The sequence below is a fragment of the Thermobia domestica genome, chromosome 2 (assembly GCF_964235325.1).
Source record: "Thermobia domestica chromosome 2, izTheDome1.hap1.1, whole genome shotgun sequence".
NCBI lineage: Eukaryota > Metazoa > Arthropoda > Insecta > Zygentoma > Lepismatidae > Thermobia > Thermobia domestica.
This window is the reverse complement of record NC_137455.1, coordinates 84,490,351-84,634,529: the sequence shown is the minus strand read 5'-3', so window position 1 is coordinate 84,634,529 and position 144,179 is coordinate 84,490,351. Positions and strand designations below refer to the sequence as shown.

General features: G+C 35.5%; 3 protein-coding genes and 2 pseudogenes across 3 annotated transcripts; 4 read left to right on the top strand and 1 right to left on the bottom strand.

The window, feature by feature from the left end:
• Window positions 1-3,610: 3,610 nt before the first annotated feature.
• LOC145679702 (uncharacterized) lies at window positions 3,611-19,725 on the top strand. The gene is made up of 3 exons (XM_081750272.1): window positions 3,611-3,998; window positions 17,197-17,436; window positions 19,515-19,725. The coding sequence occupies exons 1-3, from the start codon at window positions 3,803-3,805 to the stop codon at window positions 19,637-19,639; spliced, it is 561 nt and encodes a 186-aa protein (XP_081606398.1). The 5' UTR covers window positions 3,611-3,802; the 3' UTR covers window positions 19,640-19,725.
• Window positions 19,726-27,981: 8,256 nt separating this feature from the next.
• Window positions 27,982-63,425, bottom strand: LOC145673643 (dolichyldiphosphatase 1-like). Its single transcript, XM_081743423.1, has 6 exons — window positions 63,285-63,425; window positions 51,254-51,354; window positions 49,176-49,354; window positions 45,156-45,254; window positions 43,149-43,277; window positions 27,982-40,074 (listed from the first exon to the last, which is right to left on the bottom strand). The coding sequence occupies exons 1-6, from the start codon at window positions 63,388-63,390 to the stop codon at window positions 39,945-39,947; spliced, it is 744 nt and encodes a 247-aa protein (XP_081599549.1). The 5' UTR covers window positions 63,391-63,425; the 3' UTR covers window positions 27,982-39,944.
• Window positions 63,426-63,427: 2 nt separating this feature from the next.
• On the top strand, window positions 63,428-111,618 carry Tgt (tRNA-guanine transglycosylase). Its single transcript, XM_081743422.1, has 9 exons — window positions 63,428-63,574; window positions 70,850-70,939; window positions 78,613-78,766; window positions 86,993-87,125; window positions 90,491-90,652; window positions 96,333-96,501; window positions 99,495-99,689; window positions 103,700-103,859; window positions 111,510-111,618. Exons 1-8 carry the CDS (start codon window positions 63,428-63,430, stop codon window positions 103,847-103,849), a joined length of 1,200 nt encoding a protein of 399 aa, XP_081599548.1. The 3' UTR covers window positions 103,850-103,859; window positions 111,510-111,618.
• Window positions 111,619-113,620: 2,002 nt separating this feature from the next.
• On the top strand, window positions 113,621-114,963 carry LOC145679701 (thiamine transporter 2 pseudogene; annotated as a pseudogene).
• Window positions 114,964-118,398: 3,435 nt separating this feature from the next.
• On the top strand, window positions 118,399-119,750 carry LOC145679700 (thiamine transporter 1 pseudogene; annotated as a pseudogene).
• The last annotated feature ends 24,429 nt before the right edge of the window (window positions 119,751-144,179 follow it).

Below are 144,179 nucleotides of genomic sequence, written 5' to 3'. Positions count from 1 at the left end.
CTGGTGACTTCCGGCCCGTATACAATGGTGGCTAAATTTGAAAAAAAAAATCGCTAATGAAAGTATCACCATTGATCTCAGCGACCGCGAAAACTACGGATTTGACATCGGTCATTGTGGATTATTTTTACTTGTCTCGTGATCCCCTTTATAATGCCCCCGTTTCTTAGCTGATGGGGGCTAAATGTGAAAGTAAACGCGGTTTTAAGTTTCACCATTGAGCCCAGCGACCCCGAAAACTATGGATTTGACATTAATATCGGTCATTTTCGATTATTTTTACATGTCTCAGAATTCTCCCCTCTGGTGACCCAAGGCCCGCATACAACGGTGGATGAATTTGACTCATTGCTAATGTTAGTGTCACCATTGATATCAGCAACCGCGAAAACTATGGATTTGACACTAATATCGGTCATTTTGGATTACTTTTACGTTTCGGTATCCCCCCCCCCGCTGACTCACGGCCCGCAGCTGAATAGGGAGAATTTGGAAGTTAATGCGATCGGAGTTTCACCATTGATCTCATCGACCGCGAAAACTATGAAATCGACACTGATATCGGTCATTTTCTAGTATATTTACATGTCCCGTTAGAAGCCCCCCTGAGACCCCCTGGTTCGAATTTTGTCAAAAACGCTTTGCCTTGGTGTGGGACCTGGACCAAGGTATCTTTGATCAAAATTTGGTAACTCTCGGCCGTCAACTTGTCTGGTCCCCAGGCCGGTCCCGGTAAACGTCCCCCTGAGATCCCCTAGTTCGAAATTAGAATGAAAGCTCTTCGTCTTGATCTGGGGCCCTAGACCAAGCTACCCATGACCAAATTTTGAAAAGTTTCGGTCCACTCGTCTGGTCCCTTTTGACGCGGATGCTTTTTCACTCGGACCTATTTTACGTGGGGCACTATCGACTCGAACCCTATTGACGCGGGGCCATTTTGACTCCGGCCCTTTTGACCAGGGCTTCTTTGACGTGGGCTTTCTTGTCACCGAGTACGGATTCTTTTGACCAGGAACCATTTTAATTTGGACCCTTTTGACTCAGGTCCTTTGGTCGCCGAGCCCTTTTGACATGAGCCCTTTAGACGCGGGGCCGTTTTTGACTCGGGCAGTTTTGTCGTGGGGCACTTTTGACTCGGGCATTTCGGTCCTCGCCCTTTTGTCCGTGCTCTTCTGTCATAGAATATTCAGCAGCTGAAATGCATGGAGGCATGGGGGAGGTATGAGTAAATAGATGATCAACGATACAGAGCGCAGTAAAATTTGTTACGCAACTGGTCATATCTCTCTCCTTCTCGTGATTCGCACTCCTGATCTCAGGCTTTTGAGCCGTGGTATTGTATTTACCGGGCCTTTTGTCGCTGGGCCTTTTTGACAGGGACCTTTTTGACGCAGGGCTTCTTTGATTCGGCTTCTTTTAACGCGGGGCCTTTTTGACTCGGGGCTTTTTGTCGCGGGGCCCTTTGAGTAGGGCCATTTTGACACGGAACCGTCTTAAGCCGTGCCCTTTTGAGGTGTCATTTTTTACCCGGGCATTTTTGAGATAAGGTCTTTTTGTCGCGTCGAACTTTTGATTCGGGCACTTTTGACATTGGGTCTCTTTTGACTCGAACCCTTTTGTCGCCGGTCCCTTTTTACTCAGCCATTTCTGTCTTTGCCCTTTTGTCCGTGCCCTTCAGACAGATCTATATATATATTCACCAGCTAAAATGTGGGGGCAGGGATGAGTAAATAGATGATGAACGATCAGGCGCGGAATTGTATTTACCGGGCCCTTTTGACGCAGGGCTCTTTTGACTCGGCTCTTCTTAACGATGAGCCTTTTAACTTGGGTCTTTTTTACGCAGGGCCGTTTTGACCCGGGCCGTTTTGGTGCGGAGTTTTCTTTGACCTGGGCTTTTTTTGACATAGGACACTTTCGACTCGAGCACTTTTGTCGTGGGGCCTTTTTGACCGGGTCCGTCTTGACTCGGGCCTTTCCATTCTCGCCCTTTTGTCGGGCCATTCTGATATGGAACCACATAACACAGAAGCTGAAATGTGTGGGACAGGTGGCGGGTATGAGTAAATCGATTATTCAGGGCGCAGCAAAATTAGTTACGCCACTGGTCATATCTCTTTCTTTCTCCTGATTTCCACTCTTGATTTCAGGATTTTTAGCCGTGGAATTGTGTTTACCGGGCCTTTTTGACATGGAATCATATATATATATATATATATATATATATATATATATATATATATATATATATATATATATATATATATATATATATATAACGCAGCAGCTGAAATGCGTGGGACAGGGGCGGGTATGAGTAAATCGATGATCCAGGGCGCAGTAAAATTACTTACGCCACTTTTCATATCTCCTTCCTTCTCTCTACATTATATCTGGAGATGAATGTTCTGACTAATAGGCTACAGTGGCGATTTTAAAAAGTAAGAGGATATACGCTATCAATGATAAATCTTATGACTTTTAATATATATAGGGCAATAAATCGAAAAACTCTATATCGGCCTTTTACCTCCCCCCTTCCCGTTGGAAAAAATCCTGCAGGCGTTAGTGATTATCATGTTGCTTAATTACTTTATTATATTGTGCTATACATAGAATAAATACTGTTGTGTTTTATTTAATAATAAGAATCTTATTTACATTTATTGCGGCCCTTGCTTGACGACAGCGAAACATATTCACGTTCAACTTAATCAGTTTCCATTCTCAAATGAGAACAGTGAGGCGAATCAAGTAATTCACTAACTCATTTAGGACTTAGAAAAGTGTCCTGGGAAAATGTCACAGTAAATTCCTGAAGAGTGAAAAGCGCTAGTAGCAGTTGTTAGCAGTTATTAACTTCACATATAGGACCATAAATTGAAAAACTGAAAATACGAATCTTTTCAGAGATGACAGTTCGCTGATGCTTCAAATCTATGCCTTTATTCCCTATACTACGTTATTTCCCTAGTCAAAATAAAAACTCTTCAAAATTAATCACAATTTCTTATGCAACCATCCCTTCCTTGGAGTACTGCGCTGTAACATACCCGTCACGGCGATGTAAAGGCACTTTTGGCGACGAGGATACATTTAAAACAATATCACAGCACCGACCCTTAAGAGTAACAAAAGAAAGTCTATCATTAAAGAAATGGAAAATGCTATTTGATAAGGAAAAGCTTAGTGTGATGAGTGTAGGGGCGCCGAATTCTACATCGTCCCGGGCGCTGAAGACGTTAGCTACGGCTCTGTTTGCATCATCTGTATCACGTTATTACTGTTGTAGAACCCTCCCCATTTTGGATATTTATGATACTGCAATGTCATTAGTTTGTAACACTGAATAATAAATAACCACAATATTGTTAGTTTTCGTTTAACTTGTAGATTTGAAATATAAAATCATCTGACGTGGTGCCGTTTGAAAATACACTTTTATACTGGGTTGAAAACACTGTTAACATGTCCAAGTTCTGTCGATATTTGCATCGTACGAAATTTCAGAGCTTCCGAAATCTAACAAAATAATTTTGGACTAACAGTGCTTTGTATAACCGTAGTGATCTAACAATGTATAAGTCGTCTTAATATAATAATTATCCACAACAACAAAAAATCCTAATCCTAAATTATTGTGTAAAGAACGGTAATTTCATGCCCAAACCCCGTTAAATGGGCAATATTTTATGGTTAATTTGAATTCTAAAATGTAAGACACAGTTTTTTTCTTTTTTTTAAAAAAAAGTAAAAAAAAGTATATTTGGATATGAATTTTAAAAAGTCTTCTTGACCCAGGATGATACGTAGATCATTTGACAAAAATGTACAGTACATCAATGTTACTACGTGTTGTGGAATCCAGTGTCAACATCCTAAATGTTGGGAAGCAAGAAAGAAATGGCTCCAAAACAAAGTTTCATTGATGCCTGGAACTCCATCATTTAGGAATATGATAAACTTAGATACTGATCATATTCCATTGCATTCGAAAGGTAAGAGCGTTATACTTGTGTGATATTTTGGTTGATTCACTTTTCTTCTTGTTTTTTGTATTTTTAGTAAATTTTGACAAGCGCAAAGAGTGACAACTCTATAGAGCGTCCCACCCTTAGATTGCGGTACAGGAGTAAATGGCAATGCTTTTCCTTATGCCCATTGTTGCCAAACTTAGCCTGAATTTTAGAAATAGTTTATTTTACTAGGTATGAATAAATTATTGTAGAACATTGTATTCTTTATCAAATAATCTGTTTTTCTCACATCGAGAAGAATTTTCAAATATTGAAATAAATTGAAAGAGTGAAATCTTGGTGATGGCAAATTCTAACGTCGCGTTAAATATATCACGTCATAAGTTCGGAACTCGAAGAGATAAAACGTTGAAACTTATACAGCTATTAACACCATATTTGGTGCCAATGTTGGAAAAGTTTGCATTCAAAAAAACTTTTTGAATTTTAAAATAAAAAATAAAATGTAAGAGAAAGTGCATATGCTATTGCAATGCAATATCTAAAAAGTTGACTAGTGAGAAACTTTTTTTTATTTTTCAGGTTAGATGGGGTGCAAAGCGAGAAAAATATTGAGAAAAGATTGAAATTATTTTTAAAACAATTCGCAGGTCAATATCTTTCTTCATTTAGATTTTATGACTTTTAGTGTTAAGCATCAACTATCCAAAGCGCGCACATCTGACCAGAAGAAAAGCAGTGATAAATCTTGCCGATGCTATTTTCTTTATAATGTTTGTTTTAAAGTTACTGATATAGAGTATTGTGCTATACCGATTAGTGTTTACTGTTGATGCTATGCGAGCACGAATCTACTGCTTAATGGGGCGTTTACACTTAGTCGATTTAGTCGCACGACTAAATCGACTCGCTGCATTTGCCACTAAATCGAAGCAACTAGGCCGAATAAGATTGTACAGAGTGACCAAAAAGTTTAGCACAACGATACCTCAACAGATCGATGAAGCTGGATTGTTCGAGGGCATAGGCAGTCAATATGGCGTGTGACCACCACGAACAGCTATACAGGCACGACATCTGGCCTCCATGCTGCAAATCAGAGTGTTGAACAAGTCTTGCGGCAGATGGCGCCTCTCCTTGAGGAGAGCTGTTTGCAGGTCAGGGAGAGTGCGTGCTGGTGGACTGACCTGCACTATCCGCTGCCCAAGAGCATCCCACACATGCTCGATGGGATTCAAGTCTTGCGAATATGCAGGCCATGCAATACGCGTAATGTCTTCGCTCTCCAGATACTCGGATACAAGATGTGCACGGTGTGGGCGGGCATTGTCATCCATGAACAGGAAGTCTGGGCCAAATGGTCCGCGGAAATTGCGCACATGTGTATTCAGAATTTCATCCCGGTACCGTTGTGCTGTCAAAGTGCCATGTTGCACAATATGGAGGTCCGTTTTCCCATCCAACATAATTCCACCCCACACCATAATGGAACCACCGCCATAGGGCGGCCGTTCAGCAATGAAGTTTGGATGATAGCATGTTCCTGGCTCTCTCCACACTAAAGTTCGACCAGAATCAGACGACAGGCTGAATCTCGACTCACCGGAGAACATGACACGCACCCACTGGTGTTCCCCCATGCAACATGTTCCTGACACCATGTGTAACGCGCACGTTTGTGCTCCAGTTTCAATGTCACACACAGCAAGGCCTTCTTGCATACAGCCCTGCTGTATTGAGCCGCCGACGAACAGTTTCACGTCTCACGCATTGTCCTGTAGCCTGAAACAACTCATTGGCCAGTTGAGAGCATGAAGCTTGACGGTTACGTTTGGCAGAAATTGTGAGAAATCGGTCATCGACGGCCGACGTCTACTTCGGACGGCCTCCTCCATGACGTCTACTGACTTTACCTCCATTTTGGAAGCGACTCCACAGCCTCGACACAACATTTTTGTATACGTTGAATTCCTGCGCCATTTCCACTTGCGATCGGCCCAATTCCAAACGTCCAATCATTCGCCCGCGGTCAAAGTCACTCAAATGTCGTCTACCAGCCATTGCAAGGTGGGTACCTCACACAAGAACCACTAACTCAATGCTTGAAGCCTCGGACACTACTGGACTGTGGTGTACGCCTCATGACATAATTTGTTCACCGCGCTTGCAACAGTGCTGCTTATGCGATAGAGTGGGTGCTCGACTTGCCTGTGTGTCTCTGTGTATGTGCATGCCACTAACCAGTGTTGAATGGGCCCCACACGTCGCTTATACCACGTTCTCTCGGGTTGCTTAAGTTTTGTGGAGCAGTGTATATCAGGTATTTCATCCATATGTGATTTTAAAGCTATTTTGCTCACGTGTTTCTGTCGTCGAAACTAAGTAATATATCAGTGAATTTATTGATGTCCTTAGATTAACAATCAAAAAGTGCAAATTGTGGCTACACTTGTTGTTGTTGTTGTTGTAAATACTAATAAAATCAATGTCTGGACAATCACAGAGTTACCAACACAATATCAAAACGTTCCGCTAAATTGGAAACGAAAATAAGCTCTTTTTAGTATTCGTTTTAGGAAATCGCTCGTTACACTCAACAGCGTACTCTAAAGAGAAACGGGCTTCAATATATCATTCTAATGCTTTCTATAAATCTGTTCTTCCCATGCAAAATATGGGCATTTTAGCTACTAAGCTTAAAAATAAATATGAAACGTGCTGCTACATACTTTCTTTTGCTTGCTACCAAATTATTTGGTATTGCATGCATAACCGTGGAACCGTGCAACGAAATCTATTACTTGACCCAGTGGCTTACTATGAAATTTTATTCGGGAGGAATTTGAGAAAAAGTTATATACTAGTTAGGCAGAGTGATTTAATATTATTTAATTTAGGTTAGGTACTCATATGACTAAATTTTCAATAAATATACACTCCTACTTCTATCATCCCTTAATAAGCAATGTATATATTTCCTGATATGTACAGCTAGTGACAAAATTAAATTTGCAGATTTTCCAGATACTTAAAATACTCCAAACTTTTATCGTATACCTTACTTAAATATAGGCCTAACTTTTAATTAAACTTCACTAATTTTTTTTCTGTACATTTTTCAAACTATGCAACTACTTCTTCAAGATTTCCAGGTGTTGGCTCATTCTCATTATGTTTTGCGGGTACCTTTCCAGCCTCTTCAGTAATGAATTCTCTCTGAGCTGAAGCACTCGACACAGGTAAATTAACCAGCATCATCAATATTTCCATACATTAGGATAAAATATTCTATTGCACTGCACCAACTCGTCAATACAGTTTGAGGTCAGGTCCCGTGACTAACGCATTAGAGTTCGGTGCACGCAGTGTCGGGTTCAGTCTCCGGAGAACAATACAAAAAGTTTATTTTACAATCAGTTACTTTCAATAATCATCTCATCTAGCCTAAAAGGCATAACCATGGGACCAACTGTCCCGACTTTCCAAAATTTATGTGGGTGCATATCAATGGCGGGACGTGTTAGCCCATATGTTTTCAGGGAAGTCTCGATATTCGATTGATTTATTTTTAGTTAAAATCTTTTATGAACATTATCATAGAGGGCTGTGCTATGATAAAATATGCCGATGCTATAGGGATAAATTGGGGCTACCCTAACTCAGTCGGTAACACAGCTGACTTAAACGCAAAAGAAACGGGTTCAAACCCGGGTCCAAACTAAAAATATTGTGGGTGCGGCGCGCCCACAAGATTATTTGTGTGGATACTGGAACCCCGGAGCACCCACGTAGTCGGGCGCATGCATGGAATATTAAACTAAAAAAGTTTCCTTTTATTTCATATTAGGCTATGCCTGGAACTTTTCAATGCTCTTGAATGCTTGAAACGTTTTAATACGATACTTGTGTATCTTGTAACTTAAAAACATTGTTGGCGCCCAATGGAATCTGAAATTCAGAGGTTGACTGACTCCTCCCCCTCTCCGATTTACAGGCGTTCCATTTGCGCAAGTTAAAATTTTGTTGACTTTAAAAGAGCCTCTTAGGCATCTTTGCTGACACTAATTAAACCACAGATGAATTATCCTACTGAATGAATGAATGTAAGAGCGCGTATTAATTGTCAGAATACAATTTTATGTCGATTTATTTATTGAATCATGTTTTATTATTGTCGATACTTTTAGTTTTATTTTCCTAAAATAATAAGTTACTCTTTATATATACAAATATAATTGTGTTTTCCTTATTTTTTTTTAAAATGACAAGTGTCGATTTTTTAGGTGTAGTAGAGAACAACGCAATAATAACTCGTTTGCTGAGTCACCACTGTGCAGAAGAGCAAAGCAATATTACCTCAGGCGTTCTTTAAATGCCTGTCTTAACTGTGAACTGAACACACTTTCTTTCTAACGTAATGCTATCACTGAAATACTGGTCTGTATGAAAACATAACAGGAAAAGAACCAATATTAGTAGGTCTATATTTTGTTTTCATTATTAGATGTTTCAGTATGTTGAAAAATGAAATCATGTTCACTATTTAATGAGAATATGATTAATAAACTTGTGTTCTTACCGAGTGGAAAGACAGTATGTATTCTGGAAGGTCATATTCTATTTGGGAATACTCATGTGAGAATGAAAAGAAGTAACATTTATGGAATCAATCCTATCAAGAGCTTGCTTTCTGATGGGAGCTCATTTAATTTAGAATCCCAAGTTAAGTTGTAGAACCATGTCTCATATAGCCTCGATGTTGAAAGGGATGTTAAACTCCCAATGACCTAACTAATCAGTCTTAGAACTCACAAGTTTCAGGAAAGATGATTGGTTTGTGAACTGTGAAATGTCCCTATTAATCTACAAGCCATACATGGATCAATTTCCACCTAAACCCAAAACAGATTAAAGTCAAAAAGTTCATCGCTTACTGAACAATTGTGACCCATAATTAAACTTGAGTTTTAGCTTCCTAAAATTTGCTTCTAGGTTCCTAATATGGGTTCAAAAGATCCTTAAATTATTCTAAAAATCAAAAAATAGAGTACACAATTCGTTTGAGAATATACTGTAGGCTGGAGCAAGCTTTAAAGGTCAGACACGAACTAGTTGAAATTCTCATTCTTTAACGAGAAGAATAAGTTTATGGGAATATTATTTGCGAAATGTGTAAACCTCTTCCCCAAAAGAATAGCATTTCAATCGGAGTGAAATTATAAAGATCCAAGTGAATAAACTGCTATCTTCAAGATATATTTTAAACAGCTAAAACGTTTACTCGCTTTGACCAGTTTATGAACACAAAATGCGAAATTTAGATAGTGTAGCAGTTGCCTCGCTTTCTTTGCTAGAGTTGGAACTTCCGAAAACGATGGACTATGTAGTCATACATTTATAATGAGGAGTTTAAATGCCGAGTTTCATCTTCGTATGATTAGAGATTCGTTAGAAACTCTTCTATCCTCGCTTAGAATATATATTGTATGAAAGTAACATGAACATCCCTACACGGGTTGGGCTTCTGCTTCGGCTCAAAACTTTCACCGTGCAGGTCTCAGCCTTGGTGGTGAGAGCTACAGTATATACCTAGTGCTCACGACATTTCAGGCTGTCTCGTTATAAAAATCCATTGTCGTCTTGTTAATCGAGACGAGGCGACATGCGAGCAGTGTCTCACATCGTGAACAACACTAAACATATTCCACATTACTGCTTATATTCCGCTTTCGCTTTCCAATCTAATCAGGCAATGATTTCAAAACGAGTTAAAACGAGCTAAACGAGCGAGCAATTTTTCAAACTCGACTCGACTCGAAACTCGACCTCAAAACAGTGACTCGGCTCAGAACTCGACTCGAGAAAATTAGCTTTGGCTCGACTCGAATTCGCTTCGAGTCGAGTCGAGTTTTAGCTCGACTTGTGCCCATCCCTAGTTATTATTCCTCTTGTTTACCTTAATTTTTCACGTTCCCGTTCGTGTGTGTCTTCACTCTTCTCATTGCCATATCTTCATTGTCACCGCCTTGATTAATTCGATTGGCTAGAAAAACGTGATTAACTGAGCAAACTCATCGCCATTAAAATGCCGAACACGTACAGCTCACAGATGACGAGAAGAACCCTAGCAGAAGTAGTGTGACGTAGGTATGGGCTCGCCCACTTTTCGCACGGAGGTTTCAAATGACACCACGGAATAGCACACAGATAACTACCCGGAGTAGCAGACGACATCAAATTTGACCGTTTCTCGGCACCTTATAATGTATATCACATGGTCATTAACAAATCATATATAATAATTTTCTTTAAGTAAGAGTAAAAACTTGTTATCAGTTTTTTTGAAATGTTTGGGTTGCGAGCGGAGCCAGCAAGAAAAATTTTAACATCTATTTCTTTGCAAACAGGCAACAATATTGATTTAATAGGGCGCCAATACTTTTTCGGAGCGACGCATGTTTACTCACTTCCAATATCTTTCCTTTCTTTTTGCTCGCTCGGCGCCCTCTATCTATCAGCGCCCGGGGCAACAGCCCCGCTCACCAACCCGTAGCTACGGGTCTGGTATTCATCGAGAAATTCAAACTAGTTATCTTTTAAATATGGGCATTCCCAGTGCAAAGCATTCATCATTTAACTTTCTTTTTACGTTTTGAAGCTTCATTAAAGTATCAAAATAAGAATTCCACCTTTTACGACAAGGAATTGTGTTAGACACACCAACAATGTCTTTAAAAATTTCGCATGATTTCGGGGATTTCGACTGCAAGTTTCGCAACAGCATGCAATCTACAATGGTGCCGCTACGTAATGTTTATAACTGTTCTTTTTTCTAGTATACAGTGTGCAGGTTCGTAAACTGCGTAATATTTTAATGCGAAGATTAGACCTATTTTGTATTTTTGCATATTATGGAAAATAACGAAATATACTACAAAACCTATTTCAAATATAAAATACAAAATAGTTTTTGAAAAGGTATTTAAAATATAAAATACAACATTGCGCTTAGAATTCTCTAATATGTTCCTAAGAAGTTAATAATAAATAGTTATAACCAGCGGCACAAATCTGTCTTCAATATTGGAGGGACGGGTAAGACCGTTCCAATGATTTTTTTTAAAAGCGAATTTCAAAACATTTATGAAGTTGCAAAACAATGCTGCGGAGGATCACGGGAGCAGAGTTATCTTTAACATTGGGATGCGGGTAGATTTGAAGTTTATTCCCGGGTTAAGATGGACATGAGACTCATGTTACGGTAGATGAATCTGATTTCTGAGGTGAACCTGTTATATATCAGGCGGTGGCAGTCGGACACAAATCATCACATTTCTCCCCAAAAAACACATTTCAAATCGAATTATTGTTGGAAATAGTCCTCCAGTCCGAAGATTTGGGGGACGTATCCCCCTCATCCTCCCGGGATTTGTGCCAGTGGTTATAACTCTCCTCAAGAACTGATATTGGCAAAACTGTGGGGATTGCAACAGTTTTAGTTTCTTCCTAAAGCATTAGGATGAAAGCAGGATGCAGAAGTAACAAAGATGGGAATAGAGCAACAACATGTTGAAACTTCATTATTACAGTGAAGCTTACAACGAGCTACCGAGCCAATCAGTCGCCCCAATGCATTACAATGCAACGCTCCCCGTATCACATGTCAAAGATAGCACACGAGATTGCATTTGGTCACGATTCATTCTTTGCGCAGAAAGGAAATACTGTAGCCCAAGCAATTCATACGATCGAATAATTTCCACTTAATTCATATGATCGAATAACTCATTTACGCAAAATAGATGCGCGGAAACCTAATTGATTCAATGAGCGAATCACTCTCAACAAATTCACCTACGCGAAGGAAATGCGCTGATGTCTAAACAATTCATATGGGTGAATTAAATGATCGAATCATTTTAGTGAATCAGTAAATCAATCGATTCACTCAAATGAATCATTTTTCCCATCATTAACCCCTTCGGGATCCTATGGTACAATTTGTACCATATGCACTTTTCATGGTACATTGCGTTATTTCTATTCTATTTGAGCTTTTTCGTCCGGTTTTTTTTTTTTTTTTTTGTTTTGTTTTGTTTTCCAAGTCCAGAGGCCTTGCAGAAGACATTACGTATGGTTTCAGACCGTCCTGCGTCCAGACATAGGAGGTGATGACGTCATAAGTCAAAAAATTCTTTTCTCATTTTCTAAGCGTATGTTCAATATTTTTTGGCGGGCTTATTTTTCTACGTAGAAGATTGAAATTTTGCAAAAAACATTCAGTCCACGGAGTAGTATGTACCAGATTTTTTGTTCCGATGTCAGTGCTAAAACAGGGGGAAGGGAACCAGAGGGGCAAAGGAGTAAAAATAGGGATTTTTTACCCCAAAATCCCGTTTTTCGTCATTTTCCCGCCTTACATACATGATAGGACCACGTGAGTCATACCGTCTGAAAGGCAGTTCCATTCTGAAGAGAACGACGGTCGAATTATTATCATAGGGTAATTAGGGATGTCTCAGGGAATTTTTATCCAAATATACTTCTGTATAGGGTAAAAGTGGGGCATGGTAGGGATTTTTTTTCTGGCGGGCCTATTTTTTCACGTAGAAGATTGAAATTTTGCACAAACATTCAGTCCACCGAGTAGTATTTACCAGATTTTTTGTTCCGATGTCAGTGCTAAAACAGGGGGGAACCAGAGGGGCAAAGGGGTAAAAATAGGGATTTTTTACCCCAAAAATCCCGTTTTTCGTCATTTTCCCGCCTTACATACATGATAGGACCACGTGAGTCATACCGTCTGAAAGGCAGTTCCATTCTGAAGAGAACGACGGTCGAATTATTATTCTAGGGTAATTAGGGCCGTCTCAGTGAATTTTTATTCAAATATACTTCTGTATAGGGCAAAAGTGGGGCATGGTAGGGAAATTTTTTCTGGCGGGCCTATTTTTTCACGTAGAAGATTGAAATTTTGCATAAACATTCAGTCCACCGAGTAGTATTTACCAGAAGTTTTTTCCTATTTCTGCGTAAAAACAGGGGGGTCCAGAGGGGCAAAAGTTGAAAAAAGGGAAAATTTGCTCCCCAAAATCCCTTTTTTCAGGAATTTCCCGCCTTAGATACATGATGGAGACATGTGAATGGTACCGCCTGAAAGACAGTTCTATTCTGAAGAGAATGATTGGCGGACTATAGTCCTAGGGTAATTAGGGATGTCTCAGGAATTTTTTTCCCTGAGATCATAGTGTTTTATGGTACTTTGGGGCATTGTGGGAATTTTCGATAAAAATTATCCCGCCCTTACTATTCAAGATAGAAACTTGAAATTTGGCACACACATTCAGTATACCAAGTACTATTTATCAGATTTTTTTTATGGCTACGATCACACAGGAGGGGACCAGGGAGGGCCAAAGTTCGAGAAAAAAATTTTTCCCTCCGAAATTTTCACTTTGACATTTTTTCCTGCTTCTGGTATATGGTATGAGCATGCAAGTGGTACCATTCGAAAGCCAGCTCTATTCTGAAGAGAATGAGGTATGAACCATGATCCTAGGATAAATAGTGACGATACAATAGCTGCTTGACTGAAAGTCTAAAAAATAGCCCCAAAAGCCAGGATCCGGAAAGGGTTAAACCGTATGTTAGAGTCGGTCGTAGGAAAGCTTTGTAGGTATTCAAAACTGTATTAGAGCTCTCTCGTGGCTAAGCGGTTAGCGTACGTGCCTTTGCCGTGGTAGACCCGGGTTCGATTCCCAGTGGAAGATTTGGTTTGGATCCCCCGTTAAACTGTAGGTCCACATTTCATATAGCCTCGCTGCTGAAAGGGACACTAGATTGAAAATAATATAAAATCAAATCAAAACCGTTTCAAGCCCCATAATGTTCCGGTTAACCTCTTTAAGAGATTTAGTCTATTGTAGGCCTTGATAGTGACTGTTTGAAGATGTGGACCTCCCTCTGCTTTTTAAAAACAAAAGTGATGGGGGGGGGGGTGCTATAAAAAGCAATACCTTCTCTGGCTGTTGTGGCCAGAGATATTTTCAATTTATTGAGCGTTAAATGTGAAGAGGTTACAGGCTGTATCATACTATGAGCTGAAGTAGGAAAACGTATAAGGGCTGAAGTACTGGATAACAATATGATGATTACGGCTGAATACGATGAAAAAGTGTTTCCTTAGTACGTGATGTCTGGAGTAATGCCAGGCGAGATGACCGTATGTGATTGCTGGGCGTACAAAAACTTTATAGGTAAGCAAGAGAATTTTTGTATTGAGACTCTACATAGTGTCTTTGAGACTTCCTAATAAGTTCAAACGGTGGCAGATATTAGCTTCCAGTTGTGTGAGATGAGGCTTCCATGTAAGATGTTTGTCAAATGTGACACTCAGGTATTCAAAATTGTTTCGAAGTAGAATTAGAGAGTCCAAGAGAATTAAATTTAAATATTCTGGATTTTAGCTGTTACAGTATTTGTGGCGCTTGACCCCAAAGAGATTCATTTAAGTCTTGTTTGAATTTAGCTTGAGCTTCCATTTCAGACACCATGTAATGAGTTTGTCCAAAGCTGGTTGTAGGAGTAAATTAATACTCAACAGAAGATCCCAATGCTAGGAAATTCAGTATCATCAGCACATTGTAGTGCAAATAGTAGAGCTGAGGTTATTGTATGTTAGAATATATAATAGAAATGACGGAACTGATCCTTGTGGCTTACCGGCAGGCGAGACCTGGAAGTAAGGGTGTTCGATAAGGCTGAGGACCTATCGAACCTCGGGAGTAAAAATTTATCGAGTTGCCATCGGTTACTCGAAACAGTTCGAGTATCTGAAATTATCGAAGTTTCGGGTATTATCGAAATTTCGAGTATTGTCGAAGTTTCGGGTATTATCGACATTTCGAGTATTATCGAAGTTTCGTGTATTATCGAAATTTCGAATATTATCGAAGTTTCGGGTATTATCGACATTTCGAGTATTAAAGAAGTTTCGGGTATTAACGACATTTCGAGTATTATCGAAATTTCGAATATTATCGAAATTTCGGGTATTATCGACATTTCGAGTATTAAAGAAGTTTCGGGTATTAGCGACATTTCGAGTATTATCGAAGTTTCGGGTATTATCAAAAGTAGTGATGGACAGTTCGGTTCCTTCACCTCTCCAATGATTTCTTCTTGCAGCCAAACTAGTCAAACAACTTTTTTCATCTGGTAAGTTATTGCAAAGTTGTATTTGTAGAAATCATATGTAAAATTATTTTCTGCCTGCTCCCTTATTGGCGCAGTCGACAAAGTGACTATTAGTAGACTAATGGTGTCTTGGGTTCCAATTCCATTTAGGTGATGCATGTTTTCTCTTCCCCTTTCTCTCTTCTGACACACTGCTTAAACCTTGTACAGATCTGTGGGGGAAAAACTTTTCCTTCACTTCATTGTTAAGGAGAGAAGTCTTAATATGAACACCCTGCATATATGTAATACATATTATATACAACTATGATAACCTCGAATGCATTGTTTCTTCCGAACACTCCAATAATCCCGAACTTTTCAAAATATTCAAGCGACTCGACAAATGCGATCATATTGATATATTTCTGTATTTGCTGCTTTCAAACAATTCGAGACTCTCGAACAATTCAAGTGAACAGTCAAGGTAGTTTGTCTTACATTCAGCGTGGGAGGAGGTTGTGAATCCGGCCCTTATATATGTACCGCAGGCCAAGAAGGCGACAAATGAAGTGACTGACAGTGAACTGCGCCAGATTTGATCTCTGAGCCATGTCAAGTTTCTCTATAGTTGTGGTCACTTCAATGGTTAAATATTTTCCCGACCTGTTTCACGATTCAGTTGTACGAAAAATTGCGTGGAAATGAGTTATGATATACCTTTCCTAATAACGGTTTACGTTCTGTGGCATATCACTAGCACCTGCACGACACTCCTGCATCTGTAAGCTAAGACATTACATTGGTAACATCGTAGATTACATGCTTCTGGTTTAACTACGCAGGTGATAATAGCATTGTCAAGTCGATCAGATATAAATCGATCAACCTTCTCTAGGGTACATAGATTAATTTAATATTAAAAGTCTCAGTGCCAGAATATTCCATTAGGTTGTCTTAAGGGGGCAGACTACTAAATATTTTTCAAAACCTAACAATTTTTCTTTTTCCAGTTTTTCGTAAATGAAAAGAGATAATGAAATGTAATTTACCTCAATAATAGATAATGTTACTCTACATCCGAAAATATGAATTGGAAGAATTTTCAGTGTTGCCATCCATAGAAATTACAGAGTGACCAGAATTTGAATTACTCAAAGATCTAGGTTAAGGCAACGACTAGAAAAATGAAGTCAACGGCAATTGATGACTTATTATACTGTCTGTGTTCCTTGTTAACTGCTTTTTAAATAATATTTGTATTTATTTTGTAATAACTTATTTAATTTATAATAATGTATGTAAGTTATTACAGAATAAATACAAATATTATTTAAAAAGTAGTTAACAAGGAACACAGATAGCATGATGACTCATCAATTACCGTTGAGTTCATTTTTCTAGTCTTTGCCTTACTATATTTTTGAGTAATTCAAATTCTGGTCATTCTGGATGGCAACACTGAAAATTCTTCCGATTCGAATTTTCGGATGTAGAATAACATTATTTATTATTGATGTAAGTTACATTTCATTATCTCTTTTCATTTACGAAAAACTGGCAAAAGAAAAATTGTTAGCTTTTAAAAAATATTTAGTAGTCTGCCTCCTTAATGTGTTGATGTATCTAGAGTGGTCATTTACTTTGTCTCTACTTCTAAATAATTCGGCATTTCTCACTTTTCAATATTTATTCATATGACGTAAACCAGGGGCGGATCCACGGGGGCGATCGCCCCCCCAGAAGAGGAAACTTTCTTATTTTATTTATATAAATAAAACCCATCCCAAAGTTTGGAGTCCTTAAAAGTAGCAGTATGACAACCCACTGCCCCCCACCCCAGAAGTCGGTCCTGGATCCGCCCCTGACGTAAACGATCAAATGCAAAACATGGGGCAATTAAACCAATAAACAAGAATTTAATCTTTCGCAATATTTACATTATTGTAATGGCATGTCATTTTGCACTATTTACAGCATTATCAATATTTTCTATAACATTACTACTGGTCTTCCTCATCCGAATAACACATTATGTTTCCAGGCTATGATATACCACCTGTTTTAAAGCGAAAGGAAAAACATGTCCAAACTTCAAAGCATTGTATTGTGGTAAAATTTACCGCCAGAGGAAACGGAACAGAGAAAGGAGTTAACGAGGGATTTGCAGTTGAAAGACGTGTAGAATCATGGATATCGAATATGCAACTACCGGTTTGTTCTCCAGAATTTCCTGCATACCTTCAGATCCCAGGATTGAAAAAGGATCAAACACTAACAAAAGGTACAAGAAACTTAAAATAACATTATTATTATTATTATTATTATTATTATATTAAAACCAACAGATTTAATTCTAAACTACGAATTCATAATACCTTTAGCGTTTGACAAGAAAAATGTCCTTTTTTTATGTCAATAGATAAATCTTACTGAGTTGAACGAAATTATAAGCGTGAGTGTAAAGTCTCATACATAGTTCTCGAGAAAATGAATTTCTTTGCAAACTTAAAAGTTGATGTTGTACTAGAACCAGCCCACTTATTGAAATTAAACTACCTCATTGATCTGTTTATTACGATATTAGCAATACATTAATGGTTAATAGGATATAATCTAAAATTATAGCCAACTCTCAAACTTTAATTTCTGTTACATATTCTCCAAAGATAAGACATACAAAGGGATTCAAAAAGATGTACTCACTGTTTGCTAGTCCATATCTCATGAAAATTTCGTCTTGACATGCCAAATTTAGGTACTGAGAGTATGTGTTCGAAATGACCACTAGTAGCTTCTATACCACGCCGAACTGCACACCGAACTACGACTGTTATAGACCAAAGGCCAAGCGGGTGATAACTCCCCCCCCCTTAGGGAACTTTTGCCACTATATTAGAAATAATCCCTAGGGTTCTTAGAATCAAAAAATAGTTGTTGGTCAACCAGATTGATTTTGTGGTTTGTTGGTTCATAATATGAGAAGTTATTTCAAAGGAATAATTTTACTGTTGTGTGGTTACATTATGTTCTTTTGAAACTATTTATTGTTCTGGTATTCTACAGTGAATACAACTTCTAAACATGTCTGTTGGTATGTGAAGTTATCAAACAACTCTCGAAGTTACTTCGTAGGCCATGTATTCTTATTACATGTGCACATAGATAATCGCACTTAATATAGTATGCAATATGCAGTTTTTTTTAAAATTGCCTTAATATTAAACAATTTGTTATATTCTTTGTGATCTTGTCTGTCTGTAAGTTGATGATAGTAGCACATTCGCCCTGAAATCCACGTGTTCTCAGTTATTCTGAGAAGATTGGCAAACAAGAAGAAGGCAGTCAGTCAGATGACAATTGCAACAACAAAAAAGATTGTTGTTGTGAAAAATCGATAATTCTTTGTAATACACTAAGCCTAAAACGAAACTGACATAAGGAGGACAAATTTCATCGAAAAAAGCTTCTGTAAAACTTGCAGGTCAAAGAACGGTAGGGGACGCGGTGGCTCAGTGGTAGAGCGTTCACGTCCGGTGCTTGGGGTCCCTGGTTCGATCCCAGCTTGCGCCGTGTGGACTTTGTGGTGGACAAACATCGTGCTCGTGGGATTTCTCGGGGTTATCCCGTTTCCTCCCATTTCATTCATTTCTCATATTCACCGTCTCCTTTAGCTTAACCGGAATAACCGTCGGAGATAAAACTCAAAAGATTTCATTTTTCTAAATGATGTTAGTACATACTTTTGAATCTCGCTTTCAAGATGATAATGATGCCGTTTAAAAATACATACACGATATCTAAAAATACATCACGAAATTCTCACTTCATTTCGACACTTGTCGAAAGTGATCAAAGCAATGCTACTTGGCATCCATCACTTTTCGCTATTCTTTTTCTACTTTCCTTTCAAGATCTTAATGACAACTCTAAACGCTGTGTTGCTTGCGAATTCTTAACTGAGAGAAAGAGATGATTATCACAAAAATAAATGTGCTAAATGCTTGGCACTAATATGAGAAGAGACCCACAAGTTATATTGTCCATGTGTGCAATCTGGCACATCTATCGTTTAATCTACAATGGTTCAATCGTCCATTGTAACCTAATTTCCAGTTCTTAAAGGGATTTTAGGATTTAATTTCTGGTCTTTCGGCATCTATGGCCATTTAGCCTGTCACGTATGACGGATGACGTCCCTCGGCGAGCACACTATCCGGGGAAAGGGAAGGAATTAAGCAACCCTTGACCTACAAGTTAGGTACCACCCCAGCATTTGCCTGGTGTGAATGAGAAAACCAAGGAAAACTTCCAGTTATTAAAGTCAGCTAAGTAAGATTGTGCTATTATTATTATTTTCAGAACCAGAGAATACGAAAACCAAGCAAGAACAATCTAAGCAAAGGATAACGCCACCAGGTTTTGCAGAAGGGAGATCAGCTGCTACTCTTTGGCGACCACAGTCTGTACTAAGAAGCAAAAAGTAATGAGGATTCTTAGAAATAACTGAATTTGTATTCAAATGTTTTACGTAATCTTCACTTTGAAATATACTAAAATACAGTGTTAATAATGTTTCTCTTTTTCTTTTATTGAGTAAGTTTTAGGTAATACATTTTATTACGAAAGATTTTATTTTATTTCTTTTCTTTTCTTAAGCAAATCAGCTTTGCGATACACAGATTTGAAGAATGGATTAATACGTTGGTCGTTCAATATATAAGTTTCTCTAAACTGTAAACAATTTATTTTTTAAGATACATTTGTAATATACACATACTTGTATAGATGAGTCCTTCCTCACCTCTCTACATAATTCCCATTGTGATTCAGGCATTTGCCTCACCGTTGCATCAATTTATCCATGCCCTTTGAAAAAAAAAATCAGGGCTCTGGCTATTTAGTATTCTCCTCACATTCCGCTTCACTTGTGCTTCACCAGTTGACAGGGGACCATGTCGTTTATGTCAAACGTGAACTCTTCTTCAGGAAAACGCAATTCGACATAAGCGCCCTGACCCACCCCCACTCAGCACGCAAACAAGACATAAAATTGAAGAATTAGGGTGGGATCGGCTACCCCACTCTATACAGTCGCAATTTTTAGCGCCGAGTTACTTCCATTTTTTTTACCAGTGTTGAAGTCAATATTGCAAGGTGAACGTTTCGAAATAGATGAAGTGAAGCGGAATGTGGGAGAGTGCTAAACAACCAAAGCCCTTATTTTCTGCAAAGGGTTTGGACGGTGATACAAATGCCTGAATCTCAATGGGGATTATGTGGCGAGATGAGCAGGGACCCACCTACACATATATGTATAGTTTACAAACGTATCTTAAAAAATAAATATTTTACAGCTTAGGGAAACATATATTGAACGATCCACGTATTTGATCTATTTTAAAATGAACGTTCATTCGTCCACTTTGATAGCTTGACATCATTTGAACTCATACGACTGCACGAAACAATTTTTCACTGTCACATTCAATGCAGCATGAACCGAGTAGCGGATCTAGAAGGTAAAAACTGTGAGGCCAGTCAGACCCCAGACTATGGTAGGTATATCATGACCTTACTATAAACTTCCAAAAATATGAACTTAAAAAAATTGTCACACAAAAAACCCGGGGGAAGGTCTAGATTCCCCTGGCCTCAGCCTAGATCCGCCACTGTATGAACCCTAGAAAATGAAAGATAAATGACACATTATTCAGCAATATTATTTGTGTTGAATAAAACAATGCATTATTCTTTATAGGCCTACTAATGCTAATAAACATGTGCACAAATTTAAAAGGCCTACCATTTTGATATTCAATACGGGATTTTTTTCAGCACTGTATTATTATGGCATGTAATGATTTCTTGTAGTATGGTAATCATGATGATAGATTTTATTGTTATTTTTAAGGGAAAAGAAAAAGTGATATTTAATGAAGCCTCATATCATTACCAAGAGAAAGGTGTCTGAGATATTGATCCACCTTTGAAGAAATCTCCTTCCAAGATGTCAAATGAATGAATAGACAGTTTGCAAATATGCTTGTGAGAAAGTTGGGATAATGATGATGATGCTATCTTTCATTATTATCCATCATTTTAATCAATTTTTATTTTTATTAAAATTCGATGCCTTTCCTTTCAGTCTTCTTTTACACATGGAAAGGTTCCTTTACATGTCTAAATGTTCTTTTACGTATGGAAAGCTAATGACAAACAAACATGTGCTGACATTAATACATGGTTTTGAAATATTGTGTCATTAAGTACTTCAATCAATGTTGCTTTTTTTCTTTTCTACGCTTGATAACAAGTCTTATTATATCTAAAGAAGAAAAACACATCTGCACATTTTTTCCCGATTGCAAAGGTTGGCTTGCAGTTCGAACATGGTTTACTTTTTTCCGAAGATACCCGAAGTTGGACTTGAAAATTTTTTTGCCTCAAAACAGCAATAGAGAGTACGGTTATTCTGTATGGAATAGGATGTACAACAAAACTCAGTGATATAGCTAGGTGAGTCGGACTAGGTTTTTGCATCTGACGATATACACTTAAATTGAAGTGAAGAAAGAAATACGATGGACGAGCCAGATTGAATGTTTAGGTCTCATGTTAGCATATGCTGTTTGTTGTTTATTACGAATTTCTTTACACATACTTCGGGAAACTTCCTTGTCAGAATAAGCATAAAGAATAAGAACCGGGGAGAGAGAACATCCATTATTATGCCTTGTACGCAAATAGAAATGATAAGAAATACACAGAAACGAATGACGGAAATAAATGCTAGAACAGGAGAAAACAAAAGCATATACCGAGAAATCCACTTATATTAAACTAATCCATTACAGGACACGAGTAAGGAGTGAATTCATGATCCTATATTTTGTTAACGCTGTGATTTCTTGCTAACCGTATCATTTACATGCAGTTGAATCCCATTTCCATGTCAAGCATTTGCTAGCGACTGCACTCAAGTTCCAAATTAAACTAGTCAATATCCAAAGTTTTTACAAGTACAAACAGGAACTTTAAAGGTGGCAAGGGGACGTTTCAAAGAAACACCGCTTATGCATTGATGTATATGGCTAGTTTATTATCACCACATTAACGTGCACAAGAACAATCATTTACGTTCAAGTATAACACTCGTTCGTCATAAATATTCCTATTTACATTTTATTTTATAATATTTGTGCGTTCTCCCAAGTTACGGAATTTGTAACTTGCAATATCAGACAGTAACTTTATGAAAACATTTAAAACAGGTATTTTTCTCTCTCTTAAAGAAGTTACTCACAGTAGAAAGCGATGAGGTGAGATACATTATACATCAAAATCACATCCAGTGAAAGACTAAGGTTAGGAAATATAGCTTATATTTTTACACATAAAATTATTTTCTTTTCCTTTTTTAACGTGTAAAAATTGTCGTAAATTATGAACAGATCGACAGTACTTCCTAGAAATAATGGTATTTCAGAAATGAATTATTATTTTGCAGATCCAGAGCTCACTGCAGATGAAATAGTTGCATTATACATCACAGCACTGAAACGAATATAAAAAGCAATAATTCGATCACATAATGTGATTCCCTGCAATGCTTTATTTTACACAGTTGCTTGACAATTCGTAAGTTAAGTGTTTTTATTTGAAATTAATGTCTTAAGTGTTTTCTTAGAGACACATAAGATATAATGGAGAGCCGGAAGGAATTCCGAAAGCAACATAATTATGTTAAAGTATTAATAACTACATATAATGATCATCATTTCTTTTTTTTTTTTTTTTAATCTAATTTTCATTATCACGATTTTTATTCATAGTGCACACCAATAATACTAACGTTATTCCTGGCAATTTAACAGAAAGTGGGTGTTGTCAATCTACATAAATACAAAATTTGACTTGTTTCTTTCTAGGACAAAATTCTGGCTGTGCTACCGATACCACCATTACAATATATTGTATTATGTCTATTATTCAAATAGGATAATAACCTTTAACATAGTACAATATGTGAAGATTTACAATGTATTGATAGAATTTTATAACAGATGATGTGTTTCTTGAAGCAATTATCTCTGAAATCAAGTAAATGATAATAGGCAGGGGAAAAAAGTTCATAAGATAAAATAACTGAATAATTAACATTAAAAATCACATAACAGGAATTCCATTTACGTTTCAACTATATGTGTACACAACATAACATTATATTTATAGGAAGTTAAAAATGTATGGTACTTTAGGATTGTACAATTTAGTATGTTTCAATGAAATAAATATTTCTTAGATAATTTAAGAGTAACACACGATTTTTCCAATCTCTCTACAGCTTATTCATTTGTAATTCCTCAGCCAGTTGCGCAACTTTATGCTTAGTTTCTTTAATTGGTCGGTGTTATGCAACAACCAGTTAACCTACAAAATAAAAAAAAATAATAAAAATAGTAAAAACGAGTTAAGCCTGCTGGAGGGTTCGAACATATGTACGGAACCGGAACATACTAAAAAATCCTAGTAACGCGTTTGCGATTGGTCTGCCATCTATGAAGAGAAAAGTCAACCCTCATACGGCAATATCTTATGGGGTCGAGAAACCTATAACTGCGATTTCCCCAAAACTGACTCGTTGTGGGTTGAATGGTTGTTGCGTAACATCGCCCAATTGTCCTTACTTAAACAATGAAAGCATAGATATATTCTTACACACAAAAATTTTGTGTTGGATTTAGGTTAATTGTTATTATTTACATAAAAGTAGAGCTAGATAATCAGGTTACAAGATTTCAAATATTACGAGCATTTCAGTTCTGTTGATTATTAGCCAGTAATTACATCTTAAACATTTTCTGTATATTATTCTATTATCGTTTGCATAAATGAAATTACGCCAGTAAATACCCAGATGTTTGACTCAGTTACCTATGGAATCTATGCAAATGGTTTCGTATTTTCAATGTCTCATCAGTTACATTATCAATGAATTTAATGCGATTTATTATAGAAAAAATAGTTTAATATAACACAAATTTGGTTAAATCTGTATATCTATATTAAAAGCGCATTTATCTGAGGAAGTGCTCTTACAATAATAAATTTACAAGTGAATAACGATTCCAGTTTCTAAAATTTATAGTTCTGTTATTAAAAATGAGCAAATTTTATTCATGACCTCCATTAACAATATTTTTCTCTCTTAAGCCATCTCACTAAAAGTTGTTTGTAGCTAAACTAATATCCGACTTTAACAATGCAGAAGCCTAATAGGATCTTTTAACTTGATTTTTTTTTTATAAAGTAAAAATGTTTTTCTACTTGAGTACATAATTGGGTCATGTTTGAACGACTCATAAAACTGAATTGCATTAGACGTTCAACAAAGTTTCTATTGCAGTCAAAACTGTGACTTTAACCATGTTAAGCAAAATCTACGAAAAAATTAAGCTCGACTTGCGAGGTATTTGCCTACACGAATAATAAGCGCAAGAAGTGAAATTCTTTCATAGAGAGAAAACAAGTTCGGACATGTTTTAGAACTACTGAACACTGAGGATATTGACTACAATAATTAAAAAATTCTGAAGCAAACTAGATATTTAAAGTAATACTTTCGGAATGAATTTTATACTTGGTAAATCATCAATAAGAACTCGATGTTCAAATCAACTGCTAGAAAACAGCGTACTGTACAGTCTATTCATCAGTATTGCCAGTGATATTGAATTCCCAAACACTTAGATTTTTAAAAAATGAAAATATATCATTAGTAATGCCATATACGAAGTAAATTATTGGAACTGAATGATCGAAATGAACATGTTACTAGAAAAACTTATTGAAGAAATTGGCCACATGCACCTGGTGATAAATGCAAATGATAATTGTTTATATATATATATATATATATATATATATATATATATAAAGGATGTCTGTTCTTCACAAACTCATATTTTACTGCCATCACGCCCTGGAACACAAGGTCTTATAGACAATTGAGCGGTCCATCACTGTGATCGACTTGCTAATCCGAAAGGAAGAAAACAGAACGACTTCACAAAAAGTAGGAAAATGTGCTGAGAAAGCTTTTTTCAACGCACATATTTGCAGGTTCAAAAAGTCTGAGATACCAACACGAATAGCCCTTTCTACTAGTTAGGCTAACGCGTGTGTTTTTGGTGCATCTGGTTCAGAGTTCGATTCCCAGTGGGACAACTTAGAAGTTTGAACGCATTACGGTGGTTCGGATTCCACCTTAAATTGTAAGTCCAAGTCTCATAACCTATGTAGTGAAAACGGACGCGAAACTTCATTACATAATGAAACAAACACAAGTTCGGATCCGTTGTTTGTAACTGTGATGTTGAATATCAACAATATACAACCAAATGAGGAGTGAGAAGACCCACGGACACATTCTTATGTCCAGGAATCGAACCTGGGATCCAATAGGTAAGCACTCTACTACTAAGCTACCGGCCTACCACGAACATTTTCATTATGTATTTGAGAGACTACATGATAGTTAAAGTGCTGTAGTTCTAAACAGGATGAAATATGTGCTATGATTTCTGTCATGGTCCTCACGCGTGTAAATCTCAAAAATTTAAGCTACGTGATGATGTAATGGACAAATTAAAATTTCAAGTTCGCTATTTTTACTAAGTTTCCATTCCTTTCAAGGTTGATTTAATATTTCCGGTTCAGGTGGACCAACTAGTAATTAATTTTAATCGTACAATATTCCACCGTACTTTCTTCAAGTTTCGCAAAGTCACGGCTTACAGATCCATTAACAAGGTATGTGCGTGATCTAGAACGCTTAGAAACAGTGGTATGAGTCATTTCCATGCAAAACGCAGCTGTTAACTGATAACACACATTCGACGGTGGTATTTTGTACCTACACGAACAAATACTGACTTTAGTTGTGCGAATAGTGTAGCTGTAGTAGGAGGCCTTCTTTTGGAATGTTCGGTTGTGGGTTAGAGTGTAAAGAGTGTACATCGGTATCATCAGGCGAATCAATTCCATGAATGTTGTCAAACTGTTAGAGGCAAAGTGGCGATGTATTGAATATGAAAACACAATCGGAATCGAGGATAGGAAGTTGGCAAATACGTTATTAGACATAATTATTCACAAAAACAATGGGGATTGATGCAGGAATGAATGAAGATAAGCTGGATACATACAATGATTTTGAAGGATATGCTGAAGTTGGCTTCTTGTCCAGAGCAACATGATTCTTTACGTGAAAATGAGTACGAACAATTTCCACCCAAAATGTCAAGGGTTAGTATATTACAAGATAATGATGACAACATACTGGAGAACATTTATGAAGACTATTACAATCGTTGCTTCAACTCCTATAACGAACTTATAAAGCACTGGAAGTGCATTCGAAGTAAATCGAATTTCAAGATAATATTAGATCATATGACTAGCAAAAGGAGGTGCAGAAGTGCACTTAAATGTGAATAAATGGTTTAGTCAGATATGCATTTTGTTCTGTTCAACTTTGCTTTGACTACTTCATTGAAATCTCATCCCTGTACTTTCAGGAGTGAATAGTGGAGCAACACTATTAGGTCAGTGAAAAAGCTTTGTTGTTCAGATAGCGTAATTATTTTAAGCAGAGGGGGAAATATAGCAACTAATCTCGACATTAGTGCGGTTTTGAGCGTTCAATCACGCACATCCCTTGAAAAAAACATACTCTCCAGAAAATCTTTAAGCTCTCACTCAATGAAACTTACACAGAGGATAATTCCGCTGATAATAATATTACTTGCGTTTACAGATCAACAAATAGAATATTTCCCTCTTCTTTACACTGTTTTTGCTTTTGGTGTCACCTATAATTATATTCTTTACATAACACTAAGTCTCAGGTGAAGAGAAAAGGAACAGGACCTGTCAAATGTAAAATAATTTACTTTAGATGTACACTCATGTCCAAAATAATTGTCGCATATTTATAACTGTCTTCTTGTAAGAATATAATTTGATAATGATTTTACAGAGTACTTTTATTACTGATACTATTTGTATAATCGGAAAATGTATATTTGTGGTATTTTAGGAAAAGAATTAAAAATTACAATGAATAAAACAAAATGTTGCTAAATGGACAAGTAAGTTTTATTTTCGTTTTATTGTTCTTATTTACTGCTCTTTTGACATGAAATTTGCCACATACATATGTCTGCCAATTATACACATACTAACATTATAAGAAATACCGGGCGAATTCGTTATCAAATTATATTCCTACACCAACATATTTATAGACATGCGACAATAATTTTGGACATAAGTGTACCTAAAGGAACTGTAAAAACTGTGTAAATTAACTATGACAAACTCTGAATTCTTTACTGCTTCATAAAAGGAATTCAAAAGAATAACTATATCATAGATGATGGATTAATAAATTTCGTTCTCCAGAATGTTATCTGGTACTATATTCAATATTGAGCAGTGAAAGCGAATGTAAAATTAAGAAAATAAACTGAAAAAAATTATTGAAGCGTTCAAGTTTAATGTTATAGAAATCATCCTTATCACTAAAATATAAGTAGAACAAATAGGAAAATAAATACTGAGACACACACATACATTATTTCTCTCTGAACACTGTAGTGATCTTCCGACAAGCGGAAATGGTTCCAGTTTCGATCCTCAGTGGAAAGACAGCTTATTCGAATTCTCTGTTAAATTGTCTTACAATAGTTCTCGACTAGTATAGAGCCTCGAGTAACATGGATACTAAATCTGTCAAGCATCTCTTTTTTTCTTTCTTTCTTTCTTTTTTTTTTTTTAGATGGTTTAATAAGTGCAAAAAAATTCATGTTTTTAACTCGTTCAGTGTTAATCACATATACACTAGTAAAACTGCTAGCAGTCGCATATTTTTTTTTTTCAATTTTGTTCTAAAATATCTACTTTTCTTTTCTTTTTTTTTTGGGGGGGGGGGGTTATTACACTATATTAAGATGAAAGATTTCTCAAGTAATATGTGATCTTTATTGCAAAAATGTTTCCAGCACTGCTGTAAGAACAAATTTATGTAAATTTGTGAAACTATCACTTTTAACATTTTACATACCTATGTTCCATTTCTGCAACATTATTGCTTTTTCACTACGTAGACTTCGTAGTTTTCTCAAAATAAAAGAAATAAGTTCCTGGCGTTCAAAATATACCAGTTAAGCCAATTATCTTGAAACCTATCGCTTATTATCATTTATGGATGATCCATGTAATTTTAAACAGAGATTTTTAGTTTTCACAACATATTTTATTTAAATGGACAGACTAATTTAAAAAAAAAATCTGATATTTACATAATCACGAGTTTAAGGCAGTGCTGTTAAAATGGTATTTTTCTCGGATTTAATTTACAAAGTGATTAGCTGGTCTTCCTTCTTTCATTTTTGGAACACTGGTCTGTAAAGATATACAATACGCTAATGTATTATTTGCAATAGGATTTTCCAAATTCTCTATTTGTTTATTGAACACTGCATACATGGCGTCTTGATACTAGCTTCCCATCAAATTTATTATTATTATTATTATTACTTATAATATTCAATCTTGATGACATACTGCAATTTCTCTGAATCAATTTTTTTTTTTTTTTTTTTTTTTTCAGAAAGCATAAAACATATTTGGTTTCACAGTTTATGATTGACATTCAAATATTTGGTTTCATTGACATTTATACTTTACGAGTGTCATATGTAAGCCTGATTTGTCCTTAGGAGTTTGCCGAAATATCTAGGGTTTTTACAGTATAAGAGACTGAGAGTTATTTTTAGGTCACGAGCAATCAGATGCTCATCGTCTCTAAAGAAGAATGGAATCTTACAGATGAAAGAGGGAATCTTATCTGTGAAGACGGATTTATATTAGAAGAACTTCCAGTAATCTGTGTGAGTGATCAGATGCCTTTTGTAAGTAGGAATATTAATGAAAATATTGTTGAAATCCCTGTAGCATGTACTCTTGATGAAACTCAAGGACAAGTAGGAAGCAGTGACCCGCCTAACAATAATCAGAAATGCCATTTTCATTTAAAAACGTCTTTAAGTAAAATTAATACAAAACATAGTGTTCGAAAAAAGTACACCGAATGCATGGGTACTTTTTTTTTTTTTTTTTTTTTTAAAAATCGACTCCTTGTAGCATATACACCTAGGCTGAGAAGCAAAATGATAAAGGAACCTGTTTACACATGTCCACAACACCACAGTAGTTACAAATGGCTGCTTCACTGAAAATGACACAATAAGATGACACCTTGAATTTCACAAGTTGCTTACACTACGTATGATCCAAGAGCTCAGAAATTTGTCAATACTAGGATCAAGAGTACATTTACAATAAACGTTTCCTAATGTCAGCAAAGCAAGGAAGATGCGCTTTTCGCAAGCGAAATACTGCTAAATTTTGCATAGTGTAGAGAAAGATCACATCGACGAAACTGCTTCCCTTTGTATCATAAAAAAACACTGTAAAAGATAGCGACATGTGAAAAAAAAAATCAGTTTATTTGCGCTTTGTTGTTTTCTATTATTACATATACTGAATTTCCAATTTGCAGAGAAAACCATCTGTTGTAATATTTCAATTCAGTACGACTAAAGTAAGGTTTATTTGCTTTGTAAATGTAATGAAGGTCTATATAAAAACAAATATTGTGAAAATAAATTACATAATCTGTTACCACTAAAAGAAATACACTTATCACATCTTTCCAGGCATTGTCAATAGGTTTGTAAAAGTATTACGCAGTTATAAATAAAATAATGATTCCGAGAATAATTTTCAAGATTTCAATGCACAATATACTGTAACAGGCCTATGTTTCATTATTCGAACATGCTTAAAACATACTTTCCGGGGCAGTGTTGTTCTTCAGATATAGTCAAATGTAAGTCTTAATTGATTTATTGAAATCTCAATTCAAAATAACTTTACGAATATAAATTAATCATTAAAAGGTTAAAAGACTACTTAATTTTTTTTCTTGACATACAAGTTCATCCTCTCGCACAATGTGTAGTAACATATCGCTATACATCAATGACAAAGTAATTCTTAAAGTATTAGGGATATTTAATTTCGACTATATTTTATTTTATTTCGATTTTATGTTATCGTGAGAAAAAAAATCCTACAAAGAAGCTGTATATGAACTGGAAAAATCACGTGTTACTTCAAATTAGATTTTGCAAAGGGACACAATTTACTCCTCCTAGATTGCAAAGTACAAATTGAGTGCACTAATAACTTTCAATTAACTTTTTTCCTATTAAAAAGTATGTTTCAGAAAAGTATTAGTATGCCAATGCAATTATGCAGTAAAATTACAACTGAACGATAGCTCATGTATTATTTTTTGTTGCAGAAGAAATTAAACTGGTTAACATCCGCAAATGAGAAATTTCTGTACAAAAACCAGGAAACCAACCGAGTTAAGTAGTGTGGTTGTCACTGATTGCTTGTTTCCTCAGATTCATGTTAAGTACGATACATAGAACATGTGAATAATAACAATATCATACAATATTACATTTATACATAAGCAACTGTTTTCCCTCTCATTTTTGCATGAAAAGTGAAATCTATTCTATATATCATCTGAATTATATGCTAAGTTCATTTAATGTGGTACAAACTTAGAACGCAACATTTACTATTCATAATTTACGTTAAGTGCTGGATGCATTTGCCTTCATAAAAACCATGAGAAAACATGATTATCAGGTACTTCGATTTTAAACAGAAACCAACGCGTACGTTTTAGTACCACACCAATAATGAAAATTTCAATTAAATAAATATATTATTATACAATATTCTTTAAATAAATAAATAAAAATGGCTTAAATTAACCGACTTTTTATATAAAAAATGTTCTGAATTTATTTAGAAAGAAAATTTACATTTTTCTTAGACCACTATATACATCTTTCACCTCAACAATAAACAATACTATATAAAAATACAAAACAAAAATAAATAAATGTACAAACAAAAGTGATAACATGTAACACTGAAAAATTAATCAATTACTTCGTTTTTTTAAAAAGGAAACCATGAACACTTGTGCCCTATTCTATATTTATTATCATCTATAATGTCAAAGCTTGTGCCTTTATATAACGTACGTTACAGTAACACACACTACTCCATTCATATGAGTTACAATAATACTTGCTAGATTCTTTTTGTTTCATACCCATGACAAGTCTGCAACCATTTATTAGAAAACTGAATCACCTTTTTAAATATACTACCTATTTATTCTGTACGACTGAAAGTTACTGCTATCTATACATGTCATGGTTATTAATTAAATGCTGAAATTAAATCATGTTGATCTATCACATTAGGAGTTGCTCTTAACATGAAACAATAAAAAAAAGCTAGATAAAATAATGCCAAATAAAATGAAGCATTGTTACCGAACGACGTTTTCATTTTATAAAACAAAAGTAAATACGACTATCACCTTAATTTACAAGTGAATAATAGTAATAATAATAATAAACATATGGCACTATAATTTTACTAAACCCAGTGTGCGTAGCAACTTAACCTGATATATAAAAATATATAGGTATATATATATATAAAAGTTCAGTTGCCATCATTACATACGTAGATTCTACCTAAACCAAAATTAACACTGTATTTTGAGAAAAAAAAAAAATACAAGAAGACAAATACAAATGGAATGCGCATATGATAAACACAATTGCTCACATAACGAATAGTGTTTCATGTAATTGAGCAAAGTAGTATCAGTAGAAACATTGGTACAAATACTTATCACCGATAAAACAATATAGGAAGACTTTAAACCAATAAATATTTTAATAAGAACAACACAGTAACTCACAGACAGAAAGTCAGAAGTGGATGTGAACGAAATCTATCAAGTTATTATACAACATTGGAAATATGGCTAACCACCCTAAACATGAAATTTCATGTTATCATCTCGAAAAAGTAAATATGTTGTACATATAAAGGGATAACTTATGAGTACATTTTCAGTAAATATATACTATATCAATAACATAACAATGTACGAATACACAGGAGTAATATCTTAAGCAATGCGGTCGAACCAAGCACAAAGATACAAGACAAAGTCGCCGCCAGAAGTAATAGACAAGATTTCCTACAAGGCCATTTTTCACACCACAGTTCAAATTGATTGGTATTTCCTATTAGGAAAAGCACTTTGGAAGAAGACACCTCACGTTCTTTTTGACTGAGATAATTTGTTAAGAACGCCTTCGGAATATTACATGAAGTTTCACCAAATGTAGTAAATTACGAAGATATAAAGTTTCTGTTAATTTAAAATCATATAAACTTGTAAATATAATAAATTTAGTTAAATTTAGTTGTTATTTATGTCTCTTTCTTTCTTTCTTTCTTTCATTTTCTCTATATTCTGTTGTTGACGACCAACCAAGGTTTGAAAGCCGTGACTATACTTTCTATACTTAACAGCTTTCAATAATCTTTTGTCCAAAAATTATTATGTATCTTTCATAAGTGGCCGACCATTACATAAAATCTTAATCTCAAGTCTTTTTATCCCTTTTATTCTATTATGACAAAAGCTTAAATGTACCTATTTAGGTTCTCCCGAGTATTTTTGTCCGTAACAGATCACGTAAGTACAAATAATTGTTTCATGTATAATTCAAATTTTATGTATAGAAAAACAAACTAACTTCTTCTCTTCTAGAAATAAACGTGCTAGTATTCTAGTATTTGCGTCCTGATAAAGGAAATTTTTGATTACCATTTGTTACTATCTAGTATATTTTAGATGCATTTATTACTAGTATCACAAAAATTCAGTATACTGTTGTTATTTTACAACATATGTATAATATCATAGGTTGGATAAAAAGTAGTAGCAACACCACGTCAGGGGGCTGTCTCAGGACTACAAGAATTCCTAGTTGATAAGGGAATATGAAGAAGTGTGGTGAGTGGTAACAATTATGTTTTATTTAGTCAAAAACGGTAGTGCTGTAAAGTTGAGGAGAAAAGTGGAAGTGCCATAACAATGTTTCAGAGAGACGAACAACGTGAAATGGCATCTGGACGCACTACACAACACTGCTTTCAGGGACTGCGTGACGACCTTTTCGCCAAAATGAAAGAACAACTTCGTGAGAAGAACTACAACACAAGTGAAGGTATTATCTGTGCCATATGGAGGTCCTTACAGGACATCGGCAAACACTGACGCACTGACGGTGTACGACGCCTTCCATACGTGTAGCAGAAAGGTAGTAGAGTTGAGGGGCTATTGCACTGAAGGAATGTAATGTGTTGTTCTGTGCATAAAGCCAGGTACGAATTATAACAATGTTACCATTACTTTTTATCTAGCTCCTGCATATATATATATACAGATAAAGAATATAGCTCGGAAAGGCTGGCACCAAATGAATGAATCTTGAAGTGCTTTATCATATAGGAAGGCAAAGTCGTAGGAAGAATTGCTGTATACTGTAACGGATCAGAACAGGTCCGCCAGCAGCTTCTGTTTAATTTCTTTAACTATTATACTCGGTTTAATGTTTTGTATTTCAATTTAATTATTTCCTTATTAATCTAATCATTTATCTTTCTTGGGAAAGTAATCGTGCCTAATCGGCTTTTAATTGTGCAATTTTGTATTTTAACGTTCTTTCTATTTTCCTAATGTTCTGTGAATGTATTATTACTGGATTTGATAAGCACAATGTTTGGGTGAACAGCGTCTGATAAAATTGACATTCACCCAAATGACTTCCTCTATCTTGCTATCAACAATGTTCCAAACTCGAATTCCGAACTTTCAATGTCATGATCGGCCCATAGTTGCTTTGCAGTATAGTTTCCCGGATTATACTCAGACCAGTCAACGCTTCACAGAATTTTGTCATCTGCTATAACGAAACAACAATTTTATCTAACGTTAAGACAAAACTTCAATCTTACTGGAGCAACGAATATTTTCTCTTCTTAAGTCATAAAACTTAGTTATTATAGAAATATACAAACGTAATTTTAGAAAAAGAGAAAAATAAATATGGATTATTTTATCTCTGCTTACGCCACATACTTTTCATTAGTAAACTTTTGAACTAATCGACCACGAAAAATAACACAATCAATTTCTTTCTCTTAAAACAAGTATACACAAATTTTATGAAGCACTGTTCATCCAGACACAATGTTTCCTAAATCCAACAATAATGTTTATGCCAAATTCACAAATTATGTTTATGTATTTATTTTGTTATTTATTGTACATAATTATTTGGTTGAAAAATGTATTCATTTATATTCACATGTCATGAACCAAGTGAATTGTAATATGACAGATTTTGCAATGAATTTAGCACCTTATCTTGTAAATCTATCTGTGGAATTCTTTTCTTTTTCTTAAAAAATATATAAGCACGTTATATGAATTTTCACAATCGAATGGTGAACCGAAACTAAACTATAGAGACAAATCTTGAAGCAACATAGTATAATAATTATTATATATATATAAATTATCTATACGAGAAACCTTGGAACTTCGAACATAATTCCAATATGACGCCCAAGTGGATGCTTCTACCTACTTTTCTCTTCTTTAATATTTGTTTTTCCTTTCTGTCCCTCTCCATCTTCACATTCTTTGGTGGCGTGTGATATTATTCACTATCTTTTCAAGTATATATATATATATGTAAATCTTATGTACTCGTATTAACCCTTCAACTCTGGGATGTAAATTACTTTTTTTTTAACTTTCTTCTGACTTAGGAATTAAAGGAACCACCTTAAACAGTTCAAGAAGAGACGGAAGAGTAATAATTTCTCTACGTCATGACACTTCACGAGTATGCATTTGGGCTCCTTCAGCTAACACAAATTTCTACAGTATGTTGTAAGATTTTTGACTGAAGGAGTTACGTTTTACATCACTAGCTAATCAACCTATTATCACGTTAATTCCAAATTCTCAAAAACATAATTTGCTCCGTAAGTTTCGTTAAATATCTATCTCCAATCTCCTTACAGAGCAAAACAACAAATACTGAATCAGGTGGGGTAAATAATACAAAGCGATTTAGCAAAAAACGATTAGTTGTTTTCGTAAGTAAATTTGTAACTCTTGTCATCACGAACTGGCAGTAACATTGAGAAAGTATTGATTATTCACAATTACTTCTTCCGAAAAATTAACACTAGAAAAATACAGCCAACGAAGATATTATAGTCATACTAATTCCACTGAATGAATCATGATTTCAAACTTATTTTCTGACAACTTAACTACTACCTGAAAAATACTTAATAAAACAAAGCGTCTTCCACGAGATCTAGTTTTTCTTTTTAATTTATGTATACAAGTTCAATACTCCAATAAATCAAAATATTGGGAATCTGATCATCTCTTTCCAAAGTGAAGTCACTCGAAAGACTACTCTGTGGAAGTTTATTTTATTCGTTCCATTCTTAAGTTTAGAACACTTTCAACTACCGGTGACTAAATTTCTGTTGTTGGTGTTCAAGTATTGATTACCTATTTGACGCTTTATGTACAGGGCTACATGACTGATAGCGAATTCAAAAACCATGAGAATGCGGGAAATAAAATTTAATAAAACAACAATGTAAGGAGAGAAATTGTTTCAAGAGAGTAACTTTTTCTTCTCTCTCTCCCCCCTGTCTCCCTCTCTCACACACACACTCATTTTATGAACAAAACGATATAGTTTGATGGATTAATCTTGCCTGTAAATGTACAAGACAGATTTATCTTCAATTATCACATAATGCCGAAACGAAATTAGAATGAAAGCTACCTTTAAATATGGCTACCTGCTAAAAAAAAGATGACATAACCGATAAATTCTTAGTGTCTTAAGCCCTTTAAATGGTGAAGTAACTATAATCAATAATTAAGAGTAATTACTAGTTTATCATTCTTAAAATATCATAATCAAGTCATCTATTTATTTTCTCAATATTTCTGTATTCTATTTTCAATACAACAATGAATGATTTTGTAGTAATCATATATTGAAAGTTCGATGTTTCAAAAGCTGCCTTAACACACAATCTCCTGCTTCCTGACATGACGGACCTTATGCAGAGTCATCTTGGAGTATGATTAGCGTCATACAAAGGCCTGACTACTGCAGGAAACATATGTTAGTCGAACTCTTTAGTATGACACTAATTAGGCGTCAGGACGACTCTGCATAAGGCCTGACAAATTTTGATTTATAATGTTTTATTTACTTCATTTGACATGATGTTCAATCCTTTACAATCTGTAACAAATTTCGTAGATTGCACATCCCAACAAGCGAATTTTATACTCATGTTAGAGACTTCAGGTTCTCTGTGTTATTGCACACACTGTCTACATGTCAATTATGAATAAGCCTAAAACATTTTACAAAGAGAACAAATAATTTTGATTAAGAGAGTCATAGCTCGCTATTAGAATTTAAAAACTAGACAGATTTAACAATCCAAACTGGATTGCCCCCACAGGATCGACTTCAAAGTTTTTACTTCTGCGAATTTCGGGTTCCTTAAAGCATAAGAGCTAATCAAATTAGATACACCCAAATATTTTCATGAATTTACAATTTTTCGTAAACTTGTAACACTAATCTTCGTACAATGAATGTAATCCGATGGAAAACTTATTTCTCATTATCGATAATAATAATTTTGACCTTAATTCAAATTTATTTTTAGGGAAGTATTATATAAAGACAATTTATATTGATAAACAATTAAATGCTAACGTGATCATTCTATTAAGATTGAAAGAACACGTACGAGTATTTAAGCTTTTTAATTAGCATTAAAGGGTTTGATTCTCCAACTTTATTTTCGTTTCTGTTCTATCATATTTCTAGATTTTTAGAAATTCTACTTTCGATTTTACTTACTGTTCCCATGTACAAACTAGAGCATAATAACAGACATTCAAATTTAATTAGAACATTCGGAGACAATTTCTCCTAACAGATAACACTACAAATTATTCTTAATTGATTAAACTGTAATTCTGCTTCTTGAGGGAAAAAAAAAAAAAAAAAAAAAATCATATATAGGTACTCATGCTTTCGACATGTAAACGCTAAGGATACTTGGGTTTGATATTTTCAGTATCACGACGATTACGTTTGCTGCTATATTTAAATATCAATTTCAATACATTATCTATTAAACTCTGTTCCGCTATCGTTGCTAGTCCAGTCACATAACTGTACCAATTTTTACTGACTCTTAATTAAAGAACGAAATAAACATTTTATGCCAAGTCTACTTATGCTATATTGCAATCTAAATTTTGTAGCATAGTTTTCTTTTTCTTGTAGCTGCCGAGCGCTGGGGCTTTTCTTTCATAAATGGCACTTTCTAAAACCACATTATAAGGTGGATTCGAATATTACATATATATTTTAAGTATATGCATGTTTATACAATCAAATGTTATTCCATAAATGCACACGATATTAACACATATATTCCCACATAGAAAAATAAGTCTTTTTGAGACATTAGAGAACATCATATCCCTGGGGGTAGGCTATTAGAGAACAACAGTTAAAAATATGGTAACAAATGCGTCAGGAGACCATGGTTTTACTAGACATATATTTTCTAAACCTGCGAACAATAATAAGCAAACATGCCAATTTTTTAACGAAATGTTTCAATGTAGTATAACGCTATCTAATACAAAATGAATGATAACATAAAAAAAAAATACTGTATGAAGGCAAAAGTAAAATATCAATTGTAAAATTCTCAAGAGTATTTGTTCAGAGTACAATTGACGATGAGTTTTTAGATATAGCTGATGTATATTTCTTCTTAATTTGGGACAGCGGAAAGAAAAATTGAAAAGAAGCGAAGTTCAGGGCTCAATTTTATTTTATTCTTTAATATTAGAAGATAAGTTTGTTTTAAATACCGTATATAAATTCCGAAACTAAATCCAGCGATCTCATGATATGCATAAAATTAACAAGTAAAAATAGTGTCCCACGTTATGTTTAGCAGATTAATATAGATGAATGATAAAACAATAAATGCACGTAAATAATGATCAAGGAATTTGTGGAATGATATTGTGAGACGAAACGAGAGAATTTCAAAGAAAACACCATGACACGATGTTACATCAGTGACCCACCGTGGCACCACCTCTTGATGTTAAAACATCTGTCTAGAATGAAGATTAGATAACATACATTTACATGACAATAATGCAAACAACGTTTCATATACACATCAAAACACGTAAGATTTACTTTATATATTTCAAAGAATAATTAAAAGATTATTGTCAATAGTAGCAATTGAGTCATTTTTTTTTTTTTTACCTGTATCTACACTAGAAAATACTGTTTCGTTTAAAATCCCTTAGACTGAATTTAGATTACACACTTTAGATTAAAATTTTAAATATATATTTGGTATCACAGTTCGTGTCATATATATTTTTTTTCTATGCTTTGATATGATCATACTTTTCATGCAATTTATTCTCAGAAAATGTACTAACTGCATTTACTAGTTCGTCTTGCAAGATTTCTTGTATTATTACATAACAAATGCACATAAAACTTTCAACATCAACAACGTTATTTATGATGTATACATAATTGGTGATTTGTTTTGAAGATATTCATGAAACTCATCTTGTCATCACCTTACTGCTTATTCTCTACGGAGAAAACTTATGAAAATCAAAATCAGAATATTAAAGACAAAAATAAATTAAAAGGTGTAATTCTGAAAATTAATTCTTTTTCTACCACGGAAATTTATAACTTTTTTCCTCTTGCCTTCAATAATCAATTGAGCATGTTATTCTACATTGAATTTGGCATGTTTGACAGGGATTTTGACAATGAATGTTTTAAGGCTTAAACTGCATTTCACCTTTGAATTAACATGTAAACACTGCACAATATGAAATGTACGATTTGGCATTTTTAAGGCAATTCAGAATGTGACATTTCTATGTTTTAACTATGAAACTTGAAACATATAAGGAGAAAATTACTCCGTGAATGTTTCACGAATAGAGTTGAAAAAGGAAATTTGGAACACATTACGAACTAGAAATACTAATACGAATGAATGCTTCAGTCATATTATTTTTATAAAATGGCAACCTTAAATGTGACTCACCTTGTTTTCATAATTTTACATACATACATTCGAACACACACACATGTATCTATTTACAGATTCATACAATGATCCGCACAAATGACACTCATTTTAAATCTCAAATACCAATACATACATTCTGCAGATGATCTATATACATGTTCACTTCGTAACAAAATACGCTCTCACGGTGAAATAATTCAGTATTACATTTCCCGAGTTTCAATGGTAAACTGACCACAAACCTAGTGTATGCTGGAAGTATATTTTTAACTTCCGTCAAGAGGTAGCCTTGAAATGTTCACACTACTTTCCCCTCCCACTTATCTCTAAAAAAATGTTAAAAAACTGCATAGGCAGGCAGATGAGAGACAGATAGCAACCCCCATTGGTACATTTATATTATATGTCGGATTTTTTGTCTCTGTTTCCTGTTACATTAATTTACAGAAATTCTTTACACTTGACAGTCTCCTATCTTTTACGAATTCGGTAGAGCTGAATGAGGCAGCTGAGGAATCCCTGTCCTTGGAAATGTCATTGAGACTTCATGGAGACCAGCTTTCGGCTTCGAGCTCGAGCTTCTTGCCGGCTATTGGTATACTCAAACCACAGGACATTAGGAATAAGTGTTGTGTCTCGAAGCATAAGAAATTCCGATATCCTCCTATAAAAATACAACAAATTTTATAATTAATTTTCTACATCGAATGTCAATTTTACTATACACCTGCCACACAATAATCATATTTAGTTACTTTAAATAATGCAATAATAATTATTATTATACGCATTTCCAATGATCTTTTACTGTAGTTGAAACATTCCTTTTCGTGGAAATTATATAGGAATTTGAACATGAATATAAAATTACGTGAAAGAACATGTGAAGGCTTCGAGGGGTTTACCACTACATATTAAGGGAGACAGGCATCAGAGACATAAGGTTAACAAACTTCATTTTTGTTATCACAAACAGGGATAGAGTCGTGTTGGAGTCCTTTATTATTATTATTATTAATAATAATTATAATAATAATAAAAACCTGCTACTCAATTTTGATAAAGGCAAATCGGACCATAAATGGGTGACATTATATGTAAATGCAGCAAATTATAAAAATTATAAATCAACAATATTAATATATTTCCAGTCTTAACATTTCAATAGTTTTACACTGTGCATAAATTAAATTTGGTTCTGAGTCTCCTGACCCTGCTCAAAGCGATGTTTTCCTCGGAGCGACCACCAACCATCAAACAGCTTTCTGGAGCATAGACTACTGGAAAAAGCAGAAATGTTGGTACTAAATGATTTTGAAAAATGACATTAAGTTTTTAACTCTTTTCCGGGATGTTGGAAAATATATTCCTAGTAATATTGCTTGATTGGTGTTTGAATTGGTTTCAGAAGAAGCTTCCCAAGATTAAAAGCCTAAATATCAATTTCCATGTCTCTACTTTTAAGGGATTTCGAGGTATAGCCATCTAACAATTGCAACCCTCCCACGTTTTTCTTCTTCCTTTACGCTGGAACACGTCTTTAATTATTTTAAATGAAAAGTCTAAATATCAAATTTCATGTCTCTGACTTTAAAGAATTTCGAGATATGATCATCCTGTTATAATAATTAACCCCACCTTTTTGTCTTCTCTTGTAAGGGAAATAAGAAAAGATTAAACAAGTGTCTAATTATTTTAACTGGGAAGTCCATATACAAAATTTCGTATGTTTATGCTTCAGAAATTCAGAGATATAGGCATTTTACTATAATAATTGCCACCCCCATTTCTCCCCCTCTCCAGTAGAATTTCCAAATATCCTTCCTAGTGCCGTCACGAATCCTACGCCCTGTCCAAATTTCAATTTTCTAGTTTAAGCAGTTTGACCTGGGTATTGTTCAGTTAATCATTCACGACTTCTTTAAAAATAAATTTATATAACTAACCTTGAGATCTATAAATACAATAATCCACGAAGTATTTTGCAGCTTGTTTGTTAATACGTGTGCACAACAGAGTACAACTAAATCTATCTCTCAACTGGGTTCGTGGGAAGAATACTTTCCACACTATAACTTATGGAAAATATGGTAAATTTTCAAATCATTTTTTATAATTTTCTAAGTTTACCTTCTGGGGATTAGATTTCCATATCATAATAAGTGTGACATTTTTATTTCTAATTCGCCCGGAAAAAGAATTAATTCTCAAAATTTAATAAATACGGAAAACAACAACACACAAAAAACTAGTTTAGTTGAATCATTTCAGCAAGCAGAATACAGATAAGCAAGAAAATATTTTTATGTAAATATTTCTAATTTTGAAGAGCAGCGTTGGCAGAAAAGATGGGTTCAAACATTTGTATATAGTTTCTTACCGTTATTAGTAGTATACTTTTGTAGATAATAATATTCATTTACATACTTTTGATTTTTTTTTTTTTTTTTAAAAAGCAAGAGCATTAAAGTGAAGGTGTGAGACGTTCTACAAACTTAAAAAAGTTGGTTTTTTGAGGGATTCGTAGTTTTGGTGTTTTAAGAATGTCCTTCTCGTGGATAAAGATTCAAGAAAACGAATAGCAGTAAGAGAGTTACTTACGAAGACCCCAGCGAGGGTTGAAATTATACAAAAGGAACACTCTTTCGGGATAAAAGGTTAATGTTTATTTTAATTATTATTAATACTCTACAGCGTCAATCAGCGGTTTTACTGTATTTTAATAATTAATTCCATTCTTAGTACCCTTAAAAACCTTCCATTTTACAATTAGGACAGCTACTTATCTATTCATGTGTTCTTTTTAGACGTATTACATGTAAGAATATTTTTTCAGTTAAATTACACATACATATATACAATAAAATAAACCATAGTTATAAAATAACCACCAGAAGCACATTCGGCGCTGCAGAGACATTGTTCTTTCAACCGCACTGGCATATGAAAGCGCGCTTGCATGGTGTTGTGTGTTATGAATGACGTTTGTTTGGAGAAAGAAAATCTTAGTTTCTTGTGGGGTTTATCGCTGTATAAAGAAATTTAAAAGAGAAAATGATACACCGTTTCATGCTTAAGTTACACACATCTTTTGATACTGGAAAATTATTTATCTGCAAAAGTATTTTAATGTGTAAAATCACGGTTATTGTCGTGGCCTTTTTACTGGTTCCTCCAACTGCAGCAACCTTGTTCAATTGCCTTACAGCTAAAGTTCGTATTATTTTAATCATATATAAAGGGAGTTTATAATCCTCTACAAAACTTCACAAAGCAATTGACAACTTATATACTGAAGATTAGTGACAGTCTGAGACGTATGCACAGGGTGGATTGGGGGAGGAGGGTTGGACCCCACAAAATTCCGACTTTTTTGTAAAATTAATCGTAATTTAAGAGGTAAATTTACAAATTTCAATGTAATTTATCCTTATATTGAATTTGGGTTTCTGACTGCTTTTTGCCATACAAGTGGAAAGCAAATTACTGTTCGACTGGCAGCGCTAGTAGCTGGAGTGGGGGGGGGGAGGGGGCTATTGTACCTCTGGTGGTTATTTTAGTAACTCTATGGCGATAATGCACATATCAACTAATCAAATGAAATACAAGCAATTCACGAGATGTCATTAAATGTAGCACATCTCTGTAACAAAACAAAGAAATTGAAATACTTTCTGATATTAGATCAAAACTTCTATGCTCTTTGTTTTAAAGATTGTAATTAGTAACGAAACTTACCATGAGGCAATTAAAGGAAACAAAGGTGTGAGCACTATCTGCGTCATTGCAAACCACGCTGAAGCTAATATAAATCCCACTAATCCTCCTCCAAGTACTTGCTTCCATGTATGATATTGTAAATATACCCTGAAACACAATAATGTAATGAAATTATATACATATGTATATATTGGAGGGAAGGGAGGAGAGAAAGCTTTTCTCTCTCTCTCTCTCTCTTAGAGGTAATTCAATAAACATAGAAATTTTTATACGAAAGAGCAGATACTTCTAGACCTACAAGCAGGTTAACACTTCGTTAACTTAGTTTTTATAATCAAGAGTTCATTATTTTAAAAGTTCTAATTACTTTTCTCTTCCCGGTAAACGTAGATGGTACAGAAAAATTACCAACAGAAGTATGAAACTCATATAAAGATAGTTTTGATATATTTTATTGAACGTCATACCGTAAAATCTGTCTTTAGCGGAAGCCCAAGGTCCACATAATTTTCGCTAAACGCTCGTAAAGTAAAACTAGAAACTCATGGAGAGGACTTCCATATTTCTACACAGACGGCCTTCTTCAGGGTAAGTCTCGTGTTTGGCAGCTTCGCTTGTTGTAAATATTTAATTATGCAGGCTCAAATTTCCAATGCTCTCTTAAAAAGCATTTTCCAACCAGATAACACCGCTCAATTTCACAGGATCTTCGTGTATTCTGTGTAAACGTATGTAGATGTTTTAATGACGTTTAAAACAAATTTAGTAGAAATTATAAAATATAACATTTTGTTTGTATCAACAACAAATTTGTTTATATTAATATCTCAATCCTTTTACAGATTTCCTATATCCGTATTAGATCATATGCGTTTGTGTGGATAAAGAATGATTCAAACCTGCTGTGAAGTTGATTAAGTTAAATACTATGCCTTTTATATTATGTTTATGCCATAATATGATAAACCTAACACGGTAGCATTGTCTTCTTTTTAGTATTTGATATGCTCCTTAATTTTTATTTTTATTTTACGTTTATTTATATCAATGTAAGTGCTACTGCATTTATATTTTATTTCATACACTCCAGAATGAGATTCTTGATCACAGAGGTATTACAAGAAGAAAAAAACTACATTGGGTGTTCAAAAAGTTTAGGAGAATGGGCCTTAACTTTTTTGATAGTTGCACTAGGACCATGAAATTTTGTGTGCGTATACTTGCATCCTTTATGCACATGCGCACGTTACTCAATGTATCCTCCATCCGCTGTGATACTTTAGCTCACTGTTCTTTCGATGCCGTAAATGCACTTGGGTAAAATCCCAGACGCTGACTATTACACTACTCTCTCTCTCTCACACACACAATGAGTTCTTGGTCACTGGCTAACTGCCAAATCCGGACTATAAAAATCGGACGAGGCCAGGTCCGGACTATAAGAAGGTTGAGGAACTTCTTCCCATTCTATACGGGTGATTTTCTGCTAGTGTGATTGGCAGAGTGGATTTGTTTCTATTCACTTGTGAGCCAGATGTGGCACCGAACGGACACAGTTTTCTGTAACCTAAAGACTGTAATAATGTTAGAATACTACCCACAGAACACAGTCGATTCAACCAGCTGTCGTGTAGTTACACATTTGTCAATATGGTAGTGACTTCAACATGAACTTTATCCTCAAAATACCTTTATTGAATATCGTATATGAAGCAACTTGAATGCATTTTTTGCAGAACATTCAAAACTGTGCATACTTTTAAGTAAGTTAAGAAAGCCAACAGTTTAAAACAGTCGTAATTCCTGGTGCAAAATCTCCCTCAAACATTTTAATTTACATGAAGTGAATGATTTTAATTCTTTTTTTATTATCATTTACAGTAAGAAAATGTTGGTTACTGACAGTCTTTTAAAAAATACATATTCAAATATGAATACTGAGATTTTTCGTGCGGAAAAGTTATGAATTAAAATGCGAAGAGGAAATTACAAAGAGTAAATAAATAAATACATAATATCCCTTACCTGCTAATAGTTACTACTAACGCCATAAGTACACATGTACTTATGATAGCTGTTTTCCAGACATTTTCCATTAATGTATTATTGTTCATATGATGTAACCTACGGGTAAAATAAAAGCAAAATTTTCAAGAAATTATTAAATACAACATATTAGTATTATGCTTAGGAATGACTGAGGTAACTTCCATGATAAATTACACAAATTCGAAAGTACCGCTAAATTCTCATAAGTACTGAAAATGTTTAACTAAACATATCGAGGGTAGTGTGCCAGAAGTGACGAAGCTAAGATATGACAAAAATAGAAGTCATTAGAAGTCAAATAAAATTAAAAATACTATCTTAAATGTTGTAGCTACCTGTAACCTACTCCGTATCATAAATCCTCTTCTTGCCTTTTCTCCATCTATTATTATGTTTTGTAGCATTAAACGAAATATTAGGTTTTCGATATTGAAGCTTTCTCTTCTTTTGTTTTTTAATGGTAGCAAAGATGATTTTTATTTTCACTTGATTAGTAGCGTGCAGTCATGGTTAACTTTCAGTTTTTAGAAAGTTTACTGGAAAATCACACCAACAGTACCAGGAACAACTCATTTCATTAATAGGGCTACAATAAATATATTTTTTTGAGAAAGCTGTAAGTTAAAAAAGCAAAAGTGACAATGTTCAATAACAACTTATTTACGGAACTAAGTGACCCATACTTGAAAATATTAACTTAAATTTCGGTATATGTTAAGATATTTATTTGTCAGAACAGCGATGATTCTTTTCTTTTTTAACATAGATGATTTGAAAAAAATCGACGCTGATAATGATGGGACTTCCAATCAAAAATTCTGACAAATAATTAAATTTATGAAGGTATAGCGAAGTTTAAGTTATTATACGTATATCTTGCACAGTTCTATGCTGCTAAGTCTACGAATGTAGAACCTACACAGAGTACTGCGAGTACTGTAGCGGTACAGTCTCAATCAACGTAGTATGGAATGTCCAGTTACACACTCACGAACACAAACACAAGAAAAAGAGAGCAGTACGTTTTTTATAAAATTGTAAAAGGATTAATAAAAATAATGTTGTATTATTAAGTAGTGATGATGTCAAAAATATTTTTTTTTGTTTCTTTCGCAATTTAAAAAGGAATAAGGTATGCCTGTATTGAGAGTAAAGAACGTTGTTGCATTAATACTGAATATTACTAACTACAATTTCTGCTGTATCGGTAAGGTTTCTGAGACAGAGTACTACCTGACAAATTTCCTCTTTCTGAAAACAGAAATATTCTACATTAACGCTGGCCATGTGTAACAGCTTTAACCATTATATTCTCTACTAGTACTCGGCACATTCGATGGAAAGCCACATTTAAATGACGAAGTTGACATGAAGCTCTACCTAAGTAATCACGCAATGAAAAGCCGTGTCTCAACGTCAAATGACAAAATCTGCATTATGTTTAATGCGCTGTAGACAGATTCTGTGTAATATAATTACATTATCTGAATCTGTGGTCAGCAATGTCTACTAGCTTAGCATATACGTTAGAAACCAACTATAAACACCTAACAATAAAAGACATCATCACCAACAACATAACTGTGTTCTGTCTAAATAATTAGTTCAGTTTCTGTCAGCACGACTAACAGTCGATTTTTCTTTTACTTGCAATTTTCTTCTTCGACTGCAACAATTATTAACCTTCATGCAAAGACTATTTGCATGAAGGGTAATATTATTCAAAGGGATATCATGCAACTTGGAAACTTCTGAAATCGAAATCAAATTTTTGCAATTATATGTATAATGAAATCTTAACTGCTAAAGACTCAAGGTAATACATATACTACGCTACGCTTGTAATGCAAATATTTCGCTGATCTACTTATAACTCAATTTAAAGTACTAGAGTTTGCCATTTATGATATGGACACTAACTACTACAAGCTATTACTATATGTATAATAAATTAATATAAAAATCTGGTTTGAATCAATCTTGTATTTCCTTCAAGAAACGTGGACTTACTTTATACTTTGCCAAGATAAAAATACAATATTTTGTACTCTTCATAATTATAAAATGTCCCTGAAAATCATTTCACATGTGCACAATTCTCTTAGTTTAGACCCCTACAAGTACTTGTTGACTTAATATAACTCTATAAAATAAAGGAAAAAGAGCAATAACTTTTCACACCACGAATTCATTATTGTAAGCTTTTGCCATCGTTACAGAGAAACACCATTTTCCATTACTCCAAGAGGCACAAGAAAGGTTGGGGCTCTTACTTAAAAAAATAAGATTACCCTTTAAAACTTTTGACCTCTGAGGAAAAAAGGTAGTTTTGTTTGTATCAAATTTTAAATTGTGAATCATTAAAAGGGAAACAGCGCATGTTGAAGTTACGTGTGCTGAGGCACATAGCAGGGTAGCGTGAATCACTACCTCCTTTTCATCAAGAGTACCACTCAGCACCATCAGCGAAGATGGAGGAGGAAATCTACGACATATTGCTCTACAACCGAAAATAGGTATCCAACAATATTTACTGAGTCAATATTGAGGACCAAGATCTGTATCACAGGATGCATCTGGAACTACCTAAAATGTCCAAATGATCACTGGCAGTAATCCGTCCTTTAAGAGAAATAATTACACTAACGAAATGATATGAAACTGCTGCCCACAATAGCACAAAGCCATCACCATGTTTAATGTCAGCAAGCAGTCAATCCGATGTATACTCTCTTTTGGTCATGTGCTATACATAAACCCAACTTGTTGTTGAGAATGAAAAGATGAGTCAAACTGGACCACATTACTCTCCATTTAATCACCAGGGGTCCATGTTCCGTATCTTCCTTTTTTTTTTTTTTTTTTTTTTTTGACGTTGTTGCGTTGGTGGTGCTGATTAAAACAATCGAAATTGCAACCCTACCGCGCATGTTGCGATTATGTAGCTATCGTCAGACTGCGATTATACACTTCCAAGTGCTGCTTGAGCTCTGGAATCAGTTGTGCCGCATTAACTTTAAGGTTCTCTGTAACAATTCTTTTCTAGCAGTTTTGAATATAGTTACTCTAACCAGCCAAAGGTGCCCACTTTGGACTAACCTCACTCAAACTCACGCTCACAACATCTTTTCGATATCACGCTCATAACATCTTTTCGATCTCATGCTCACAACATCATTCTGAGATCACGCTCACTCCAAGTCACGATTACAACATCCTTCCGACCTCACGCTCACTCCAACTCACATCCACATCCTTTCGACATCACGCTCACTCGACCTTACGATCACAACATCCCTTAGACATTACGCTCACTCGAACTCACATCATCATCTCGACACCACGTTCACTCGATCTCACGCTTACAACATCCTTTCGACATCACACTCACATCATCTCGACATCACGTCCACTCAACCTCACGCTGACTTCGTGAGGGTGAGGTCGAGTGAGCGTGAGTTTCGAACTCATGAGCGCCGACCTCATGAGTTTGGAAGCTTTTGCAACCAGCTGCGAACCTACAATTTGTTCGCTTTGAAAATCGGAAACGTCTCTTCATTTTGCACCAACAACGTCTGGTCTTTTGAACACACGAATCTATATTACAGTATTTCGCGCACTCTCATTACCACTAGCAAACGACAATCGCAGTGCATGAATGTTGTGTTATTACTTCATAAAGATTACGTTTATAATTTGATTATTTTATAATCTTTTTGTTGACGGTAGAGAAAATAATTCTTTGTACGTGAGTGATAATCGTACTTGAATTGGTCTACTCGTTCTAAAATTGTCAGCAAAAGAACATGTATGAAATGGATACATAGTTGCTGGTAACAGTACCTACTGAAAAGTCATGCATAAAGCCTACCCTCATATAACGTTATTGGATAATTACTTATTTCTCTTCACATGGGTATGCTATTACTTTCACGTGTCAATTCAGTAAATATAAAATTTTAAAGATGCCTTGTACAAACAAGAAACAAAACTTACCTAATAAATACAAAGTATGCAACATAAGACGCAAAAAACCACATGAACTGAGAATGTGATGAAGGCATTCCGTATTCTGTATAAGCGTTATGTCTATGCATCGGCCTTTCTTCACATATCGTGTTCTTAAGTATTATATTTATTAGTTCATTCACCATTGTGCCAATGAAGAAAGCAATCTGCAAAAGAAAATTAACACTACATTCTAATTTTGATATAATAAATTGTGTTATACTCAACTTCTAGTAGCCTTCAACGAATGTTTAAACAAGTCAGTCTTATATACATTTTTTTTTTTTAATGTTAAAGGGAAGGGTTTAGCAACAAATTGAAAATGCCAAACCTTGAATTAGAATATTTTAAAAACAATAGAAAGCAATGACGTTAACATGCTGGAAAATGGACTTTCGTTCGAAAATTACAGCTTAAGTCTCTGCCTACCGCAGATAGTCCACACAAAGATTGTTATTTTGGTCTTAAGAATGTCTCTTCGTGAATTTTTTTGTCTTTATCAGAAATGGAGTTTTTTTTTCCTAATCTATCTGCGCAGTGACCTAAGAATTGATATATTTATGAGATTATCGATCCGATTAGAACAATGAATGTTTCTATTAATCTAACTGAAATGAGATTAAATAATGTCAACGGTTATAAAAAGAAAGACTTAAAACTACTCACATTTCATTAAATCCGTAAACTATTAAATACACTAGTTTTGTAAATTTTCATCTCCTGACGGTGTGTGCATTATTATTCATATTTTTGGAAAATGTAGGCAGCAACCGATTTTACAGAACGCCTACTTAATAATTATATTACACTGTATTTCCAAGAGTTCTAAAATAACGAAAGGAGGTAAGAATAGTAAATGGGATAGAAGTATAAGAACAAAATAAATATGACTGCGGCAAGAACATTACAAATTATAAATTGTACGCATTACAGATTGTTTGAATAAAGGCGCAATTCTGAAAGGACAAATTGATTGGTTTTTATATCATGGAAATTTTATCTTCTTTTTAAGAGGGAAAAATTCTATAAAAATGTCTATTTAAAAAATCTTTCCTTAATTGATTATAAAATAGGGATATATTGAGACAGTTAAAGTGACAAGAAAATCCGAAGAGATGTGCGTACAAGATCCATTAGATGAATGATTATCATCAAAGATCTAAAACAGAACCTCATTATTATTGATCAGTGTGCAAAAGTAAAAATTGCTAACTTCTTAAAATGGTGTATTTATGGGAACTTTTAAAAACCTTTGTTGCTTTCCCTTGCTTCTATAACACCCGAACAATAGTTTTTGGCAGGTGTAATTACAAGTTCTTGGAATTACGTAATTTTGATCAGTGCTGCAAACTTTACCATTGTTTATCATATCTCCAGAACAGTTTGAGATATCAAATTGCTGTGAATGGCCTTATGATCTGAAAATCCATAGAAACCCATCTCTATGATTGGATGAGGTACTTACCTAAGCAGCTTCTTGAAATAAAAGCTTTTGAAAAATGTAAAAGTTTTTAAAGTTCTTGGTAACTTTTTCCCTATTCTCTCGAAATCCAATCATTTCATGTTCATAATATTAGACACTTAAGTACGTTAGATGTGCGTTCCCCTATCCGTCTCACTTGCGTTATCACTGCTGCAGAGGCCACCAAAATTTGGACCTCTGTGATAGTAAGCGCCTTTAGTTTGCAACATTGAATAATACATTTAACATTATTAAGTTTTCATTTAACTTGTAGATTTCTGGTAAATGTCGATATATATATATATATATATGAAAGAATCCGCCAATCGGCAAGAAATTACTTGGGGTTGAAATCGAGTAAATTTAGCGTCGAATTTTAGAAAATGTTCCAGGGTAAATTCAGTACAACTCTTCCAATTTTCAAGAGAAGAAAGCAAGGATTAAAAATAACTTCTATTACTTTGGATTCAAATCGGTCAAAGGTAAAGAGTGAATTCTTCTATACTACTTCACTCATTTCTACTGTGTACGATATCTAAATATTTTGAAAATTAATGCATTATAATTATTTGGAAAATGAGGCTGAATCTACTAAAATACTTACCGTATGTAGGTCTCTTCTGAAAAGAATTAACGTAATGAACCCAGCTATAATTGCGAAAGGCACCAAACTTGCTACAGCTAACATTTTCCCCAACCAATCACCTAAAAGATATAAAAAGAAGAAAAAACTACAAACAACTGTACCTTACTTTAGTATATATTATCTAGTCTACTTCCACACGTAAAAAATGAGCTCCAAACTGCGTGATACCTCATAGTAACGAAATTACAAATACAATATTTCATTACCTAGTGGGCAGCATTAGTATTATTTCCTCACTACTTGGGGTCTATTTCTAATCACCAGTACCATTTTTCTTTAAAGTTGTTGCCTTTCCTTTGACAGTGATCACCCTTAGAGAATGAACGGTTGTGTTGTGATATATGCTCAAAAATTATTCCAGCTAATTCCGTGTGTAGGTACATCCGGCAGAATCTTTATACTTTTTAAAAAATAGCTTCTTTATACGAGCTAGAAAGAAATAAGTAGCAACAATGTTTTATCCCGTGCAGGGATTTTTTTCGAGCTGCTGTTGGCAACATATGTAGAAGGTGGGTGGAGCTATGCAACGCGGGTGGCGGCGCTATTGTAGATGCTGCAGTGATAGTAGTGGAGTGTGTTGAATGTAGGTTTTCAAATCACACCGCTCTAAAGGGGACGTTTTTCAAATTAGAACAACTTGCATGGATAAATATTAAAGTGGCCTGTGAAAAAAAGAAAGAAAAAAAAAAAAACGCAAGGGAATGCCACTCCGGACTACGTGAAGCATGCGCTAATGACGCATTGTGGTATCGGACTGTGGCATGTTAGGCTGCAGCGTTTCATGCAGGACGTGATGGTGCAACAGGACCCAAGTGGAGGACGACATGGGGTCGAAAATCAAGTCATTGAATTGATTCAATCTTTGCTACATGTAGACAGGAGGTGTACTCCCCGGGAGATGGCTAACGAGGTAAGAACATCCCATACTACAGTGCTGAATGTGTGGCACAATGTCATTGGTTACATAAAAACTCCATCCCGGTGGGTATCGCATCACGCTACAGGCGTTCAAAAATGGCACAGATATGATCTCGTCGTTAATCATTTGGCACGTTACAGACGGGAAGGTCGCGTGTTCCTGGGCAGGATCATCGCATTTGACGAAATATGAGCGCGCTTTTATTAGCTAGAACCTAAGCGCCAAAGGAGTGGCGCCACCAATCACCTTCCCGACCCAAGAAGCTGAGTCAGGAACCAGGAAATATGAAGATGACGCTGATAGTGGCACACGATGTACGTGTCATATTACGGCATGCAGTTCCTCCGGACCAGACTGAAAATGCGGTGTACTACCGTAAGTTTCTGGAACATTTTCGTTATGGATAAACACACTGTTTTGCATGACAACGCCCGTTGTCATAACGCAGTTGCTGTAAAGAACCTGTTTGCACGATGAGGGTGGGAGGTTCTAGAGTACCCATCCTATTCACCGGACATGTCCATGTGACTTTCATCTGTTTCCTAAGATGAAAAAACCACTGCGAGGGATGCTTTTCCGCACCAAAGATGCCATATTTCGAGCTATAGGGTGCTCTCCTGCAGACAACAACCGCTGATGGTATCTGGCAACGGGTGCACTATGCTGCAGGATATTACGCTGAAGGCCTGCAGAAGTCTCATGATTGTACAATAAATAGTTCACGAAAGATTCGTATGTTGCCACTCTTTCATTCCAGCCCTCATACATTACAATCAATATTACATGTCACTGCACAACATTTACTACGGTCGATACTAAACATTTGGTTTTCCTTCTTTTCTACAATACACTTTTGAATAAAAACTTGATAACACAGTCAATTCTTGTTCAGGGTATCTTCATCCAAATTTAACTTTGATCTCTTATATGGCTCAATCTATATGAAATAATTCTACTATTACCATATTCATTGGCAGCACAAAACTGGATTAAAAAAAAATAATCCAAGTCCGTTTGTAAGTGGCGGCCATTATTGTTGAGTACCGCGAGCCAATTGATGATTGCAGACGTTAGCGTAAACAGGATTATTCAAAAACACTGCAACAAATACTGTTTTCTTTAACACTTTTCTGTTCTTTACTTTTGTCTCTTAGCATCAAAAGCCTTAATTGGAATAGTATGGAAAATCCTAATAGACGAAAATTATTGCCTAAGTGTAGTATCGAAATTTAACAAATTCAACATTTTAGAGCTAAAGTTTATGATGGAGAAAGTATCACATTTGATTTTTTTCAATTATAACACATTATACTTACTATTGTTAGAGTAACAACCACTAGTACGTCGTTCCTACAATTTTTAGGATTTTTTCTTTTACTTTTTTTTTTTTTTTTTAAATTTGAAGTTTGAAATCACTAGTGGGATATGCAATAAAAAGATTATGTATCTACATATCTAGACAAAAACTATAATACAAATTTCAATTGACTCGAACAAAGATAAGAATTTTTTAAATTTTATTTTTATTTTTTTTTTATTCCTCATCTTCAATTTCAGGTGATTGGCTACAGGAATTACCATTGTAAACCCTAGGACTGTATCTTTCAAACCAAAATTGCAGTTGCACTTCGCCTACGGGTAGACATCTGTGAATCACATACCTGCTCTAAATGTGGTGTATGTCAAACAGAATGGTCTACACGGTCCCTCTTGCATAAGTGGCTCCGGATGACATACGAGACATTCCAAGGTGAATGACATTATCTGGAGAGCAGTCACGTCAGCTGAAGTTCCATCTGTTCGTGAACCAGTCTGATACAACCGATTTGAAGCCAAAAGACCAGATGGCATGACGTACCATGGAAGAGGGAGGAGATTCTTCTCTGGGATTTCATCAGTTCTTACACTTTCGTGTCATCTAACCTTACTCTTTCTCCATCACGAGAAGAATGTGGGAAAAGAAGAAAATATGATCATAGCCATTGAATCGAAGGTTTCAATTTCATCAACGATAGGCCGAAGTATTACACAGGTTACTGGTGACAATTGGGCTATTGCTTCTCTTACACAACGTATCAGCATAGCAGTTCAGCGAGGCAATGTGGCTTCCATTATAGGTACTTTACCTCCTGGCAAATTATCAGAAGAGGTTCTTCTTTTATAACAGAGTTGATTGCTATAGATTTCAATGTATTAATATTTAATAATTGTAGTATTTTAGATCAATAAAAACTGTTCCAATATTAAAAATAATAGTTAATAATAATTATTTATAACTTTACATTTAAAAATGAAACAATCAAATATTGTTCAATTTACGGTTTCATTCAAAATTTATAATATTAGACATGAAAGGAAGTTTTAAAATATATAAAAGTAAATCCACTGATTGATTCGCCCATCAACAGATCTCCGAAGCTATGCAACGAACCTTGAAATTTTGTGAAAATGTTCCCCATATACCCTAGGCTGTAGGCCTGTAGACGGAGTTTTACGAAATATGTACCCTAAGGGAGGGTGGAGAGGAGGGGGAGCTTGACTGATTTTATTGCCGTTCGCCAGAACTTGGAAACCACTAGATATAGAACTTTGAAATTTGTGTATTTTTCTTGCACCCTAGGTTTCAAATAAGGCGAGGTTTTGGTAATTGAGTATCCCAATGGAACAGTATTTTGGCGTTCGTCAGATATCCAAAACCATAACACGTAGGACCTTGGAAATTTGTAAATATATCCTCCTTGTACTCTACGCAGCTTATCAGTAGAGATTTTGGGAATTCCATATCCAGGGTGGCCACTCATTTGGAATTTCAAAATTCCCTGACTTTTCCAGAAATTTTCCCGGTTTTCCAGAAAATTTCCAGAGAGATCTAAAATTGCTATATCATTGTTTTTTAAAGCTTAAACAGAAGCTACAAGTGAAATGCAATGTGGACTAGAGGATCATTATTAAAAAAAGAATCACAAAAAACACTAGCGAAGATAAATAATCTAATTTTAATCACTTACTTGCCTAATTTTCAATTCTCCTGTGTGTTTCCACTCCACTGTAACCAACTGCTGCACAGAACGAGAAGAGGAATGTCTATCCCTATCACTTTTCAACCTTAAGCTTAATACTAGTTACAAAAGTACACACACTTACAGTCCACTACTAAAACACAAATTACTGGAACGAACACTACTGAAATGTTTTAAAACCTCAAATCACAGACTTGCAGTTCACTAAAATCAAACTGAAGTTAAGACCACATCCACTTAAATGTTTTAAGACCTCAAACCAACAATCTCATCATCAATTGCAGACAGTTTCTCCTTGACATCATTCAACAACTTCATTTTCTTCGCTTCGAGTTCAATAACTTTATCCTTAATGGCATTTCTCTTCTTCTGTTTCTTCTCTTCCTCTTCTTGATTCCTCAGAGACTCAACATAGACTCCATGAGCATTGCGGGCAGTATGGACAACCCTCTTTGTAATTAGAAACTTATCAATACCACCTACAGCTGATATTTTATCATGTACCTGCCTGAGTGCAATTAGACTCAACTCGCTTTGATTTTCAATTAAACATTCTTTGTTGATTGAAAATCCCCTCTCCACACTAGCATTTCCATGAGATAAAATGAGGACAAATTTCACAAAATTAGTCATATGTATTGAGCATGCGCCTAAATGCAGCATCTCCATCCAATGGTCATCTAATCTCTTACTTTTCCTGTTATAAGTCCTCATTGCTGCCAATACAAGAGGATTTTTTAGCAAAAACTTTGAATTCACCTTGGATTTCATCAGCTAATGTTCCTGAAATCCAATTCTTGGATACTACAATTTCTAGGCAATCGGACAATCTCTTTGCTACAGTGTCATCCATAACAAACACACTTGGATCCAGGAAAGAAATTGCTCTTATCAGGTTGAATTTTAGAGGTGACCTGTCCATTATTTTCAGTATGAATTTCTGACATCCTGCGCGACAGTCTTGTCGAAATTCAAGAGTTTGTCTATCCGATACGGTATTGGCTTTTCGTATAGCATCCTTTGATGCGTACCCAATGTTTACAAACTTGGCTGGCTTTAAGTTTTCGCTATTATTGAAATCAATCTTAACCTTCCAAAAAACTATCTTTCACAAAATGACCTGCAACAGACAATACTATGGCCTGGAGCGAGTTGTAAAGGAAAGGAGCCAATGGAGCTTCTCCCTGAAATTCACGCAGGAAAGGTTCAACAGTTTTTGCTAATGTTGTGAAAAAGCCAAGTTTTGCACCCAAGCAGGTTATCATTTGTGAAATGTCTTACAGTATCAAAGCTTTTGCACTGTGGTACTTTCTTCTCATCAACAGCCCACTGTACGTATTTCTTTACGTTCGGTAATATTTCCATCGCCCGGGAAGCAACGTCTGAATTTTCTGTCCATCTAATGCTGCAAATTTTTTTCGGAAACACAGAAGACCCTGTGCATCTTATGTAATCTGCATGACGAGCTGGAACGTCTTTGAATAAATTATAAGACGCCCTTAGGAATTCTTCTAATTTCCAACCTGTTGCTTGCATGGCAGCTTTAAAAGCACAATTCATAGTATGCAGCCCACAACTTCCAATATCAAGAAGAATTGGATCTGAAGGTGAACTTGCAAGATCTTTCTGCAGGTCACTTAAAAATTTGAAGTGAACATGTGGGCCATCCATCGAAACTTGAACAATTTTCTTGAGGTCCAAACCTAAGATACCATTCTTGAAATTAACTTGAATGTCCGAGGAACACTGAATTTAAATATCTTGCTTTTTTCATTGTCCCAAAACCGAATCGTAAGGTCCATTTGCTGCTTTTGCGCGACTTTGTTAAGGCTTTCATGAAACCCAATAACATAATGCTTGCAAGCTTCTATTTCTTTGAGAAGATCACCTTTAAAAAGTCGTCCAAGACCATGAACGATAGTATAAGCTAACTTGGTACGTTGTAATTGCATCTTACTACAAATTTCGCTATCAGGGAACATGAGCTTGAAATTTGTTGCCAGTCGGAAAGCAGATCGGAATGACAAGTGTTCCATTACTGCCTGCAAACACCACAGAACTTCAGCTTTAGTTACTGACTCAGACACTAGAAACGACTTCATAACATTAGCATGTTTATTTTTAATAGATTCTTCAGAAGCCACCAGCATCTCTTTACTTACAACCAGTTCTTCAGCGGGACAAGAAGGACCTGGATTCTGACCACTACATTCCACTGCATTCTTTTGCTGACAAAAAGTTGTTATCGGCCGAGTTACTAGAGAGTTCTTCACAGCTGCAGTGTGTTTTTTGCCTTCCATGTGGCTAATAATAGCCCGTTTCCCCATGTTGCTGAGGCTAAAAGTATTTCTGCAAATCTTACAGAATGCAGCATTCCTGTTGTCCTTCACAGCAGAAAGCCACAATGAGAAATTTGGGTTGGACAGCCAGTCGTTCGAAAAAGTAGCTTTTTTAGACATGATTGAGATGCAAACTCAAATGAATAATAATAATAATATGAATATGAGTGTACAATTCATTCACATCAGAAATTAATATATATACTGAACCGGATGGTTAGCGCGTGTGCGTACGATGCACGTAGTCCCGGGTTCGATTTCCTGTGGACACTCAAAAGTTTTGGTGTTGGCCCAGAGAGTATAGAGAGGACAATTATGGAGCTACCTGTATTAAGAAGTAGCGGACTTCGGTCTAGAAAGCCGGCATTAACAACTTTAGGTAGGCCCGGGTCCCAAAGGTTTTGTCGTACCAGCAGTGGAGTGCGGTGGTTATGCAACTGGGGAACAGGTCGACATAGATAGGAAATATTGTGTAACAAAACAACGGAACTGAACTAAATGAGCACTAATAAAATGTGCTTTTAAGAAATCAGAAATTTTGTTTGTAGCTGGTTTTTTTTTTTTTTTTTTTTTTTTTTTTTTTTTAGAACAGTAGTACATGCAGTAGCGGAATTGGGTGTAAAAACTAGAGGGAGGGGAATGCCATTACTTCAAATTGGTGGTCAAAAGGTCAATTATCTGTAAAAAGCATAGCCAATTAATCGTGTGTCGCAAAAAGTACTGCCGCCACTGAGTACAAATGCATGTGGAATCCACACAGTTTTTGATTCCACATAGAAATACAAGCATTAACCAAAATTCCACACATTTTGTGGAATTCGACACACATTCGGAACTCTTCCGGCAGAAATACTCAACTACCGTTCAGCCTTTATATTAATCACGTGACTACCAAAACGGGATACAGGGGCGCAGCGTGTCCCGATAACAAGTGTGTGAATTACAAAATGGTCCCGATTTCGCTCCAGCTCAATTCATGGGCAGCACTAAATGATAAAAGAATATGAAGAAAGTATGCGCAGCCCAAACCAGCAGAGCTAGACAAACGAAACCTGGAACGAAGGAGAGATCTGGGGGCGAAGCCCCCAGCGACCAAAACTATTTTGTATATAAATAAACTGGCTAAATGGCTAGGAATACAGGAGAACGTAAATTTTGCCCCGAGTAAAAATTCCCGGTTTTTCATCAAAATTCCCTGACTTTTCCAGAATTAAAAATTTCCCTGACTTTTCCCGGTTTTCCAGGTGAGTGGCCACCCTGATATCCTACGGAGGAATGAAGAGGCTTTGGTTTTTCGTTTAGCTTAGAGCACTGAAATTTTGCATATATATTCCCCTTGCACTCTAGGCTGTAAATGACACGATGATTCTAGAATTACATATCCTTGGAGGGAATAGGGGTTAAATAGTTTACTTTCCTGGTGTGTGTGTGTGTGTTATTTACTTGCATTCAATATCGAAGAAAGAAAATGAAACACATGGAGACGAAATGAAATCGTAGAATGTAACCATTAAAATTATATTACAATAAGTGTGAACAATTCCCCAAATCAGTAGAACCCTCGTATGTGCAATATACGAAAGAATTTGTTTAATATACTTTCATTATACGATTCAAAATCTCGATTTCAGATAATATATTTGACATTTGGTCATACTATATGGCACATACTCCACCAGATATGCAAGAAGAATTCGGAAAATTTCCGATCTCCTTTTTAATGCAGTTATTTTTCGTTTTTATGGTGTAACTATCTTAGGTGTAGTACTGAGAGAATAGAGGTGGATCTGAATAATTTCCTTTTTTAAGTGAAGAATTTCGTGCCTTTGATTCAAATTATGATATTACAAAAATAAATAAGTCTGATCTGAGCATTTATAATTATCATAAGGGAAGATTTATTTCTTTTTTAATGCATTCTTTTTCCTTTGTATACGGGTAATCATACAAAAGTAATGTTGAAAATTCCTTTTTTAAGTGAAGTTTTCGATTTGTAATTAACTCATACATGGAGGACACTTTATTATTTATATGCCCTATACGCGAGTATGCACTACAAAAACAAAGGGAAAGTAGTTGTATTGCTCTTTGTACCAGATTAAGTGAACGCCGTTACAGCGAATTTGATTGAGCATGAACAAAATTCGTTGCATGATTCCGAAACACAATTTCTTCTTCAAAGGCATTTGTCTTGGAGATCTCCTTTTGGTAATACATTTAAAGTCAATTTTGAAACTAGGCGTGAACTGAGAAATACCACTGAAGAAAACAACTATCATCATATTAAGATAATCATTTCAATCTAAGTTCTGAACTATATTTTTAGAGGTTGGTTTTACCCAAAAATACACACTGGGGTCTTTTGGGCTGGGGAAAATTCCAACAACCCTGCAGCTAACCCGGACTGAAATTAAACGAGTTTTACATATTTAACTGATTTTATGGAACACTGAGAAATGAAAAACTGTGTGCACGCCTCAACACTACAATGGCGCGTTTGAGGAGCACTGACACTACACCCTAGAAATCCCATAGACACGCCCTCAGCGGTTTGGGTGGGGTGTCAACCTGTCCAAGGAAAATGGAAGGTGTACGATACACGTGCCCCAGATTAATAAATACATAAATAAAGCAGAATTAAGAAAAAATTCTCATCAACCCAAAATAAAAAGGGTGCTGGTTTACTTTTGGGATATCAGATTTTGAAAGATTAACAGATAATTGTCAATACTTTACATGAAAAGACACATTTGTAAAGAACATTTCTACAGCAGATAGAATTAAATACGAATACAGCTGTATTTTAGGTTTACAAGTGTAGGGTTACTAGTGTAATACTATTACAAGTAGTTTACGACTGATAAAATAATAGAGTCTATATGAAAGAAGACTGTATTAGATACTATTTTCCACCGGCTTGAATTTCTGCAAAGTGTACAGAAGCTGTATTTATGTTTACAAGTGGGGCGCTACTAGTATGAAACCATGACAAGTACTACTGAAACTCGTATCATTGCGAAAACTCTCTTGCTTTCACTACCATTAGCTTACGCGTATACTCACCGTCACTGACGCGCCTGCTCCCATCGAACGCATCCTTGCCCTACCCTGACTCAGACAGTATTCGCACTTTTTTAGTGGCCACTTTGTGCTTTTTTTCTGATGTAGTCTTTATGCCATACATCTGGACGCTGCATCTATATGTAAATCGTAAGAGAACTGTACTTTCTCAACAATTATCGCTGATGGCCTCTTGAATTTCATATGTGTCAAGTGAGATATTTTCACGTCGCCCAGCGCAAATCATTTAGGAAGCAAGAAGAAAATCAGTGAAAGATTTCCACATAAATTATTTCGAGTGGTGTGCCAAAATTTAACTGGCACGATACAAAGATCGACAATTTTAACATTTTGTAATTTTTCTATCCTTTCGATGTTTCTTTTATTATTAAAAAAAAAATAAACAAAATAAAAGACACACACAAGCAGGTCACAAAAAACATTTATATGTAATGATGATCTAATGGATATGAGTCTGCCTTCCCATTGGTAGTCCGTGGATGAAGAAAACTGTGTGTGGCATAAATTACTATAGAATCCTTCATGTTAATCGTTCTTGAGGAATCTCATCCTATACTGTTCAGAAAAAACGGGTTAATTGCCATAGACTAACCTAAGCCTTAACATGATAGACCTGTTCTGGGATACAAAGACTGTAACATCAGTATATCGCGTAGAATTACATTCAATTTTAGGGTTAAGTGCTGTATTGCCGGACCAATTTTAGGAAATTTACCGGAACAGAATTTATTTAGTTTGTGAGGAAGAACGAGTGAAAGTCAGGTAAGGGGAATAATAAAAGTTAAGAAAGTGGTTGTCTTTGATGTAAGCGGAACTGTATGTGGAGGTGGATGGACTATTTCGCGGAGAGGTACACTTATGGTATAGTGGCTGAAAGGCAGTGCCGAAATGGCTCTTGTATGTGACAAAGATTGTAAAATGCAGAGAAAAATTTGGGCGTCTTTAATTTGACATGAAATTAAAGAACAGAACAGAAGAAAAACAGTACCCAACCAATCCCTACTGGGCTTCTAACTCGTTCCTACTACTACTTATAGTACGGATCCGTATAGTACTATTAAACGCCTAATGTAACGTAATCTAACAAATGTTAATGTAATCCACTTTACTTTTGGCGCACCACTCGAAATAATTGTTGAAAATGTATCCTAAGAGATTTGCGCTTGGTGAAGTGAAAAATCTCACTTGGTATAGGTAAAATTCAAGAAGGCCACCAGAAATAATTGTTGAAAAATTATAATTATTTTTTGATTTGCTTATAAATACAGCTTCAGGACATGTGACAGAAAAAGTACAATGCAAAAACACACAACAATCTATGCTAGGTGGTCACTAAAAAGCAAGAGTGCTATGCTGGTAGGTCCGCTAGTCCGAAGGAAGACGTGCCAACGATGGTGGGTATACTCGTAAACGAGGATAGTGGAAATAACTGAGTTCTGGAAAAGATACAAGTTTCAATACCACTTGTCATGGTTTCATCCTAGTAGCGATCCACATGTAAACATAAAATACAGGTACTGTACACTGTGCAGAAGTACAACGCCGGTAGAAAATGACATCCAATAGTCATCTTTCATATGCACTCACTCACTCTATCCATTGTAAAGCACTTGTAATGATTTCACACTAATAATCCTACACTTGTAAACCTAAAATACAGCTGTATTATTTTGTATAAAATTATGTCTTTTCATACAAAATAATCAATTTTAAGTGTAAATCTTGTAAAATGTGGTGCGCCAAAACTACGCCAGCACCTTAATCCAACTAATATAACCGCATGTAGTACATTCTGCTACTTGTTTTCGATTTTCAAATTGGTCCGGCGATACAGCACTAATGCCCAATTTTATATCTTGGCTTACAATTTGGAAATAAGACATCCTCTACAACTAAATTTTCTCGTGAGAATATACATTTATTTACAATCCTCCGTTAACTTATGTAATGTGGTTAAGGGCTTGAAGGGTAATGTGAAAGATCAACTCTACATATTAAAAATATATATATATATATGGTAATAGTTAAGAACAGCTACTTCTCATCTCCCGTGCACGAGGATGCATCTTACTGTTGCACTACCTAAACACCCTAAGTGCAAGGGCAAGAACTCAGTCTATTACCTACTTTTTAACATCCTAGATAGTCAATGAATAATTCCTGAAAGTACGGTGTTTCTCGTCCTTCCCTAAATGGGAAGTACGGCTCCTTAACTATAACCATATATATATCACAGAAGGGCATGCTATTACGATCGCATTTTGAGAATGTATAGATATCATGAGTTAGCTTGCCACCTCATCAATATTTCGATGTCTGGTAACATTGATAAAATGATTACTTGTATATTACATTTGCCAACAATAACTGAAAAACCTCTCGTCTACGCTTAAATATGCAATTGAATCAGTGCTTCATTTTGTATTTATACAGCACATACTACAATTATAAGCTTGTTGCTAGATTACTAAAGAGATACCCATGACTTAACACTTTCTATAAATATTTATGTTTCGTAACTTGTACCATTAATATTTTCAGTATTTGCGGTAATACAATGTGACATTACCTACTTTAGTCACAATGGATTTCCTTCATTCAAAGTATTACTATTAAAACATTAGAATTACCTTTTGGATATTCAACAAGTGTAAGTGAAAGGGGAACCCAATTTTCCAGCTCAGCATCTGAAGTTATTCGAGATGGCAAAGACCCATTCTCTTCTAACGCTGCCATCTTTATGTTGTGCTATCCCACAATTCTATTGTGCAAAATGTCTACATCTAGTGCCCAAGGTAGTGCATCAGCCCTTACATTTAAAATTTTGGCGAAATGTAAAGTATCCAAGGCAAGAACAAGTTTGATGACGCTCCCGCACTATGAAGTTGAAACTCCTGTATTTATGCCGGTTGGGACTCAGGTAATTCACTGCGCATATCAATTTATTATTGATGAAAATTAACTTCGTGGGTTTATTTTAACAATTGAAGCACGTAATGCAAAGTGGAAATAAAAGACAGCGGGTCGAGCACGATATTGCTTATATATAGAAAATGTGACTGTGTAATGCTTGTAAATCTTATGTTATTACTACAATTCTAATGTCGTAATAATAAGCACACAGTCGCAAAAAAAAAAAAAAAAAAGAATGAATCGGTGGAAGTTTAGGCATACCGCTCGAAATAATTTTTAAAAAATCTTGAATAAAACTGAAATCTTTTAAGCTTTACATCCCACGATTATGCCGGCTTGCTAAAGGAGACGGTGATGATGAGAAGTGAATGAAACAATGGAATGAAAAAAGCGGAAGGAAAAGGGAAACTCGAAAAAAAAAACCATGCACGGTGTTTGTCCACCATAAAGTTCACTTGGCGCGAGCTGGGATCGAGCCAAGGATCCCATGCAATAGAGGTGAAAAATACAGTCGAGCCGCCGCAGCACCTTTAAAAATCTTAGGGCATATATTCCGAAGTTGGGCGTCCGCTTTCGTCAAGTTTTTTCACTGTTATCTCCTTTCCACACTTTCTGCAATTTGTTATAGGTTCATTAATTCGTGCTCTTCACAAACTTTTAAAAGATTTTGCTCGTTATCAATGTATTCCTTCACAAATGTTAAAACTGCTAGTTCATTGCCCTTGTACATTCGCCATGTTGGTAACATAAATGCTCGTTTCTTTCCCACAATGCAACTGTTCGGTTACCTTGCGCCAAGTAGTTCCCTCCGCTCGCCATATAGTCCCATGTTTATAACCGCTTATATATAACAAATAAACAGATTTTTCGAGACTCTTATATATTATCAAGCACACAAACGATCAAATTATCCATATATTCCCTGTAAATTTTAGAAATTTCGCTGGAAACGGACGCCCAACTTTGGAAATTAACCCAATCTTAGTTTCTTAATTAACTTTCTTCTTATTGTCCTCCGATAGATTTATGTTGGGCGACATGTAATTAGCTCACTTAGCATAGATCAAATCAAGGGGGGGCGGTGGCTCAGTGGTAGAGCGCTCACCTCCAGTGCTTGGGGTCCCTGGTTCGATCCCAGCTCGCGCCGTGTGGACTTTGGGCTTAAGTTTAGAGTTGCCCCTCCAGCCTGAAGGTGCCCTTGGACTTTGCAAGGCCTATGTTTAGCAGAAGGGGTCCAGTTCTTTTCTCTAAAAAATGTTAGAATTTTGCCAATTTCTGTTCACATTCGGTTACTTTAGGGTAGTGTTGGTTAGTTTGTTAGGTTAGGCTAGTTTAGGTTACGTTAGGTTAGTTTAGTTTACGTTATATTAGTGTAGGAGTCCCGCATAATTTTCTAAAAAATGATAGAACTTCGCTTATTTCTACTAATATTACGTTAGTTTAGGTTAGTTCAGATTAGCTTTTGTTAGTTTATGTTAGGTTAGGTTAGATTTGGTTACGTTATGTTACGTCTAAGTACTTGCATCACTCATTTCTCCTGTAAATTTTGTGTTTTTTACGTACTTCTGGACCCCTTGTACTAAACATACCCCAATTTGTGTTTTTTACGTACTTCTGGACCCCTTGTACTAAACATACCCCCTTTGCAACATACAAAAAACAATGCTTAAAGTATTACAAATTGTTTCATTTCACTTCCGTACTCCGTGGGCTTCACAAAGGGTCCAGCGTTATTTTCAAAATAATAATAATAATAAAATTTGGCTTATTTCTGGTAATATTAGGTTAGGTTTGGTTACGTTAGGTTAGGACTAACCACTTGCATATTTTATATTCATATTCTCTTATGTGCGCTTCGGCTAGGTACTTTAAGCCCCTACAGCATTTTGCATTTCTCATTTCTAAAACATGTAGTACAAATCCATTCTTCAATTACATAGAAATCAATTATAATTCCGTTAGTTCAACTAATTTTTCCTGTAAATCGTCTGTTTTTTATGTACTTCGGGACCCATTCAAATAAACATAGCCCGGCATAAAAACTACAGTGCCAAGAGGACAAAACAACCGTACTAGGTGGCCAGTGAAAAGCACGAATGTCAAACCAACAGAACAAAGTTAGTGGGCTCGCACGAGGTTACGTCCGAAGGGAGCAGGCGCGTCGCCGATGGTGAATATATGAGTAGTGAATATTGGTGGGTTTTCGCAGTGATACGAGTTCCAATTGCACTTGTAATGGTTTTACACTAGTAACGCAACACTTGTAAACAAAATATAGCATTTGCACACTGTTCAGAAATATTCTGCCGGTCTGTATTACTATTGCTATTTAACTCTAGCACATGCAAAAATTTGTTACTTATAAACATGCCTTTCAATGCAGATTATTGAGTTATACTTGTAAATTTTGCTAAGTGTAGTGTGTCTAAACTGCACTAGTACAATAAAATTGCACGACGTTGCAGATAATACTATCACATCAAACCCTTTTTTGTGGTTAAGTGCCGTATCGCCGGGCCAATTTTAGGAAATTAACCGGGCGATTGAAGAATTTAAGTTTGTGAGGAAGAATGAGTGAAAGTGAGGTAAGTGAACTAGTTCAAGTGAAGAAAATTGTTGTTTTGGTGGTTTTTGATGTAAGCGGCACTATGTGTGGAGGCGGAAGGACTATTTCGCGGAGAGATACATTAGTTATAATATAGTAGCGCGAAAGGCAAAGCGTTGGGGAAGAAGGAAGAGCATTTCGAGAGCTATTTAGTGGAGTATTTGTTTAAAGAAAGCAAACCCCAGGCTGTTGTAATTGGAAAAGTTTAGAAGCCTCAGTTTTGAAGGTAAGTGACTTCTAACTGAACGGGAATGTGTTTCTGCACAATATACAGAAGCTGTGTTGTATGTTAACAAGTGAAGTGCTATTGAAATCTTTATGATCGCCAAAACCCACATGTCACTACCTTCGCTTACGCATTAACCCACCGTCGCTGATGCGCCTGTTCCCTTCGGATTCACCCCTCGCTGCGCTCCTGTCCTGACTCGGTTAGATAGCATTCGTGCTTTTTAGTGGCTACCTCGCACAGGTTGGTTTGTGTTTTTGCACTAGTTTTTATGCCCCAGCGTCATTTAACGTGACTTAATGTAATCCAACAAAATATAATCGAATGCAGTATATTTTGGTGCTTCTTTCAGTTTTCAAAGTGGTCCGGTAATACGGCACTAATGCCCTGTTTTGAAATACTAAGTTCAACAAATGGAACCCGGATTGAGGAAAATGTATATTAAAAGTTGATTCGCATGCAATGATAAATACGTGCAGATCGACAATAACATGCCAAATTCAAACATTTTTACTTTACTTGTCTTACATCAAATTATTTCTTAAGGCATTTACATCCATTATCCTTCCTTGTACCAAATAATATATATTGCGTATAGATCCTTGTGCGTATAGATTGAAAATATGCATGAAATGTGATGTACCATAAAAACATTTATGGCAAAAATATGATCAAACTACTGCTTGTACTTGCTAACTAGCAAACTTGGTTGGTTTTTTTGCATAAATAAACCTACCTGTGTATATCCACCGTCGCTTTGCACCTCCTTCGTAGAAGCTCACCACTGCGCTGAGCCCGAGCTTCGTCCTGCCTTGACCCGCAATAAACTAAATTCTTAGTCATATTGCCTACCTAACCTACGTTAAAGCTTGCATGAATAATCGTTTGTGTATATGCCTACTTGCTGATCGCACCTTCTCCCTAAGGATGCAGCCGAATTAGGGCCACCCGACTTTGCTTTACCTTGACGCGAAATACGTACTTCTTACTTGTAGTTTCTGCCTAGTGTAGGTTGGTGTCTCTTTTTGCATGAATAATCGTTTTTGCGTATATGGACTACATCGTTTCTACTTCGTACGCATACACCCACGCCAGTACCCGCCAATTTCATCCTTTCCTAATTCGGTTGTGTTGATTTTGAGTTTAACGCCCCTTTTAGCACCGAGGCTATATGCGACTGGACCTACTGATTAAGCTGGAGCGAACTACATGAGCTCCTGCCGGGAACTTTCGTAATTCGGATTAGTTACAATTATTGCTTGTATGGGCTCCCAAGCATAGGTTGCTGTAAACTGATGCTATAAAAACGACTATTCACGAGACGAAAAGAGCAAGATCTGCCAATAGACCACTACAAGCAAGAATTCTTTCTTCCGCGTCAAACCAGAGCAAAACTGCTGGTCCGTGGTGGAAATGCATCCGTAGGGAGAAGGCGCGAACAACCGGTCGGTCGGCATATGAAGAAAGAAAGAAAAACAGCAACGGTGGGTATACAAAAGTAGTTTTATTTATCCAAAAGCACAAACCAACATCTTCTAGCTAACCATTAGGCAAATGAAGCAGTAGTTTGATCATGTTTGTATGTTTTGTTTACAAGTACCTTAATGTAATTTTCAAAGTCTTTTAACGTGTATGACATTCAGAGAATATCTTTCGTGACTGAAACAAACTTCTGCTCTAAATATTATTGTAAGAACTGAGAACAGGTATACAACTCCGTATAATACTTGCAATGGTTTGACACTAATATACCCACTCTTGTATCATAAAATACAGTTTCTCTTTATTGTGCAGAAAACTATCCTTGTAAATTTATATCTAGCCAATTCTCTTTCATGTGCATTCACTCTTTTTAACCTTGAATATACTATTTTATGACAGATCATTGTAATTCTGCACCGATAATCCTTGCGTATTCAGGTAGGCTATATTTAATATTACTTTCAGAATCTTCTCATTATAAGGCTTTGTGACAGTAACTAATATTATTATTTAGTCATGTTCTGTCGAGTTAGTTACAAAATATATTTCTTTTCTCCTTTATAACGTGGCGAGCATACGCAAACCGTGTATAAAGTGTTTCGCTTGATACTACTTGTTGCAAATAGCTGCTTATTTCACTTTTTACTACTTTCAGTATTTACAAACAGATTTTTATGCATTCCAAAATTATTTGTCACAAACACGGCTACAAACGCATCAACGTGAGTAGGTGTCTCTGGAATTGCATTGAATATATTCCGGTTCAAGTTAGCTGGCGAGCCTGTGCGAAAGATTTTCCGTTTGAATGAGGCACGCCAATTAGGATGGGTATTACGTAAAGGGAGATAATGCGAAAAGCTCACGGCAGACTATAGATGGTTACCAGAATCTTGCATTGCATCTTTTCTGTTAAGGGCGGTGCAAAACTGGTGTTTCTGTAGCAGGATGCGTCCGTAAGAAGAAAGCGTAATAGCGACGGTGAGTATAGGTAACTGAAGACATGTGCGAGAAGCACGCACCAGTTCATGCCTGGTGGTTACTACAAGTGAGTTTTCGAATAGAATTGCACTTTTTAACGAAATGTGTATGTTTAAAAGTGACCCACATATTTTGTACCTACATAAATAATTTCATTAACAACATTATTTTATTCTTCCTTCTTTAATTAACACATTCCACCTAGCAAACTTAAACATTGAAAACTTCTCAGTACAGAAAAATAATAGAACACTTCGCAGTCCTTTTCTTATGGAGAATTGCATTATAAACGACGTTAATTTCTGTTTTATTTCTTCCGCAGTACTTACCTCATAGGTATATAGCTGCATAAATTAACTACTTATACATAGTGCGACAATTTTAAATTGAGTCCAGAGCTATAGAAAAAAAATTAGGTGAATATAGAAAGTTTCTTACCCTGGATAATTCAAAATACGATCCTCCTGTATCCGTACATCGTTGCGCTCTGGCTCTCAGTGCATATAAGGATTGTTGGAATTCCTTTTGTGGAATGATGTTGAAAACCTTTGTCGTTGCCCTTTTGATGGCCGCTACCGTCATCGAAATACGAACATTTGAGTACAGACTTGAGTTGAGAAAATAGAAAATAATCACATGGGGCAAGATCTAGTGAATAGAGGGTAGGACAACACACATCCTCATTTGGAATGAAAATTCTTGTAAAGTCATTGCTTTCTGACTTGGGGCATTGTCATGGAGCAAACATCACCCTGATATTTGGGCCTCACACGTGTGATACGGTGCAGCAACCCTTCAATAGCTCAATGTAAAATGAGACATTAACTGTCTGTCTAGTAGGCACAAATTCCTTATGCAGAATGCCCTTACTAGTTTTATTTTGGATTTTTCTTGTAAAGTTAGGAAACCCACTCTGCATTCTGACGTTTTGTCGACGGGCCATATTGCAAACCCAAATCTCATTCCCAGAACGATATTTAGAAGGAAGTTAGGGTCCCTGTTGTCGGTAGCAATCAGTTCTTTGGAATTATCAACTGTGTTCGTTTGTTGGTTATTTGTTAAGGAATGAGCCTCGAAACGGACACAGACCTTCCTCTTGTTCAGATTATGGGTTATTTGCCCCACGGTTTCTTTATTAACGTGCAACTCCTCAGGAAAAAATCAAAGTGTAGCATTTCGGTCTTCCGTATTCAGTGTCCTCATTTTCTTCACCAGTTCCTGTGTCCTTACTGTCCTTGTTGCACCCGGATGTTCGTTGTCTTCAATTGACTCCCGCCCCTCCCTGGAACGTCTGTGCCATGCAGATACACGCGCACGATATAAACAAGTGGCTCCATACACTTTCTGCAAAAAATTCAATAAGTTTCTGTAGCAGTTTTAGCCAGACGCACACTAAACTTGATGTTCGTTCTTTGTTCCATGTTGAACTCATGAAGCAGCTTAGCAACACTCACCACGCCCACATAAGTAACTGTCGGTCAAGATCAATGTTTTTGGTATCAATTATTTATGAAACAACCTCTTTTGTTGGCACCACAGCTTAACTGCCGCTGCGCCACATGTTGGGAAAAAAATTTCGATTTCAAATTGCTGATCTGTGTACAATACTCTTCCGTTCTGATACAACAGATTTTACTGCTAAATTTTGTAATTACTGTAGTAGCTTAAAATCACCTAGGAGTTGTAAAATATTACTCAGTGGTTTCCTTATGGAGATTGCATCGTAGACGACGTTGTACAGAACCGCTAATTAAAGGTTATATTCTGTCAAATTATTTAGAAATGTATGATTGTGCACCTTCTCCAGATGTTAGGAGAGCAGGAAATTTAGCTTTTTTTCAGCGTAATCGCCATTCTGGTGTGCTGTTAAGAAATATTTCTATTTAAAAGGAAAAAATATATAGCATTGAAAGAAAAGTAACAACCATTTCGAGCAATACTGTATATTTTCCCTATGAGTTATTTTTCTAATTGTGCTTCTTTTGACACAGGGAACTTTAAAGGGAATGCTGCCTGAACAGTTAGAGAAGGTGGATTGTCAAATAATTTTAGGAAATACGTATCATCTTGGAACAAGGCCAGTAAGTAATTACCACTTCTGTAAGTCAAAACGTAAATCTTTAGAGAATATTATGTGTATATATATTGAAATTTGGACAGGGCATAGCATTTGTGATGTAAGGTTTGGGTAAGGAAGGGTCTTTTTTGGAAATTAGACGGGAAAGGGGATGGTGGAAAGAGGGTGGCAGTTATTATCTTAAAATGTCCATATCTCGGAATCTCGGAGTGTTAGAGACATGAAATTCGGAGTAGGGACTTCTCATTCAAAATAATTAGCCATATGTTTCAATGGTTTTGGATATTTACTATGATTTAAAATAATTAGACGGGTGTTTCACCGTTTTTTGATATTTCTTCTAGAATGAAAATAATAGGGTGGGATTACAATTGCTACAATTAGATAGCCATATCTCAAAATTTGTTATGATTAGAGACATGAAATTTGGCATTTAATTTTTTTTAATTTAAAGTAGTGAACAACGTGATTCAACGCTTTTTTTTTTATTTCGTTTAGAAGGGAAGAAAGGTGGCAAGGAGGAAACAATTGGAATTGTACCCGCTAAAATAAAATGACCGTATCTCAACATTCCTTAAGGTTAGAGACATCATATTAAGTATTTAAGCTTTTAATTTAAAGTAATTAGACATATATTAGTTTTTTATATATTTTCCCTAGAAGGGAAGAAAAACACGGGTAGAAAAAAAGACAGAGAGAAGAATTGTAATTTAAGGTCAAATTTAGTATTTAAGCTTTTAATTTAAAGTAATTGGAGACATATATTAGCATTTTTTATTTTCCCTAGAAGGGAAGAAAAACATGGGTAGAAAAAAAGACAGAGAGAAGAGTTGTGGTTTATGGTTTAGTTGCGTTTAATTTGTCAAATAAATCACTCAATACCCAATCATAAGCTTGGATTACTTTTGGGAGTCAATTTTTTGCGTATACAAAGGGTTAGAATAATTAGACACATGTTTCATAGTTTCTTGACATTTCTCCTACAAGGAAAGCAAAAAAGACGGAAAGGAAAAAGATTGAGAATTATAATTGTTATAACAGAATGATCATATCTCAAAATTCTTTAATCTTGGGGATATGAATTTTGGTATTTAGACTTCTTATGTGAAATAATTAAAGACATGTTTCAGTATTTTTTGATATTTCCCATTTAAGGGGTGAAAGGCGGATAGAAAAAAGGTGAGAGATGAATTTGTTAAAATAAGGTGGAATATCTCGAAATCCCTTAAAGTTAGAGACATGGAAGTTACTACTCTCTTTATGTAAAAGAAACATATTTCACTGACTGACTGATTGATCAACGCTCAGCCAAACCGCGTTTGATAGAAACCTGAAATTTGGATAAGGCATAGAATTTGTAATATAAGGTCCCACTAAGGGAAAATTTTTGAAAATTCAACGGGAAGGGAAGGGGAGAAGGGTGGCAATTATTATCATAAATGTCCATATCTCGAAATCTCTTAATCTTAGAGAGACATGAAATTTGATATATGAGCTTTTCATTTAAAATAGACACGTCCTTTAGTGTTTATATATATATATATATATATATATTTATATTTGACCTGAAGGGAAGAAAAGAGGTTGAGAAGGAAAAAAAGGTGTGAAAATTACTATTATCGTAGAATCTCCTAGAATGTGCACGAAAGGGATACCGGATTGCGAAGGAAAATAGAATTATCATTAATTGGTAATACTTGAAATCTGACCTCATTGTAGAGATAGAATAGAGACGGTGTATAGTAGAGTAAGTGTGCGATTTGAAGAAGGATGTAATTTGCAAATGGAAAAATTAGGAAACTGAACGATGCTTTTGATCGGTGAAAAGAATTCAGAGTTGTGCTTTTTATTGTGAGTAGTTGAGGAGCAATTCCAAAGATAACAGACAAAAGACTTGAGGAATTAAAAGCTGTTAGTAAACAAATCGTGACGATGATATCGGTGATTGCGTTGCGATCTTCTATCAAAATCACAAATGCACTTCTCGATTATTTGTTATTTGTGTGGTGTAGACATTTTAATGTATATATATATATATATATATATATATATATAGTATTTTAACTTTTTTAGGGAAATTTTTGAATCATACCTGGACATATACTATTCTGGAAGATGATAATGCCCTGACAATTAGACAGATAAAATTCGGTATTTGGATTTCTCATTAAAAATAATTAGACACATATTTCATTTTGCTTGATATTTGGCCTAGAAGGGAATAAAAAAAAGGTGGGATTACAATTGCTGTATCTTGAAATTCATTAGTTTAGAGATATGAAATTTGGTATTTAGATTTTTCATTTAAAATAATTAGAGGCGTATTTCAGCGTTTTTTGTAATTTCCTCTACAAGCTAAGAAAGGAAATGAAAAGAATCGGAGTAGCAATTGTTAAAATAAGATGACCGTATCTCGAAATTCCTTAAGATTAGAAACATGAAAATTGGTGTTTAGACTTTTAATTTAAAATAATTAAAACGTGTTACTCCGGTTTTTCATGATTCCGTTAGTAGGGAATAAAAAAAGAGTGAGAATTGTAATTGTTATCTCTAAATACTTTAAGAGTAGAGACATATTAATTAAAGACATGTTTCAGCATTTTTTTTTTTTTTTTTGTATTCCTTAGAATGGAAGAGAAAAGGGTGGGAATTGCAATTGTTTTATTGTTTTAAAAAGATGACCATATCTCGAAATCCCTTAAGATTAAAGGTATGTTAGTATGTTAGAAAGTAGGAGTGAAGTCCTCAGCAAACTGAAGGCAGCAAACTATTTGAGCCTTTTCTCTCTCTTAGTAGGATACGCGTATCAATGAAAGTATAACAATAACAAAAACATAAGTTGTTCTATTTTTTGGCATAAATTTTGAACCCCCTAGATCCCTCAGAATACATCCTTTAATCAGAGTTAGATATCAAAATCTCAGCATAAGGTAGATACGAACAATGTTCCAAAATTCATTTCAAACTATTTGACCTTTTCCCCATAATGTGATCACAAACGACAGGCAACATCTATTTCAATGTGAAGAAATGCATTATAGAAAGTACCCCTTCCTGCCCTTAAAACTGGAATTTTCAAAACTGGTTGGACACATGTCCACTTATTACTGGACCAAGATGCCAAGATGCATCTTCCTAACTTGACTGGATCATGAGATTCTCAAGTTTCGCATAAATTTTGACCTCCCACTTCCTACTCAGGACATGCATTCTAATCCAAACAACAATTAAAACGTAGTTCGAGTTACATCATAACTATATCCAAAAATTAATTTCAAACGGTTTAGTCGTTTCTCCTTCATGTGATCACAGACTTTTTTTTTTTTTTTTTTTTTTTTCATTTTTGTAAATGAAAATCAGAATCTTACCGTATACCTCCAGCTGCCATTCGTATTTAGGACATCATTCTACACAACATTTCATTTTTCTTTCGAACTATTATCAAGCGCAGATGAGACTCAAGCTGGAATCTAAGATTACCTTAGTATATACCCTAGGCATTGATAATAGAAAAATCGAGACCAAGAATTCTGTGATACATTCCTGTCATGTTGGACTGTCTTCAGCTACCCTTTTGTCACTTCCTCGTTGATACCTTGTCTTTAGAAGCAAACAAATCAGTCACTCCGTTTCTTTCTACCTCCTGCTAATTGTGAAGCGTCATGATGTAAGGAAGTGAGCCATGGACCGAATAAGGTAGTAATCTGAAGGGGCAAGGTAAAGACTAGGACTATATGTCGGATGTGGTATCAGTTCAAATGTCCTCAAGTTTCCTAATTTTGTGTTGCGTTTTTCGAGGCAAGTGTGGTTTTGCGTTATGCTGTCGCAGCAGAGCGCACTCTTGGCTCGCCAATGCATGATATTTTTAGTACAGCGCAACATACATCCGCTCCTACCGTTCAGAATAAAGATTGGCATTGCTAGTAAGAACGTTAGGAAAGAACTCGGAATTACTCCTTTTTAGTTCCACATAGTCAAAACAACTCTGTTTGACGACCGATTCTGAAACTTGATGCTTGCTCAACCACTGTTTCTGCACATTTGGATTTTGGGAAAATACCCACTTTTCGTCGAATGTGACAATCCGTTTCAGGAAATGGACTGTTGGGATCTTGAATTTGAGTTCTAATTTGTTGGGTTATTAGATTGATTATGGTTAATAATGATTAACAGTATTGATGTTGGTTTAATGCCAGATATATCGATTGTAGAAAATGATATATATTTATTCATCGTTACGGTAAATTTATGATAAAAGAGAATACTTAGAATTTATGTTATGATAGTACGAGATTGCAAGAAGATGTAGAAACTTTGTGTTTCTGAGATACTTGATAATTCTGCAGTGGTAATGATATATGTGTAATTAATAGTAGAGTAAATGTGATAAGTGATCGATGGGTATGTAGTAATTTTGATTTTGTAATAGTAATTACCTCGATTTGGTGTTTGATCACTGAAACACATTAAACTTAACCCATTGGTAGCTCCTGTTTTAAACCTTTCGCGCAGATTTTGCAGCAGTTGTCGGCACACATCTACTCACTCTGGGCCTGAGCAAGGGTAGAACAATGCGGCAACCTATAATGGTTTCTCCCAGTTCGTGAAGGTGACAAATTACAGTGGACTGAGGCATGCCGAATTGGTTCGATAATCGTCATATGCTGATGGAATGAATATCCCGTAATGGCTTGCCGTGTGATCTCAGAATACCTTACCCTGGGGCGGCCGAACCATGGCTGATCTTTGACATTTTTATAACCTTCACGAAATTTATGGAACAAACGAGTTCCTGTGCTGTGGCTAACTACACTTTCTCCCTCCTTTTCCCCGACAAATGTTTGCGTTACTACTGTAGAGTTATGCCCAAGTTCGAACCCATACAGTAACAACTCACGTATCAAGATGTTGAGCACTCGTCGTTATTGCCACTAAAAGCTGACTGACGACTGAAGAACCCAGAGAGATGTGAGGATTATAGAACTATTAGTCTCACATCGCATGCAGCAAAAATTTTGCTTCGAATACTGAACAGAGGGTTGTATGGAAGAACAAATGAAAAAGTTGAAGAGGAACAGTTTCTGTTTAGGACAGGTAAAAACACAAGAGGTATAATTGGATTATTAAGGACGATCGGTTAGAGGTTTATAGAAAAAGGGAAAGAGGCGTATCTTGTATTTGTTGATCTAGAAAAGGCTTTTGACCGAATCAATTGGGACTTGTTGGAAGCTCTAAAAAAAGATTGGGTTGGAATGGAAAGATCGAAGACTGATACGAAACTTATATATGAACCAACAAGCAAGTGTTAGAATAGGGGAGGAAATGACAGAGAATAATGTAGTTGGAAGGAAAGTTCAACAGGGATGTTGTCTCTCTTCAACAATATTTAATATACGAGAGTGGTTCAATAATTATTCTCCCTGACCTATAAGCAGCAGTATTTTTCCAAAAAGTCTCCTTTCATAGTAATGCACTTCTTCCACCTATGCTGTAAAGCCACTGTGCCAGCTTCAAAGAAAATCTCTGGCTGAGCCGTGAGCCATTCCTCCACAGCTTCAATAACAGCTGCATTTGTGTGAAACTTCTTCCCGTTGAAGTGCTCCTTCAACTTTGGGAACAAATGAAAGTCACTAGGGGCGAGGTCGGTGAGTAGGGAGGATGTTCAAACACATCAAAACCAGCAGCATGGATTGCGGCACCAGTAAGATGGCTTTTGTGGGCCGGAGCATTATCTTGGTGGAACAGCACTGTGCGCTGCAACATCCCGCGCCGTTTTTCCGTGATTGCTTTGCATAACTTAGAATTAGGGCTGCATAATAGGCCCCCCGTGATAGTGTGTCCAACCTTCAGGTAGTCAATAAGGAGCACACCCTTCGCATCCCAAAAAAACTGTGGCCATAACCTTGCGTGGTGATTCTTGCACCTTGAACTTGCGTGGGGGAGGCGAACTGCTGTGCCGCCACTCCATGCTCTGTCGTTTGGACTCGGGATCATAGTGGTGGAGCCACGTCTCATCCACTGTCACAAATCTATCACAGAACTGTTTCTGGTTTGCCCCCATAACCTCCAAACCAGTCCTTGAACATCGAACTCTGTCTTCCTGATGTTCACGAGATAACATTTTGGGTACCCATGGCGCTGACACCTTTATGAATCCCAAATGTTCATGCACAGTGGTTTCCGCTGAGCCTACAGAGATGTGCATGATGTCTGCTAACTGTTGCACCGTGATTCGTCTGTCTATATAATCGTATCATGCATATCATCAATGTTTTCTGGGGTGCATGCTGTTGTTGGAGGACCAGCACCAGGGACCTGTTGACAGCGTTCCCTGCCGCAACGGAAGTCGCGGCACCAGTTCTTTACCTCCTGGTAGAAAGGAGCCCCATCACCCAACACACTGATCATGGCCTCATGGATCTCCTTTGGGCTTAACCCCTTTTTCTGGAGATACTTGATGACAGCTCGTTGTTCAGCTTTCTCCATTTTTGAAGCTAGGTGCCACCTCACATCTGAAACGACAAAGAAGAATTATTAATATAGCAGCAATGGTTCTGAAATTTAGCATATAGGCATCTAAGACATTAGGCTACAATATCCCCCATCATCCATCCCAGCTGAAGTATTTTAAATATGCCGGGGACAATAATTATTGAACCTCCCTCGTATATCTAGAAGAGAGTGAAAAAAAGCCTACATAATAAAGACGACATTTCAGTAGGAGGTAGGATGATTAAGTATATACGATTTGTAGATGATATGGCGCGTGTTGCGGAATCTGAAGAGGAAATCAGTAAGATGTTAGAAAACTTGAAGGGCTGTAAAGAATATGAGGTGAAAATAAATGTTCGAAAGACAAAAGTCATGGTGATTGGAACGAAGCAGTCAGTGTCAAATATAGAAGTAGGAGAGAAGAATATAGAACAGATGATTAGTTTTCGATACCTGTGATTATACCAATAATAATAATAATAATAATAATGCGCTTGAATACATTTGCCTTGCTTTATTGTAAATTCTCATTCAGTTCTCTCCGAGGCAAATTTTCACATCTGAAATGTGAATTGAGATAAATATCTACAGCCCTGCTTGTACATGTACGCAGCGATTGCAAGTTATATTTAAATCTTCAAAGATGAGAGTCAGTTAAATACTGATATTTGCATATACTTCCTCAAATCTTGTCCCTGACTCAAGATTGAGAGTATTTATTTTGTCTTTTGCTGCTATAGAAGTACGAAAGTAGGAGTCAGACTATTAAGTACGAAAGCTCAAACAACGTAGGTCTCATCTTACATGTTGTAAAGAAAATATAGTAAATTTGTTGACATCGTGTGTATTGAAGCAAAGAACTTGGAAATCACCTTAAGTTACATCTTTCGTAATATTCTGTGTGATTCAACCTATTCTTCTGATATCCTTGGCTTACAATTACTTAAAAGCAGTTGAGTAAACTTTAAAATATATATCAAATTATTAAATCTTATTTAAAAAGACTCGTAAAGATTTTGTGTAAAGAAATTAATTAATGCACATTTTATACTATTTTAAAAATGGTGGCGACGGTAGTACTCACAAGTTTTTTTTTTTTTGGTGTGTGTGTGTGTGTGTAAAACTTCATTTTATTGCTATATATTATGTATTATTTGTTTACAAATTTAAACAATTCTGTTTCAGGGCATTGAAATTATTGAAAAGGCAGGAGGACTTCACAATTTTATGAACTGGAAACGTGGTTTGTTGACGGATTCAGGTGGCTTCCAAATGGTATCGCTGTTGAAATTAGCGGAGATTACGGAGGAAGGTGTTAAGTTTCAGTCACCTTACGATGGTACTTGATTTTTTTAAAATTTGGATTTATGTCATCGTAGATTGAGAAAATGCACATCTGCATTTAAAACCTAAAAAAACAGACACCATCAAAGTTGGAACATTGCATTAAACCTACACCAGTACCTGGGCTGGAATTCAGTCACGTACTGGTTCAGTGCCTATAAACATGGCTATTTATTTTGATACGCTCTTGTTACTTTTAAACTAATAGATGAAGAACGCTGAAATTTCGAACCATGCAGATATCGGCACGGTGACATATTTTGCAATACGATTTGAGTGTTGCCAGCTCAACATAAAGTTACATTTTTTGAAATGTCATTATGTCAAGTTATTATGTATTTCAAATCTACATATTGAACAAAACGCACAGTTACAAACTAAGGACTCTACAGGATCACGAAAATCGAAAAAAGGCCTAACTTTGGAAACTATTACAACAGTAATAACGTTAGTGATATGAACGGAGCGATGTACATCCAAAATACCGTAGTGTCAATATTACGATCATATGATGTTTTTCGAACAAGTAGAAACAATGGTACAAGGAATTGAAAATTTGACATTCTTCAATAAACTTTATTTCAAGAAAGTGCTTGATAAGTATCACATCGAATTATGTAGACAGTCATAAATGAAACAATGCCATTTAAAGCAGTCTGATATCTCAAATATTCCGTAGATATGTAAAACATTGGCAAAGATCGTTATACTGCTTACAATGGCGTACTTTTGGGAACTTTTTAAAACAATTGGTGCTTTGCTTTGCTTCTATAGCATTTCAGCAATAGTTTTTGATAGGTATGATTACAAGTTCTCAGAATTACATTATTTTAAGCACTGTTGCGAATTTTACCAGTGTTTACTATATCTCTGGAACGGTTCCAGATATAAATAGCTGTAAACGGCATTATGATATTTACATATATTGAAAACCATCTGTGTAATTGAATGTGGTACCTATTCGAGGTTTTTGAAATATAGCCTTTTGAAAAAATTCAGATTTCCTATTCCGTGCGATTTTGTCCCTGTTCATTCAAAATACATCATATTATTCTCATAGTATTATACACTAAGGTACGTTGCATGCGCATTGTCCGTCCGTCTCACTTGAACCATGATTGCTGTGTAAGCCTCCAAAATGTAGATGTTTGTGTTACTATTGTGTTGTTAGTTTGCAATACTGAATGATAAATGTGATAACGTAAGTTTTCGTGTAACAGTTATATTTGAAATATGTACCTAATAATCTGACGTAGTTTCATTTAAAATAAATAAATTTCATATTGGGTTGACAACGCTGATAACTTGGTAGTATCGCTGAGTATGTCAAACAATGCCCCTCTGTCGATATTTGCATGATACAATTCTGGTCAGAAAAAGCTGAAAGTCCTTCAAAAAAAAAAAAAAAAAAAAAAAATCCATAACTATGACTCATTTTCCCAATAATTTTGTAACAGACAGGCTGGAAATTGAACGCTATTCCGTAATTTGGTTGCCTGTACGATGTACGATCGAAACATTAGTATACTGTACTTTAAGAAAAAAAGACAGAAAATCACATATTTGAAAGACGATTTATATTTTACATCTAGAACGATTAAAAGAAGGGAGAGATGGCAGTAGGAGTAATATCACACCTACGAATAGACTACGATGATTAACCATCTGTTTTACTTGTTTCTTTAATTGTTTCACTGCCAGTTCAAGTGTTCCCACAGCATTCCCTTATTTAGTGACCTTTGGAACCATCGAGATCAGCATGGTGCAAGAGATAATATTTGAAAACGTTATGCTGCTTTCTGGTAACATATTGTGGACTTAGAGAATAAAAATGGAAATCAATAATTTTATCGAAATCTATGTTTGTTTCACGTACGTAGATTTCTTAGTTTTGTTTTTCTATCCGCTTGTTAAATCGTCTAGACAAGCCGGAAAAGAATAAAGTTATTTGTACATATGTAAGTTATATTGTTTGTCTCCATAGTATAATTTCCGTATCATATAAGCCAGCATATCAAACAAACTGTAAGAACTTCATAGTTACATTATGTTAAAGAACGTATTTCTCCCAAACTGACATTTTTCTGCACACTTTGAGATTTTGAATATGAGACATCACAATTAGTATCCATTTTTCAGTACTATCTCTTCCGTGGCGTATAAACTGAGGATTTCGTAGTGTTACTCATTCGGTTTCCAGTATAGTCACTCGTAACTAGTAGCCCAGCACCTTAACCTGTCAGAGATAAACAGCCGTCCGCAATGCTAAATCGAGACTCAACCTATCCTATGAGAAGTAACACTCTCAGTTATCATCTATCTTCATTTTAAGTCTTACTGGGTAAGTAGTGAACCCAGTGGACTTCGCATGTTAGTCTCATTTGTCGATATACAAGGACGAGCCGTTTGGGGGTTCATAAGAGGGAAGCCATGTACATCATCAACAATAGGTTAGTGAGAAAGAAATGTGTTTACAGCAAACAAAAATTCACTACACATTAAACACTCTATATTTCCTAAATATTCACTGAAAGGCTATTAAACTCAGATATAAAACATACTTCTATGTTAATTCATTTCCGCGAAAAGACCAATTTCTGCGAAAATATGAGATTGGTAAAGCACGTGTGTCTTTATGGCACTAAATATTGTAATTTTTAAGCTCTATCTTCATCCTTATAACAGTGCTATTTAGGCATGTTGTCATGGTGGAGTAAAGCTGGTTTCATTTAGGTGATTAGTTTGACCTCTAATCATTGTTATAAGCCGAAAGTTCTGTCATGGTTCGAGACTTGTGTTTAAGTCTCGATTTCAGTATTTACAGTAACTAAGAAATTTAGTAATTCTGGTTAATACTAATTAGTGTTATAATTTAGAATGTGATACGAAATAAGATTTATATCATTGCTTCGGTATAAGTGGAATTCTTAGGTGTTTTAGTTATAAGATGGTAATATTGTTATATATTATAAGGTTATGCCATGTAGAGAAGTGGTTAGAGCACAGCAGGCTATGGGTGGATTAGACGATGCTTTAGATAATATATTACAGTAACGTCTCCTCAGAATTAACAGAAGAAGGAATATATTTTAAAGATAATTTCTAATACTAGAATTATATGTAGAACGATGGAAAGTACAGGAAGTATACTAATTTGAGCGGAAGTCAGCAGAATATACCATTTTATCCAGTTATGGTGAATTTTCAGCCTGAATTATGTAAGCTACCACGTTTCGATATAAAAACAGGCAATGACATTGTTACGTTTTTCGGGGAATTTGGTGATGTGTGCAAAATCAACGTATACAATGATGACAGAAAGAAATTATTGTTTCCAGTCGTATTTAAAGGAAATTGCAGAGTGTGAATAAAAATCTTTGTAAAAATAAAGCAAATGAAGGGTAAGGGGAAAAAACGAGGAATGTCCATGTGTATGCTTTATCGGGTGCTTTGTCCTATCTGTTGGTAACTCATGATACTATTTGACTGTATATGCCATGCATGTGTAGATGTAGAAATGTCCATGTAAAAAGGGGGAAAAGATTTAACTAACCCTATTCTTTTTACACGGTTTCAATATTAAAACGATGTTTTCTCGAAAATGCAGTTTTGTGACATTCCTTCTTTTTTCCCCTTACCCTTCAAATGCAGAGACGCCATACAACGCGTTAAAGAAAGAATTGATTGAAAGGTTTAAGAGAGAAATCACTATAGATTGCGAAAAGATGAACCTATCATATATTTTATGTATGATATATTAGCATTGATTGGCAAGTTTGATTCAGACATGACAGATGAAAAGAAAAAGGGTTTAATAGCTTCAGATTTCTTGTCTTTTTGCTTAGACAAGGACAAAGGAAAGGCTTAAGGACAAAGTCATATGACACAATAGTTGATTTCATAGATCTACTAAAAGTAGAGAAGAATAAATGTAAGATTGAGAGAAGACAGCAAAGAGATAAGGGTAAACGAAAAACTGAGTCAATTTCGGTTGAATTTTTGATAGGAAAACTTAGGAGACTATTACGATAGGAAATTCGTCCGATAGTGATTCAAAGGAGAAGAAAATGATAGTTTTAGGAGAAAATAAAAACAAGACGATTAATAAACGTAAGGAATTAGGAGGGAAAAAATGGAAAAAGAAAGTAAAGTAGAACCGTCTAGTACACAAATAGCAAAAATAGAAGAGCAATTAGAAGAATTAAAAGAAAAGTGTCAATGGCAGGACAAGCACAAGTAGGAAAGGATCAAAAGGAAGTAATTTAGGTTGGAATAATTACCGTGGAGGTAATAGGAAGAACTTTAGAGACGAACATAAGCAACAGTATATTAATAGTAATAATAGTCAAAATTTCAATAATAGGAGAAATGGGAAAAATTTCTCAAGTAATCATATATATATATATATATATATATATATATATATATATCCATTTTTATTCTATATGTTCATACTAATTATGCAGCACATGGGAGCATTCTTTACGCTTCTCGACATTTAGTTTACCACTACCAGGCCTGGCACTCCTATAAGTCTTTCAAAATGGTTGCTGTTTCTGATGTGCGTCAGAAGCAACGCACTGTGATTGAATTCCTTATTTGTGAAAATGAGACAGTGGAAAACATTCACAGGATACCGAAAATGATACACAAAGACGACACTGTCGATCGCAGCACTGTTGGCAAGTGGGTACATAGATCATCATCTGGTGAAACTTTGCATGCCAACATACATGATTTGTCAAGCAGCTCCAGACCACAAACTGCACGGACGGCTAGCAACATGAAACCCGTGAATGGCATGGTTATGGCTAAAACCATAACCAATAAAAGAACTAGACATTGGCTAAATCAGTTTGGGTTGAAAAAAGTCTGTGCAAGAAAGCGTAAAACTGGTCACAAGAAAACACGAAAAACAATATGCATCTGCTCTTGACACAATATAAGCAAACTAGAGAGGAATTTCTTCCAAGAATTGTGACGAGAAATGAAACATGGTTGCACCATTTCGAGCCTAAAATAATGAATTAATCGGTAGGGTTGCATCAAGGATTCTCTTCGTGTAATCGAGGGCGTAACAAGATAAATAATCCACTCTGTATAGAGGGACTGAGATGGTACCAGTTGAACATTCCCAGGCTTGTATCCCCTCGTTTGATTGTTATTGTATGTTACTGCATCCTTGTAGGTATATTCAAAGACAAAGGATATATCCTTTGTCTGTGGGTATATTGTATTAACAACACCAACTATTTATTATGAGCTTTTATTGTTGAAATAATAAATCTACATCTGATGTTTTAAATAGGTTAATGAATGTGGCTTAAATGTAATATGATAAATACATATGAAGGGTAAGGGGAAAAAACAAGGAATGTCCATGTGTGTGCTTTAACGGGTGCTTTGCCCTATCTGTTGATGATTCTTGCTACTATTTCATTATATATGCCATGTATGCGTAGATGGAAAAATGTCCAAGGAAAAGGGCAAAAGATTTGACTAATCCTACTCATTTTATACGCGGTTTTCAATATTAAAACGTCGATTTCTCGAAAATACAGTTTTGTGACATTCCTTCTTTTTTTTCCTTACCCTTCATTATATAGTTCATCTTTTAGAAAGTATATCATTAATATTTCATATGTTTTCGTATTGTGGTCTTTTGATTGCCATATTTCCTATTTTTTCTTCATATTTTTTTCTCGCTATAGTATGACATTGTTTTGGAATATATTCGTCTCTTTTGGCCATTATTTTTGATTTCGCATGGAATCTCGAGATATTCTGGCCTTAACGACTCAAATTGTCTGTAGAATTCACACAGTGTGGTCTTTCAGACTTTGACCTACTGGTGGTTGTGTTAACCTCATTGAATCTTGCAATAGCCCTATCGACTTTTTTTTTTTTTTTTTTTTTTGGTAAGTTTAAGCTTTGTCAGGAGTCAGAAAATCATTGTTTGTAGTTTTATTTTGCTTTCGTGTGGTGCTCTTCCTAGTTTATTTAATTAATGAATCTATTAAATGCAAAATGTAATCAGTACTCATGAACAGAACAATATTAAATGTAACATCTTGAATTATTTGGAATATCTATATGAGTAACATTCGGGAAAGAATTTATCGTAGTATTAGATGTATGTTCAATAATGAAAATCAGCATAGGCCTTGGCCTAATTTTCACGATTCCAATAGACCTCATATAGACATTCTTACGGAGTGCTTACATAATCACTGCATCCCATAGAATCAAATGTTAAGAGTTTGACTCAGCTGACCTTCCATTTCTATTACAACATTATGCATCCTTTATATTCAATCTAGAAAGCAACTTGACGAGAATGATGGCAAATCATCCAGCGTCAGCATTTATTTTCAATGAGCAAGCTATTAAGAACTTACACCAGTTCATGGAAACGATACGATCCTTCTCACCGTAATTTTTTTCTCAGTAAACACTCAAGGAGATGCACTTGCTTCCAGGATATTCATAAGTGTAGGAAAAAATCAACTACAAATTGATTCTTTGATTAACCAACACCTAAGAGCTATTCGCTTCCGTTCACCAGAAGAATCATCCTTTCATATGAAAGGAGAGAATACCATTCAAAATGTGTACTTCGCACTACAGTACCGACAAAAAATATATAGCATTGTGTTTTTATAATAAGGGCATGCCGTTCATACTTTTTTTGTTTTAAGAAAATGGCGGGAGCTACGTGGATTTAACTACAAAACATATTGGGAATATATGAAGCAAAACGTGAGTTTTTAAAATTTCTTGTGACTTTGCGTATATTGCACTGGAGTGGTACTGGTTCTTTTTGTAATTTTTTTCCCCCTTGCTTTGCGTTTCAAAAATATTTTAATAGTGCTTCTTTCTTTTTTTCCCTCTTTTTTTCAATAAGGTTATGGCGCGTGGAGCTCCACACTTCGATGAGAGACAAAAACGATCCGTTGAAGAAGGTCAAACACGAATTGGAACTCACCAAGGTCCTCAGGTTTGGGAGCGATGTTATGAAACGGATTCGTCGACAGCTACTAAGCTTTCAATGCTAAATATCATAACAACTATGGCGGAGGAAATGTCATTGTCTGAAGGTCCTTTTTAGATAAGGATATAAGACCCTTTATAAAATTGAGAGGTCGATGAGCCGTTGGTTTACATTACCATATTGGAAGATGTCATGTAGCCTTATAAGAAGTGTTCTTATGGTCGTGGATGTCTTTATCAGCAGGATAACGACTCAAACCATAAGGCAAGTGATGCACAAGTATAGCTCTAGGGCCTATCATATTACATTTCAGCCCAACCAAAGCCTGACCTAAATATTATAGAGCATCTGTGAACAATCCCAGACACGCGTCGCTTGTCGCACCAATATCAGACCGTTGTAGAGCGGTGATCAAACTAAATAGATTCGGTATCAAGAATAGTGAATCTTATATGCCATTGATGTTTCCATTTTTGTCAGATTTCAGTTTCCTGTAAAGTAAAATTCGGAGCTTGTTTTGATAATTTTATTATTATTATTATTATTATTATTATTATTATTATTATTATTATTATTATTATTATTATTATTATTATTATTATTATTATTATTATTATTAACATTACATTAACATTAACAACAACAACAATTGCGTACAACTTGGACGTATGATGTAATTAAAATAACGTTGAACAAGCGATAAATAGTCTAAAAAAACATCCAAATTTGGTGAACATCCACTCGCTCTACGAACTGTTAACAGTCTAAAAACCACAGTATTACATATTTTTGGTCGGTACTGTACTTATGATTCTGATATCCTTTTGTGTGTATCCGATTCGTATATCAACAATATTTTTTCTAAGCCCATTAAGGCCTCTATCGGTGCAGTTATACGTGAGTATTTATGTTTTAATTTTATGTTGAAAGCAAGAGTAACTGTTTTTCCTCCCTAGTAACACAGACAGTAGATTATGGGCGCCACATATTTTGAAAACTGAAGATGCGTTTTGCATATGTAATAAATCTGAATTGGGCTTCCATTGAAGATTTTGAGTCAGAGAATCTGACCAAAATACTACATGTTGTTTTATTGTAGTCCTTACATTAAAAATCGTTTGAAAGAACTAATTTCTATGGAAGGGGAACTTTTGAGATTTTTTTTAATTTTCAATCAAACGATGTGCAATTCAATTACGGAATTCTACAAGAGTGGCATTACTTTCACAGGTTCTTCGTGCATGCTTACTCCTGAACATTCAATTGAACTTCAAAATGCAATTGGCGCTGACATAATTATGCAGTTGGATGATGTAGTGAGTTCGACAACTACTGGTCCGCGTGTAGAAGAAGCAATGCATAGGTAACAAACATGTTTAAATTAACACAAGATTTCTGATTGTTACTCTTATTTTCAATATTATAATTTAAGAATAATAAAACCAAACTTTAATGTTTTGTCACCGACACTTCTTTGCCTATGGTTGACTTTTTGTAAATTCGAATGCCCAAAAGTAGAGATGTATGTTTTCTTTAAAACTGAAGTTCTATCTGTGAATGTGGACTTCAATTAAAGGTAGCATGGCTTGAAATAACAAGAATTTATTTATATTGTTTATTAAAATAAGTATATATAGTTTATCATGATTGTCAATCATTGTTTTGTCAACCAATACTCTACGTTGTAGATTTTCTTAAATGTAGATCTTGTTGAATTTTATTATCCTATTCACACACATGTTTGTTGAGCACTCGTTAAAAACCCTCTCAAAGCTGGTTGAATTGGTTATGTACATGTCAGTAGTGAATTCATTTGATATGATTAGAAGACAAATGTATGGAATTTTAAAGCTGATTTTCAGTTTGAATTTACAGATTTATATTATATTGACAGACGTATATTACGTATGTCCACTTGTATTTAGACGACAAATTAGTATATATTGTAGCGATTCTCAATCTGTAGGTCGTGACCCACTGGTGAGTTCTGAATAAACCTGTGGGTCGCTAAATCCTATCAGACTAGACGTTTATATAGCTTAAATAATTCTTGGCGTTATAAGGGATGAATATTTTGAAATTTTGGATGAAGCATTAAGTAGGTCATGTCGCTCTTCACTACGATTGGGTGAAACAAGATAATATTCTTCTATTCCGGTCAGGTATAGGGAGAAATTTGACGCATTTTTAGAATTATGTGGATAACCTCTTCGGCTTAAAAAAACGAAAAGAAGAAAACACGAGTCACATTCATTCCCTGAGTATAAAAGTCTTAGATTATTTTGTCTCTAAATTAACGTGGGACTTATTCCTGTGCTTCTGTTTTCCATGAAGTTTGAGTCCCAGACTGGAAAAGATTGAGAAGTCCTTATATATATTAGATTGATGCGAAAGTAATGTTGAATTGTGAACTGCAAGCTCAAACTGCCATAATGTGCGTGAAACTGAACAGTTAATAAATAATCACTATTATCTTCACAATTCTATCTACTAGAACTCGAGTAAAGTTTTTAGCAGGCAAGTCTGTTAAAAACATTCGGAGCACTGGTTGTTGAGACTTGTCTCTACGAAAACATGTTCAGATGTTGGAATAGTGGAAGTCAGTGGGCGAAACCTGGCAAGAATGATGGATAGGACAGTGTTTCGTATCACAATGCAAGTTGACTTTTCGAGCATTATTTATTTACATTGCTGTTGTGTAATATGATTAGAGTTTTCCTGTTGACCAATGTCCACGTAAATATTGCAGTTTGTCGCATTCTTGAATTTCCTTAATTCTTGGCTATGATGGATTCGTCGGTATTGAGTAAATTAGTGAATCACTGTAGCTATGAGGTCACCACAGACTTCTCTGATTGTAATGTCAGCTCCAAAAAGATTTTAGAAGTGGAAGCACGACTCAGCCATGGGTAGAACTTGTCAGATCCGTACAAAGTTATTTTACCTTACGTTGTGAATGTAGTCAAGAGGGGGAGCGTTTCTGTAGCGCGGGAGCACCAGGAGCAGCGTAGACCAGAATTCAAAACTCTAATTTCTTTGGTTCTTAGTCAGTTCATATGGTATCCATTTGTCCAACTTTTTTTTTTACCTTTGCTAATTCCTCTCAATGCTGTTCCATGGTCGAAGCCAATATTTACGTTACATTTTCAAGTTTAATTTTTGTACGATCAATTTACCCTTTAAATGAAACCCTACAATATTTTTATATGTATATAAGTGATCTGCTGCTTCGAAGTGTGTTTCCGAGTTCAATCCCTAGGGCACAAAGCCTCATAAAGTGATTCAGATCATATTATAACACTAGATTCCATGTTTTAGCTGTCGGTGTTGCATAAAGCACAATAAACACTGTTCAGATAAATACATGAGTGCTGCAGATGAAACATAGAATCGTGTAATTTATCTTTTAGTGTAACTGCAGTAAGAGCGGTACAGGAAATGGAGAATGACAGTTGATTTTGTGTCTATTTAAGAGGAGTAATAGCTGATAGTTGAAAGATCTGTGCGTCGTAGTGTGAAATCCTACTCAGATGATGGGTGTTGTGTATCTTCCTTTCGTAGTTTATTTCATTATGAAACTTTATTTCTCATCGTTTTCTTTGCCTAATGGGCAGAGTCGTAGGAAGTAAAATTCAAAAGTACATAAATAAGTACACTGCCTTAACTAATGGCAAATGCACTGGTATAGCTGTAGTTGAAGAAATTGTACTACTTTAAGCGTTATTTAGAATCGGGCTAGTGCAGTACACTTCTATGTGCTTGTCGAATTTCACAAAAACTCTTATAAGCTGTACCTTAGTTCTTTTTTCTCTTTTTAATGAAAACAATTTCTAGTAGGTCTTCTAAATTATTCCTTCTATACATCGGCTGAATCCAGCAACATTGTTCACGAAGTAAGGAAAATATTTTAAGTCGTATAGTGATTGAAGTGAAAGAAGAAAATGTTCGCAGTAATATCGTCAAAATGTAAAATTATAGTGAATGTGTGTTTACAACATTTCCGTTTACTGATTGTTATAAACTTTGAAAGTAATGCCTAATTGTAATTCGATTTTTAATAAATTCATCTAAAACCCTAGTTGCAGTTCAAGTTAACTGTATTAATTCAATTAGAAGCCGACCCACTAGAAATGAAAAATGAAAATAGAGGGGAAAAAGAAAAGAAAAGAAATTGATTAATGAAGCATAAAAAGCTTCTTAAGGAATTAATTTTTTCCCAAATGCTAATGAATTGTGCTAAATTAATATGCTTTTTGTGTAAAGAAATTTATTTTTATTGTGAATACTTAAAATATCTACTAATTCCAAACATGAGCAATGTAAACTTAGTATTTGTTTCTTGATAAAAACTAAAATCGACTACAATTAGAAGAAAATCCACTGGTTTAGTAATACTGAGTCTACACGATGAAAATTTACTTGTATCGGGTTTTGACCGTATATTTCGTAACTTTTACATTGATAAAAGGTGTAGTCTACTTTATCGGTAGTATTAATGGTACCAATTTTAAATATAGGAGCAGTGTTTAAATAAATAAATAAATAAATAAATAAAAAAGGAGACTGCTTACAGTCGAATAAGTACAGTAGAATGAATTGTACGCAATTTTTAAACAAAACAGTAAGGTCATTTTAAGTTTCCTCAGTTTAAGATATTTTAAGGGACGTCCTCTAAAATATTCAAAGTACCCTTAATTTTTGTCATTGTGTTCCCTTTATTTATTTCAGAACAACACGCTGGTTGGATAGGTGTATAAAGGCCCATAAATATCCAGAGAAGCAAAATCTCTTCCCGATTGTCCAGGGAGGATTAAATCCTGAGCTAAGAAAAGAAAGTGCTAGGCAGCTTATTCAAAGAGAAGTCCCAGGTTTCGCTATTGGCGGATTAAGGTTATCATTTATTTATTTATTTTAAGCAAAATGATAATGATATATGAATTAGAATATTTTTTAAAAAATCAGAATAATTCTGTCAATTCAACTTAAAGGTGGTCTCGGCCATAGCGAACGCATAGACATCTAGAAACCTCGTACAACACTTTTGTTCAGAACGCAGAAATAGTGTAGCTGCTTTGTAAAATGAGGAAATCAATACTTGCATCATACTCATTGATATAAGTACTTTTGTGTCAGTTTAGCTTCCAATTAGTTGATTACTTTTATTGCCTTGAATTCATTTAGAATTAAGTAAGAAACTTTGAAAATCTAGCTTTATCCAGTTCTTTGAGTATGTTCCTGTCATAGTATTCAAATAGGAGATATGTTGTTACTGTGTTCTCGCAGTCTATAATTGTCCCCAAAATTAAACGTTCTAAATCCAATACCGAATTCCAAAATTAAAATTACATATTCGATTTAATTGTTATTAGTACGATTGGAAAGCAGATTTGCATTTCTGCAGGAAAGAAGTCCTGATTTTATGTCTTCCCTTCACTCAGAAATTTTGTTCAAAGATTGCTCGAAAAGTGTGAGCGTCAAACACATTTTCATTTTGTTAATAAACTATGTGCTACTGCTTTTTACCAAATGCTTTTCTAAGAAATTACTAAGGATAAAATGAAGATTATTGCTTCCTCAATATGTTACTGAGTTGGTGCACATATTTTTATTAGTGATCAAGCAATATGAATTTATTCTTCTTCTGAATCCTCTCATATTAAACACAAATATCGGGTAATCCAAGATGTTTTTACTTAAACTCTTTGATTCCCGTATGAAGAATACACACAGAAAAGTACAATGGCTCACTGATAAAGTCTTTATTATTATTATTATTATTATTATTATTATTATTATTATTATTATTATTATTATTATTATGGCCACGGTGGCTCAGTGATGGAGCGCTCACGTTTACGTGTGGGGTCCCTGGTTCAATCCCAGCTCTTGCCAGGGTGCTTTTATGGTGAACAAACACTGTATACGTGAGTTTTCTCAAAATTTTCCTTCAGCCTCGCTGTATAATCTTGGGACGTTAAACTAAAAATATATTATTGTAGGTTTAGCAGGTATTTACAACAAAATTGAAAACGTCCATACACCACTTACGTCTGTCAACATCTTCATCTTCACGAAGGATCTGTTGTAATACTGTTCATTAACTGTAGCCTCTTGTCCCCAGCCATTCATTTTCTGCCATCATCCCCCATGGTACAGTTGCTTCTTAGCCAGTACCTTAACAGTTTCTATTTCTTTTTAAAATTATATTTAAAATTGTTCGTTCTCCTTGCTATTTTTAACACTTCTTCATTCGTTTTCAGTTCGATCCCACTAAAATTCCTCCATTCTTCTCCATACCCACATTGAAAGCCTTCAGTTCTATTTTCTTTACCACTTGGCATTATATTCATGTTTTTGCCTATAGAATACATCACACGAAGTATTTTATAAGTTTTTTTTCGTAACTCTCTATTCAAGTACTTCAAAATATAAGAGGGCTATTTTTTAAGTAAGGTTCGATTGTAATAGAATAGTGCAGTAAACGAAGCTCCAATTTTAATGAAGAAAGGAACAAATTAGTAAAAAGCTGAAAATTGGTATAGATGTTGGGAATGATGTTCTGAACAACATACTAAAAGTCCCCTGAAATCCCAGATGACCTTTTCCGCCATATTGGAAAATGGCAGCAGGAAGTGTCAAATGAACAATACATAGATAAAAATAGCAATATCTTCGCTATGGTTGAACATAAAGAGATAAACTTAGTGTCGTTTTATAGAACATAGGTAACACAATATTTTTTAAACAGAAACAATTTTTCATAAAACGCATAATTTTACAAATATTTAGCTCTAAATTCAAAAATTCCGAAAACTACCGTCAAACTCATTTACAATTTTATTGAACTTAGGAAGTAAATATTAACAAGTTAAAATTTGATATAGATGTTGATAAAGTTATTTAAATGGCATACTAAAATCCCACAACTTCTTCGTTCGCCATATAGAAAAATGTCAAAATGTCCGAAGTAATTGAAAGATAATATTTTCTTAAGTGAAATACAAAATCTGGACCGGGCTAAATATTTGAGAAACTGTAAATGTAGTCGATCCGAAGTCAATTGCGATCAATGGTGGTGCAAGGGGGGAACATTATGACGTGTTAAAGGTTATCCTCCGCCATCTTGGTCACTGCTATCTTGGAATCAACTTGTTTTTTTAAAATGGCAACATGGTCGTGTGACACATTAAACAACATCCTCATTCAAAGGGAAACCCAATGGTAAGATTATTTTTTCCAAAACTTGGAACAGTTTTGAAGTTGTGAATAGATTTAGGATATCTTATATGTGAAATGCTGTGAAATGTGCTGTGAGAAGTTTCGAATTGAAAGATAAAGTAAAAAGCAAGCTTTGTAACATCTCACATTACATATTCTTTAATAACCAGGAAAAGAGAGAGCGAACACACATGAGACTATTACAATCAGATGAGATATTCAGCGTGCCCACCGTTCTGCTCTATGCATATCCTTAACCTTGAGACACAGTGCTTGTGCACTCTGTGAAGCATTGTTGGTGATATTTATTCACAGGCCGTAATGATTCTCCTTTTCAGGTAGCCAATGTCAATAATTTTACACTTTTAGACAATAGCTGTAAAATGTCCCTAAAGATAGAAATTCAAAGGAGGTAGGTCGGGGGACCTTGCTGGCCACTCAAGTGGTCCATGCCGACCTAACCAACAACCGGGAAAGTGTTCATTGAACCATCGATTACATTACCACCATAATGCGGTGGTGCCCATCTTGTTGCCAATATTAATGAAATCACCCTTGCTCTTCCAATAAAGTGGCATAACAGTGTTTCCAAGCATATTTCCATATTGTGCAGCATCCCAGGTCCCATCTATGAAAACAGGTCCAATAAGTTTTCACCCTATATTACACACCACACCATTACCTTACCAGTGTCTTGCATCTTTGATGCATCTATCCAATTAAGATTTGTATTAGTCCAGTATCGGACATTTTGGTTGTTAATCTCACCTGTTACATAGAAATTTGCATCATTACTAAAAACAGTGTTCGGATCTACTACATTTACAGTTTCTCAAATATTTAACCCGGTTCAGATTTTGTATTTCACTTAACAAAATATTATCTTTTAATTACTTCGGACATTTTGACATTTTTCAATATGGCGAACGAAGAAGTTGTGGGATTTTAGTATTAGTGGGTCTTTATCAACATCTATGTCAAATTTTAACTTGTTAATATTTACTTCCTAAGTTCAATAAAATTGTAAATGAGTTTGACGGTAGTTTTCGGAATTTTTGAATTTAGAGCTAAATATTTGTAAAATTATGCGTTTTATGAAAAATTGTTTCTGTTTAAAAAATATTGTGTTATCTATGTTCTATAAAACGATACTAAGTTTATCCCTTTATGTTCAACCATAGCGAAGATATTGCTATTTTTATCTGTGTATTGTTCATTTGACACTTTCAGCCGCCATTTTCCAATATGGCGGCGAATGTCACCTGAGATTCCAGGGGACTTTTAATATGTTGTTTAGAACATCATTCCTAGCATCTGTACCAATTTTCAGCTTGTTACTAATTTGTTCCTTACTTTTTGCTAATTTGACTGCACTAGAAACAAAATTAGTCAAGATATTGGCGTACATTTTTGGGTGTTTCTTCTGTAGACATTACTCTGTTTTTCTTAATAGTTACCTTATTTGTTTAAACTTTTATCATAGATATCGACAAGTTTTTATATGTCCGTGTCGTAGAAATCACCCGCCTGTGACCGAATCCAATCTTCACCGTTGTTTTCACTGCGGTTATTGGCTATATTTGTTGTTTCTGTCGAAATGCGCACGTGTTCTGTCTGCCTTAGCCATGAGGCGACACCAGTTGCAGTTGTAGCGTCACTTTGTATGGTTCAGTGTTGGCAGTTGAAATATTTCGTCAAATTGAGCATCCCGCCACGTGTGAAAGAATGTCTGTGATTCGATTTTTGTCAGCAGTGGAAATTCATCGTCAGACATGTGTGGTGCACGGCCCGAATGCAATGAGTGACAGCAAGGGGAGTAAATGGGTGCGACGGGACAATGCTCATTATGAACTGTAATCAGACGAGTTGGTGCGTGCAGTTGACACACAAATTCATGAAAAATGGAGTTTTACGATTTCCACGTTGTCATTGGAATTTCCACACGTTTCACGGTAGGTGTTGTACACAATGGTTTCTAAAAACCTTAAATTCCGAAAACTGCGCGCGACGAATTCTCGGACTTCTTAGTGAGGAATACAAATGATGAGACTGGCTTGTGCTTTGACCTTTTTGACTCGATACAATGAGGAAGATCAACTAGTGGACTACACACTATCGAAGCAGCAATCAGTGAAATGGCGACATACGACATTTCCAGTCAAAGTGAAAACCAAACAGACAGTGTTTACATGGAAGCTTATGACTACCATATTCTGGGATTGCAGTGGTGTCTTGTTATTCGAGTTGATGCCACAAGGAACAGCCATTAACTCAGCTGCATACTGCGCGACCTTGAAAAAGCTTCGACGTGCTATACAGAGTAAGCGCTGTGGTTTACTGTGATCTGGTGTTTTGTTGCTGCATGACAATCTACGACCTCATTTTCTTGCTCAAACTCAAAAGTGAATCAGATCTTTTGGATGGGAGCTACTGGACCAACCACCGTACAGCGCGAATCTTGCGCCGAGTGATTATCATCTGTTCCCCTACCTGAAACAGTTTTTCCGGTCAGTGGTTTGACATCGATGAAGAGGTGCAAACAATATTGGCTTCGGTTACAGACGGACGATTTCTCCGACGTTGGCATACAAGAACTCATCGAACGCTATGTTAAATGTTTAAACAAACAGGATAAATATGTGGTAAATACCTTAATGTGTACGGAGGAAACAACCAAACATGTATGGCACTATCTTTGTTTCTATTGATGATCGGATCTTACTTAAAAAAATAGCATCTGTACTTTTTTCCTTCCTAAATGCTTCTTAATTTTAACTTTCCACGATTATGCACCTTGACTAAGGGAGATTATGACAGTGGTAGTGAACAAAATGATACAATGAAAAAAGTGTGTAAAAGGGGGAAACCCCGAGAAAACTTGTGCCCACGGCGTTTTTCCACCACAAAGGTCACTTGGAGAAACCCAATATCAAAGTAGGGACTCCACGAAGCAGAGATGAGCGCTCCACTACTGAGCCACCGCAGCCCAAAAAGGGAGTCATGCGAGTTAGAAAATATATATTGCAATTAGATAATATATGCTGTAAAGAGTTATGTGAAATTACGTGGAAGAATTACATTTTCAGATAAAGTTTTGTTATAAGATGTTTAGTGTTCCAAGACTTAAAATTTATTCTTTCAATTATTTTTAACTGCCTCCTTTTGCACTCTTATGAAGCTGATCGCCCCCGTAGAAGAAGGCTATAAAGGAGTAAGTTGAAATTGTCGAGAGAGTAAATCTTAGAATTTGGAACACGAAAAAGTTAGTAAAAGTTAAGTTGAATTACATAAGTGATTAGTTTAAGTATATATATTTTAGTGAATATTGATTTTCCAATGATATATATTTCAGTGGTGGTGAAGCTAAGGATGACTTTTGGAAGATGGTGCACATATCGACCGACATATTGCCGACAGAGAAGCCTCGTTACTTGATGGGAGTAGGATTTGCTGTTGACCTTGTAGTTTGTTGCGCTTTAGGGGTGGATATGTTCGATTGCGTTTTTCCAACTAGAACAGCGGTGAGACTTCATATATGTAGAGAAAATGTAATAAGTTTCTTTTTATAGACTTAGACTCTAGAATAAAGAGCATAGTGCTAGTTGGTTTTGAGACTATTGTCCATTACTTATTATTGTAACTCTTTACATAGCCTAGTAAGATTAGTTGTATAGAGTTGTGTTTAACTGCAGAGCAAAAATAATCTAAAACCTTTTGTCAGTTATATTGCATAATTTGGGCTGAAATCATGAGCATAAATAAGGTCCCAAATAATTATTTCGTAAGCTTCTTGATATGACTCGAAGAATGTGGTCAATGAACTCTAGCCTCATGTTCCATTGATAGAGAGCATCCATCCGGCAGATTGTAGATCGAAGTTCGTTTCTCTGCCGGTAAAGCGACAGTCGTTTCTCGTTTATAAACATTATTCTACAGCTAGTTGTGTAATTTTAATTAAAATATTTGAATAATTTTTGTAACTTTTCTTGGCTGTGGAATTTAGGGAATTGATACTTTTGTCTGTCCTACAGTGACACTTAAACTCGATTATTAACTTATATTTGTCCTTGCAGCAAGTGGTAGCTTTGGCTCTAGTCTTTGCATAGTGTGATTGACGAAAGCAGAATAAGTAGAGAACTTTTTGGATCAGTATTGATGGTTGAATTAATATTGCCTATGAACATAATCAAAGCACGTGTACCTACAAAGTTATTAAATGCAATATTAAACAGATATTCAGAATGAGAAAGTGACTAGGTCGGATATCGAACTGGGATGTCGGCTTGCATGCTGATGTGCTAATCACTATGCTACTAAATCTCTCCTCAAACTAACCATACTCTTACTCTTGAGGTTGATGTTCAGCTAATCAGATCACGTGAATTGTACATAACTATTGTTGTGGTTGGAAAACTCAGGGTTTGTAGTGAGTACCTGTGACGCTAGAATTAATTTAGGTGTTCATTAGCTAAGCATCCAGTTCAAGAGTGAAGTATATGGCTGATTTGGGACCAGATTGAATGGTGTAATGGTTAGCTTCTTGGGTACGATTAGCCGGAAACTGGTTCAATTCACAGCCCAGTCATTCTCTAGTTTCACGAGTTCGCATCTATAGATGCCATGGTGTAAGAAAAAGTTTTTTTTTTTTCTTTCTTTCGTCCACTTGTAATATATATACTAGTTATTGTGCCTAAACCTTTGGCCCGCTGTACACTGGAAGTTAAAATCCTACTTAATTGTTTACATTTAAGAAACATATATATATATATATATATATATATTGCTTGCCCATCACCTAGCCTAAACTCTATACCAAATTTTTATTCAATTATTCAAAGACTTCGTTATACTTAACAATCCCGCAGGTAGTGACATCTATAAGCGTCAGGCAAGCAAGTGATAGCGTACATAGTGACATCTATTGGTGTGACCGTTTGCTATTAGAAATTAGCGTGACGCACCGAAACATATGTCGTCTATTGTAAGATGTTCTCATTATTCCCTCCAACCAACATTACAAATATACAGTATTTAGCAAGATTGTATAACATTCCAGGATAACATGACGCACAGACTGACGTATATCCCTTTTATAATTAGCTCAAAATGATAATTAAGTTTCGAAGGTTTGTAAACTGATGGGTATTGCGTGGTTCGTTAGAATTGATAATATTAATCATTTTTTAAAAAGTAGATTATAGAAATGTACCTGTCAAATGTTCCTGTAATCACCATAAATTCTGGTATGAACCACATATTTCGGGTAGAATTGACGACTAGTTAGTTCGTACGAGAATTTAAGGTGATTATAAGAACATGTTGCAGATTAATAAAGCAGAATATGGTGTAAATTTTCCTTACGTTCTCTAAGCAACTTTAGAAGATTTTTTAACTTTACAAAGCATATGGGTCATCAACGCAATTGGTGGTTATTGCAGCTCCGGAATCTTGTGTATGAATTTGTAACTTTTTATTAAATACAAAAAAAAATCAGAACATTTAATAGCAGAATATACAGTAGTTACAACGAAAGGTAACTACGTTAACGTTTTGTATTATCAAATTGTTTCATTTTTGGTTTCGACAGGTCAGTACACTTTACTAACGTAAAAGATTTTTCTCCCGTCTCCTTTAGCTTAAAGAGTATAATTGTAGGACATTCAACTAAAGAAATAATTTCATTTTATTTCAAAAAATTTTTCTTTTAATTTTCAAACAGCGACAGTTAATATACCATTTAGCGTATCTAAACAATCAGATGTATTTGAAAAAAAGAGGATACCGTATTAATCTTGTAGTCTCTGAGTGATAAATGGTTCGATCCCGATGGGAGACCACAAAAAATTAATTTCATAATCATTCATTTTCATTAATCATCCGCCACCTTTAACCTAAAGAGCATAATCGTGAGACGTTAAACTTGAAAAAATAAATCAAGTCTCTAAGGCTTCCATTGAGGCTAGACATTGCACTCATTTAAATGAATGCGAAATGGCATAAATTGCACCATTAACTTTAGCGAACAATGATGCGATCATTAAAGCTACTCAGGTTACCTCTTTGTGAAATTTCTTCAGTTTGGAATAGGAATAATCAAGTTAGTTCTATTGTCAATTGGTGAAGTGACACGAATGGTGTGGAGTGTTGTAGAAAAGTAAATATTAAGGAAGAGTTGTTCTGTGGACTCAGTATCTATTTATTTATTTAAAATATCCAATTTGGATTAAAACAAAATATCGCTGCCAGCAATGCGAACATTTTTCTATGTAGTTAATTACTCCACGAATCACAATTAATCACAACTTCTGAAGTTTGTAGAGGTAATCGTCTATTCTCTGAATATTTTGAATAAGGATTTTCTGCGTAAGTGAGAAGATGTACACATTGAGAAATTTATATGAACATGAAATATGTGTAAACGAATTAATATAAACATTTAGAAGTTGTTTAAAATATATTTCTATTAGCATTTAATATTCTCTAACAAATAAAGAAATTACTTTAACTTTTGCAGAGGTTTGGGTGTGCTTTGGTCGATGAAGGACAGTTGAATCTAAAGCAAAGAACTTATGCATCTGATTTTCGACCGATTGACGAGAATTGTCCGTGCAGTACCTGTAAACACTACATGAGAGCATATCTTCATACGATAGTTACCAAAGAAACTGCAGCTTGTCATCTATTAACAATACATAATTTATCATTCCAGGTAATGCAGTGTAATTATTTTTAAATTTATTGAATAATATGAATACATAAAATAATACTAGATTATCCACTACTTTTTTCATAATTTTTCCTGAATAATGCAAAATAATTTTTAATGAGTTCCAATTTGACGACACTAAATGACCTAACTAACACTTTGATCAGGTAGTGCAGGGAGGGGATGGTGCGAAGTTGGGTGTGTTAGGAAATGTTCCGAAGGTGGATTGACTGGATATAGTAAGGTACGGAAAATCATGGGCAACTTTTGAATCCAGTTACCGAACGTCACCTGCGTTTACGAAGAAAACGTATTGGCCTCCAAACCGCGTTATGATACCGCATTGACACGTTGTGGGAAGACTGTCTATTAATGATCACTGGTCATCCCGATACAATTGTACACTTAAAGATTATTACATATAGTTTTCATTCGGTTAACATAGAATCGTCAAGAACACAAAGTTGCATTGAGTATAATAACACAATTTATTATGTAAAATATACCGAAATGTAAGTAACACAAAAATGAACAATACACAAAAGTTATATTTATATAAACCCTTATGTGAGTGCATGTGACTTTTTTTGTTTATTTGTTTTGATAGATATGTATATTATGCCCTTTTAGGATTAACTTATAGTTCCGACACGGAATATTTACAGTACTGCGCGCTTATGTCGACATACAGCAACTTTTCCTTCAATGATACGATTGTTTATATGTATCTTTTGAATTGCTTCTTGACTCTTTCTTCATATTACAGCTTTGATATGTTTATCGTCACCGACACTGATTAGTTTTCGGGTGAAATTAATGATTTATGATCACTTTTAAATAAGGACAATAAAATCTTTGCCGTTGTTCTTCTTTTTTATTTTTTTATTTGCTGTCAGCAAACACTGCTCACTTCTTCTTCTTTTTAATTGCTTGTTATTGAAAGATTGTGTCCTCTTGCTGTACGGAGTCCTGCACTAATTTAAGGAATGAGGCCCTTAGAGATATATAGAAAACTTTATAATAAGAGGAAGACTGAATACAGACACACACAATAAAGGACAAACTATAGCTGTTTGGATCAGTCATAAACTTTAAAATAGTCATCAATTTCTACTCAATATTTCTCACGTTTTGAAAATATTTTATCCGCGTAATTTTTTTTTTTTTTTTTTTTTTTTTTTTAACATTTACAAAATACTATTTAATTATAGAGTTTATGGTTAGTGTCTCATTGTCAAGTAATAAATCATCAAACTCAAGTATAATATGATATACTTTGATACGATCTGCTTAACAATAGATAGCGTCTCAAATTGCGAAACTATCGTAAGTGAGTAAGAAATGTTTCAAAAGTTACTATTTGTGATTTAAAAAAATCCTTATTGTCTAAAGTTAGTTGTACTGCTAAACTTTCGGCTCGCTATGTGCTATAGATTAAAATCCTGCTTAATTAAAAGTTCTAGTTGTTTACACTCAATTTCTTCCTTTCTTTCTGTTTTTATTTTTAGTTTGTTGAACCTAACTTGTGGTTACACGAATACTGATACTCAAATCTAAATATGATTACTTACTGTTAATGGTAGTATACTTCATGTGGGTTAGCAGAAAAGCTTGTATGCTAAACATTGTACTGTCCTAAAGATAAACAGTAGTAAGTGTCTGTAGTTTACGTACTGTGTTCATGTTGCTTACTTACTAGATGATGTTGTGCTTTACATGGAATAAATACTTGTTGTTTGTATATAAGTTATTACAACTACATTTACATTTAATACGGACTTTGTTTTAATAGTAAACAAAAAACATGTTCATGTTCGGCATCATCATTATTCATTTTCAACTAAAGGCAGGGAAGCAGGCAGTGAACGTAGCGGAGCGGCTACTGTTAACTATTGAGAATTATCGTTGCTTACAGACTGAGTCATTTCCTGTTTGTAATAAGGATGCAAAAGCGGAACTAAGTGAATGGGTAGATGTTTTAGCGATGTTATGAAATTACATATACTCAATTGTAATGTGCTGTTGTAAAGGATACTTAATCTAACATTAAGATATGGCTGCATTCAACTTGAACATCTCTGCCACAGCGTGGTCACACAGATACTATAGGTTCGAGAATAGCGTTGCGCTTTTACGGGATCCTGTCGTCAAATCTATGATTCTGAAAATTGTAAATGAATTAGTTCAATATAGATTATATCTTTATTTATTCATCAGAAAATAACAGACATGAGTCCAATAACAGTTTCCTTTACATATAAAACATTACTCTCAAACATAATAATAAACAGATCAATCATCCATGCAAATACAAAAACAAATAAGCATGCATAGAGATATCAAACAATAATCACACATGTTATGAAGAGTAACATCTGGTAAATTGTTTTTTGATAATACCAAAATCTCCAATAAATATATCCATAAGATGAGAGAGTTGTTGGCTGTAGACAAACACTTATAAATAGACATATCAATTAAGCTAAGTACACACTTAAAATTTTTGTAATTTCTAGTAGCTGTGTAAGGAACATACAAGTTAACAATATTAATTAACTGTAATCTACCAGTTAGAATTTCATGCAGATCATATAAAGTTCTGATAGTTTCAAGAGTCCAAGTAAGTGCCTGATTTCATCATCGGTTTCGATTGACAGAAACTTAAATTTCTAGCGTAACCAGGAAAGAAGTAAATTTTGAACAGATTCAATATCATTGTAAATGTCTGTATGCTTCTGTTCCAAACACTAGAACAATATTCAAGATGACTTCTAACATTAGCGAGATACAAGGTAACACAAGTTCCCATTAATGCAAAATCTTTACAGATCTATTTGATAATCGCTAAATTTCTTCGTGCTTTGGAGATAATGTGTTCAAGATGCTTGTTAAATAATGATTTATCATCATAGTGGACTCAACATACTTAATATAAATATTATCAGTAACGTGTATATATAATAAATAGGATTACTTTTATTGGAAAAAGAAACAGTAAGAGTTTCGTTAAGATTTAATGGTAAGGTATTACTGATAGACCATTCAATAACACTATCAATATTACGTTGAATAACAGCACAGTCATCAATAGAACGATACATTTTTAAGTCAACATACATAAGAAAATGACAGCTAATGTACTCATTTAAATATTTTACGAATAAAAGAAACAGAAGCAGTCCCAAGTTAGACCCTTGAGAGACGTCTGAGAAAATATCGTGAATTATAGAGATATAATCACGATATCTAACCACAAATTTTCTATTCAAAAGATGTGAGACAATCTACCTAATAAAATTAATAGATAAATTTTATTTTTTCAATTTTCTTATAAGTATGTCAGGAGGAATTTATCGAAGGTTTTAGAAAAATCAAAATATATAGTAGCAACCTTCCTTGGTTCTTTACTACAGGAAGAATATCAGACATGAAACATGCCAAGTTAGTATTGGTTGGTTTGTTATTCATGAAACCATGTTGCTATTCCACAATAATAATAATAAAATTTTCTTTGTGTGCATATCTTTAAACCAGTTGGTATTGAGTAATTTAGTTCATAATATCTACGAACACTGAACTTAACAGAAAACAATATACATCTGGGAATATTGTTCTTTTCTGCTCTGTATAAGCTCTAAAACCGAAATGAAATCGATTGAAACTTTTCTTTCTTTATTTTTAATTTAATTTTATTTATTTATTTATTTATTTATTTGTAACAAACATGAAGTAGCTTCTTTGAACAGATTGAGTTATATCATATTGAAATATTGTCGTGCATAAGAAGTGGCAGATTATGTGGAAATGAGGTGTATATATACAATTTATAAAAATAGATGACAAACTGTCTCGATTCACTTTCAGAATTTCTCTGAAAATAGACTTTCAAGAGGAGAAAAACGTGTTTTTGATTGGGAGTTGAGCTATTTAATTTTCATTTTAACGTTGCTCGATACATACTATTTTATCTGTATTAATATGATTTTACATTTTTTTTTATTATTATTTTTTAGATGAGGTTAATGAAAAGCATCCGAGAAAGTATAATGAAAGGAGTATTCCCAGAATTTGTTCAGAAGTTTATGGAAAAGCGTTACCCTGATCGGAATTATCCTCAATGGGTACTTGATGCTTTACAGGCTGTAAATATACGCCTCAAATGACCAACAACAGGTATGTTAATAATAATTACCTTTTTTTTTTTTTTTTTTTTTTTTCAGTTAGATGGTAAAACTTCGTGACTATCAAGTCCGGATTTCAGTTACCATTTTTCGCTTCTATCGACAGAAATTTGTATAATGACATTATCATTAATACTATTTCCACCATTTATGAAGTGTTTGTAGAATTTGATTCTTTATTTACCAGCAAGAAGGTATCACGTTTTGAACTTAACCTATTATTAAGCATAAATTTGTCTGACGGATAGAAAAGAGATATGGATCAAACGATAGTCTTTTGGGCTTACTGCATACCCAATCAAAAACAAAAAAAAAAAAAAAATCATCTCGTTAATTAATACCACGTGCATATAATCATTACAAAAATTAAGTACTGGCACCTACTATATGGTCTGGAGGTTGGCATCCTCAGTTAAATGACAGTTAACCAAACTGTGCAGAGAATTTTACCAATATTAGAAACGCAAACTATCACCAGAAAAGATACCTGAATCTCACCATAATTCGGGGTCGGTAGGAATAAAATCCCCTATTACAGTGAGGATTCAAATTCGTAGACCAGCTCCCCTGACAGATTCCTTTAGTATCCCTCAAAACACGCCAGACAAATAGTAGGAAAATACTCGGATAGCTTCACTGTCACTATTTGTAACTAAAAGCTCATAAACTAGATTTAACCATCATTTGTACTGCACATGATGTATAAGTGAAGAATGTTATATTTATTTTGCTATAACAAACAAACAAGAGTGGCACCATATCACATCAGGCTACGTTATGTAAAGATTTTGTATGTAGTACAAATAGTACTTATTTTACAAATTCTGCCAATGTACTATGATGGGTAACTCGATATAATCTGTTCTGTGGTATACTTGACTGCATGTTTTATTTTACTGCCATCTGTTGTTCATGGACGTACTGGTGATCGTGTACACGTATAGAAATTTTAGGACAACTATTTTACATTGCTGTCTGTATTTTAATGTTCGTATGTATCTGTAATTTATGAGCTTATTATTGCAAAAATAAATTATTAAATTATTGAATTATAAATTGTTGTTAAATAACATTATTGGAATAAACAATCGCAAGTCCCAAGCAACATTGCTTTTAGCGGCATACAATTATATTATGATTTTTTTCTCGACTACTGTTGATGGCATCAACATGAATCTTTAACATCCTCGACATAGAGTGTAGTATCCACTCAATTTTTTCTGTTGCCCTAGTGTTTCCGAACATTAACAGGTGATCATTGAAAAAAATAATATAATTTCCCCGCCATTACTTTCTTGTTTAAGACATACTTGCAGTAATCTATACATCGTTGGAAAGCTTACTTCATTACCTTTCGAGTGAGATTTAATTTTCGTCTTTACACCACCAACTACAGAGTGTAATATACTCAATTAATTGACACTCAGCAGGTTTCTGAGGCTGAAAAGGTACTCCTTATCTAGGAAACCAGGGGGAATAGACCATATGTTCATATAAACATTTTAGTTTAGTATGGCTTTCCTTAACACCTTTCAAAATATCTGCACTTCCGCACCGGACTCCCTCTCTCTCTCGCTATATATATATATATATATATATATATATATATATATATATATATATAGGAGTGGGTGTGTACGCGATATCTTATTTATCGGTAACTACTGCTAAACCAAACTTGGTGGGCAGGTAGTCCATCGTCTAAGGAATATAGATCACTGTATTTGGTGACAGGCTTGACTTGTCTTGTATATTGTACTTTATTTCTCGATAACTACTGGCAGGATCTAAATAAAATTTGGTGAACAAGTAGCTCATTGTTTAAGGAATAAAGAATGCTTTATGTGGTGACCGAACTCAGACAGGGACAGATTTGAGTTGTACATACCCCATTTCTCTGAAACTACTGACCGGATATGAACGAAATTTGGTGGGAAAGTAGCCCATTCTAGGAATAAAAATCGCTATATTTCGTGACCGAACTCGGTCACGGATAGGCTCGGCTCGGCATACTAAGACTATTCTCCACAACTTCGCACGCCGTGAGCTTCTGAGTTCTGTTCATCGACTGTGTTACCCTGGTTTTAATTTATCAAAAGTACAAGTATTGTATAGTCATGTTAGCTAGGGATGCGCACAAGACAAGATTTGAGGCTGTCGTCTCGAAAATGTGCTGCCAAAGTGATGTCTCGATTTGAAAAATGTATATTTCTCGTTGGAAAAGCTGTCTCTTCAGGAAAATTCTGTCTCGTCTCGTCTCGTCTCGTCTCTTGCACATCTCTGCTTCCTTGAAATTCTACATCTAACCCTACATAAGATTTCAGCAAATTAGTTATATGCAGCATTTCTCGTCTTTCCGAGCTCTTTCTCTGTGGTATATGTATCAAAATTTACCAACAACGGTTACTAAAAAGAAAATAGATGTTTAAATTAAATATATAGGGCTATATATATTACTGAATTTCTGCTTAGCCGAATTGTTAACACGCCCGAGTTCAGTGTTCACAGTGGGGGCACAAAAATACCCTGTGTTGATTCAGGATCATGAAGCAATTTGGGAGCTACCTGAATTACGAGGTATCAAATTCCGGCCCAGAAAGCTAACTAGAAATAATGGTGCCTGGGAGGCGATGAGCTAACCACACATTACCCAATTGATCGAGTCCCATTTGATTAATCATAGGTCTCAACGGACTGTAGCGAAAGGAAGTCTAGTTTTTCCCTCTGTCTGTCAGCAAATTTCATCAATTTCTCAACACCGTGTAACTGAAGAAAACTAGACTTGCCTGGCCTACCATATGGTGCACATTACTATTATGTGTGTTTGGCTACGCTACTGCTATGTAGGAATTAGTTGTTTGCATTTTAAAAATCTTCTTACGCTGTTGACCAGTTCCATAGTCACAGTATGGTATGTGACGTATAACAATTTCAGAAGAAATGAAATAAAAGTTACGAAAATTACTACACTACTGTTTTCTGTATGTGCACTGTTTTTGCAATAATTTCAAGGCCAAGAAAGAAACTTTGAGTGGAATAAAATTTATACAACAGTTTGTTATATGACTATACGGAAACGATCACAACTTTAGAACAGATAACAGTTCCAACCTTGGTAAATCACTATGTAGTGAAGCCTTCACGTACTGCAGTTAAAGCTTTTATACGTCTATTCGGTTATACTCGTTTTACAGTTATTTCTGGTAACCTTGAATGACAAGGACACGAACAGTTAAAATTTGGAACAGGAGGACAGGGACCTGCCCTCCCCACTGGTCTAGTGGCTAGCACGAGTACCTTTGGTGTACGGAGTCCCGGGTTCGATTCCCGGTGGGAGAGCCCTTGGAATTTTAACTGTCCCCGATGTGTCTTTTATACGTCATGGCATCGAGTCAGACATGCTTTGGGTGTGTTTCTGAGGAATCACCTGCCGATGCTTGTTTGCGATTTTATAATTTGAGGACTTGCACATTTGTGTTTAAATGTGCCCGGGAACTGTCCTGCTGAAATATAGATGTTCGCGAGATGTCCGAAGGAAGGATTATGACCTTGGCTTTTAGAATTTTCCTCATGTAATAGTCACAGGTAAGTTTGGCCTAAAAGTGTAATAGCCGAGATGGTTGCTGTACCCAATGGCGCCCCACACCATCATATTTGCCGGTACAACATTCAACACGATATTTCCAAACGCGTATGTGACCATCCTTGTACCTAGAGATGCAAGGGCTCGGAAAAAAAACGGCTTTTTTGGAAAAAAAACTCGGTTTTTTCTGCTTCGCTTTTTTGCTTGGGAAATTTTGGGCTTTTTTCAAAATACTGCTTTAAATTGATAAAACAGACTTTGTATCGCTTCTCTATAACACAAAAAATCATTTAATTAGTGGTTGATGCTGATAATAATATAAAACATCGAAAATAAACTATGAATTTCGAAAAGATATTTCAAACAATTTTTCTTCAACATATTTACATTATGAATTCCACAGGATTAACCGTATATAATAAGAATTTTTTAACCTCCTATATACAAAAGTAAGCAGAGTTGGCAAGAACCGTGGTTGTTTTTGAAAATGCCAAAAACCCGTTTTTTGGGGGATGTTTAAACCAGGCTCTTTTGGTTTAAACCAAGCTTTTTTGATTTAGATTTTTTGCTTTATGTATTTATATTACATATTGACAGAAATAAGTATGTTTCGCCTTGGTGTTATTATGCAACAGCGGGGTTACGCCGGAAGAACTCCCATAAGCTTAAAGAAGTCCGGTCAGTAAATTTCTTAAATTGAGAATCTCCCGCCCTAGCCATTGGGAAAATCCCGTCATTACTTCAATGTAAGACAATAACGGGAAAATCCTCTTATTGCTTTGCATGTAAAATTTAAAGGTCAACGTACCATAATCAGTACGCTAAAACTGAGGTATTAAATTACAAATTTAGTACCGGTACGTAGATATCATTGAAAGTCCAATCCAAGCTAATGTTGGAAGCTACGTAGGCAATCGATAAATTTTGCCAATTTCTATCAATATATTTAAGCAATCTTGGCTTCTTTATAAAACAACACGGATTTAGGCATGCAGAAATATACAATTTGGTTTGTTTCGTATATTTAGGCTTAACATCCTTACGAAATACCGAGGTTATCAAGGAGAAGACTTTCGCTTAAACTGACATCCGAACCACTACTTGGGTTACGCATGAAAGAAGGTTTGTGGTTCGACCGAGAATTGAACATGGGACAGCTTGATTAAAAGGTGAAAGGGAAATAAAACTATTGGAGGTGGTTTGATATCTGGAAACGTCACCATGAAGTTCACACGATTCGCATTTTTCATTCTTTTTAGTTTTGTGGTTTAAACCAGTTATTAAAAAAAAAAAAAAAAAAAAAAAAAATTGGTGTAAACCAGCCAACCCTAAAAGTAAACACTTCTTTTAAAAGAATACACAAATAACTAGCAAAATAGTATGTAGTATTTTTACTTCAAAATATTCCATACCCTCTTTTTGAAACAAAATAAAATTAAAATAAATCATAAGAGAAATACTTAGATTTATATGATACACTTAAAGGCTGCACATCTAGAGCTTTTGGTTCTGTATATTCTTGAAATTCTACAGTTAAGTTTTATAGAACCACCATCACAGTTTACCCAATCCTCAAGTTTTCTGAATTTTTAACAAGAGGGATTCAACATATCATTACGGAACTCCCCCCCCCCTCCAAAAAAAAGGACTACTGAATATATTTAAGTTAAGCTAAATACAACTGCACAACAAACATGACTGAGTGATTAGCTTTTTGCGCTTGTATCGGGAAGTCCGGGATTCAACCAGCATTCGACCATTCTGACAAAGTTTTTCTTCATTCCATCTGTGAATGTAGAAATAGTGCGTGTACTGTGAGTTGGGCGACTTCCTTTCTTATTGTTTTTAAATCGTTATTATTACTAATTACCAGCAGTGACGATTTTTTTGCGAAGGTTAGGGGGGCTGTCTTTCGGACTGAAGCCCGTTCCTTAAAGTTACGGAATGTCTGCAACAAACGAAATATCTATTATTTATGCCTTTACTCATAAACTTTAAGCTCCCGTCAAATAAAAATTACAGATGTTTAAAAAAACTAAACATTAGTAAGAAAAACCCTTCCCAAAATACTTTTCTAAATCCGCCACTGATTCTCAGTATAAAATGATTTTTAAAGTTGTATCCGGAAGATTATTGCTAAACATATAAACGAAACGAAATATTAGTTATGCCTGTACTCATAAACTTCAAGCACCTCCCAAATAAAATTAGGACTTGTTAGGAAACGAAACAATCAGAAAAACCCCTCCTAAAGAACTTTTCTAAATCCGCTACTGATTATTTGTATAAAGTGGTATTCAAGGTTGTGTCCGGAAAATTATTGCTAAATCACTTCACAGCTACAGTATAACAGAAATGTGGAAGTACGGTTTGACGGATATATTGAAAAACGTATGCTTTGACGGATAAATAGAAAAACGGGCAAGTTTAACTTTTGCGCTAGAAGCTAGAGTACTAAAAGCTCTTAGGAATGAAACACGGATGACAAACTAGAGAAGAAAAAAGATGTCAATAACTCAAAAGTTAAAATAAAGTTAAATAGCCTCTAAAATTACCCTCAAATACTACATTCTTCATGTTAGCTTTAATTCGTAAAACATGTGCTCCATCCATCTTGATGGTGAATTTCAGAGTGAAATATCACATTCAGGTCATGGAATTCTTATCTAACTATAGAATATACTATAAGAAAGCTATTTAGATAGAAAAATCATGAAGTTGAAAAAAGCCAAAATTTCCAAAATTCTCGTTTTTTTCCCAAAAAAGCCGGCTTTTTATGTGAAAAAAACCATCGATTCAAAAAAGCCGGCTTTTTTGCATCTCTACTTGTAGCACAGGTTCAAGCAAACTTATATGACAGCAAGACCATCTGCCCCAGAACGCCAGCAATGGTGTACACACTCTGTTGTAGTTTAAGTCATTTTCGGTTCGGGCTCAGTGGAAGCTGATGCTAAGACATACATATATGCTAGCAGACTTCGTCGATGGAGACAAATCCACACTCGTAACGTCGAGCCAACACTGGATGACGCTGTACTATCCGGCGGACAAAATATCTTCAAACATGTGATGTGGACACGTTGCGCAACCCACTGCCCGATCATCGCTGTGTACGGTTCTACTTTTACGCTTAACTTTATCGTACCGACGTGCCTTGTGTGCGCATCATTTTGTAGTAGTAGAGGTTGAAGTGGGATGTGTCGAAAACACAACTGTTAATCACTCAATACACAAGCGACGGTGTTCACTCGTTATTGTAGCTTGATACATTTTTCTTTTCTGGTCAATGAAAGCCAACGCAAAGACACATGTGCCGGCAGTATATCAGACGCCATCGAAGTGTCGACAAAGATAATTCCACACCATTAGTTCTCCAGCGTCAAGCGACCTCAGAACGACTCTCGCTGATATGCAGCAAAATGTATGCCTAGCTGTGGTGTAGGTACATTACACGACCCACTGCCCAATAGTTGCTGTGTAGATTCTAGTTTCATAGACACATAATGGTTATAGCACCATTTCGTGTACGCACACTGGTTTCGCGGCGCGAAAAGCCACTTTCTATGCACGAGCAGACCGACTATGGACCCCGTTAAAACGCATTTTTTATAATCTGTCCTTTGATGTAGACTAGATATAGTGACACTTGCTCATACGTTTCCTGTTCCTTTTTCCGCGCTTTCCTACTTGAACGCTGCGTAAAGAGCTCTCTCAACTGCGTAAAGAGCTAATATCCACTGCACCGAATTGAAAGCGCTACTGTAATCACTGATGCGTCATTCCACTGTAATTATAATTATTCGTATGTCACATTCTGTTGTACAAATGATGTGTGTTTGGACGCGTTTCTGTCATCTCTACTTGGAGTTTTCACAAACATCAGTGTCTATATATGAACAGTATTGAATATAGGAAAAAAAAAAAATTATGAACACTTCATTTTTCACCTAGTACGATTTAATAAATCTTAAGAAATAGTATTCGTTTAGTTATGAAAAATGTATTTTATTTTGTGAGGTAGGCAAGATTTATTATATATATTTTCTTTCCTTCTTTTAGGTTCTTTCGCATTCCTGTATTACAACAACACATCAGATTGCAGTATTATATTTGTATGTAAAATGTTCATTCATTGGCAAAACAAACAGAATAAAAGTTTTTATACATAGTTTAATGTTTGCTTAATTTATAATTGCTTAGTTTGGCATGTTCTCTTTGACCTTGGAATACAGGTTGTTTCGAACTAAAGCCTGTGACAAACATCTTGGCATTTCAGCTAAACGAATAAAACGCAAGCTCTGACGCGACGTTGCCAAGTGGTAAAGGCATGTGGCTATGGCTAAGCAGACAAACTACAGCGTGATCAGGTGAGAAGGAATAGACGTGGATGTGTGCTAAATAAACGTGGCAATACTGCTGGCCTCTCATTTGCTAGCAACATTTAAAGGGAACTTAGAGCGCCGCCTTCAAATGCCAAAATGTTTGTCACGCCGTTTAGTTGTGTGCTCCATTGCAGTGTAGGCGCAAGCTGTAGCACGTGGTTATTATTAGCTTGTGGTTTGAAAGGAACCATGGGAAAATATTTAGCACGAAAGATACCCATAAGATTGCTCCAGTGAAAGTGACCAGTCAAGAACTGTGTGACGTACGTGAGATGGTTTGCCGAGAACCCCCCCCCTCCCCCCACACAGAGAGATGACACGAAGGGTTCAACATCTGAGGCTAAAATGCTATCAGAAGACGTGGTAGACACCACCAATCTTGGTACATCTCTAAACGAAATACTAATTTCTGGAAATTGTATGAGCGCCACCTAAGTTGCAGTATGTCATCACGCTAGATGAAGCATGCATTTATCAATCCTTATAGTGGTCAAGTATTTCCCGATGTTCCAAAGGGATATAGTGGCCTTGTCCGTTACTGCAGGGATTTACGCAAAGGGGCTTATGATGGTTGCGAGATTTGGGAATACTGGGAAGCGAGTGATCCGAAGTTGACACAAGTGAAAAGATGAGTGCCACATACTTCCGGTAAACCATTTTATACCCATTTTCAGCACAGATATTCCACGTTTTCATACTACAACACGAATGTCCACATCCACATGGATCTATAACGCTTGAATATCCCTCTGGTTTTACCATCAAATGAAGCAGAAACATATTCCGCTTACTGACATTTAGACAAGAGCCTTGATGTCAATCGGATGGATTTTTGCCTTTGGTCTCGGAAGACGACGTCTCAAATATCGCCATGTCCGAACTAGTCTGATATTTGTAAAACTTGTGAAGGTGTGGGAAAGAAACATCCATGTCCGCTCTCCTACACTGAAAATTACGATGTCGAGCTATTGTTCATAATGTTGATAGTCCAGTTAATTAAGTTAACGTTTTGTGGAATGTATGAATCTCATTAATGTTTTCTGACATGTTCAATACCAAGGTGCAATTTCAACATATATTTGGTACACTGAAGAAACAAATACAATATATGATCGCTAGTAGCGACATCGCATTTGTTGAAGTGGTACCTTTTAACTAGTTGGCATATATTATGCTACTGTAAAATAGGGTAAGTGGCATCAGATTTAAACTTTGAAGGTTCCCATTTTGTGAAGGTAGTTTTATTATGTAGTAATCAATCCTATTCATTCAGGTCAGAAAACATCGGATTATTTGAAAAGCTGCTATTTTCTTTCGGTTTCTCTCTCTTTAAAATGTGTTGTTAAAAACGTACTTAATTTGCTTTGATTAAGAATAATAGTTATAGTAAAGAAAACATGCAGAAAAACACATAATTCTCATTAGACCTACGTAAATTTAATAGAAGAGCTATTGTTAAATATCTTGTTTGTTTTATACTAATTAATAACTGTCAAAGATGGAAATGTTGACTATATTCCTCCTTACGCAACAGATAAGAAGAAAAAACAAACTTTTAATATCAAAAGGAACATTTCGTATCTTTTAACGTCAGACGATAAATTGAATGATCATTGTTGTAGCAAATTTTCTCGGTCAATATCCTTTTTCTGTGATAAGATTAAGTGTTTTGAATAAACAGAACGTCAAGATAGTGAAGATCAATTTATTTTTCGATGTCCGCTGTGTGATAATGGTTTTTGTCTACCTTGTATATTGTACAAAAAGAAAGAAAGAAAAAAAATCGAGATGGAGAGTTGGGTTAAGATTTCTGTGTTGCTTTGTAGTTTTGGGTTCTTGAAATCCTTTCGCCCTTCTGAACCGTATGTAACACTGTATCTACTAAGTCCATGGAAACAATTTACAAAAGATGAAGTGAATCAAGACATATATCCTGTATGGATATATTCAACGTTTGGATTGCTTATAATAATATTTCTCATAACTGATATCCTACGTTATAAACCTATTATTGTTGTTGGAGGTGTGTCAGCTGTAATAATATGGGTTCTCTTAATATGGAGTCAAGGACTTCCTTTGATGCAACTTACAGAAGTTTTGTATGGACTATTGAGTGCATGTGATGTGGCTTACTACACGTATATGTATACTAAAGTGGAAAAAGAAAACTATCAGAAAGTGACAAGTTACACTCGAGCTGCATGTCTAATTGGACAATCATCCTCAGGAATAATAGCTCAAATATTGATTGCACAACAGTTAATGAATTATTATAGCTTGAATTTCTTAACGTTAGTCAGTGTGTCGCTTGCTACTCTTTGTAGTTTCTTTCTTCCTCCTGTGAAACATAGCATTTACTTCCATCAGTCTAGTGATGATGACAAAGGAACAGAGAGTGTGTCATTATTACAACCAACATTTAGTGCAAAACTTCGTAGTGCGTACTCCCTCCTTTTGAAACACTGTATTCATGCATATTCTAATATTTACATTATAAAATGGTCATTGTGGTGGGCGGTTGCTACTTGTGGCTGTTATCAGATTTTGTCCTACATCCAAATGCTTTGGGAGACAATTGAAGATACCAAAGATGGTAATTTATATAATGGAGCTGTTATAGCCGCGTATACTTTACTTGGTGCATTTACGACATTTGCATGTGGATGGTTACACGTTAATTGGCAATCTTTAGGAGAACTAGTTATAGGTGCTGCAGCGGCTGTTCAAGGGATAGTTCTCATTTTATCTGCAAGAGCAACTGATATTTGGATAGCATATATTTCTTTTGTTATATTTGGAATTACGTACGATATAACAGTGACAATTGCCAAATCAGAAGTGGCTAAACATATTCACAAAGACAGTTATGGTTTAATATTCGGAATTAATTCTTTTGTTGCATTGTTATTTCAAACTTTTCTAACATTATTGGTGGTGAGTGATGTTGGACTTGCACTTAAAACCCGTGATCAGTTTATATTTTACGGGTGTTGCTTTTTTGTCTTTGCAGTAATATTTATTATCGTAGGAATATTTTCATTTGTTAAGTCACGAGGATGTAAAACATCTAATAAGACGCAAATAGATCAGAATGAAGTTTAAAAAATCAGAAAAAATAAACAGTACCTGGGTCAAGGTTCTCGAAGTAGCAGTATTATTATTATTGCGGGACGATAGGAAAGTTACTTTGATCACAAACCATCAGCATAGCATAAAGCAAAACTTTATACGGAAAATACAAAAAGAAAAGAAGAATGTGGGAGTGACAGCTGCGATAGATAACAAAATATTTGGTATTTCTTTTTGACAAAACCAATACGTAATTTAATTATACAAGGGTTGAATTTTTAGCAATGGCAACAGTGCTATACATACAGATGGTGATCAGAAAAAATGGAAACACCTGTAGTTGGCAACACGTCAGATGTATGGGTTGGCAGTGGTGTCATGGCGCCCGCAGCGCCGGACCGCTGGTGGTGGTGTGTTAGGTCGGTCTCCATACTACGTCAGGCGCAGTGGAACAGCAGTGTCCAGTGGCTGCAGCAGACGGAGGTAGTGTAAAATGGGAGACCTCTCAGATTTTCAAAGAGGGCAAATTGTTGGTGCGCGGTTATGTGGAGTGAGTGTGACGGCAGTGGCTACAGTGTTAGGTGTGTCACGTGGGACAGTGTCGAAGGTGATGACGGCCTACACAACTCACGGGAAAACCACATCGGGGAAGCGGAACAGTGGGCGGAAGAAAATCATGAGTGACAGGTCACGCCGGGTATTAAAGCGCATTGTCACGCAGAACCGTCGTGCCACTGCGGAGCAAGTGACGGAGGAACTCAATCAGCACCTCCCCCACCCTGTTTCGACAATAACAGTCCGCCGCGAATTACATGACATGAACTTACGGGGTCGTGTTGCACGGGCCCATAAGCTTTCGCACGCCGCAAATGGTGGCGCGACCATGCAACTTGGACCGTTGAGGACAGGAAACGTGTGATATGGTCGGATGAGTCATCCTTCACCCTATTCCCAACCACGGGCCGTGTTTATGTGTGGAGAACGCCCAAAGAAGCTTATGATCTGCAGTGTCTCCGCCCAACTGTGAAACATGGCGGCGGCTCGGTGATGCTGTGGGCCGCCATATCATGGTTTTCATTGGGTCCTGTGGTCACACTTAGCAGACGAATCACTGCCAACGATTATGTCGCAATTTTAGGAGACCACTTGCATCCTATGGTCCGGATGTTGTTCCCGGACAATGACGCCATCTTCCCGGATGATAATGCACCCATTCACACAGCTGGCGTTGTTGCAGCGTGGTTTGAGGAACATCGGGATGAAGTTCAACACCTCCCCTGGCCCGCCCAATCCCCAGATCTGAACATAATTGAACATCTGTGGTCCGTCTTGGAAACACGACTCCGGCGGCGGTTTCCACCTCCATCCTCTCTCACAGAACTGGCCGATTCCCTGCACGAGGAATGGTGTAAAATTCCACTTGCTACCATTCACGACCTCTATGCCTCCATCCACGTCGCATAAAGGGTGTTCTGAAGGCGAAAGGTGGCCCGACACTATATTAATCTGGTAAGTTGCAATTTCGTTCAGGTGTTTCCATTTTTCTGATCATCATCTGTATACTCGGAAACAAAGCAATCCATTATAATTCATACCAGCGGTAGGTTAGATGCCGACTCTTACTTGATGCAGAACTTGAACGCGTTAGTGTTAGCGGATCGGAACGCTACGATTTGTCAATGGACCAACGATACAGAAGTAGCGCATTCGACTGTGCTGAAAATTCTGAAGAAGAGTCTGGGATTGCGTAAAATCGCCTCAAGATGGGTTCCACATGATCTGACTGTACAACACAAGTGGCTGAAATATGATGCCGCTCGAACAGACTTGGAGCGATATCAATGTGAAGGTGAGGCCTTCTTACGGTGGATCATTGCTATTGATGAGACCTGGGCCAGAGCGTATGAACCACAGCTGAAACGGCAATCAAACGAGTGGCGTCAACCTGGGTCACCGAGAAAAACAACAGTTCGGAATACCCCAACCAATGTGAAAGCTATGCTCATCATTGCATACGACTGGGATAGTGTAATCATAAATCATACCGTCCCCCAAGGACACACCGTTAGTGCAGAGAGTACTACTGCAATTTTTTTTTGCAAGACGACGCCACTTCCTGACGAACTCACCCATCATTCTGCAGAACAATTCAAGGGCACATTCAGCAGGTGCGGTCACTGATTTGTTGCATCGTTGAGGCTGGCAAGTGCCGTATCACCCCCTATATTCTCCAGATTTAAGTCCCTGCGACTACGACCTCTTGCCGAAGATGAAGGAACCACCGTGGGACACGCTTCCGTACAGTTGATGATCTCCGGGCAACCGATCGCTCCATTCGCACTATCCAGAGATTAGGCACTGCCAATGGCATCCAGGGGCTTCTACAAAGCTGGGAACGCGTGATTCACAATGCTGGTGATTACATCGAGGGCCTGTGAAACTTCGACCCTTGTAAGTACTCTACTTCTCAAGATATACCGTTGTTGCCATTACTAAAAATCCAATCCTTGTATGGCCAAGTGAACTTTGTGGTGGACAAACACCGTGTGCGTGGGTTTTCTCGGGGTTCTCCCGTTTCCTCCCACTTTCTTCATTCCACCATTTCATTCATTACTCATCATCACCGTCTCCTTTAGCCTACCCGGCATAACCGTGGGACGTAAAACTCAAAGATTTCATTTCATTTTCCAATCCTTGTATGTGATTCGGAACATATAAACATTGTTCAAATATTCGTCGTTAAAAGTAAATTGTTTAGTTGTAAGAGTAACCTAACCCAACATTGTTTAACATTGAGTCCTATCGAAATATAAGAGTAATGTATTGTTAACGGAAACTCATTTATTTAAAACTGCCTTCGTTAACCGCGGACATTGTTGCCGGTAAATCGTGAGTTGACTGCACTTCATTCATGTAACGGATACGCGAACTCTTCGTTTCTTGAGATATTGCTTCTTGCAGGTGATTATTTTCTGCCTTTTAGTAACTGGCAAACTTGATAAATATAATATATTCCAAAAGCAAAATGTCCATGTGAAACTTAAAAAAAAAAAAAAAAAAATCTTCGAGTTTAGTTTTGTGGAACAAGGTCTTCTTGTGATTCAACTATTAGTTCAAATATATATATATATATACAAATACATCGATAGTCTTCTCGAGAAAAGCACCATGTTTAAAACTTGTACGGTAGAATTTTAACTTATTGCATGATGCTCAATCGGGTGTGTGTGGACCGCTTTCCAAACTGAATGTTATGTCGACCTAAAGGAGCTGTGTGGATAATATTGCATGATCCTCCAGTGTAAACCAGAATTCTATTAGATTTGTGTAGAAGCAGAAATCTTTAATTTGGCGATAATTTAGTCTTATTTGTGTCACATTGTTAGTAATTTTTCAACATTATTTGATATGATAATATCAATCAATCATTGATTATAAAGCTTCAATGTAGATAGTGACAAAGTGTTTTATATTAAATTTTAATTTCACGTCTCAAGATGAAAAGCTGGTTAAAGATTTGTCTGTTACTTTGTGTGTTTGGATTCCTCAAGGAGTTTCGACCATCCGAGCCTTATGTTACGCTTTATTTACTAAGCTCATGGAAGCAGTTTACTGAAGACGAAGTAAATCAACAAATATTTCCAGTGTGGGTCTACTCAAGCCTGGGTTTGCTTGTAATAGTGTTTTGTGTAACCGACATCCTGCGCTATAAGCCTATAATAATTATTGAAGGATTATCAGCTGTTGCTACTTGGTCTCTCCTGATTTGGAGCCGTGGACTACCTCTCATGATAGTTACTGAAGTGTTTTATGGACTTTTCACTGCGGCAGAAGTGGCTTATTTCACGTATATATACGCGAAAGTAGATAAAGAATATTATCTAAAAGTAACAAGTTACATTCGTGCTGCATATCTCGCAGGACAAGCTTTGTCAAGTATAATTGGTCAGATATTAGTATCACAGAAGTTGATGAACTATTACAATCTCAACTTTATATCATTAGCATGTGTTTCGCTTGCTACAGTATGTAGTTTATTTCTTCCTCCAGTGAAACATAGTATTTATTTTCACCAATCTAATGAAGATGAAGAGAGACAAACAGAAGGTTCATTACAATATCACACATTCAATGCAAAACTGCACCGAGCTTTTAGATTACTTTGGGAGCATCTTTTTTATGCCTATTCTAACATTTATGTCGTTAAGTGGTCATTATGGTGGGCAGTCTCAACTTGTGGCAATTATCAGATTATTATGTACAGTCAGATGTTATGGGAGACTATTGAAGGGACAGATTCTTTATACAATGGAGCTGTCATAGCAATTTATACTTTTCTCGGTACAGCAACAACATTTGCTTGTGGATGGATACGTTTGGATTGGCAGTTAATAGGTGAAATAGTTATAGGTTGTGTTGCTGGAATTCAAGGAGTGTTGCTCTTTCTATCTGCCAGAACAACTAATATTTGGCTTGCATATGTATCTTACATTGTGTTTGGTATAACATATAATATAATAATTACAATAGCCAATTCTGAAGTTGCTAAACATATTAACGAGGATAGTTACGGTTTGGTGTTTGGAATCAATACATTTTTTGCATTGTTGCTTGAAACTTTGGTTTCGATAATTGTTGTTAGTGATAATGGATTTGCACTTAACGTTCGCGATCAATTTATTTTTTACGGGAGCTATTTTCTTGTGTTTGCAGTAATATTCCTTGTTACTGGAATAATTTTTTGTCTCAAGATACAGTTCTGTAAAACTGGTAGGCAATGAATAAGAACGTCGAAACGTAGAAGCATCAAGTCCGAATTGTTTCTAGTCACAGTCTTTGAACATTACTATGTACACCAATTGCTGTCAGAAATAATAAAGCTAGAATATCTGAAGAAAAAGGATGTGAATTTGAAAATAAAGTGTTACATTAACGTTTGTTTCCTAGAATTTATAGTTATTTTGTTTTGAGGTTTTGCTCTACTATTTGTTGAAAGTACATACGTAATAATATCAATTAATTATTACCGTATACTAAAAGTAATTGTAAAATAATTACCAATATGGTTTGTAAAGTATATAATTAACGTAGACTGTATATCAGCATTAATCATCTCATTGAGTTACATTCACTTCAAGAAAGGTTAGGTTCGGAGGGCTTAACAATTATTTTCATATAGCCTACCAGTAAAATTTATTTGCAGAAGTCACTTGAAATATATATATATATATATACCGAGAAAATCAAAAGTCTTGCCATAAACCAACTCGGTAACTACTGAAGATATGAAAAAATGATAAGAGAGCATTTTGATTGCCAAGTGTGGGTTGTCAATCTGAAATGGTGGAATTTTCGTAATCGGACCAACCGTTTAAGCTCGACACTAGTATAGCACACAATAATGAAGAAAAATGCAACAGTCACGTCAGTGGAGGACAAGATGGAATGAAATAATCTGGAGTGTGAAATACCCTGGCACAAGAAAAATAGAAAGGGGAGCTAATTAAAGAACAAAGGAGCAGCCCTATTTGCAGGGTCCACGACAGTGGCGTCAGCACCACAGGGAAGAAGGGGAGGAATGGAGGTATAGAGAAAGACAAACAAATGAAAATAAGTCTTGTCGTTTTCTAACAGGTGTAGTGTGAGAGGTAAGCGTGCGGAAGCCAATATCCCAACTGAAGTCGCCTGTTTCTATGACCGGGTCCTACCCTTGATTTAGGTATGTGTGGAAGGAAATGGTTTGGGCCGCAAACGCCGAGGTCACAATGACTCTGTTAGGTAAGATGAGGAGTGGGGAAGGCAGCACCCCTGGGCAGTGTAGATACGGTAGCATCCCGACATTCGCCTGGTGGGACTGCGGAATATCATGGAGAACCGCAGTTGGGATGACTGGATCGTGTCATTCCTTGTGTCCATGTAATTGTTTATCACTGGTGTTTGCATGTGTATATTTCTTTTCTATATGTTTATTATTATTATTATTATTATCATTAGTAGTAGTAGTAGTATGATTATGTAAATTGTGATTCGGGTCTAGCCATTTGTTTATGCGTTACCGTGCCGTGCCGTGCGCGGAAGCAATTGCCGTTCGTGCGTGAGGTATGTATATTTCTTCTCACTAACATGTACAGCATGGTGGAAAGACTACAAGGTAGATGCAATGCAGTGCTACATTCTTGTCGCTCTGGCGCATGACGTCATTTTGGTCGCAGACGTGGCCAGCGAGAGTCAGATGAACTTTTAACAAGCGCTTGCTCGCTGGTATCTTACACGCAAACTTCTCTTCTATTTATAGTGATCTTCAACGAAGTAAAAATTTTAGTACAAACAATAATTATATAAACGTAATGTAATCAATCAGTGCTTAAGCTAAGTGAATTCAAAGGAAGATATTTAAAATAGCAAAAGAAACAGCAATATCAGTTCATAAATTTATTAAACAACTTTGAAGCTTGAACCAATACTACTAGCTACATATTCTGCTTTTTTTCTTTCTTTTCTTTTCTTTCTGTGTTTCTTTTCCTTTTTAAACATCTGAAGTAATACACTCGAGTATGTATAGGCCTGAATAATCTATAACGCAGTGTGTTGTTAATGCATTTCATTATTATATATTTATGTATGCTCAAGTATATTTTCGTAACACATTGATCGGTTTTGATTTACTATTATTATTATTTTGTTTGAAAAAGAATTCTTTACTGATGACCCCATATAAATTTTGAGAATATCTCAAGGGAGAATTCATGGTTTGCATAAACAGAAATGCACGTACGTATATGTTCGTTATGCCTGGACGGTTTTTTAAGAGGTTGCTCCCACGTAAGTTTCGTCAGAATCTCAGGGGAGGTTAAAAACTTTATTGAGCAGGGACGCACGCAGGGGCGTCATTTAGGGGGGCAGGGAGGGGCATTTGCCCCCTGAGTTTGAGATTTATATATATTTTATCAATAGAGTAGTAATAAATGAGTGAAAAACGCGAAATTTTACTTATATCGAGGGGTTTTGCCCCCCCCAAGCAAAATCTGAAATGACGCTCCTGGACGCACGTATTTAATGAAATGAAATGAAATCTGTAAGTTTTACGTCCCACGCCGGTTAGGCTAAACGAGACGGTGATGAGAGATGAGTGAAATGATGGAATGAAGAAAGTGGGAGGAAACCCACGAATACGGTGTTTGTCCACCACAAAGTCCACACGGCGCGAGCTGAGATCGAACCAGGGACCCCAAGTAACGGAGGTGAACGCTCTACCACTGAGCCACCGCGCCCCCTCACGTATTTAATATTTTAAACATCGTTTAGATTTATATTTTTGATTTATAAAAAATCATCTTATTTGAAGTCGCTGATCGCTTATTTATAGAATTTGTATTTAAACAAAAGGTTTGTTGAAACTGACAGTTCTCTGAATATTAGTGTCAAAATTTACGCCATAACAAACTGTCTTATTAAACATTTGTACGAAATAAAACGTTACATATACTATTGTGTTCTAAAAATATATATAAATAAATATGTATAGGCTATACAAAGCACCTCAAACAAAGAAATTGCAACTTGACTATTTCAAGCAAGAAACAAAGTACTAGGCGTAGGTGAAGACGATGCAGAGGTGTTACAGCTAGACTAGAAAACATATAAACCATAAAATTACATAATTTTCTTGATAAGTTTTCTGTTTTCTGTCCCGTGGACTAAAGAAGACAAAAGATAAATGCAAGTGAATGATTATCTGGAATTTGGTGAAATGAGAATGCGGGAGTACCCCGAGAAACTCACGGACACGATGTTGTCCACCACAAACTCACTTGACCGAGAAGCGGACCAGTATCCCTTGCACCAGAGGTGAGCCTTCTGCCACTGAGCCACTGTGCTTCCTTGATTGGTTGAGAATCTACCATATTTTTAAATTTACTGCAGTCATTCTTAATTTTGTAATTCTGGAGAGAACCCCTAAATATGTATCCAAAGTAAATTATCCAAAGTTATGATTAAAATGAACAAAAATTTCAAAATCTGAGTGTAAAAATGTCCCGACAATGTCGCCCTGACATGGTAGGTAGATACTTTATTCTCTTGATCTAATACATTGTTATATATCTTTGTAACCGTTAATCGTTATTACGAACCTTCCATTCGTTAGTTAATTTGAAGTGCAACGTCCCGTTTTAGCACCGAGACTACAGGGAATGCAGACCTCCAGAATGAAATGGGACCTGAACTACTTTAACGCATTTAATGCTCTCCATTTGCGTAACTCGAGGGAGGTAAGTCTCCTAGATCATCGTGCCTCCCTTCTCGAGTTACATGCCTGCCTCTGTGGGGAAAATTTTATCTCAATATCTTATGTAGAAGGAAATGATGATAGAAATGCTCACCTCTGTCGGTTCCCCTCCCTCATGATTTCGAATCCGGGTCTTGCCTCAAAGTTCGTCTTTTTAAATCGTACTATTGGATTTTTGTATGCAGAATCAACACAAGCTACTGTAGCCTTATATAGTATTATTACATACTATTAATACTAAAAAACTACATAATGAAATCGTTTTTTTATAATTTCATTTAACATTGCATTTATTTATTACTTTTATGTAAAACTTACCATATTTTAGGTTTATTTTGTTCTGTCGCCTGCAAGCTAAAATTCATTTCTGGAGACATTCCCCCTCTTTTTGAGGAAATCTAAAGTATTTTATATTAGTTCCCTTAGTTTTTCTGTAATAATTACTACAGCCGTACACTGCACAGTTAGGCATTCTCGATATCATTTAAAAGAACAAAGTAACAAAGAATTTCCACTTGTCACTTAAAGCCGCGCCTTTTCCCGTTGTCTCTTGCAAACCAGATGACGTCACAGCCACGACAGCGCTCCAGGCGACATGCGCATGCAACCACCTTGTAGTCTTTCCACCATGATGTACAGTACACACTGTCAGAAAACGACACGACTTATTTTCATTTGTTTGTCTTCCTCGCATACCTCCTCACTCCTACCCTCTTCCCCTTGTCGTGCTGACGCCACTGTCGTGGACCCTGCAAATAGGTCTGCTCCTTTGTTCTTTTATTTGCTCCCCTTTCTTTTCTCCTTGGCCCACTGACGTGGCAACGTTGCATTTTTCTTTATTATTAGGTGCTATACCAGTGTTGAGCTTAAACGGTTGGTCCGATTACAAAAATTCCACCATTTTAGATGGACAACCCACACTTGGCAATCAAGATGCTCACTTATCATTTTTTCATATCTTAAATAGTTACCGAGTTGGCCTGTGGCGAGGGAATTTTGACTCGCTCGGTATATATGCTGTTACTTAAAAGAAATACTGAGAGCGTGTTGCTTCAGATTTTTTGTACTTCAGATTTTAATTTTGTTTTTGTGCTTTAGATTTTAATAACACTTGTACTGCTCCACTAAAGTGAATTTGTACAGGTGCTATTATATCAGTTCAATTTGTATTGGGTCATTCCATCGTCACGGGGAGGACATTTACACTACATTTTTGATGCTTTAAATTTGTATATTTCTAAAAGTACAAGATAAAATCTGCTAATGTATGATATATGAGCAGTACAGACTTAGGGGTATATGTAGCTGATGTTTTCAGTATTTTTTTTTTCTGTTTAGAGTAGAAAATATTAAATCCTAAACGTCTGTCACGGGCGGGGACAAAAAAGAGAGGTGACTTTCGACATACCAAATGAATATTACAAAACTGTGAATTCTTAACTCAAAATGTTTTTATTTAAACGGAAATGTATAAATAATGAAATTTTCAAACAAACTTCAGATAAGAAAAATTTGTCAAATATTTGCATTAATAATAATAATAATACTGCCGTGTCGTGACAAAACGCTGTAACTTTGGCGAAGAAGTTTTGCAAAAATGAGCCTTAAAGTTTTCATCCGAAAATGTGATCTGTATCGTGTAGAAATAGTGTATCTTGACTTTGGAAACACGTGGTTACATGTAATGTTACGTAAATGCATGTTGTGTGATTATATTTGGTGAAAATTGATTGATTGACCATTATTGCCTAGTTACACTGGTTCTACACGAAACAGATCACATTTTCGGATGAAAACTTTAAGGCTCATTTTCGCAAAACTTCTTCGCCAAAGTTACAGCGTTTTGTCACGACACGGCAGAATAAAAACTAAACTTTACTGTGTCACGGCCAGAACACCGTGTGAATCAACACACGAAATCTCAATAAGAATGATTTCAAAAATGGAATAAAATCGAAAATTCAATTTCTGCGGTTCTGTTGTGGCATTGTACACAAATAATTTTATTTACTTTACTTGAGGCTTGCTTTTATCACGCAAAGATAATATGTAGTACACTTATTTCTCACCACCTACTCTTCAGGAAATGTTTTTGCTTGCCCATTTACACCCATCTTGTAGGGAAATTCGTACAATACACTGTGTCTAACGATATATAAAATAGGTGATGGTATCCAGTGCCGTGCCGTGGAAATTCAGCTCCCGGGGCGAGAGTATAAGCCAGCAACCCTGTAAATATGAGGTCAACAGACCAGCTGCAAAGCGCCACCATGGTTGGCGTGAAGAGTGAGAAAATTTTTAAAAATTAACCCTGCTTTTCCTTGATGTTGATCACTTCTTAATTATTTTTTCCTTCCATTTTATATATATATATATATATATATATATATATATATATATATATATATATATATATATATATATATTGTTTTTCCTCCCGAATTTTGCGCCCCTTACTTTGTCGCCCGGGGCCATCGTTCTGCTCCCCTCCCCCTTCCCGGCACGGCACTGCTAGTATCACAGAGATTATTTGATCGAAATACACGTAAGACACATCTTCTACATTCCTGAAAATTTTATCGCAATCGCTGACGGTCTTCATACAAATTACCTTGATTTCTTCGTCCTCTTCCACTGAGCTTTATGCGATAGTTGCAAGTTTATATGTTCTCTTTTTCTGTCCACTAGAGAAAAATTCCACCAGCAGAAATGTTCTTTTTGTTATATCTTCAATAGCTGGCCTAACACAAGCCTTGTTACCATCCAAACCAAAGTTATTGCTCAGGATAGCTTCATAGTTTTCGGAATAATCGTTTTCAGAATCTAAATAAACGTCTGTTAGAAATTTAGATTTTACATGGACGAAGCTCTGATTTAAACTTTCGATGAAAGACCAAATTTTCGAAATCAAGTCGCAGAAAAAAAAGTTTTAGATTGGAGACATTCAATTGACAGAGCATTTCCCGTCTTTTATTCGGAATGTCTTTGTTTTCTTCAATTTCTGCTGACGATAGTAGTAAAACAAATATATTATGAAACGAAGAGCTTAAAGCTGCACGAAACCAGGAGCACATTCTACAATTACTTTCCTTTGTCTCACAAAGTTCCATACTGGCCTTTTTGTACGTACTCCAATCCCATCTACTGCTCCCTTAAAACCAACGAAAAGGTGACGCTAATGATAATATTTATATGACACTTATTTTAAGTTAAAACATCATACTGACAGTAATAGATAATTCTCTACTTAAGTAAATGCTTTGTAAGTATTTTTCATGTTTACAAAACGTTATTTTAGTTCACATGGAATCATTTTCTATCATGAATAACCAATGTACACCTTGTCTCAAAAAGGTTGAGCGCATTCTTTATTGGTGTTTTGAGGCAAAAATTTTCAAAGTCCAGCTTCGGGTATCTTCGGGAAAAAGTAAGCCAGGTTCGAACCTCCAAGCCAGCCTTTGCAAAAGGGAAAAAGTTTGCAGATGTGTTTTTCTTCTTTTAAATATAATAAGACTTGTTGCCAAGTGTTTAAAAAAGCAACATTGATTGAAATACTAAATGATACAATATTTCGAAACGTTTTTATTAATGTGAGCACATGCTTGTTTGTCATTTAGCTCTCTATACGTAATGGAACATTTAAATACGTTAAAGAATCTTTCCATATGTAAAAGAATGCTCAAAATTAAGAAATAGAACATAATTATCGCCTGAGTACTAAAATAAAAGTCAAAGTAGAACAGAAACTGCGTTTGTAATGGATATGAATGTCATAATCATCTTGAGATCCGTTATACGTTGCTAGAAGCTTAGTTCTAGAAGTCCTTGTGTTAGCTCATTGGTAAGCTGTCGGATTTCAAATCATATGGTTGAGAGTTCGATTCTCGTCTGGGCCAATACTTTTTTTAAAATTACATTTTCCGCAATGCATGAAAAATTATATAAAATAATTACATTAAAATACATAAGTTGTTTATATATAACATAATAATTGCAGAACATAGTAATTATTATGTTTAAAATATAACATCTGAGATAATTTTCACAGTAGGTCGGTATTATATATGAGGATGTAAATACAAGTTAAGAAACTCGTTCAATAGCAATAAATAAATCATGTAGTGTATTTATTTGCAGCTATTTGTCATATAGAGAGTAATTCTCAACATTCATAATACAGAATGTCATTTATGTTCTTGAAAAGTTATTCGATGCATAAACAGAGGGTATAAACAGAGAATCCAAAGTCGGAACGCTCGCAAAAAAATTCATGAACCCCAATGGTCACGTGAGCAGACTGAAATTGTGCTTATGAAGCATGCCACAGCAGAAAGTTTTTACATAGATTTTCAATTCAATTCCTGATATATGCTTTTGCAATGTGGAAGTGGTGATGCCTTGAGTCGCCCTCTCTCGCTCGCTCGCTCGCTCACTCTCTATTTATACAGAATATAAAAGTGGATTTATGTGTGTGTTTCAACATAATTCTAATATATCTAGAGCAATTTTAACTATATTTCTTACAGTCTGGAAAAAGAGTACTGTCGGGATACATATCAAAAATGCTAGAAACGGGTCGATATTAGTATCGAATCCATAGTTTCGTGGTCGCTTAGGTGAATAGCTCTACTTTCAATTCAAGTCCAATTAAGCTCCCATTAGCACCCAGGGTGGTTACGTAGCGACATAAAGATATCGAAATCAACCGATATTAGAATCGAATCGTAAGTTTTCAGCGCCGCTAACAGTGTAGCATTTCCCATTAGTCCACATTAGTCCCATTGCCTAGAGGGCAACATATTTGCAGAGTGCAAATTTTAAAACTTGAATAATATTTTAATTTTTTCCGTATGAAAAAGTTAAAAATCATGGGCAAATATACTATTTCACGAACAATCCTCTTTTACTATTCTAATATGTTTAATAATTGCGTAAGAAATGTAATAGTAATTCAGAACATGTTTCACAGTTGTTATTTTTTGTTACATAGTTGTAGCTATAGCATGTAGTGAGTGGAATTTAACTGTAATAAATTCAGTAATTAACCATATTCGAATTAAGTTTTATTTTTAAGTTCGGAATGAAGGGGCGGAGAAATATGTAGTTATTGGCGGCACCGAGCTTTTCTACATTTTACTTTCAAGATCTCCATTTTTCTTTTGTCATTTGTTCCTAATAAAAAAAGTTCAGTCACTTTTGGATTGTCATAGGATAGTAGGAGTTGGATTTTGGGATGCAGCCTGTGAGATTCTAGAGGAGCTAACTGCTTGAAAAAATATTTTTGAATCATCTGTAACATATGAAATAAGGATATGTATCATAAAAAATTGAAAGTAACTATGTCTGCGTAATCATCACGGTCAAATTGCAAAGTCAAATGAATTGACGTTTGGTATATAATCAGGCTCCAATCCCAACTGGGAAGTTATCATACGCGTGTCACTTTCATTATAATACATATCCTTAGGGGGAGTAGAAGTCCGAATTTTTGCGAAAAATTTAGTATCTCACAAGCCGTTCAACTGAGAGCTGAAATTCAGCATACAACTCTTTATTAAAAATAAAGAGAATATGCCCTGGCATTTTTTAAAATTGTCTTTTATGAGCGGGGGGACGGGGGGTGCCTTTTCTATATAGTGGAAATTAATAGTGGGTTGATTAGTAAAAATAATCGAAAACAATTGATATTAGTTGAGAAAAAAAATTGAGTAATGCAAACTAAAGTTCTTTTTGAATTTTATACCCACTGCTTTCTATTTATAATTGCTGAAGCTGGTGTTTAATATATGGAGCGTTCCGAGCATAAGGCAATCAAGCCATAAAGTTAGAGAAAATGGCCATAAAATTTGTATTCTAAACGTAATTACATGGGCATTTTCATTTTTTTTTTTTTTTTTTTTTTTTTACGTTGGTCTACTTTTCCTTGATTCGAAACTTTTAAATTTCACCCTATTTTCTACTGAATGTGTCTGTAAGGCAACAAAGAAATAATTACATATGATAAATTTAAATTCATTTTAATTCAGAAAATGAGAAACACTTTGCCATTATATATCGTAAAGGTCAGACCCACCAGTATTGTAACAAAGAGGTGCTTGAGCCAATGACGGTAGAAATTCAAACTCCGATAAGTGATAATTTCACAGTCTTGTTTTATTACAAGTGTAATCTCTTTAGTCAATGGAGAGGAGGACGTGGGTCATCGGTCAGAGTTGATGTCGATGGGTTTTGGTGGGTCGGAGTTGGTCGCAATGGTTCAGAGTGGTTCATAGTTGGTGGTGGGTCAGAGTGGATCACGATGGTTGATGGGTCAGAGTGGGCCAATGGGTCATTTGGGTGGTGGGTGATAGTGGGTCGTGGTGGGTCGTGGATCAAATTTTCATTGACCCACACCATCTCTGGTTAAAATTGTACTAAAGATAAGAGGCACCGAAGATGCATGTCGGCTATTATGCTCAAATTTTGCGCATGGATAGTACTCCACCAGAAAGCAATAAATCTGAAACGGTTCACGGTATCACCTCCTAGAACTCGAGATGTAGGGGTTTGTCTGATTGGCTAAATTAAGACGTCAATGATTTATCCTTCAACAACCAAGCTTTTTATGATCGTTTCCGTGGGGAAGTCAGAAGAACACGTGCCTAGTAATCGTAATATTGATAGTTCGCGTCCACCCCGGCGTATTTGTTTTGTGTTTTTTTGATTCACCTAAATATAAACAAATCACACATACAGGCATTTTAACATATTTTGGGAGAGTAATTTTTGTGGTTCGTTGGCGTTTCATCGCGTCTCTGCCGCTGGTAGTAAAGTTTTCAAAATTGAACTTGGGCCATCACGGATCGTCGCTGCGGGGCCACCAATTTCTGGCGAGAGGTTAATAGTTGACCATCTGTAGTCCACCGACGCTTACAGCTTAGGGTAATGAATGATGTCCTTGCCTTGTAGACTTCATGACTACCGACGTCGGCAGTCAACTAGCTTTTAGTATTCCTTTATTAACCATCTATCGTTCATGTTTGTACACGGTGTTGTCATAATAATAATAATAATAATAATAATAATAATAATAATAATAATAATAATAATAATAATAATAATAATAATAATAATAATAATAATAATAGTTATTATTATTATTATTATTATTATTATTATTATTATTATTATTATTATTATTATTATTATTATTTGTAGTAACAGTAGTATAATTGATGATAGAATAATTATTGTCTATGTATTGTCTAGGTAGGACTACACACAGGATTTGGGTCGTTTTGGTTCGACTTGACTCTAATCCGAGTCGAGTTGGAAGATATTTTTCGCGCCGAGTCCAAGAGTAGACCTCAAAGATGTCTGTTTCGAGTCGAGTCGAGTTTCAAAGAAAAGTCGTTCGTGCCCATCCCTACTAATGAGAGCTTAATCGGAGTTAAGCGAAATTGAAAGTCTCACTATTTATCTAAGCGACCCCGAAAACTATGAATCTAATATCGATCATTTTCTAGCAATCTTTTATATGTATCCCCCTCCCATTCACCATAGGTAACCCGACAGCACTCTTTTTGAAACTATAAGAAATGTGGTTAAAATTACTCTACGCCAGTGGTTCTCAATCTAATTCCTATCACGATCCCCTTTTATCACACGCTCTTGCCAGCGACCCTTTTATAATTTGTTTTATAATAAGCTTGTGTGGGATTTTTAACATACCTATTTCTATAATAGTAGAATCCATTTTTTTGTTTATAGTGAACAGTGCCATGGAAAATCATTGCCCGGGGCGAGAGTATAGTACGATGTCACCGTATATATGAGTGACGTCGACAGACTAGCTACGAAGCGCCACCATGGTTGGCACGAAGCTCAATAACATTTTCAAAATAAACCCTACCTTTCCTTAATTTTGAGCACATTTTATTACGTTTTCCTTCTATTTTACACATGTGCACATGCACTTTCCTAACATGAGTAACACACCTCCTCCGAAATATGTGGCCCCTTTTTTAGGCGTCCGGCACTGACAGTGGATACAGTAACTGTAATATCTATATTCCCAACGACGAAGGTGCTGGTTCAAGATGGATGTTAAACTCCTTCATTGAAGAGGCCATTAACGTATCCGATCTAAGCCCACAACTTCTTGACCAAATAATAGAATGATCATGCGACAAGTCTTTGCAACTGGTTTTCTGTAACGAAGACTTGGACAAGTTCTGCCTGATGAGGAGAGAAGAATATCCTGGTCTGGTGATTGCTGCTTTAAAAGTAATAATTCCATTTGCTATATCGTACTTGTGCGAAAGTGTTTTTTTTTATGGTAAACATTAAAACAAAGATAAGAAATCGCTTATCAGTAGAAAATGGCTTGATAATGTTCGTCATGAAGATTGAACCGGGCATTGCTGCACTAGTGAAATTACACCATGCTTAGGTATCTCATTAGGTTTTAATTTTAATTGTATTTCAATGTGCAGGTTTTGTTTCATGTGTATTTTTCTAGTATTTCTATATACAGTTCTCATTAGTTTTATATCATACCTCTTTGATTTAAATTCATTTTTTAACAACTCTACTAACTAACTAACTCTATGGCCTATGGAACCCGGAGGTTCAATGCCGCGTTCACAAAAGCTCTACACTGACTTCTATCCTTAGCCAATTGGATCCAGTTTCTAATTTGTATTCTTATCTCAGCGAGATCCATCTTAATATTCTACTCCCATCTGCGCCTAGGTCTTCCTAATGGTCGTTTTCCGTTTGGTCTTCCTGTCAAGACTTTGAAAGCGTTTCTACTTTCTTCCATTCTAGCTACATGACCTGCCCACCTAAGCCTCCTAGACTTGACGACCCTAACAATGTTGGGTAACCGTATAAATTATGTAGTTCCTCGTTATGAAGTTTCCGCCATTCCCCATTCCCGTTCCTCTTGGGTCCGAATATTCGTCTAAGGATCTTGTTCTCAAATACTTTCAGTCTATGTTCTTCCCTCAGAGTAAGTGACCATGTTTCGCAACCATACAGAACAACAGGCATGATTATCGTTTTGTATATTTTAAGCTTCAAATTTCTCGACAGAATTCGCGACGACAAGAGACTTTGAACCGAATAGTAACACGAATTCTACACCCTTTGAAAATGTTCAGTAGACTTATTTTTTATTGTTCTTTACAGTGTGTATAAAAAATAAAAGTATGCCTATCAGAACAAAATTAAAAATAATATTTAAAAATAATTTCTAGTATTAGATTCTAACTATATTTATCTCTTCCGCCTATCTTCGCGATCCCCTAGGGGCCGCGACTCCCAGGTTGAGAAACCCTGCTCTAGGCACACATGAGTTATGATGGAACATACATACATACACTTTTATATGTATAAATGCAGATAAGAGAGAGTTGAGAGAGAGCGATTAAGGAATTACCGCTCTCAATCTCTTCACTTTACTTTTGCGATTCGTGAAAATCTTACGTGACAGTTTGGGGCTAGCTAGTTTTTTTGTCTTGAACCACGATCCGATTTTCGATATGCTCGACCTAAATGCTGTAATGCGAATATTGAGAAGTTATCTGCGATGAAAGTAGCTGCAAATAAATACATTACATAACTTATTTATTGCTATTACAGGATTTTTTAAATTTGCATTCAATATTCACACATAACACACCGACGTTCTGTGAATACCTCAGATGTTATATTTTAAAGATAAGAATTACTTATGTCGTGAAATGATATGAATATATATATTCAACTCATATATACAACGGATGGTATGAAAATATATATACAACTGATGAATTGTAATGTAACTATTTTACATAATTTTCATGCATTGAGGAAAGTAGAATATCATAAAAGAATCTCACCTGAACGGGTATCGAACTCACGATTTAAACACTCGGTGGTGTACCACTGAGCTAACATGACCGCTTTTCGGAATCTGCTTCTGAAATATAACTGAGCTCATACGTAAATGCTCTTTTCCGTATGGAAATCACAATGACGAAACGAGAGTGTGAATACATAGTCTCGAAATATTGTATCATTAAGTATTTCAATCAATGTTACTTTTTTCTACTCTTAATACCATTTCAACATGTCTTATTATATTTAACAGAAGGAAAAACATATCTGTACATCTTTTCCCGATTACTAAGGTTGGCTTTGGAGGTTCGAACCAGCAGCTTTAGTTTACTGTTTTCCGAAGATACCCGAAGTTGGACTTCGAAAGTGTTCGTCTCAAAACAGCTATCATCATATCGCTCAATCTGTTTGGTATATGGTGTATGTTTTTATACGTGTAAAGTCAGTATAACAATTCATTCTTTAAACAGCTTTTCGTATGTATTAATATTTCTTTATAAAAACTGTTTTTAATGTTATTATTACGGCGCACCATTTTCAGATTTCTTTCGCGAGTCGTTGATCAAGTCGTTCGCCACCAGCGTTGCCAAACTCACAGCTCGGAATTATTCCAAAACCTGATCGAACTTATGCTAGATTCGGTCAAATTATGCTAGATCCTCATAATTACTAATTCAGGAGTTTTAAAGAAAGGAAGTTGAGATACGATAACGTAACTTAAAATACACAGAGAGCAAGAATGCATGGATAGAACTCAATACTTCACGCACCAAAATTTTAACTCAACTAAATTACTGCAGTCGTTGTCAGACTCAATGGCGTATATATCGTATAAATGAATGCAAAGTTTTTGTTTACATATTTTGAAAGAAAATTACTTCGCAGCATAAGCGGAGTTGGGAATCGTCTGCTGGGGGGGGGGGCAGATTTTTGGTCGGTCTCGGAGCTGTCATTTCAGGAATAAATATGATCATGAAGTCAGAAATAAAGATGGTGAAGTTGCCAAAAAGTTGGGGGGAGAATGGCCCCATAGCTCCGCCCATGCCTCGGAGTTAAAGGATTAGAAAACCCTGGGTGGAGCCACAAAAAAAAAGCCCAAAGCCGTTCCGAACTTACTTCGGAAAATAAGACTGCCTGTATGGTTTACCGAGTGTATGAATCAATGGAAGAGGATACATTTCTGCCGTTCTTTTTCTTCCCACGACCAACTTCTTTCTCATCTCCAGGTTTTACGGCTTTTTGATAACTTGCTGAAATTGTGCTAGATTTGGGCAGGATGCTAAAAGCAAGATGCTAGATGCTAGAGACATGCAAATTATGCTAGATCTAGCATCATTATGCTAGATCTGGCAACGCTGTTCCCCACAATAGGCGTGTCGTGCAAGTAACCAATCACACGCCAGGTACTAGCTTTTACCTATTGCTTCCTTCTCACAGCTCAGAACATTGGTAACTATGGATAGACGTACAGCAGTAATTACTTTATGGGAGTTGGAAGGTTATTCTGCAACTGCAGCTAGCAGGCGAGTAGGTGTCCCGGCCTCTACAGGAAGGCGATGGATTCGGAAATATGGTGCTACAGGTCAGACTGGTAATTTACGATCTCCTGGTCGTCCGCATGTGTCAACCGAAGCCCAAGATGCGAGATTAGTAAACGAAGCCCGGTTAGGCCCACTAAGGACGTCTGGACAGCTAAGGGAAGCTTCTCTCTTTCCTGGTAATAAGCATACAGCTCTGCGAAGGCTTCGTCATGCTGGGTTACGTGGCCGTGTTGCTGCCGTGAAGGAAAAACTCTCAGACGACCACAAAATTTACCGTCTCGCGTTTGCACAGGCGAATGTGGGTCTCAATTGGGAAAACGTAGTTTTCTCAGATGAATCCATATTCACAACATCAAAGGAGGGACGCCGTTTTGTGTATCGTCCGAGAGGTACCCGATATGACCATGGATATGTGGCTGCTTGCAATCGCAGTGGCCATGTATCTATTTTATGTTGGGGTTGGATTTCCAGTCGCGGAGCAGGACAGCTTCATAGAATTGAAGGACATCTGGACAATGCTCAGTACTTAGACATTATCAGTAATATCATGGTGCCATCTGTACGAGTATTTCAGCCTGATGGTGTAATTCAGTTCCAGCAATACCAGTCGCCAATACATACTTCCCGTGTGGTTCATGAATGGTTCGCAGGGCACCCTGAGATTGATTTAATCGACTGGCCGCCTCGTGGAGCAGACCTCAATCTCATGGAAAATATGTGGGCAGAAGTGAAGCGTACTCTAAGGGAACGTTGGCCTGAGGCAGATCCACCAAGAACTCAGGATGACCTGTGGCATCTTGTTTCCGAAGCATGGCTGGAGGTAGGGGAAGGAGATAGATTTGTCACCCATGTAATAGATTCCATGCCCAGAAGAATGGAGCGTGTAATAAATTCAGAAGGGTCTTGGACACAATATTAATGTCCCCGCCTTAACTCCCGAAAAAAGCCCTTTTCAGGGCTACCTAAACGCCTCTGAAAATATTTCTAGAAGTAAACCACTTCTTGTATCCGATTTCTGTGCAATCCTACTAACAAAAGAATGATAATTAGCTGTAGGCTTTGAACTCAAGACCTCTTCAGTGGCAAGTCCGTACTCTACCAGTGAACTAACATGAACACGCAAACCCAACCTGAAGAAACACGACTTTCAATTTCTGGTATTCGATGACAACGATGCTCATATACTTTGCAAATGTTGTATTCAACTTGGGATATTCCGCAACACACACACACACATAAACAAAGCGAAAGAGAGAGAGAGAGAGAGAGAGATGAATACACAAAAGCATATTCAACGTATTCGAATGAGACTCTAAGTAACGACATTCCGTTCTAAAGAGAATTTGTGTTTCTTCCCGTGACGTTAAGGGGATCGGGAAAAGTTATGTGTCTTGAAGCAGGATACGACTTTGGATACTCTGTTTATACACTTTCTATATCCGTAGGAATATACTGTATTTCACGAATATAAATAACATACTGTAATGAGAATATTGAGAAGTTAAATCTGTATGACAAATAGCTGCAAATAAATACACTACATAACTTATTTATTGCTATTAAACGATTTTCCTAACTTGTATTTAACATTCTCATATATAATACCGACCTACTGTGAAAATTATCTCAGATGTTATATTTTAAACATAATACTTACTATGTTCTGCAATTATTATGTTATATATAAACAACTTATGTATTTTAATGTAATTATTTTATATAATTTTTCATGCATTGCGGAAAATATAATTTTAAAAAAAAGTATTGGCCCAGACGAGAATCGAACTCTCAACCATATGATTTGAAATCCGACAGCTTACCAATGAGCTAACACAAGGACTTCTAGAACTAAGCTTCTAGCGATGTATAACGGATCTCATGATAATTATGACATTCATATCCATTACAAACGCAGTTTCTGTTCTACTTTGACTTTTATTTTAGTACTCAGGCGATAATTATGTTCTATTTCTTAATTTTGAGCATTCTTTTACATATGGAAAGATTCTTTAACGTATTTAAATGTTCCATTACGTATAGAGAGCTAAATGACAAACAAGCATGTGCTCACATTAATAAAAACGTTTCGAAATATTGTATCATTTAGTATTTCAATCAATGTTGCTTTTTTAAACACTTGGTAACAAGTCTTATTATATTTAAAAGAAGAAAAACACATCTGCAAACTTTTACCCTTTTGCAAAGGCTGGCTTGGAGGTTCGAACCTGGCTTACTTTTTCCCGAAGATACCCGAAGCTGGACTTTGAAAATTTTTGCCTCAAAACACCAATAAAGAATGCGCTCAACCTTTTTGAGACAAGGTGTACATACACATTCCTACCAGTGACATAGCCCCGGTCACGGGCAGGACAAGTTTTCAAATTGGAATAAATCGAAATATATTATTAACATTAGTCCAAAATTTTGTGAATGTGAAATGCATGTGCATATTGATACTTCTATTATGTACGAACTACATTCTCAAATTTGGTAATTCAGTACAATAACTTTTGCTAGTTTTCTGTTACGGGCAGGACATTCAAGTTGACGTTTATATCTTTCATGATATTATAAACAATTTTTATCCTGTGAACACTTTTTTTAACTGCAGTTTGTAGAAAAAAGAAGCATCTTGAACAGCTCAAAGTTAGTACAGCCAACTATGCACAATACACTGTAAAATGTTGCCGATAACAAGAATAAAAAATTTGCTCCCAGCTGACATGTTACAATTTCACAACTCAGACTTAAAATTTTACGTAAATTGTAAGTATAAATAAATTTTTCTTTGTGACAAAGTAAATTTCATTGTATTTACTTCGTGTACATATGTAAAAATGCACTGGCTTTGACAGTTTTTGAAAATTTGGGTTCAGGCTCAGTTTCGCGTGGAATGATCCTATTGTATGTTGATAAGCAAGTTTAATTACTGATTTTTTCATTTTCTTTCATTTATTTTCACATTTAATTGTTTAATTTTATTCCAATTTATAGTTATGATTTTGTTTTTAGTTAATAATTTTGTTTGAAAATTAGACGACTCCTTTCCTTTCCTTCCACCTCAAACGAGGGTTTTTTTTTTTCCTTAAAGGCACAGATCTTGCATCCTTGATTGCCTATATCCTGAAATTGAGATTATAAAATTTAGTATTAAGTAGGATGTTTAATTTTTAAAGTTGAATACTATATCACTGTTTTTTTTTCTTTTATCCATTTGCTCTTGACTAAATTCGCAGGGTTGTATAATAATATCTGATGAATTCCTTGATTGTTATTTTATCTTCCTTTTTTTTTAAATAAGTTTAGATTGTTCTGAATCATGAATTGGATGAGATAGATTAATATATCAACATCTTTTGAATATAATATCATACTAATGTTAACTGGCAGAGTTTGCATAGTGTTTACTAATTGTTGACAAAAAATATTTCTATTTTTATTAAATAGTTCGCACTGAAATATCAGATTGATCGAACCATGATCTTTTTCACACCAACACAGATTATTCTCTCTTTTTTTAATTTGATGTAGTTTTATAGGAGTTAATATTGTATGAAGAAACATTCGGATGAGTAGTACCGTTTTGTATCTTGTCCATTTTTCTATGACTCGTGTCTAACCGCTTCATCTGGACAAGAGGAAGAGGAAGAAATTTATTATATAATATATAGCCTATACTTGAAAGTTTTCGACACTGTTATTGGAATAAAGGCAGAGCTTAATGGAAGTGTACTAGAAGAGATGAAGGGGTTGGCAAGATGGCGTAGAATGTTCTACACAATGGAGCGTCATGCTCTTCAATTATTTCAATTTAATTTTTAACAACAATTTCAATTTTGGACATAATTTAGTGTATTACAATTTTTATAGTGTTTTATATGTTTTTTGTATGTTCTATGCTTCTGCCTTCCTTTTTACTTCACAAACTAGTGTGGAAGCAAAACTATTTAAAACAGGCCAATTCGTCCATTTTGGTACGGACCATCTTCTACAATTATAATAACAACAAAAAGATTTAAAACAATTCTAGTGAAGCAGTCAACTTGGCCTTAGTGCTGTGACTTTTAATTATAAAATCTCCCGTGAGGGAGATGAATAGAATAGAAGAGATGAACGAGGATGGCGTTATACACAGCAACTTAAGTTGCTTAATATTGAGAATATTAATTTTCTAGTGTGATTAATACAATATAAACTTAATGTTATATTGAGTGAAATATCTTGTGTTAAAAGTATAATCAGTGTAAAAATAACAGCAGGAAAGACATCGAAATAACCCACAGACAATAAAAGCATTCAGTGCTAAGTGAGGTCGGTGGATTTTTCTAGATTGTTCCAGAACAATCAAATATTCGTGAGATTGTTCCTTATTTTACTTATTAAGTGTTTGCATCAATAGTCATTACTATATTCAATTGTGTTTATTTTTAAAGGGTGTCATATTATAATAAGTATTACATAAGATATTTAATCAAAATGATTAATGAGTTGGAAATTGAGTACGTAGAATCTAATATACAGTACAAACCAGATAATCATATAATGGATACGGAACAAATTAATAATATCAAAACAGATAATACCAATTCACAGATGGTCGATTTGATGTCATCTTCCGTAAATGGCATCCAAACTACAGATGATAACGTAGAAGTAAATATAAAAGATCACAATAATATAACACAAATGGGTAAAACAAAATATACATCGCATCATCATTTAGCTCCTTATTTTGCATTTGTTAAATCGTCTACAGAAAAACTTGGAAAAAACACATAATGTCTGTTAGAGGAAACTGTTTCTTGCGGAAATCTTAGGAATAGAAAATGTAGATAAAATAGGAAGAAACAAATTAAAAATTAAATTCAGATTGGGCGAGAAAGCTAACAATTTCCTTGAACATCCTATTCTCTGTCAAAATAAATGGGAAGCATACATTCCCCATAATCCAATATACACTACTGTGAGTAGTACACGGAATCGAAACGGAAATAGAAATGACTGACCTTTTAAATGACATAAAATTGATTTTTCTGTTACCTCAGCTAGAAGAATACATAAAAAATGAAAATAATGAAATCTAGCCAACTTTCACTGTCACATTAACTTTTGATTCCCAGCAACTTCCAACAGATGTTAAATTGTTTTACATTAAACGCACTGTACATACATGTACTTGCTATACGTCAATGCATCATGGGATGCTATAAATACGATCATAAAAAAAAAATGTCGATTAAATAAAGTGTTATGTGTTAAATGTGGATCACCACATCCAGCAGACAAATGTACAAACCCTCTTCAATGTATCAATTGTGGAGAAAAACATTCAGCGGACTATTCACAATGCCCAGAAAGAATTGTGACATTAAGACAAAATAAATTGATGGAACGCATGGCTAGGGAAAAAAATGATTTAATGAAGCTAATACTATTGTGAAAAAACTTGATGATCCAACAAATAAGTCAAATCAAGGTACTGACACATATAATAATAGTTATAGGTCGATCTCTGAGAGTTCTACAACTTCTCAACTTAAATCATACGTGGCAGCATTAAACTACGATAACATGCCACCATTAGTAACACATTTTACCCCGTTGAGCTCATCCGTGGCTAAGCGGTTAGCGTATGTGCCTTTGGCGCGGAAGACCCGGGTTCGATTCCCGGCGGGAGCTCATGTGGTTCGGATTCTACGTTAATCAGTAGGTCCACGTCTCATATAGCCTCGTTGCTGAAAGGGACGCTAAACTAAGATCAACTCAACATTTACCCCGTCAATGAATCATGTGCCTACGGTGGATCATTTTACTAAAGACACAGCAGGCTCACCACCTGAAAAAAGACGTAGAGGTCATATGAAAACTTATTCATGGAAAACATATAATGCTTCTTCATATAGAGATAATACAAAAAGTTATAACAAAAATAACAAATATGCTCAACCCTCATCATCTTTTGAATTTACTCCCAAATTCACGCAACCTCCAATGGAAATTGAATTGACACAAAATAATAAAGATAATCAAAATAAAGAAGACTTAAATGCAGTAAAAGAAAAACTTTATCTCAGCAAGACTCAAAATAGAAATGAATATTCAAATTTACACCTAAAGGGATCAACCAATATGGTTACTCCAACCTTTACAAACCACTCAGGATGTAAATATCCTTCACAAAATCAAGGTCAATGGACGGATACAACTCCATCCTCAAATTCGAATATAAATATGCGAAATCAACAAAAATTACGATCAACCATTAGAAAAATTCTATGCATTAATCACGTCCAATATGGGAACCTGCTCACAAACTCAAATTGTTGCAACTTTAAATCTCGTACACCCTATTAAAGTTATAAAGTATAAATCTATATGGCCAATTGTAGAAAGGAAAGATACAATGGAATTCCCAAAGTATATATGGAAAATTGCAATATTTAGAAACATTAGTTTCTATTTTTTCGCCAGATATATTAAAATACAAGAAACTTGGTGCATTCCAAAAATTCCCTTGAAACTTAAAGGATATCAATGTGTTAATAAGATTCGTCATGACGCCCACGGAGGAATCGCCATTTGCGTCAAAAGCAATTTGAGTTTTAAAACTAAATAATAGTATACAAAATATACACCCACATATTCAACTTCTTGGCATTATTATTTGGAATTTAAAAATATTTAATATTTATATCCCTCCTAAAATACTAGTGGATTATAATTTTTGGAAACAACTATTTTCTAATAATGATATTGATTACAGGCGGAGATTTGAACAATCATTTAGAATTATGGGGCTCAATAGAACTGATCCTGCAGGTTGGAGTTTTCTTAAGGAATTATTAAATTCCTCCTACTTATATCTTAATTATGGATCTCCAACGAGAATACAAAATAATATATAAGGTGCTCCAGACCTCACACTAACGAAGAGTGCACATTACATAGAAACAGAATGGCAAATATATTTTCATACTTGCACAAGCGATCATTTCCCTATTATTTTTAAAACACACTTTATACAATCTGGAAATAATTATAATTATATTAATAATATTTCTTTTGAATCAAAATTACAACATGTGACCACAAAAATTCCATGGACAGAATAACAAAGTAGAATCCGAAATCGAATTACTCAAGATAATAATTCTTCTGAAATATTTAAATTGATTAAAACCACAATTTCGTCTTTGAATAAAGAAATTAAAAATTATAAATCAGATCTTAGAAATTCATCTGTGTGTCAACATCGTAGACCTATATGGTGGGATACACTCTGTCAAAAAATGTGAAAAAAACTATTCAAGCATTTAAATTATTTATATCGACACGCACCCCAAAAGCTTTTTTCAAATATCAACAACAACGAGCTCAAACAAAAAGATTTATTAATAATACGAAACGCTCAAGGTTGCAAGAGTTCTGTAATACTGCCTGATCGTACTCCGCCCTATAAAATCTGGAATTTTTGGAAAAAAACTTCAACGATATCATTCCACACATGACACTCAAATTCACTTTCATAATTTAGAATGGATACCTAAATTCCAACAAAAATTAACTCCTTGCACTGTTAATAATGATTGTCGATTATTATCGCAATTTTTATTCAACAATCTGAATTTAGAATTAGATAAGAATTTTACTACGTCTGAATTAGAAATGGTACTAAAAATATACTTAAAATATCACACCGGGCATTGATGGAATTATCTATTTATTTGGTCTAGGAATTAATTCGTGCGGGTGGACAAGAGATGGCGCAACGAACGGAGCGTCCCACATTTCCGTGTATCCACACATGTGTTGCAAACCCCTGTCATCGCGTATCGTTCGTAGTATAGGGCAGTGGATTAAAGTGTCAACAACACCAGTTTGTAGTTAAGTGAACATGGCGCAATTTGTGCCTGATAAAGTGTTTTTGCGGGGTGTCCTGCTGCATTACTTTAACATGCAGAAAAGTGCGACTGAAAGTCATCGTATTTTGGTGGAAGTGTATGGTGACCATGCTCTAGCTGAGCGAACGTGTCAGAAGTGGTTTGCACGGTTTAGAAGTGGTGATTTCGGCTTGGCAGACCAAGAGCGAGCTGGACAGCCAAAAAAATTTCAAGACGAAGAATTGACAGCATTGCTCGAGCAGGATTCGTGTCAAACGCAGGAACAACTTGCAGCAGCATTAGGCGTTGATCAAACAACAGTCTCCAAACGCTTGAAAGCCATGGGAATGATTCAAAAGATGTCATATTGGGTTCCACATGAATTGAAAGACAGAGACGTTGAAAGACGAAAAACCATTTGCGAATTGCTGCTTCAACGACAGAGCAGAAAGGGGTTTCTGCATCGAATTATTACGGGTGATGAGAAGTGGATCCATTACGAGAACCCTAAACGAAAAAAGGCCTAGGTGAACCAGGTCCATCACAACCAAAACGAGATATTCACTGTGCAAAGGTTATGCTGTGCATATGGTGGGATATGAAAGGTGTGGTGTACTATGAGCTGCTGCAACCGGGTGAAACTATGAATGGAGAACGTTATCGACGACAATTAATGCGTTTGAAGCAAGCTCTGGCCAGAACACGACCAGAATGGGAGAACAGACATGATAAACTTATTGTTCAACATGATAACGCTCGCCCACATGTCGCAAAACCGGTCAAAACCTATTTAGAAAATGTCGGATGGGAAGTTTTACCCCACCCGCCGTATTCACCAGACGTTGCTCCTTCGGACTACTACTTGTTCGATTGCATGAACAACGATTTGATTGGACAGCGGTTTACTTCTTCAGAAGATATCGAAACATGGGTCTCTGACTGGATCGCTTCCAAGGATGAGGACTTCTTTCGCCACGGAATCCGTACATTGCCTGACAGATGGGCGAAAGTGGTGGCTAGCGATGGACAATATTTTTCTTAAGGTATTTATGTATTTTGTGTTTGTATTACAGCTTCAATGTGTGCGTACCAACCGCACGAATTAATTCCTAGACCAAATACTTTATAAAAATCTACCAACTACAGGATTACAGATGTTACTGAATTATTATAATCATATCTGGAACACAGGACAAATATAATTAAATTGGGAAAAAGCATTAATATTACCTATTCCAAAAAATAATACAGATCCAAATATGACGAATAACTTTCGACCAATATCTTTATTATCTTGTTCATATAAAATTTTCGAAAATTTAATATTAAATAGGTCAAATTGGTTTTTAGAAAATTCACAAATTTTCTTATTTCATATCTGGATTTAGAAAAAATTCAACATATGATGCATTAACGCTATTAATACTTGATATTTATAAAGCATTCATCGCAAGAGTTGGTTACGTCATTTTATATAAAAGGTGCTTATGATCATGTGGTATTAGACATACTAGTGGAAAAATGTTTAAACTTCAAATTCCTGGAAAGATTATTAAAATTATACATAACACTTTAATTAACGGGCAAGTGTCTATAAAAGTGAAGAATACATATTCTACACCAAGAGTAACTTCCTTAGGCTTGTTACAAGGAAGAAAATTAAGCCCGATTTTATGTAATATTTACATTGCTGACTTCATAAATACAAC

Coding starts and splice junctions, on each gene's coding strand:
- LOC145673643 (XM_081743423.1), bottom strand. CDS start 63,390: ATGGCAGCGTTAGAAGAGAATGGGTCTTTGCCATCTCGAATAACTTCA. Junction 49,355..51,253: donor TCAGAAGAGACCTACATACG/GTAAGTATTTTA, acceptor TTTCTTTTGCAG/ATTGCTTTCTTCATTGGCAC. Junction 43,278..45,155: donor TTAGTAGTAACTATTAGCAG/GTAAGGGATATT, acceptor ATTGTGTTTCAG/GGTATATTTACAATATCATA.
- LOC145679702 (XM_081750272.1), top strand. CDS start 3,803: ATGATACGTAGATCATTTGACAAAAATGTACAGTACATCAATGTTACT. Junction 3,999..17,196: donor TATTCCATTGCATTCGAAAG/GTAAGAGCGTTA, acceptor TTATGTTTCCAG/GCTATGATATACCACCTGTT. Junction 17,437..19,514: donor GGATCAAACACTAACAAAAG/GTACAAGAAACT, acceptor TATTATTTTCAG/AACCAGAGAATACGAAAACC.
- Tgt (XM_081743422.1), top strand. CDS start 63,428: ATGTCTACATCTAGTGCCCAAGGTAGTGCATCAGCCCTTACATTTAAA. Junction 96,502..99,494: donor TTTTTCCAACTAGAACAGCG/GTGAGACTTCAT, acceptor TAACTTTTGCAG/AGGTTTGGGTGTGCTTTGGT. Junction 99,690..103,699: donor TACATAATTTATCATTCCAG/GTAATGCAGTGT, acceptor ATTATTTTTTAG/ATGAGGTTAATGAAAAGCAT.